Source organism: Anopheles coustani, chromosome X (genome assembly GCF_943734705.1).
Source record: "Anopheles coustani chromosome X, idAnoCousDA_361_x.2, whole genome shotgun sequence".
Classification (NCBI taxonomy): Eukaryota; Metazoa; Arthropoda; class Insecta; order Diptera; family Culicidae; genus Anopheles; species Anopheles coustani.
In genome coordinates this window covers 2392841-2535528 of record NC_071290.1, presented here as the reverse complement: position 1 = coordinate 2535528, position 142688 = coordinate 2392841, and the positions used below count along the sequence as shown (strand labels likewise).

Below are 142688 nucleotides of genomic sequence, written 5' to 3'. Positions count from 1 at the left end.
TAAACAGGCTCCAAATGGTATGCATAAAATAGTAGTTCATTACCATTGGGCGACGTGTACGTACTTGTCATACTTGTAGTACTGTCTCGGAAGCCACCGCAGAATACATGCTGCGGTGATGTTGCTGTTTGACGTGCTTTCGTTTGGAGAACGGTCCCTGGCTGTCCAGCCGAACGGGGGAAGGTTTATTTACCACCATGGTACTGTATTTATTGCATTTTATAGCTCGAGAGGTTCATGCTGAGTCTGAGCTCCTAACTCAGGGATACCTCAGGTTTGCAGTTATTCCTTGCAAGTCAATCCAACTGTGTCGTTGTGGTTTCAGAGGGAATCATACTTTGATGTGTGAGTAACCGCTCAGACTCTGACCGTATTCTCCAACAGGTTGTTGCTTCAGATACACATTTATCTATAAGGAATGAGTTATCCAAAATTGACTATTCTATGCGAACTGGACCGATCTAGCGCTTGGAGGGTCAGTATTCTTTGATGCAACCTATCGTGTTTACATTTTTCTTCCACTGACGTGCCTCCTTGCGACACTTCTGACCCTATTTCCTTGAGTCATCACGCGCGCGTTAAGGCATCAGGCTTCGCATGGGGGGGGATTTCGTTTTTCACCAGAAACCGGAGATGCTGCACCGTTGACAACTCTGCCAGGGTTAATTAGGTGTCGAACGATGGTTAAGACATACACGCCAGGGTCCACACACACACACACACACGCGCGCGCGCACATACCGGTGCCACGCAATAGGAACTCGCAAGCGAAAGTCATTAAGGCAAAGAGGCGCGCGAGCTGAGAACGACGAAACAAATTGCCGTGCATCATACCGATTCGCATATTAAAAGGAGCGATGTACATCTCCCTATCTTGTCCTCCCCCCCCCCCCCCCCCCTCTTCTTCATACCCCCAAGCCCCTTGGTCATCGGCCAAGCCACTGGCCTGGCCCTGTGCAGCATGGCGATCGCTATCTCTGAGTCATTCCGATTGCAGCCGGGCGTATCGAACGAAACGCGCGCGTCGTTCGCCTCATTTCGGAGCGTTTACGGCCCGGATCGACTTCAGAGGAGCGCACCACCCAGCGGCCGACGACGACGGCGACGTCTCCACCGCCAAAGTCTCCCCCGGGCTATGTTTGATAATTAAATAAATCGTTACGCCCGCTCGCCGGGGGCTGGAAGATCAAAACACAGCTCCATTAATAATAATGCCGCACTTGGGGCCCGACGCGGCGGACGGGTGGTCATAAGCCGCACCAGAAAGGATACCACGTACCGGAAGTGGGTACGGGTGTTGCCTCCTGGTTTGATGGCGGGGTCTTCGCTGTTTGGTTTTTCTTGCGAGGGTGAATTAATTGCTTATCTCGTTGTCAGATCATCGAAAACCCGATCCTGACGACACGAGGCGCACTTGCAACCGACTGCTACCCACACTGGCGTACGCTGGATGGCGGGATCGGAATCAGCTGACGTTAGGACTCTGGTTTGGCGAAGCTGCCGCTTCGAGCTCAAACGCCGCAAGATGCATTCGTTTTTCGCCTTTGGCGAGCCCTTTCTGGATCTGATTTCCTTCGGCTTCTTGGCCATCCAGATGCGGCAGAGGGGACACGGTTGTAACGGGGAGGTGGAGGATGGAGGAACGCATTGTCAGTAGAGCGCGAAGATGCGCGCGTCCAAGATTTCGACGGACGCGTTTTTTTGTTTCCCGTCCGCCGGGGCGTGTTTTTTTTTTGCCCCATCCATTCCGCGAACCATTCATTATGCCCTTGACCAGACCCTTCTCCCTCCGCTCCGAACACTTTGCAAAACAGTTTTGTGAAAAAAACGCCGACGGATCTCCTGATGCCTCTCCTATGCAGAAGCCGACGAGTGCAACTTACCTCCTTTAGGATTTAATATAAAAGTTAATTGTTGAAGTCAACTGTCACAACAACTGAATAAATCAAAACAAGGAATAGTCAAAACCATGAATCTAATTATGGACACTAAACACTAAACTGGAAAACATAGTCTTCCAACCACGAGATTTAGATTTTGAAAGTAGTCTCCTTCAGGAATGCATAAAACGCCCCAAAATTTACCAATCAAAACGTAAAGGTGACAACAACAATCGACAAAGTGTCAAGCCAGCAAAATGGTAAATTCTGTAATTCTGTGTATTTATTCTGAAGGTTCATTAATTCATTTCTTCCAGCTTTCCAAATACACCGTAAAAGTAAGAGTGTAAAGTAAACATCGAGCGGATCGTTTCCGCAATGTTTACATCCGTCGCTTAATGATCGTTTCGTCCCAGAATAGTCTTTCCAACGCTGGTGGATATAAAAACTAAGGCGACGTAATTTGTTCGGCGTTTGACATAGGACTTAAGCTATTTTTAACCCCACCACTGGAGCGCGCTGGTTCATGTTGCGACTGGTCCGGGACGGTTGCATCACAGGCCGGAGACCCAAAAACTGGGTTGGTACGATGGCCCACTAGCTTTGCTGTTGGAACAAACAATATGTCACTTGACGGTGACATATCGGTCAATACTCTCGAAGGGCGCCGGGAGAAAGACTGATGAGAGCATTTTTAACAGATTTTCCAACGCCTGGAGACGGGGTCGAGATGCATCTATTGTAGCAAACTGTATGTGTGTGTGCGATGCACTTTATGAGCTCATGAGCGGCCTTCGGAGCGTACAGTTATCCACTGACCAGCAGCCGGTTGTAACAAATCTGATGTGTCTTGTTTTTTTGTCTGTTTCTGGCTTGCTTAAAAACGTCACTTTACGTTTGCAAAGCGTTGGTAGGAGTTCACTCCACCCGCCCTCGTCTCAGCTAACCCAAACCCTACGTTACTTCTGACACTTGTTGCCTACTACCGGCGCGCCGGAGCTTGTCCACACAGTGACAAGATGCAGAAGCACCCGAGACCGCTTGTTTGCTCGGAAGATGCTGATGATTATGCCGACGATGATGATGATGATGATGATGATGTGTGCTGATGCTGATGGAAACCATCCGGACGTATAGTAAGACATCCCGCGTGCAACACTCCCTCGCTCCGTGCCCTCCTAGCCTCACAATCACTACTCCTGCACGATATATATATGACATTTCAATCCTATTCCGACGCGCGCTACGACGCACTGCTGTCATCGATCGGGCGACTTTTACAGCCACATATGGTCGGTCGAGCGGAAGAAAAATCGTTCAAAAACAACGAGAGACGAAGAAAAAAAACGCTATACCAATTAAAATGGCAAACGATGGCCGGCAGGGGCCGGCAGGCCGGATGCCAGATTACTTCGGCCGGATGAATTGGAGTCGCTTGGGGATCGCGGTCGGCCCTGCAGTGGTGGTCCCAGGGTCACTTTGTTGGGCGAACTCCAGGGCCAGTTTTACGACTCTCTCTGAACACTCGATGACAGGCTGGAGCTGGAGGCCGATGTCTGGCCTATAGTGCGCATCATGACGTTCAGCTGCAAGTCGGCGGTTGCGACATAGAACTACAGCCGGAACTATTTATGCACAGCGATACATGCACGATGATTAAGTCGCATCTAGTCAAGATGAGGCTACAGTAAGTTATAAGAGCTATATTTTGTGCCTCAACTTAAATGATATCTGTTTCGGAATGCGTTGAATTTCTGATTCCAATAACCAAAATTGTCTAACGCACTTATCGACTATTAAATCATGAAGTCCAAAAGCGACTTCTTACGTCCTCTTGCAATGTTTGGTTCCTCCGAAATAGGTTCAGAAAGAAGATAAACCATGCGCAAAGTTTTCCCTTTTTCCCTGTGCCCTCTTAGTGAGGCTGCATTTCTGCGATCCAACGCAAAGGAAGCAAACACGGTTCAACCTGAACTCCTGCCTGCACGAGACCATCGAAAAAGGCGGAAACCCAAAGGTTTCGTATTTCCCCGCCCTTCGCTAGGTCCCGGTCGTGCATGTTTGCTCACACTCCTCCAGGCAACCGAGCGGTAACATCCTTCGGCGGATACTTGTGACAAGTGCCCTATCGGTCGGCGGGTGTCTCTGAAGGAGATCCCAAAAAAAAAAGCAGCGAGTCCCAAACCCCGTTCGCACCGAATGGCCTTCTGGATTCTGTTATTCGATTTTATTTCGGGACGTGTTTCTTTTTCAACCCATTACTTTGTCGTCCGCCCGGCGTTTTTGGTAGACTTTATGGCGCAGTTGGCGTGTCCAGGATCGGATCGGCCGCACTGGCGATGGATAAATCGAAACACGGGCAATGAAGAGTTCGAGCTAAAAATATGATTTTTTCCAGCGTGCTAGCGAGAGGCTTCACCTTAGGCTTTGTCCGTTGTGTCTCCGTCCATGTGTGGCTCCGGAATCTGGGCAACCACTCTGGTAACACGATATTTCTGGCGTGTCAAAGATGCGGTGCCACGTCTGGGCCGATGTCGAGTACACACGGAGAGAGAGTTCGAGCCACCAGAATGTGTCATAGTTTTGTCGCACTTGACGTGTTGCTTCTTTTTGCGTCCTATGTATGAGTTTTCTAGCAACTAAAATCATGATGATTTGTTGCACTATAATCACATTAAGATGACAAGAGGCAAGTCTAGGTCTGGAGAGTGTTAGAATTAATGGGAAGAAAAATGTTAATGACCTATACTGTCACGCTCTGTCTGTTAGGTTTGTCAAATCAAAATGTTTAACTCCACAATGTGGAATGCCATTCAAGACAAATGGCTCGCATAAATTAGAGTAGAAATGAATTGTGGCATCTCAGAAGGAACAACAACTAACTCACCCAAAGTCATCAACTGATTGCAGAATAGGCACACACAAGCGTTTTCCTCAGTCTCAATTGGTCAACTCTATTTCTCCATCGATGTTCTAAGAACGTTCCATAGTAGGCCGCTGCAGACTTCATAATTTGGCACGCAAATTGGATTTAAATGAACACGTGCAGGGGGTTTGTTAACGAGGATCGATTGAGAGAACGTTACACACAATAATACAAATGAAAATTTCGTGCACTTTTCTTCCATGCTGTCTCTTTCTCTCAGTGAAAAATAAATAAATTCAGGTGAGGCGAACAAAGTAGCAGAAGCTGGATTTGCAAACCAATTATTTATGGCATGTTGTTTGCTGTGGTTTGGAATTGGATGGAGGTAGTTTTCGGTTTAATGTATTTACGCTGCCATTAAGAGTTCCACTGGAAAAGTTCTGCTTGCAAAACATTTGCAATGCCATTGCTTTTTTGTTTCTATTTTAAAAGTTTCAGTAGTCCATGTACAAATGGTAAACTTTCAATCAAAACAAGCGCTTTTATAAAACTCCAGAACTGTTTAAACTGTTTGCGTAGGAGTAGATATGTAACTCAGCACTCATGGTTCTGCAACTAAGTTCCTTTTGAAGTTAGGGTATCTGTAGGTCTTAAACTGACAGCTTCACAACCATGCCGAACTGACTTAACTTAATACGTTTTTACTCGGCATAAACTTTGTTATGCAAATGAACAGAACATTTTTCATTTTTACTTGAAATTGAATTTTTCTTTTTATATTCTTCTTAATGATCTTTTTAAATATTTTTCTTAAATATTATACTACTTAGAAAAGCTGAGGAGCAAGCCGATTCGTGACTGTTTTGTTGCTGCCTCCCGTGCATCGACCGTCAATGTTGGCTCCGTTCCATCCGGTTGTTCACCTGGGAAAACTTACTTTTGCGGCGTCGCTTTTCCCGGAAAAAGGGCTCCTGTGGGGGGGGGGGGGGGGGGGGGGGGGGGGGGCAGGGCAATCGATTGGCCAAGACAAGGCGGAACAGATTGTTAACACAGCACAACTTGCAGGAAAAGTTGTTCGGTCGTGTGTTTTTTCTGTGCTTTCCAACTCGATTGTTGCTATTGTTCGTCTTCTTCTTCCTACTCATGTTCGATCTCCTGTAAAATGCTCCCGAGGGTACCCTCCAGATTGCTTCCGGCATGCCTTCCCCTTCGGCGGGGGCCCAAACCACACAAGCTTTTCCTTCATTTTTTTGTTGTTTTGCTTTGGATATTGTAATAACCGGGTGCTTTTTTATGTATATTCCAGAGAAATTCATTCCTAAATTTAAGTCCTATTGGTCGAATGATCGAAAAACATACACACAAGATGACGCGTGAATCGGTGACCCTTGAACTGAGTTTCGTCGGTCACTTCGTGGGGGTGGACATTTCCGTTTTTTTTTTCTCACGAGTTGTGTGTGTGTATACGTGTGTGCGTTATATAGATGGGTAATAAAGTAAAGTAGATACGACACAACAAAAATCTGCCCAACTGAAGAGGGGCCCCCTTTTGAAGAGGTAAAGGAAAGCGGGTGGTGGGGAGTGGGGTGTTAAGGTGGGTGGTACAATAAAACGGCACAATAAAGCACACACACACACACACACATAGCGCTGAAAGAGCCAAAAATTGATGATAAATGAACACTGGGTGGGTTCGAAAAAAAAAACGACAACAACTTAGAAGCAAAATGGCCGAAACCGGAAGGGCGGCAAGATGCCCCGTTTCGAAACGGGTGGTGGGGGTCGCAAAAGGGGGTGCAATTTAATGGCGAGGAAGGCCCCGGCGTGGGGGGGAGGGAAAATGGAAATAACTCAGCGAACTTCTAAAAGCGCCAACTTTCTACCGGTTCGTTGCAAAAGCCAAACTTTCCCATCCAGGGTTTGCCATGCGAGCAGGCTGGTTTGGCGCAGCACTTCTTGCACATGATTTGATGCACGTTTCGCCACCCCCTCCCCCGTCCGCACCAACACCCTCGAGCGATGCTCATTTCGGTTTGGGCTTCGCGGACGCGCGCACCTTGTTCGGTGATGGCAACAACTCATTTGAAATTCAAAAACATCCCAACAAACCCCGACCAAACCCGTAACCGCCCGGTGTGCAACACTTGCAGCATCGCCGCACGTCCCGGGTACTATCCTATGCTGCGGCGGAGATCGACAGCGTGTTCTCCCGGCGCCCGAAGAATCATCACTCACGACTCTTCGAAAAAGGCATAACGCGCTGTACCGTTTCGCTTTCGGGAGCCCTGGCCAGGGTTCAGGTGACCAACTCCGCAAGGAAAGGTAGCTGGTGGTGGAGGTGAGAGAAGGGGGGTGGGCGGTAGGAAATATTACATCTCAATTCACAGCCTCCGCGGGAAGCTCCTCGTCGGTTTGGTAATTCTTTTCCTCATTTCGGTACCTCTTTCGGTAAAGGCGGGGAAGGGGGGTTGGGTGAGTGTTGTTGTTTTTTTTGTTTCTTCTTTTCGGCAGCCAACAATGAATATGGCCGAAACGGTGACACACATCCAATATGGTAAGTGACACAGCGGAAGCGGCGAACGCAAACAGAGTCACTTCGGTTTCGCCGCCGGACCCGCTTCCGGACTAGTTTCCCGGCGGACTGGGTGGACGCGGCGGGGCGAAGGAGGGTGGGGAGCCGGTAGGGCATGTTTAATCAAACGTCACTTCCAAGTGCCTTCGACCGCGCGTACCGATCCATCTCTCGAAGCTCGAAAGAATCGGAAAGCTTTTGTAGCAGATGATATTCTAAGTTTCCATCTAACAATTCTTTGGCGTGAAGTAGGGGTGGGAAAAGAGTGTTCTATCTAAGGACTAGGAGGAGTGGAAGGAGTGTTCTAAACATGATAGTTCGTTGCAAATACTAAAAATCAAATATACACTCATAAAGATATCCACAGTAGAATATTTCCTCCTTAATAAAAGAAGAAAATGACACTAGTCAACTACATCAGTAACTTACATCCACAAAGTAAAATGAATAAAACATAAACAGTCACCAAAACAGCTCAGTATTGCTTGAATTGAGAAAATAACTTGTCAACAAATAAACATATCAACATTGTAACTGCCTTCGAATGATGTTTGATAAACAAATATGTATGAAAAAGTATATAAATAAATAAATCAGTTAATTTTAGTTTGAATTGCACAAATAGACACGCTAACAATTGACATAACCATATTGTAACTGTCTTTGAATGATGTTTATTAAACAACTATGTACAAACAAGTAAATATTTTAATAAATAAATATTTTAGTTCGAACTGATCCAACAGACTTGTCAACAATTAACAAAACAGCATTATAAAAAAAAAAGATCCAGTTGTAGCAATCAAACAAAAATGAATTAATATGAAACCCAATTTAGTTACATTCTTTTACTAAAAGGTATTTCTAAATTAATGTTTTAAAACAGTAAGACTTTCCAGGTGATTTATTTGTTAATTTTGTGATTTGTTGTCATTTGTTCGTATCAAATTTGAAAATATCTGTTTGCTCAATAATCTAATAGATATCTAGGCGTAAAATTAAAATTCTTCAGCTCAAAACACCGTTCTTGGATAACGCTTTCCATCCATTTTCAGCACAGGGTATCAACCGATCACCAACGCAATGCCGCGGATTACGCTTTTGCAGAGTGTTGTTGCGGATTGAGCAGCAGCCTAAGGCCGCACGTCTTACTCATCCTCCGAAGCTGCGTCGGAACGGAATTTACATCTTGAAGACGCTTTCCCCCGGCGGGGCCCTTCATCTGCGTGCGCATCGGCACCCGGGGGCCCGATATTGACAGAGCCATAAAACATCTCTTTTTACGACGCGTGAGACTTCAGCGGCTTCCCCTTCCCCCCGCGCCCGTTTCGCTGGTTTTGTTTTGCTTTGGTTTGGTTCACTTTTTCCTCCATCGCTTCGTTCTTGTTTCGAATTCCGTCGCTTCGATGCTTCGCGCGGTGGTGCATGTTTATTGCCTTCTCGGGCCGTCTCTCCATTCCCCTCCGCCGCGCTCCGCTTGCTTATCAGCTTTGTTAGAAATCCGATGCTGCGCGCATGATGCTGAGTTGCTGGGAGCGGTTGTCAATTCCTTCCGCTGCACCGGCGCAAAAGAAAACCTTCAGCAGCATGTGACTTTTGCTATGCACTCTCAAACATGGCAGCCTAATGCATCGAAATACAATCAATCTGCAGCTAATTATCCTATTGTAATTAAACATTCAGCCGTTTTTTTATTTTTCTCCGAAAATTGATTCTTCATTGATATAGATAAACACAACCAAAGGATAAACCGTTCTTCTAAAGACGATATAAAGTATACAAATGTTACGATACAAAACCAATGGGTTTGTCAAAAAATTGAGTTACTCAAACTAACTAAAAACGCGTCTTCCCCCGAGAAGGTAACGTTTTTCTTCTGCAGAGCTAAAGCTACAGTTGGAAACCAAAAGCAATCATTACCTTTTGTGCTATTGCTGTGTGGTTGTTTTATTTTTCGTGATGCCGCTCGCTGATGCTTTCATGTACCGATACCGTTTTGTTATGTTTTTTTTTTTTATGTTGTGTGTTTTTCTTTTGGGGGAAGGAAGAAATTTCCACATCAATTTCGGCGCCGGAAAGGTGGGAAAGTTGACGCACCGATGTTGTGTGAGCTTTCGCGGTACCAAAACGCACCCGAAAAGAACTGCTAAGGGCGGGGAGCAAAGAAGGAAGTTGACGGTGACGTGTGTGTGTGTGTGTGGGCAGGGCCAGAATTACGGCTCGCGAGCGTGTGTTTGCCGGCCGTCAACTGGCGGTGTGTTTGTTTGAATTTGCATCTGAATTACGCAATTTGTGAGCTACTTGTTGTGCTGTTTACCACCCTCACCTTTCGCTCCCGCTCTGCATTCCACCGACTCTACCCTCTGCTTCCCGAAAAATGAAGGAAAACACCCATCATCCCCTATCCCCGGCTGCTTCGAAGAACTTTCCGAAAGGCCGAAACCCGACGGCGAATCGGCGGCCCGGCGGCTTTCGTCAAAGGATGCGATGAAGATGACGAGTGGGAGGAGCGGGAGGAGGTAGACGAGGGCACATCATACACTGATGGGAGGGCAAGCATCGGCATCGGGAATGCCGCACGTCACGCGGCGAGACGTAGGCTTTGGCGGCGGATGTTCCGTCGACTTCTTTCGCCTCCGCATAAGGGAGCATAATGTGGGGATGGGCGGGGGTGGGGGGGGGGGGGATCGGTAGCGCCCAACGGAACAAGGGTACGGACATCCGCCAACGGCTGAGCAGCCGCTTGATTTGCCGAAAGCTCCATTTTTTTTTTTTTGAATGATTGCTTCCGCGCTCGAGAAACGGAGCAAACTAAACGTGAGAAAACACGCACATAAGCAGACATGAAACCGTTTGTCTTCGACACGTTGTGGTGCGTAGTGTAAGACACAGCAAATATTTGCAACACTCATCAGGATCAGGATTCGTTTGATCAGTTGCTGATCGAAGAAGTTCTTCCCAGTTGAAGCTAAAACTAGGCTTTACTGACGGTGATTGAAACAAAAACAAGGCAATCAAAGTAGTAATATAGCGGAAATGACAACAAAGAATAAATATATATAGAACTTTCATAAAAAAAGAATGAACAAATTATATTTAAGAAGAACTAAAATGAAGTCTTGCAAGTTCAATAAATTTGAAGCATCTAATAATGAACTTCATTTAAAAATCAATCTTAACTGATTTAAACTGATCATAAGTCAAGTGGTAAAAACTGCAAATAAGGTTCAGAAGTGGGTAACATATTTGGAAACGTCCGTTTTTCAAACATCTAGCAATAGAAGTGAACAAAATAAAATAGATGCAAATAGATACGTTAAGAGGGCTGTAGTTAAACATATCATTATAGGCTCAGTGTTTCAAATGAACTCTTGATTTATCTTGTTATTGTCAACGTGTTGTTCCAAAAGTAGCAAGGCTCGAACGCAGCTAAACTCCAGGCGATACTTCCCAACTAACGGGTTTAAACAAAGTCGCTCGGAATCAAAGCGGACCGCTGGCTCTGCTTACTTAAGCGAGCCTATCGGAAAAAAAGGCCGCGAAACACGAAGGAAGGTGGTGTGGTCGCAAATAGTACGGTTCGGGAACCATTCGGAACGTTGCGGACCACCTTCCTAGCGAGGATAGCGGGGGGCGAGAGGTTCCAGGTGCGCACCTGTTAAAACTCAGTGAACCTGCGCCGCGACCCAGAAGTGCAAATTGATGTCACACCAGCGAAGGAGTCGATAAACACACGCACACACACATTACCCCCTTTTTTCCCGACGCCACCAAGAAGCAGGATAAAGCTTACGGTTGCGTCCTGTCGCTGTTTACCGATCGCATTATGGCCCTAAGGTGTCGCCGCCACTGGTGTTGCACCGAGTTGTCACTGCTGCACCGTGCGCTAATTATCGGTCTCCTGTCGGACACACGGTTTCTGCCCCCCCACCCCCTTCGGGGCTTACGTACGCGATTTTGCAAGCCTGACAAATTCGCGGATCTCAGGTCAGGGTAGCAGGACAGCTCCGTTGGGGGATTGCAGCACGCGGTTTACCGGTAGCACTTAGCACCTTAGGTGGCCCCTTAGAGCGGCGAGTCTTACAGGCGAGGCGCAGACGGGCCCAAGAAGTCGCAAACCTCTTGCGTTAGCCATCAGTTGTAACGCAATGACTATGTAACGCGGCCAAATTTAGAATTGATGCATCAACAACATACTCCAAACACAACCTACATGCCAGCTGGAACTGGACCGCGCTATATTTGGAGCAAGGAGCCAGGAGAAGGTAATTCTGACATGAACTCCTGAGAGTCAGGAAAGTTCTCGCAAAGCTAAATTCCGATTTCAATTCCAAACCTGCCAGAAATGTGCTTCACACTGCATTATTGAGGCAATGTTTTACGGCAGAATGAGACCCTACTCCTAGAATTACGCCTACTCAATGCTTAAAATGGTCCCAGCATTAGAAGAGTTTCTATCGATTACGGTTGACTCACTTGTAATAGGTCTCTTGAACACGTCAGCATTGGTTTTTGAGTTACATCCATCAGAACTCCATCACCCATGCAATGTTCTGTCGACGCCTGTCGCTCCACTCTTAGGCTGGCAGGGATAAAGCCGCAAAGTGCACGTTAATCGTTTATCGGAGATGCGTACCGAGAGCTACGTCAACGTTCAAGTGGATTCTAATGCAATCAACTCTGGCGCTTTCCACAATCACGCATAACCAACAAAACGATGTAAACATCGCGCTCGATCTGGGTTTTAATTATTGGATTAGAGAACGAGTTAGATTCATCGCCGACTGGTTGGATTTGTATTTGATAGCCAAAGAATAAACAGCTATCGAATCGATGGCATCGCCAGAGTTGGAATTGGAAAATTTTTGGGGAATTTAGAATGGAACGTTGTTTATACCGCCGCAACGCTCGATTATCTCGATCAACGAAGCACTTGACATTGGGTTGACCTAGACTTGATCCAGAAATCCAAGCATCCGAGCCGTACTCCACGCTAGAGCCGCTATTCCCCGGTGAAGCTGGATCATGTAGCCCGCGGAGTGCCTTGCGAAGGCCTACAGAAACAAGGTTCGCTTCTCGGGGCGAAGAATTCGGTAGTGAATGCTTCAAGCGACGATTGCTTGCTAAGATGTTTCGGTATTCCTTGGCCTTTGTTGATGTTTATTCGGATCGAAAATATTTTTGCGGCAAATCAGCGAGTTATCCGACGCGTTGATCACGCGCTCGTTGTTCGTTTACATTGTTTCTGCCGTGTCATCAGAAGGTGCTCTGGTTTTTTTTACAGCGCGACACATGAAGCGATTCATAGGCAAAAGTGGCGCGAACTAATTTCGGAGCTGGAAAGCGGTTCAAGTAAACACAGGAAACATTTAGCAGCGGTTTTAATTTACCAATCATGTCAAAATGTGTTTGTTCAAAGTAAGCACAATTCATCTAATCAACTCTTCGAACGTATTCTACGCTTGGCATAAGCATATGTTTATCTTTTCTCTTCTCGTTGATTCTCTTAGACATCCTCTTATTTAGTTTATATATTCTTATTGGCCTTTTACTTAAATTGGATTAGTTTTGCTTATGGTTAAAGTTGCTTTTTAAATAAAACAATTTGAAACAAAAAATACCAATCAAGAATATCTGCAGTAGAAAGCATTCTCCATGTATAGGAATGTCTAAACATACAAAATAGAAAACCGAAACGTTAGCGAAGATATGATCCGGTATTCATATGATGTTTTAAAACAAAAAACAAAGAAAACAACAGTGATAAATTGACACTCGCATACGTTTGAAAATGGAGTTGAGAAAAATATGGTTCCGACAAACGGAACGACAAGCCAAAGCGGAGCGCTACCGCAAGGGATGAATGGATGAGAAAAAGCAAGCGTTCAAACACACTGGATGAGGCAGTAAAGGCGAGGTGGTGAAAACAAAAAGTATCGAAACGAAAGCAATGCCATCGCCCCGGTCAGCTCGGTCCGCGTGACGTAGGGTAAGTGTGACTAAGCAAAGAAGAAAGGGTTAGAGTGCGGGAAAGCGAGAAGAAATAAGTCGAGTCCTCGCGTTCCGGGGAGCAAAGAAAATAGTAAAACACGGCCACGAACGCTTTCCGTTCGCGAGCTCGTTGACCGATTGTTGATGGAGGCGGGGGGGAAAATGTTGATCTAATTAAGAGCCTCTTGCTACTGCCCACCCACAACGAACCCGCCGCGGAGATGGCCCGACCGGTGCACGATCTGATGTCTCCCTCCCAGCTTCCACCCTCTCCACTCGCTCGCCCGAGCCGCGACAGCTCGTTCCGTCCGCGAGATCGATCGCCGGCGAGATAAAATGAAATCAAATGAAATCAAACGCAACTCAAGGGGCGCCGTCGGGCGGCGTCTGCCAAAGGCCAACGCATGGCCGTTCCGTCAAGACCCTCTCGCAAGGGCTTTCACGACGCAAGCCCGCAAGTGGGGTGGCGGAGGGGGTGCCGGTTGCGGGCGTTTGCTTTGAGGTTTCGGAACTCCACTTTACGCCACGAAAAGAGCCACGCGCTCCGAAATGTGCAAACTAATCGTCGTTGGCATGCTTAAGCAAATGCCCTCGCCCTTCCTCTGTGTGTGTGTGTGTATTTGCGACGTTGTGTGTGTGTGCAGCTGAGGGCTCTAAGCACGACGTCGGGACGGAAAACATTCTTTCCACTGGCGGAATTTTTCGACTCCGGTTTTGTGGTCGCGATATTTGTTTTGACCATTGGAAATTGGTTTTACCGTTCGTCTTTATCAAACGTCAAACTGCTCAACTTGGGGTTACGATTCGATGCGCTGCAATAAGAGGAATCAAGATGCTTAATAAAATGATTAAACCATAAAATATGATGTTTGTAATAGAAAACTATTTAAAAAGTTTACGATTAATAGAAAAAAACAGAATGCACAATCGAGTCGAAAACTAAACAAACAGACATATTTGACCACGCATTTGATATGAACGCAGGAAAAACAATCGTAAACAGAGAAGACTGGGATTTGAAATATAAATTATACAACCAAATCTTCAATCGAACACATGACTAAAACTAAAACAACTAAACTAAAACAATAAATAAAAATAAATAAATAAAGTCAACAACAATGGAAAGAAATGATATCGATACAGTGACGTCAAACACAATCTGCCATCAGATTGGTTACTTTTGGTAGCTTCGCTTCATTTCTTTTATTACTACATATTATTTTATATTATTACTTTTATTATTATTACTTTATATTACTACTTATTATTTTACATTATTACTTATACTCCAATTCATTAAAATTTATCTTTTAAGGAGGACATGAAGCAATCAAAAATTTGTAATTTCAAGGTACTTGTAATTCTAGCAGCTGCTTCGAGTATGCAAATTCTTCAATGCATTTTATCCGAAGGCGAATGTTAATGGCATTCTACACACACACACACACACACACACACACACATTCCGGGAAAACCGCAGACATTTAGAATATGTGGCCTTCCCTCGCCCCCCGTGCGGCGCAATCTATCAAAATGTAAATGAGCGCTCGTCCTAGGTGACTAAAGACTCGCGCGGGAAGTAATTAGCCGAGCGAAAACGACCCTTGCACTTCCCCCCTCTCGCGCGACCCTTTGCGGTCACCCTTTATTTGCAGGCCGTTCATTTACGGTTTGTTCGTGAATGTGTTTTTTTATCACGTTTTTTCCAACGGAAAGCTCTGCTTTCAAACGGGACATTCCGAGAAATAGAAGGAAAGAGTTTTTGAGTGAGCGAAAATAAAAATACACCCTACAACGTGCGGTGGAAGAGTGTGTGGTAAAAGTACGAATCTTTGGGGGGGCGGAAAAGTTTTTCACACAGCAAGAGTCTCCCCGGACCTCCTGTCACTCCTGTCACTCCGTGTCATGGTTCTGGCATATCGCGCCTTCGTGCACAAATTAAAACTCCTTCCCGAAACACCAATCCTCCTCTGCCCGATTGCTCGTATTTTAATAAAACACACGCACGCGCTCGCACTCACCCCTTTGCAAGTTACAACTTTTTACCCGAGTGTCGACTTTTACCAAAAGGATACGTCCTTTCCCGTTTTTTTTTTGTTTTGTTTTCGGTGCTGAGTGCAGCCCTTTTTTCCAACCCCTTTTTTTTCTTTCCGTTCTTCGCTGACAGCTCGTTGCGGGAAAAGAGGTGTCTGAAAGTTAGAAAGCTCATAATCCAGCCCAACATCATAATCTGCTCGCCCGCGCTTCACCCGCGTGTCGACCCTTGCCTTGTCCTCAGGCCTCAGGCCCGCTTCCGCTACATTTGGCGTCGAAAAAGTTCCAAAAAAAAAAAACCCCAGCCCATGCGAGTGTCGGTTTGATAATAAAATTTGCTAATGATTTTTCCGCGACGCGTTGTTCCTGCAAAACTTTCGAAAGACGCCATCCGGTGGCGTGCTTTATCAGCAACCACAACTGCCAGGCTGGTTGCTGCTCATTTCACCGGGGTAAAGTCCGTTCGGAGGATATATTTGTGTTAGTTTTGTTTCCGCCTGAGACGACAAGTCGATCGGTTTGCTTAATTGAATCCGAAAGTCTGGGTCCTTTTGCAATGCAAACAGGTTAGACAATAAAAAAAATCCATTGAAATACTGTTTAGTAAACGAAATTTTCGTAAATAATTCCTAAAACAAAGATCCTTTACAGAATCATTCCGATTCCGATTTTAAGTTCACCATTTGCATGTTAAAAAATACATTAATGAAGGTATCGCTACCTTTCATATTGCAGCATTGAAAAATACAGTATCACATTATCTATTTCGTAAAAAATCGATTCTGCCTTTAAATGTTATCAAATTACGCAATAGTTTCGTAGTTATTTTGCATCTTGTTTGTGTTTTGTTTGTTGATCGTTTATTTGTATGTTATTACTCACGACTTATTTGTTTCACCGTCAACATTTTAAATTGTGTGAAATGCTCTGTAAACTATTTAGTATTATTTTATTCTGATAATTTGTTGTACCGAAACCGATCAATAGCTGAAATTAAGTTAAATTCGCTACAACTTTTCCGTACAACGAAATCAAAACAAATAATGCTCGAAGTTTCTTATTATAAGGTTTGAACAACATCGAAAAGCGGTCCACATTTGTCCAATCGATATGGTAACGAAGAAATGTGTACATTTCCATTTTTGGTTTGTGTGACTTTTTGGTTTGATCTTGTCGCAGTGGAAATATTTTTCAATGCAACCAGATTTTCCCACTTTCATAACAACATATGGCAGGGTTGATATGACGGGTTGTAAGGCTCTATCCTTTTTTACGACTTTTTTGCTCGGTGAGAAATCGCTGCCCTTCGATGCAGGAGGCCGCCGTTCGTCCGTGAAATAATATTTTTATGGTGCATGCAAAGGATTTTTACGAACACGACGATCTTTACGCTTGTTATTAGCTTGTTAAAGATGTCGCCTTTTCCACCGTTTACCGTAACGAACCGCTTTTGGTCTGATTGGGAAAGCGGTTCACTTGTTTGCTTGACAAATCAACCAGTGTGCGCGCTCGAAGCGCGTCGATTAGTGCCGCTTTCTCCGCGTTTTTCCTTTCCGATGCCACTTCTTTACCTAAGACGTGTTAAAAAATGCAATAAAACAGTGTTTTAATGTCCCCCGCGTCGCCTGCAGCCAGCGAGAGAGCAGAGGCGTTAAGTTTATTGCCTTCGGGTTTGCGTCGCTGGTCATAAACATGTCTGTCTGACGGTGCGATCCTGGCCACCGAACGATCGTAGTCCTTGGACACGCTCCGGTTAAATGCAAGTAATTAGTTCTCGCGTTGACAACGCCTTGCCTTGTCACAATTAGACCCAATAGACCTCCCGCGGCGGCGACAACACCGATCGAACGAGAAAGCGAAGGATGGAAAACCAATTTCTCGCCAAAGAAGATGGAAAGAGAACCGTTAAAAACGATCACCGCAGATTCAGGAACTATACATTTATTCGGCAGGTTTTTCCAGCCTTAAAAAAAAGGAACCGTTTCTATCCATTTTCCTCACGGATGCTCAAACTCTTGCATCTAAAATTTAAAACCAAGGTAAGGCAGTTTTAGTCTGAAAGCATTCGATTGTTGTTTCCAACTGATTCCAAAGTAAATTATTTTCTATAAACTGAGTTTATAGGAAAAGCAGTTTGGAAAATATTGTAAAACGAAACGAAAAAGGATAGGATAGATAGAATGAGTTCGTTAATCGCAAAAATCGTGAACAAAGATACGATTGAAGATGGAAGGAAGTTAACAAACCTAAACTAAAAATCTCATAACCATGGGATTGAAACTTAGAAGCCAAAACTCAACATAAAAAAGAAAACTAAATCAAACGGAACAACAGAACGAACTTATAATTGGAGCAGAAAAGAAGATTGAATAATTATTTTTAAACCTACGGCACTGAATATTACATTTTGGAGTGAAAATGCATAATAAATCGAAAAGCTAAATTTGGTTCACGACCCTAGAATGTACGATTAATATCTACGCTATCGGAAATTAAATGTTTAATTGATATTTTCATGTTGATGGATGATCCTTCAGTAAGCCGATGCAAAACACCGTAGAGAGCGAAGGAGAACCTGTCAAATAATAAAGATGGATATGATGGATGTGATGTAAAATTGATCCGAAACGCGATGGATCATTCTCGCCTTAGTGGCACGCGAATCTAGCACTCCGCCGACGTTGGCTTCGCTCTCGCTGGAGAACGAGAATTTTAAATCCGCTCGTTCGTCTGCAGCCCGTTTAGCGCGAAGGTGCTAAACGCCATCAGGTAAGGGAGGCGTTGGAAATTGGAGACCATGCGGCTTGCTGGAAGGGACAGGGTTTCGTCAAACCCATTAGAGGGACACCGAAATGGAATTATCAGATTGCGTTTAATTGCAAACGTAAGGCATCGGTGAACGAATCCTGCTGGGAGCACTAAACACAGGATTTAGGATTGGAGCGAAAGCTTTTTCGCAAACACATTTCGTGAGACGGTTTCCTCCACGGTCACGAATGACAACCAAATGAACCGCTGGGAGCCCAATTTCCCGCGAAGGAAAAGCGAAACGGAGCGTACAGAACGAATCTAATCCTCTCCACTCGACGTCAGCCTACCCGAGCGTCGGGCCCCAAATTGCCAAAAGCGCCCTCCTCTGCAGCCGACGCGGTGCGGTTTTGGAAGCACTTGTCGGTGCGCCTCTTCAGGTGCGCGTCGAGAGACCCGCCGGGCGAGTACTCTCGAAGCTGTCACTAGAGCCGGTCGGCCAAGCTTTTTTGGTGGCCGCGCGTGCTTCAACCATTCCGTGACCACGAGGGGAAGACCACCCGGGCACGCGGAACAAGAGAGATCCGCCGGTGGACGGTGGAAAGCGTAATGGTTATTGCTCCTATAATGCTGGAGCTCTGGAGCGATGACGGCGGCACAAAACCCTCCCAGCAAGTACAGCTGGAGAGCAGTCGGATAAAGCTTAAAGACAGGGGGATGTTTACATACGATCCTGCCCAGTTGTTTCCTCTTGCATCTAAGACTTTGGGACATGTGATCTTCAAGGTAGTCCTACTTTTTATATGTCAAATTCGTTAGCCTTTTTATTCTAAAACTGATTACCCCACGGAAAAGACAGATTAGAAAAACTGCCAACACATATACCACCTTGGAATGGAGGATCTTATATGTCTCCAAAATCGTTTCTGAAGTAATGTAAGAGGGCTCTGTGTTGAGTTATCGATTACAACTTCAACAATCTAGTAGTCTATAGTTATATAGTAGACTGTGATGAAGATACAGCACGGATTATTCTTAGTCCGTCTGTTGGTCTCGTCTGTAGTCTGTTCAGTCTAGTTAGTGTAGTCTGTGGTCTATTCTGTTGAAATCGAAAATCGGTTTAATTACTCATTTTCGAACTGATTGATTGGTTCAATGTTAGACGATTTACCAACCATTTATTGTTGTGTGATTCCGATTCCGATTCATGAATCTGAATGACACTTTGCTTCGTCATAGAGATTCGTGAATCTTTTAATGACAGATTCATGAATTCCAAAGATGAGCCATCGGTTTCGAGATAAATACCATCTCTGAGTGAGAGATCCATCAAGCCCAAGAATTTTGATTCAATGCCGTTCACAGACTGCACTTCACCATTCACCCAGTCCGCGCTCAACCGCACCGAGAACAATCCATAACACATCGCTCGCCTCTTTGTCCCCAGTACGCCTCCTTGTTTTGGTTTTATTTTTGCAATTGTCTTTATGAGTTATGGTTGACAGCATGCGGTTCACCGGAGACACCTCGTACAGCGTTTGTCCCCAGTGCCGGTTGCTCTGATTGGAAACTGCACTGAACGAATGCAGTTAGTCCTGTTCGGTATGTGTAACAGACGGACATCTAGGCATAATAAGAATGTCTTCCTGTCTGCCTGTCTGGACGTTTGAGTCACCGAGGGGCAATACCATCGTCGCTCGTTAGCTCCCAAGGACGCACTGTGATGTGGTATCACTGTTCAGCACTGTTCAGAAGCTCTAGAAAGGGAAAGACTAGAGTGAAACAAACACAAAAGAAAATCAGGAGTTCTAGAAATGAACCAAAACCATATTTCAATTAATTAATTGGTACATTCTCTAAACCATCTTTTTGGAACTTATAATTTGGTTACTCCTTTTGTTTTGGTTCTTCATTTGTTCTTCAAAACTATACAAACAACATTCAGTAAAAACAGAAAATATCAGCAACTTCTGAGCTTGACCTCTTTCTGACTGATTCAGTATGATAAACAATACTTAGAATCACGTCGTGCCGTACAAAAGTTAAGGCAATCGCTTCCTTTCCTACGGAAACGGAGGTCTCCAGAAGCAGAGAGATGTCTCGATTCACGTAAAAGAGATGCCTTAGGCTGTGCAGCATTCCCACTGAATGACAAAAACAAAGGCAAAGCAACACGAAAACCCACCCCAACACCTAGACAAAGCTCCGGGAGAATCAATTTACAGACTGGCATCAATTGATGCATAAAATTTGAATACCTAAAATATTTTTACAACCGAAAATACACCCGCACCCGACCCAGAGTGCTGCCGGAGGGTTTTGCTGCCGTGCGGTGTGTTTTCCCACCGGATCAACCCGGCCCGAGCCGCCGAAAACGGTAAACTTTTCACGGGGACGAGGAGCTGTTTGACGGGCGGCACGCACCGGGACAGCCGTTTTAACACTTCACTGATTGCGCCACCCCCCCCTCGCGGCCTCCCCTCCCGTGTTGGGAAGCTGAAAGTCTACTGCTTGATGGTTTACCTTTTGCTTCACGTGCCTTGGAACGGGAGAATGGAACCCTTCGATGGCATCTTTACGTTGAAGGAGCAGAAAATAGTTTTCTTCTTTGTGCAACGTGTAATAGCATTAAGCAATCAGTGAACTGGATTCTATCTTGCAAATATAGTTTGACGGAACAGGTCCTGCCGGATGAACGTGAACGTGTTTCACTTACTTAAAAACAACGTCAACGACCAGTAAAGTATAAAATTTCTTCGTATTATAATTCTTTTCCTTGGTTTTGTTTTTCATTCCGCCTCCTTGGAATGTGCCTTCCAAGAGCTGGTTACGAAATCAGTTTTGTTTTGATAGAATGTTCATCTCAAACTTGTTTTCAATTTTTATATCCAAAAAGGTTTTGTTTACATAGGTTTACTTCTATGTACTGCAACGCTTTTTAGAAAGGATGAATTTATTAAATTAAAAAATGTCTACTTTTACCCCATATAAATTTTTAGTATGCTCACCGACTAGTTCGCGGTCGATCTTTTGGAAATTCATTGTTTTATACCATTGTTTATAAGAGGTTCTAAACGGTTGAACAATTTCTATAAATCGTACGCATTCTATGCTACGCTCATGCTCTATCACTCATGAGTTGAAAAGTATGTTTATCTAATTTTAACATACTCAACGAACTGTTTTCGGTTTATTTTTGCCCCTCCTATTGGGCTCACTGTGCCGCTCGTTACACACTTCTCCACCAACATACCAAACACGCTCGACCGAAGAATACTTTGCGCATATTATATGGTGTTTTCATTAGGACTTGTTCGCTCCTGATTTGTTTTTGTTTAGTGTCTGGCTTGCTTTCTTTCTGCTCGCCCCCCCCCCCCCTTTTGTCGTCATCTTCACGCTGTGGACGTGTTAATTTATTAATATAAAATTTTCTACCACCTGAACGATTCGTCTTTTTTTTCTCTCTCTCTCTTCTTTTTTTCTTCTGCTTTATCACATTTTTATTGCCCCTCCCCGGGGTTGCTTTGAGGAGCCCGCGGGAAGCCCTGGGAAGCGGGATCTCGTTTGCTTTGCGGTGGGTTCGGTCGCCTTTCCACTCCGAAGCCTTTTGACACCCCGTCTGGTGTGGCTGCATGCCTCCTCCCCTCACCGGGTTTGGGCCTTCTTTTTTATTGCGAACAAACCCCGGGGCGGCTTCCATTTGCACGTGACAATTCATAAAATATTCTAATGACCCGTGCCCGCGGAAGGTGCGTTTTCCGCGCGCGCTCGGCGCGGTCTCTTTTTATTCGCCCATCTTTTCCCGATGTGAGGTGCCGGGCGGGGAGGGCCGGGGATGAATTGGGTCGTCAATGAAAGCGCAATTGCCGAGCATCGGTCCGGAAACAATATCAAGCGCCAACAGTATCGGGAAAGCGTCCGCCTGCCGAGTAGAAATACGAGTGCAAACACACAAGAACACACTGCGCTTTTCCTTATTTTTGCACAGGTGAAAAGCTGCCAAGGAAGAACGAAAATCCCTCTACCCAAACGAGCCAAGCTTTGTTGAAGGACACCGAAGAAAATTTCTCCTTCAAATCGTCGTCCACCGAAGGCTACACCTTGTATTTTCCCAAGCACAAAACCAGCTTCATTAGGTGTGCAAATCTGGTATACAGCGAATTAACAACGTGTCGATAGGCAAACAGTTTACTTTTCACACAGAAAATATAGTTCACACAACCATATGGCTGCAAACCTATCGGAAACAAATAGCTAAAGAACGTTTTCTGACCTTCACAATCCTTGAATAAACTTAGTAAGCGCTGGATAGAGTCGAAGTATTTCATAACATCCAACAAAAGGGTTATAAAAAAGGCAAAGTTAGTAGAAAACAAACAAGAAGATACGCAAAGAGATTTAAAACAGCACAGTAACTAAGCCACTACTTTAGCGTTGCTGAAATAGGGCAACAACAAAATAGACAAAAGACATTCTGAAAAACTTGTTCAAGTAGGAGATGCGCACTGTATAAATTAGTACAAATGCCACAAACAAACCTCCTTCAAACGAAATGAACCACTTAGAAGGAATTCCTTTAGTTTGAAGCTATTCTTATGAGTATAATTTATATGGTGATCACTCCGCTCGTTTCGTTTAATCGTCAAATGGGATACTTTTATCTCTTTGTTGATGAGCTATTGATGCTTAAGAAATGGAGCTTTTGGACTATCAAGCTCTGCTTGGTTTTTAAAAGGAGAGCGTAGACCTCACTTTTACGGCATCAATATATTCGCGGGAGACATCAAACTTGCGTGGTAGGAACCTCACCGCTAGAACAACGTCATCTCATAGTTCCAGTATCCGTCCGGCAAGTCCGGCTATAAAGACGATACTCGTAACATCATAGGAAACCTTGTCTATGGATGTGCGGCAAAACCTTTGAATATGTTTCGACAATAAACTTGGGTTACTAGGCACATCTCATTGGTAGAAGATAGCACTGGAAAAGATAGTTTCCATATGACTCCAGAGTTTGGAGTGGTATCGTCTCCACTTCCAAACGAGAGTACACTCGAAGGATCTGCATCGCTGTGCTAGAGTGTCTAGCTTTTGTTCTGTCTAGGAATGTTTTGAAGGCTCATCAGGACATCTGTTAGTTTCACTTCAGAGAGAATACAGGAGTCGTACAGCTAGTCTATATAGAGTCGACCCGTTGGGTAACAAGCACTAAGTAAGTGGGCACCTACCTGGTGACGGTGGGAGGCGGTGTCCATTTGTACTCCTCGAACACCTTCTGCACCGCCTGCACCAGCCGCTCCCGTTCCTGCGTCTTCAGCTTGTTATCCTCCGGCTCGGAGTCGTCGCCCGCTTCCGCTTCCTCCGCCTTCGCTTCCATGTCCACCTCCACGTCCGGGTCGGGCATCGGTTGGGCACCGAGCTCCTCGCTGCCACACTCGCTGCTGCCCGCGCGTCCCTCGTCGCTGGCACCATCGAGAGCCGCAACACCGTCGCCTCCCTCACTACCTCCACCAGCAGGAGCAGCAGCAGGAGCTAGACAGCGGTCCTCACCAGCGGTCTCGCCGGTTTCGAGCTTCACGATCACGCCACCGTCGCCCTCCCCGCTGCCCGCCGCCTTGCTCGGATCGTAGAACTCGTAGTTGTTGTTGTTGTTGTTGATAGCGTTTGCGCTGACAATCGGTGATGGCTGCTCCGGCTGCAGCTCCCGACGATGGTCGAACACGGTGCCGGCCGGCGGTTCGCGCAACCGGAACAGCGGCACCGGCAACGGGTGGCCGGCGGGCAGCAGCGCGGGGTACGGTTCCAGCTGCGGCGCCGGCACCGTTTGCTGATGGTCGGCCATTGTAACCCCCGGCGCTGGGTTCGGGTTGAGATTGATTGTTGTTCTTGTTGTTCGTTTTTTGCAGTTGACACACAGAGAAAACACTCACTCACTTACGCACGCACATAGGCACACACACGCGCTCTCCCACGTCCGGTTTTGTGCGTCGAGAGCTTTGTTTTGCCGGTTCGCAGGACAAGGTTAGGTTAAGGCGCACGCGCGCACCTTTTTTACTTCGCACACACCTCCCGAACTATTCCGACGAACTTCAGGGAAGGTAGACGATTCTGCACTTCCACCGGAGAGTGGCACATTACGCGCCTGTTTACCGCGGAATCGGAATGAACCAAACGCACAAAAGGAACAGCGTTTGCGTTACTGCCAACGTTCCCGAAGGGTCTCCATCGATTGGAACCGAGCACAAAAACACCCCACGTTATCCTTGCGTCCCTCTGCGTGTAATTACTTGCGCCAGTTGTCCTCGGAAAAGCAAAACTTCACGCAATCACTGACGCCGGTTGAAAACCATTCGCCTCAAAGCTTCGTCTGCTACTAAACTGGCCGCGATCGGCGCAGTGTCGCCTCGCTGAAGCAGCGAAACGGTGCGCGATCCGACGACGCTAGCGTACTCGCTCACATCAGCCATCGCCGTCTCGCTCGCACCCGCGCGCGAACGCCCCGCGAAGATGCGTTAGCGGTTCGCGGGAAGCGTGGCCCGATTGGCTGCGCAGCTTGATGACCGTGCGAGCAGGACGGCACGATACAGAAGGGCCCTGGTGAGTGGTGAAGAGTGAGCAAGAGAGCGCACCAAGGGCGATCGACCCTTTGCTTTCATTCATCCCTTTTGTTCCGATCAATGAAAGGATCTTCAATCGGTTGCCTTTTTTTTCCCTCAGGACCAACCGCAAAGGTAGCACATTTCGTTTTTCAGTCTACCTGTGTTTTTTTTTCAGCTAGCAGTATTCAAATACAAAAAATATCCTACCCAACTATCTCGGGAAGAAAATAAAACGTCAAACTGGAATCAAAACCGTCAAAAGAATGCCATCAAGTGTGCTTAAAGAGTAGAACGACTTTCGAAACTCATTGACAGTGTTTTATTTGCACCAATACAGGGGAAACAAATGGTGAACCATTGGGCAAAGTAGTTGAAACGCGTTATGAAATGGAAATCGATGTGAAGAAAACATAGAAATAAAACACAAGCACCTGAAAAATGAAAAATCCGTGGAAACAGAGACGACTTCGGTGCATTTTCTCCATTTTGTGCTGGACGTCCTGGGGTGAAATAGACCAATTTCAAGGCTTCTATGCTTGGATGATCATTTCCTTCCCACACCGGGGGGAAAATACCTCCATGTGGGGTTGGAAAATCCGTACAAATTCCGTAAAAATTAAAGTATGGTAAATCTGGTTGATAAACTGTCGGTTATATTATTTGACCACTGTCGGACACAAAGCCAGCGGCCATTATTGGTGGTGACATCCGGAATGAGACATTGCCCTCACAGTGTCGCGAAGTAAACTGGCCGCACGTGGACATGAACCGATTCATGTTGAAGCTGTTTCGTTGATGAGTGGGTGGGAGAGGGTTTTTTTTTTGTTTTAATCGCGGCACACACACGAAAAAGAAGGCGTGGAATACGGACAGGTGCAGCTAGGGTTAGCTCCCTTCACCAACCCCCTCCTTTGTTTTTAATGTTCAGCTTCGCCGCAACAGGTGCCATGGAGGAGCTGCCTGCACGGCGGACATACTGGTTTAAGCCTTTACTCAACATGAAACCACGGTGGGAGAGCTCCGAAATAAAGATCCAATTACGGTAAAAGTTACCGATTGCAAAACTATCGAAAAGCCTTTCTCGAATCCACACACGTTTGCTTTTCATGATGTTTGTTTTTAAATAGTATTCTACTCTAACATATTATCTCAGGGTGAAGGAAAATCCAACAACAGGGCATTTCTAAATGTAAATGGTAATATTTTTTGGTGTAATAAACTACATTTCAATACTATCTCAAAGTAGGGCGCGAATGTCTCAGATGCGCGCAGTTATGCGTTTTGCATATCTGCAGGCGCTTCCAGTTTTGTTGTGCGTTGTAAAATATAAAGCTAGAACAGAAATTATCGATTATCGCACTAATTTATTAACGATTTGACAGAAGAAATACGACCACGACATACTGAACTAAACAATAAACAATAAAAACAATGTCTAGCAAAGCAAAACATAATCTGTCACCATAGTGCGCAAACCATACAAATGGCTGAGAGGTAACTAAAAAGAGGTTCTGAAAGACATACATTAGAATGGAAAATATGTTTCCTCAGCGGTTTTTAGGGAAAATCCCATCCCATTCCCCCTTTTCACCCAGACTCAATGCGGACTCAATCAATTGTCAATTTTTACTCGCCGTAGGCTCGCTGCCGCTGACAGGATGCTTATCGGACAGTTCATCTCGATGAACGAGGAAGAACAAAATAAAAACGAAACCGTTTGGTAAGGGATGCAATTTATCTCTCCGATAAAATGACGATAAAATGACGGTTTTTGTTTTACGCTAGATCGACAAAAACGTATACAGCGGTACGGCTCATCAACGTTCAATTATCGAGGGGGTGATTATCGGAAGCATGTAAGCTTAACCTGCTTAGAACAGGGGGTCTTCGGGGAAGTGTGTTCCGACAAAATTTTCCTCGAGAAAGAAATTGCAACCAACCGGCTCAACTTTTCATCTTTCTTCGCCGGGCACGCTGAATAAATCATCGATGTTTTCCCACCTGACCAGGACGGGCCGGATCTGCTACCTCGTGTGAAATTGTGCAGCCCTAATTCGGGCCTATTAATTATTGCTGTACTCATTTTGTATTCCCCGGCGGGAAAGGCTAACGCATTTTTGAGAAAACGTCCCAAAAGCTGCCGTTATGTTCCGGTGATGAACCTTCGGTCCTTCAGTTCTGCGTGCGTGTTCATTCAATCGCTGGAATTCACCCGAATTGTGCCTGCAAGTGGATCGTGTCGGAAAATCAATGCGTGCTACACTGCCGACAATGATTAGAAAAATACGGATGACAAACACAGCAATTGAGGATTTTTTTAAAGAATGATTAATTGCGTTAGAAATGAAATTTAGCTGCTTCTACTGTCTTTGTTTAAATGTTGTTTGTTTTATTTTGTGGTTGTGTAAGCATGATGTGCAGTTTGTTGGAATAAATTGTTAACCATATTTTTAGGACACAGTTGAATGGTCTACGTCATCTTCATTATTTTTTGGGAAGTTTTTCTATATCTATTTTGCAATGTTTTTCCAACACTTTGAATTCCCGAGTACAAGCAAATCTAAAAACAAACAATTATATGGAATCATATCCTTCATTTAGTAAAGATGAGCATTTGTTAAAATCTTCTGTCCAAGGTCTAGAAAAATGTAAAGCAGTGTGGTAAACAGCTGGATATCAACGAACGAATACGAACCATTGCCGATCCGTATCCGTGCGGTTTTCGGGTCATGGTGTTCGGGTCATGGTGTTCGGGCCAGGTGGTTGAAATCCTCAACCAAATCAGTTTCCTCGACATGCGTACAGTACAGTTGTTCGCAAAAGTGATAGCACATCGTCAATATCCACAGTTTGCTCGGATGTAGTACAATCATCACCGATGAAAAGGATATTAAAACAAGATATGCAAATGTTAAGATGGTAAGTTAATTTTCCTCTCAACCAATCAACTCGTTCGAAGGCTCGATTTTCAGTTCTTTTTAGTATTCTCTTAATAGTAGCAGTTCAGGACGAGTTAACGAAGTTTGGAGTGGTTTCGACATAGAAAAATTAAGTGAGAGAACTATTTAGTGGTGTTAAATTGTACTACGCTGTTTTAGCAAAGTTTTGTAGTGCAGTAATGTTTGTTCAAATTTGGTTATAAACTTTATTGAGCCAACGGTTTATCGAAAGCAACAACTAGGCTTACCAAAGGATACATTTTAGTCATTATTATAGCCTACTGCTAGGAAAGCTGTCATCCACAAAATGCAGCTTAGTAAACTTATACTTTGTATGATGTTTGATATAGATTTATTTTCTTTACTAAAACCATTTTCTAACTCTTTAAAAAAGAAAAATTATTTAAATTTTTGAATTTTTGAGGCTTTTAAATTCAACTATACGAAGTATAGTAACAACAAACACAGTAAGTTTCACGGATAAAGATGTAAATCGGCCACGGAATGAAGGAATCATCGGTGTACCGTCACTTTCGGGAGCAGCTGTAACCATCGGAGATGTTTCGCGCGCGCTTTGATTGTCGCTTCGGGATGAACCGTTCATCGCTGTATCGTTGCTTTCCACGCAACCCGGCAGTCGTGGCACTATAACGTTCGGCGCAGCGTGGCTCTATCAGCCAGTCGACATTCAACAGCTGAAGCCCTCGGGTCGTGCGGTGTGTTTCTGCCAAACGGAAGAGTGATCCGGCTCCCGATCGGCACACGGTTGACGGCGCGGCAACCAAAGGGAGCAACACATCAAATCTGTAAGGTACTGGTCTTCAATCAAAACCACCGCAGCTGTGAACTGAACGAGTCTTTCTTCCGTGTAGTGTTGTGCCAGTTTTTACCACGAACATATACAGAAATAACGTACTTTAAAAAATATTGCTTGCACATTAGATAAAGTTGGTTTTATAACATGTAATTAGTTTTGCTCTCACCATCCAATTAATTACTTTCGATGAAAATTTGCGAAAGCTCTGGTGCAACGACGAGTCATCTCACCCTCGTTAAGGGACAAAAACGTTCCCCCTAACAATTTCATCATGTTTAGTGGAAAGTTGTGGTCTGGCGGCAAGATAATTACATGTTGCTAGTAGCGAACCCGGGGCGGGGTAACGCAGGAGAGGCGAAGCACAAAAAACCCTAGCGGTTCAAACCACCCCAGAGCCATCGGAGGTCTGAGTACAAGGTCCCACACACTATCAACAAAGCGTTCCGGCGGCAAGCGGAACATTTTCCACCATTTCCAGCGGTTCGTTCGGTGAACTTTATGATTGTTTGTTGTTGCAGCGCCGCTTGATCGATCAACTGTTTGGCCAGTGTTGTGTCGAGTCATTGGCGCAGAAAGTCCCCAAAAAAAAAAAAAAAACGGTACCGAAAATTAGAACAACCATCCCGAAATTCGACGCATCCCGAAAAAGTCACCACGTTCGTGTCTGTGTGTGTGTTTGTGTGTGTGAACAGTTTAGGTGGTGTGTGTGCCCCGTCGACCCGTGCTGGTCCGGGCGGCAACAATGTTCTGGATCCTGCGGCGCACCGGAGCGGTCAACTTTTTCAACTCTATCAACGGCAACGGCAACGCAGCAAAAACGGGGTCCATCCAGAGCAGCAACTCGGGTAAGACTCGAATTAAATGCACACATGCACCGGGCAGGCTCATATTTCTATAGGCAAGGTTCAACACCGTCACACGGCCACATCAAAAATCGGGGAAAAGTGCCCGCAAAGTGTGGTACCACGTCACACCGCAAGCGTCAAACAGATGAATGAAAGGGCAAGAGGGGGGGGGGATTGGGGGGGGGGGCAAGGATCCTAGCATTTTTTAACGAGAATTTTCCGACCACGTAGCAAAAACGAGACCCTGCGTTTTTAGGCTTTCCCAGGCTAACTGGAGGCTGGTAAAGATAAAAATCTATCATAACTACCGAAACAAAACGCGATAACGCATTTGTAAAACCCATTAGTGCTAAAAATTCGAAGTACAAAGTCGTATTTCATGCGTTCGTTGCAAAAACACAACAGTTTGTCATCGTAAGGGTCGTCAATTTACAAAGCTATCGTACGGAATCATGATAGAGGAGAAGGAACATGCACTAAGCGAGTTAAAAGCATAGTAGGAAATTTTCGTCTAAACGAACGTCTTAACACGTTCATTGCCAACTGTTTTTAGAACATGTGTTAAACTAACTTTTTCACCTGATGTATGGAACAATGCAGCATTATCATAAAAAAAACCATCAACATCAATATTCTAAACTCCATTCCAAATCAAGGAAAGAAAACTAAACCCTGTTTGAGTAGACGATCGTGATGAACAGTGATAGTAAACTTCACAATGACAAAGAAGAAGAGAAAAGATAATGTGACACGCTTAAGTGTAATGTTAAGAAAATGAAACCACAAAGTAAGCGGTGAAAAGTAAAGAATTTATGGAAAAGAGAAGTCCTAATCTGAGCAATGGCATAATGCCTTTCCATGTATCGCAAATTTTTGTAAGGCAAAAATGGAAAGACGACATGATTAAATTAGTTGATTTGTCCTTTATACTTAACTACTAGCTAACTTTCTTTTTATACTAGCTACAGTTATGTTTAAAATTTAATTCAATTTCTTTTCTAGTACATATGTTTTGCTTTTCAATAGCATCAGCAGAGAAAATGCGATATCATTCAGGTTTTTTGCTACGATTTTGTGCATCTTATCCGTCGAATGTAATTATCACGACAAATCTTTTTCTATTTGATGCAAGAATCGGTATCTTGTGCATATTTTCCTCATCCTTTCCATCGAGCGCGAAGGTCTGGTGAGGAAAATAATTCATAACCAAACAGAGAACAAAACGTACCCAGCTTTAGAGACCCACTCCTTGGGTGAAATTATCCACTTCGTCGGGTAGAGGTCGTATACGTATGAACCATTTTTCCTAGGTCGGAAATCGGAAGCTGCAGGCTGTACGACTCAACCGCCGTTTGAGAAGTGCTCGGCTCGGCATCCGAGCAGCAGTAAGTAAAATAAAACAGCATAGACAAAATTCATAAAATACATAAAACATGTGAAGTGAAGTAAAAACCGAACCGAACGAGATAAAAGTACCAGCGGAGAAAATAAGGTGGAGCCAAGCGCTCGGATTCGATCGCATCTCGCTTTTCAGCATATCCTTCCTGCGGGCAGCAAGGACGGAAATCGCTCGTGCGAAATGCTGGCGAATGGCAAAAGCGTCGGCGTTCGCGGTACAGTTGGATAAAGTTTTTCAATTACTTCCTTCCGGTCAGCGGGAGCATCGGCATCGTTCCGGCCTTAGCTTTCGATACGGTTGCCCTGTTTCATTCCCATTCTGTTCGTTTTCTCAAAACAGATTCCGATGTTTATTTGTACCAGCGAGTTTTTACCGCGTCGCTCATGCGATTTTTCCGTTGTATTTTGCTGGAAAAATGGAAAATATGGCTCATTGCCTACTTGCGCATACATCACGACCACCAAAGTAAACGCCTTAATTATCTAACTTTATTCATGAACTCCTAGCATTCGGGGCAGAAAATTATGCCCCGTTTCGGGACGAAAGAAATTAGTCGTGCATTCAAAAACCGTTCTGTTTTCAACAAGGTACACATCTCTCAAAAGGTTGTGGAGCATTGGAAATTATTTTCGTTTGTGAAAATAGTTTTAATTTCCCTTTTTCGGGCGGACATTTTGTTGACGGCCAAATTTGTATCGGCTTTCCCTCAGTATCCCTCCCCCCCCTCCACTCTGACAAATGGGTGTCGATCACACAACAAGGCCCCATAAACAGTTTATTTTTTGTTGCTTTCGTATTGCAACCACTAACGAGCTAACAAATGAGCGCATCGAAATGAAAAGTAAAGAAGAGAAAAACACCAAACACTGTCCCAAAACGACGATGTTGGCCGTCAGCGGTCATCAGTTTAAACATCGGTTGTAGAATTTAATTATCGGACCATCCCGTACCGGGGAGGAACGAAACGCATTTGCCTGCCATCTGTTAATTTCGTTCAATCACTGATTATTAGAAACGTTTAAAACATTCATGAAACTCGTTGCAACAAAAGAGAAGAGGTTTCCGGGAAAACGAATGATTGTGGTGAAAATGTAATTATTTCATATTTGTCATTTGTTAATTATATAAAGAGCCTTCCATTGTTTTCAGTTCTGGGAGCGATTCGTTGCGTCATTCGCATTTCCTATTTTCAATACAGTTCAACAACAGTTAAAAAGAACAGTTAATGTATTTAAACAAAAACTAAGAGTCAAAAAACAGACAGAACAGACTGTTTCCAATTCCTAGAGAACACTTGGAGAATCGTGATTTAAAGATCCTAGTGGGACATATGTTTCTTTATTTATCTTTCCATGAGAGAGGTAGAAAAGTTGGCTTTTTACGTCACTGATGTTTTTTGATACAAATATTTTTTTTTTAAGTCTCATTGTTTCACTAATGTAATTTATTTAAGCTATGTTTATTGTTTGACGAGTGAAAGTTTGCGATATTATGGAAAATAAGATTAAAATAAATGACAAAAAAAAATGTAATTTCTCTCCTTTTAGCTTTAAGCCAATAGAGAAGGACGTGACGAATGTGTTTAGAAAATGGCTTTAATTTATTTTGAAATAATGTTTGATATTTTTACCTTTCGCTCCATTTGGTGCGCCTCCTGTTAAATGTTGCTCTATCCGGCTCATCTCACTTCAAACTTCCAGCATCAGCCTTTTCGATTGCTCGGGAAAGCAAATGTGCTTCTGCTTGCCGGTTTGTTTTTTTGGGGCGCTGTGAAAATATTTCTCCAAAAGCTTAAGCCTTCCGAGAGCTGTGTGGAACGGGAATGGCTGTGCAGGTAAGCAGGCGTCCCGAACCGGATAGTATCCCTTGTCCTGTCAAAGGTCTATTTTAAGGACGATGAAGGAACGGGAGAAGGGCTAGGACGGTTTGCTGGGATTGCGTGTGTATCAGGAGGGGGGGGGGGGGGGGCAGGTCATTACATGAAAAGGTGCCCAGTTTGGTGGGGTGGGGGGGTTTCGAGGGGGAGACTCGGGTGGAATGGTGGAGGAAATCAAGCCGCCGTGAATGAGTGTATCGGCTTATGTTCATTGTTGCGAAGTGGCAGCTTCCCGAGAGATGGGCACGGGGGTCAAGGTAGGGCGAGGGGCTTGCGTTGGTGGATGCGACACGCTAAAGGGTGGTTTTTCTGGCCTCCCTCACAAACAACCGAAGCGAACCGAACCGGATCCGGTTGGCGAAACATTGGCAAGATCTGAAGCGAAACGCACCGACCTTTTGAGAGGGGAAAATCCTTGGGGACGGTGGGAGGGAGAGGGTTGGGAGTCCAAAGTTCAAAGCGTGCCGCAGCAGGACGTCAGTGAAAGGCACCGTACTAAGCGTACTATTTCCGACTCGAAGTGCGTCGCGCGAAAACCCGTCGGCCACGAGCCGTTTTTGTTCTCGGAAAAGTTCCCCAAATTCGTAGCGCTCGCTGCCCGCTTTTCCGTAACTGCAATTGCCCGCGAGGGTTGAAATGGCTACGGAAAACCAAATCATACTTACCGGGATGGTGCAGCATCTTTTTCACCCCGGGAGAAATGTTGAATGTTGCAGAAAATAATCGATTACCGGAGGATAACTCCTGCAATGCGCACGCTGTAATGGATATTTGTGCGGTTGAATGCACTTTTTACACTGTTCTTCCTCCATACACAGAGCAATATGCAATATGGATGCTTCAACCGATCGCATTTCGATATTCTAAATACGTGTGACGTAAATTCTTCAACCATAAGTCACCCAAAAGCGAATTCTTTAATCAATTTTCAAAAGATTTGTTACATAAATGGCAGAATATACAAGAAAACAAAGCGAACAACACCAGAATCGATCTGATGGAGGCGCCCCATGGCTTGTGAAGAAGGGGTTGAGCCGGCGATACTCAGTGAAGAAGGGGTTGAGAAAATATTTGTGCCTTTTATTGTTTGAGAGTTATCTTTGAATTTAACTGTCAAATGTGTCAACTGTCTGAATGTGTTTTGGAGTTGCTAGCTGAATGGGAAAATTATTCAATCTTACGGGAAAATCAATTTATGGTAATATAAAATATTTTAAATTTATAAAGAAAACCAATTTTATGAAATTATAGAAAAGAGTTTTTAAAATCATGAAGCTGTCAAAATGACCATTTATTTGCCTCTGCTCACACTATAGTGATGTTTTTTTGTTTTGAAAATGCCCCGATGGAGGTGCCTGGTTGCTCGTAGATTTTCTCATAGATTCCATAACACTGTTTATTTTTTTGCCAATCGTTTGTTTGCACTCGTACGTCCTCGGAAACGCATGAAAGGACCAAGTAGAAACTATGAAACCCGATCCAACAGCAACCAAAGCCCGACAGCAACAGCAACACATCATTCTTTCGCAGCGCACGGCGCTTTGTAACAAAAACCGAACGAAAAACTAAACAAAGTAACAAAAACCTTCTCCTGCAGAATGGTATGTCATTCGACACTCGACTCCGGCACGGCGTAAGTCCGAACCACGTCCAAACGCGTTCCTACGGTATCAATTCAATTTCGGCCATTGTGTTCGGATGGATTTAGTTTCCTGCCATACGCTCACAATGCGCTTCAGCTCTAAGAGTTCTGAGACAGCATTCAAGTGCAATGCTTCATAATTTTTCCTTCTGCGGTTCCTATTTTTATACCGCTATTCCCCCCTGTAAGTCATGTATATCACTTTCGGTGGTCCCTTTTTTCCGCTTTGAAGCTTTTCTGTGATTCGAACATGTTTGCTACTGATTCGGGGGTAAATCTAACATTCATTTGTTTGATACCAATGTGAAAGTTAATATTTACTATTAATGTAACCGGTTTTGTTGTTTATGGAACAATTTTAACGTTTTTATTATGACGAAACGCACTCTTTGTTCTAGTATTATCCATTATTTCCTATTCTAAATATTACATTTTGTGTTCTTTTTTTGGAAATGTTTATATTTTATTGAGTTAAGGTTTGCCCCAAAACATTTTAACGTAAAATTAAACAACTGTAGCATGTGAAGGCTGGATGTTTGGAACTCCAAGACATCTGAAACCTATTAAGAGAAATGGGAAAAAGCTACACGTTTTCCACGTGGAAGCAGCACACTAAATGAACATTCCGGGAATGAACTTCACTGAGCGAGACCACACCGAAGCTAATGTTGTGCGAAGCTAATATCTGGCTGGGGCATTTTCTTTTTTCCCGCTTGACACCATCCCCCGCTACATAAAATGGCTACGCGCCTCGGCTAACTTAACACCACCAAATGGCTACACTAAAAGCAAAGGTCACAAACGATATGAAAACGGAGTGGTTTTATTGAAGCCAGGATGTTAATGTAGTTCTTCGTGCAGCACGATTTTATTGTGGCCATCATGGAAACTGGTGTTTATATCTTCACTTAATATGAAGATATAAAAAAGAGACTTGCAAACCGATACGAATGATTGTTTTTATTCCTATTTCAATCGTTCAACACAATTGATCTTGATTACATTAATGTTTCATTACTACGAATTGTTTGAATTTGAATTTATTTTAATTTTAAAAGGCACAATGTGTTACATTGCAAAATATTTGCAGCTTAAGAATCGCAATCGTTTCGCAGAAGCGAAATGAAAGTTTCGCAAAATGAACTGCTTATCACGTTGTTGGCCTGTGTTGACCTTGAACCGATCGAGAAGCTTTCCTAGCCATCGTGTTCCTACCACGATAAAACCGCATCCAATGCAATGCTGGCTCGTGTGGAAGCGGTGTAGGCACGGGTTGAATGTTTCCCGAGCTCCCGAGCCGTAACTTGCAACGCTCAATGCATAATTGATGTTTGACGGTCATTCCTTAGCTGCAGCTGAAAGGTGGAGATGGAGGGGGGGGGGGGGGGATGAGAAGCTGTGAAAACCCTCGTTCCCAGTGCGATGCTGGCCTGGGCTGACCACCGCCGAACCATCTGCTCTGGCTTTTCAGATGTGGCGAGCGCACCCTATCGGGTTTTGAATTGAGTTTCACTTTTCCCCGGAGAAGCGTGGTGCAAAAGGAAAGGAGCGGTGAGGGGAATTAAATCTGACACCGAGATGCAGGTACCAGGGCCCGGTCAAACATCGGAAGCAGGCGGGTGGATGTATCATGTTCGTAAGACTAATTTAGTATCCTGACCATTACATCGCTCACGTGGCCCTTTTGCTTCCATTTTTGCCCTTTGGTGCATAATTTTGAAATGATTTCGCTTCACCACGAACCTGCACCGTTATGGTGCAGAGTGTTGATGTGGTAAGTGAAGTTCACCTACTCTTGCCAAGCGAAACAAATACGATAGAAGCCTTAATACGGAAGGGAAATTTTAAATGCATAACCTATCGGTCGAAAGAAGTTCTGTGCTTTACTTCGTGAGTTCTCATAATTAACCTCGTAATACAAATTTTCCGAATGAGAAAATTATAGAATTATTGAGAAACGAACTTGACACTCACAAAAAAAAAAACAACTCAACCATGCAGATCATAAATCTCCCTTTATTCCACGCAAAGTAAGCGAAATTGCATAGAATTGAAAAATAATTATTAATAGAGCCAGCATAAACCAGAACTGAGTGAAAAGTACTACCTGCGAATAAGCTTACCACAAATTAAAATTCAGTGTAAATAGCAAATGGAACAACGTGTCCTTGTGTTATACTATAATGTGTAAAATGTGTAAATTGTTGCATGATGATTTAGTATCCAAAATAAAAGAAGAAAACAACGTTAAGTGAAATGAGAACAAGAAGATAATTCAACATAAACATAACACAGGCGCACAAAGTTGATTTTTATTTGGAAGAAAGAAGATGCTCGTCGACCGAAATCGAAGGGTTCAAGTATTGAACCCTCTGGGTTATGCATTTATTATTACTTGCAGTACTGATTTTATTTGAAGCAATGAGCACTTACATTATAACAGATAAAATAATGCATAGACAAACATCATTAAACGTAGGATTGGGCGTAGGTTTTATAAAGAGAGAAAGAGTGTTTATCAGCGATTGGGTCGTCACGAGTTGTTGTCTCGGAGCTAGAATAGAACCAAGTATCCCGCTATCGTTAACTTCGCCCGGGCCCTTCTGGCGCAGTACAAACACATCAAAGTACATAGGAGAGCGGTAAAAAAAGGTGACTGGAATAGTTTTTCCAACCGGCGTGTGCCTGGGTACCGTTCCCCGGAGATTACTTTCGTCCCGTGTAGGCGAGTACGTGCCAAAAAACCGTCCAGCTTTGGAATCCTCCGGCGAGGGACAGAAGGACCCTCAACGGTTCGCCTGCCGCTCCTACGCAGACGAATGCTGGCTTGACAGGCGGCGTATGACTTTCGACGCCTGTCTTCCCTTCAACGAGCTCGAGTGGATGGATTCTGGCCGGAATGCGGTACGGCATCCACGAGGAAGAAGTTTGTCCAGCGCTGGAGAGACCGGGAAGTAAAGGTTGAGGGGTGTCCAGCGTTTGTGCGAGACCGGCGCTGCTTGTAATTACATTTTGATTGACAGAACTGAGCAGCAGCTTTGCGAGAAAGGGGGGGGGGGCAACTTTCAGGGCTTGGGGAGCTTGGAGTGACCGATCCGAGAGTCCTAAAGATAGCCGTGGACGTGAATGATGGCGTTTCCAATCCGCCTAGGACCCATCTGGCATCTGTTCGGAACTTTCCCTACGCCGCTACATACGCATAATTATCTTTTCTGTTTCTGGAAAAAAAGTGTTCAGCTAAGTACAGTCATTTACAAAATTAAATATAAAAAAGAATGTAAGTGTGCTTCCGACACCAGCATTCTTTTTGTTTGTTTGCGTCTTTACCAAACACTTACATATCAAAGTAAACCTCACATAAAATGCTAACGATTGTCATATCATGATTGACATTTGATTTCGAATTGTTTGTGACAGCTCAATAAACGAAAACTTTTTCTGCAAAATGTTACATGACTGCACAAGAAATTTTCGTATTTCATTTCTTTTCAAATGAAAATTATTTTCTTCTGTTTTTTTTTTTTCATACCAATTTAAAAGATGCCCTTCTTAAGTATTTTTTCATTAATATTTGGGATTTTTTTATCTGTCATTCAACTTCATCTCTCTGTCATTCAGATTCATGAATCTCAACCTAATCTACCCATCTCTCATGAACATCTTTTTTGTTCAATTTATTTATTTAACCATACATTTACACGCAGATGCATTTGGCTCCACCAGGTGCATAATGCCCCCCTTCCCCCTACGTAAACTTGACGCACGACGAAGAATGCGGCATCGTGCAAGCGATGAGAAAATTTGTAGCTTCCCACCCCGGTGGGAAATTCCAAAGACGGCTCCCGGAAGCACGCCTTTCGCTTGACGGCAGGCATGTTGCCGTCACTAAAGCGAGAATTCATCGATCACAGCTTCCCCCGGCGTGGCTTCCCTTAGCCCAAAAAAAAAAAAAAAGGAAAACATTGCCCACGAGGCGTTCACTCTTCGCTTTCGTGCATTGTCAGAGCATTTTTTTTATTTGCCTCTTCTATCGGTCAACTTTATTCTGTCCCCCTGCCGGCAATCCTCCCGACAAAACCGCAATATTACGCCAGTGACGGCAGTGACACGTCACTCAACGGGCCGCCATTACAATGCAGCGAGTTTTTCGTCATTTCCGTACCGCCAGCTGGCACGGAAACGCTCCATTATCGGTCCGTTCGACGGCTCGTTACGGATGCTGATGGGGTAACGCTGCGCCTCTGGGTGCAAGAATAAACCAGCAGGTAACCGATCCGCTGGTTCATTCCCGGCAAAATATTCATCATTTTTATGACACCCGCTGAAGGGTTCTTTGTCCTGATGTGCCTGAGCATCGGATGAACAAATTTAATCCTGGGGCTGACCAACGATTCAAAACAATTTTCATGTTTTTATTTAAAAATCAAAATTAAAGTAACGGCATGAAGGCTATTCATATACTAGAAACCATTTTCGAGCTCTTTAGAATGATCTCCTGTGAATTGTCGGATCAGTACAACATTCATTAGTCACAAAAGTCTAAATATATTGAGCATGAACAACTGGTTGACAAACGTCAAACGTTGACTGTCAATGAAGTGTGTGACAGGCAATTCGGCACTTGTCACGAAACTGATGAAGTATTGCATAGTCTATAAGAGCATAGTCTATAAGAAGTCTTAGTATCGTAAAAAACAAGTATAAGTATTTGTTTTATAACCAAATGTTATCGAAAATGGTTGAACTTAAAAAAATGTTCTAAATAGGAAGCCTAGTTTTTTTCATGGTGTACAAAATTTAAATAACATTTTAACTAAAATTGTTGTACTAAGAAACTGTACTAAACGAGACTGATAGTTTTACGCTATATTTAATGTTTGATTTACATTTTGGTATGTGGTTTTGAATGGGATTTTGCGAGAAAACCGTCGAGTTCTCATCATCACTGCAAATATTTGTTTGTTTTACATCAGATGTGCAAATAGCATCGCGATGCATTCGTTCATATTTGTAAAACAAACGACTACTCCTTATTTGCAATGTAATTTCATTTAGGTAATATTACAACATATGTGGTTCCATTTGTATGTTTCCACTTTATCTCAAGTGTTAACCTTTCCGGTTAAACACATACCAAATTGTTTACCCATGTTTTCATGACTTTTGTCATGCGGGTTGTTACTCCGCTTCGCGCTGCAGCGAACGTACGTTGATGATTGCGGGCCAGTCTCGGTCCGTGTCGCTACTTCAAACAGTAGGTCTCGAGAGGCTTTCCAGTCGCGGGAAGGGGGGGAGGAAAACTCAAACATAACGCCAGGTAGAGGGCGCCCCATCGTGATGACATACCACAGGACCGCACCCTGCCGTGGGTCCCTGCGACCTTGCGGTGCAGACAGTCCGCATCAAGGATTGCGGCGGCTCGGTTTGGGAATCACACGCGCTTAACGGCGGCGATGTCAGCGAACGTTTTGAAGGGCGCGACATGCCAAGTGGACCTGGGGCCAGTGCGATAGTGTCCAGATGGGGAAGCATAAAGCGACCCAGCAGTGACGCCCGCCAAACTGCCAAATCGATCGAACATCGGACGGCTGTGCCGGTTTTTATGGCCCTTTCCGGTAAACCTGGTGTTGGTCGGAGCTGGAAATGGAAAATCAACTAGAGCAGGGTGGTGGTCTTTGGGGGGTTTATTGGTCCTGCACTGGAGGGCGTTCTGTTGCGGGACTGTCGTTAAATCGATAGGACGCAGGAAAGGACCACCAACGAGCGAGCTAAATTAGCGTCGCATAAGTAACCGAACAACAGCCGCGCGCCCCGTCAGAGCAACAGAGCAATTATTGGCGCACACGAGGGAATATGGCCGGCGACAACAGCATGACAAGCCCACGCCTCGGAGGAGACGACGCGGCGTGGAACAATGTCTATGATGGATTTTAGGACTTTATTGAACGTATGATTGGTATCCAAAGTCCTCCAGAGAGCCTGGAATTACTTGCCCGGCTTCGTAACGCCTCGCTAAGGTGCCTTTGTGTGACATTAGCGACTGTCATCCGCTACGCCGGGCGGGTAGCGAATCGGCTCTTCCGTACCTGTCAAGTCTGTACCGAAATCAAACGCCACGTTTGCGGCAGACGTGCCGGTAGACTTGGGAATACCAGGTGCGACAGGCATTTGACGTATATTCAAAGCAACCCCTTGGAGTACGACTAAAATAACGGAAAAAGGAAGAACCTCAACAAAGGCGGCAAGCACTCCGGCTCCCACAGTGGTTCTTCGTGTCGCCGCCCGCAAATCCCACCTTCCAACTCCCACGACACTCTAGGCACAATCAATCACGTACGCTATCGAACGCAACAACATTCCCGCAGGCTTCCGACATCCCCAGTCGGACGGGGTGCGAAGTAAGAAATCGTAGGTAGACATGAAATGCTGCCCCACCAGAACACGTATACAACCACCAACTTGCGGATACGTTATCAGAATGTAATTACATCGTTTCCTGCAGGTAAGCGAGCAGGGTCGAGCGAGGCGTTCCGCAACCGACTTGGAACCGTGAGCGTTAGGGACTATAGTTGTCAGAAGAACGGCGGAATGGGGTGCATCCCAAGGTTGTAGAGTTTCCTCTGGAACTGAGCCACAGCAAACGTGCTCCTACAAACTAGTTCAGCTGGAAAATTACCATAATAACGCATACATAACGATGAAGTAACGAAGCACCAGCAACTAAGTGTGAAGATTTATAAAGATCTGAGATTTGAAAACCTGTCTTACTTTAACAGTATTTCGGCGCACAGTGATCTTCCAAGTCATCGCTTCGTTTAAAGTTATGTTACTTCTCTCTTTTCTGTGAGTTCGTTACTGTGGACTGTTTGAGGGATTTACAATATCAGATTATACGAACAACTATGTGGACTACTTGCCATTAGGAGCCCATGGGTTTACTACACTCTGTAGATGTAAGCTGGTTCTTGCATTACATTTCCACCTTGAAAAAGTGAGTGATCACTTCAGTATTTACTACATCTCAGGTTTTCAATCAAGAGGTTCTGACATGGTATAGTAACGCAAAGTACACAAATATCTGAAGACTCCTATATCTGTAGCTCTGTATCTCCCAGAGGCGCAATTTGATTGAACGATCGTTTGGTATCTACTTCTCCACAGAAAGGAGCAACCCTCGTCCACCTCGCAAGGCATATGGGCGACTGAGTGGCGATTCGGACGACGTCCAGGCGCTGCAGCAGCTTCGCTACGATGCGTCGACGTCACAAATGGCGCCGCCGCCACCGGACGGCGGTAAGTTGATAGATCTGACGGAAGGCAGTGCCACTGCACCGGATGCCACAGGCAACGGTTGCTGCAGCTCCAACACCGGTTTCGGCTGTCATAATCAGGGCCCAATGAAAACCAGCCACAGCGCTGGCAGCGCCAAGAGCATGGTCAACAACAACAACTATAGCACCAGTTGCAGCAACAACAATATCAACAGCGTGAACAACAACAACAATTACTACTACTGCAACAACTACGGCAGCAACTACAGCAACGGGGCAGCCTCCAACGCCGTCAACAACAATCACACTGTCAACGGTGTCAACAGCTACAACCAACATGGCGTCCGGCATCAACCGGGCGTAGCGGAAGGCCCGTACCAGCCGACCGCATCGGCCTCAACCAAGGCGAATGTTGGCAAGGGAGCCGATTGCACCGAGGACGTCAACCAGAACCACTCCAACTACAACGAAACCGACTCCGAGTTTGAGCTGGACAGCAAAATCACCGAACAGCGGCTAGAGGAGCAAGCGCTCTCGCGGCTGCACGCGATGGCCCTTGCGGAGGAGGACGATTATGGTGAGTTCGCATGATTCAGCTTCCAGCTGGACATCGTGTTTTGGTTACCGAGAGTTTCTGCTCTTTATTTTAGTACAATTTAGTACAAATAATGCCAAGATTTGATGCCTTTGTGTTTTGCAAACATTGTAATGCAATTTCAAACAAGGTACAATGTACAAAGTTGTCGGAAAAAGGGTTTCCTATCTCTGACTGCCGCTGTTTGCGTTTTAATTGGAATTTTCCACTTCCAACACGGTACGCGCCATTCCCGGAACCATTATTTTGGGGAGCCCATGGTAGCGCCGTTCGCCCACCTCACTCTCCTCAGTGTAGATGTAATTTTGCTATTCGCGCCGAAAATACCCAAACGAACGATGCAGATTTTGGCACGGAGTAACGCGCCAATAGACGCGTCGCCATCGTGTCATCATGTGTGGGATGTGTTAGGGGGTTTTTTAAATGAATTTACCTGTCTGCCTCAATCCTCCACCAACAAAGTAGGTTTCATGTCCCGGACCCGAAACGGTTCTACGAGCTATTCCGTCGACCTACGTCACGAGTGACGTATACGGCCTCGTAGTAAACTGTCACTGCCAATATCAGACCAGTCGTTTTACTTTTCTATCCCTTGTCTCTCGCTTGTGTGAGTGTGTGGCCTGGTGGTTCTAATTATTGCTAATTGATTGGCCTGTTAGTCAATGAAATTAGTACAAATTGAGTTTTCTCTGCCTGGTGTGTTTTCTCAACACTTGCTCCCATCCTTAAATAACATTGTTGCTGTGCGCAGACCGGCATCCTTCGATGCATCGTTTTAGTTCTTCATTTCAGTTCTTTACTAAATGATGTTTAAATGTTTACTACCATTCTATTTACTATTCGATGTTTTACCTTCTGTATGTTTGTTTATTAATATCATTGCGAAATTCATTGACGTTTGATTACATTTTTATCAACATTGATTGTTTTTTGCTGTTATCATTTATCATTTTACACTTCTGTTTTTGTTAGTACTGCATTTTGAGTGATAAAAACAAAGCCCCAATTGGGACAAGACAATTATGTACCTGCCAGCTGAACCGGACATAATGTAAAAGAATAGTTGACGATGCCGTAGCTTGGAGATGCTGCTAATAATTGAAAAATAATGAACTAAGGCAACGGCGAGCATTCCACCGTGCGACACTCTTCACTGCGTACCAAAGTGACAGATGGCACAGTGGCGGTGGATCTTCTGACAGACAGGGAATCACTCAAGTGTGCTTGTGCTCCATTCATTGCTTACCGACCGAGCAACAACAAAATAAAATTTAAAAAAAAAACCCCTCCAAAGCTACGCGAGCTCGTCAGGTTGTATTCCGCCACGCGGAAGGTTCAGTTTTTAATTCGAAAAAAAAGGCAAAACAGTATGTGTACAAACGCGAATCACTACGCGGGGTAATGAATGAACAAAATTAACGACCATGGAAGTGAAGCGGCGCGCAGACATCAATGGCTACCAGGGCGACCGGGTCGGAAAAGCACGACGAGTTGACGATTCTTGCGAAATCAACAGTTTTGGGGGCAAAACAGTAAAACAAACCGTCGCTGAACCGGACGAGGAAAACACGAGTGGGCACAAAGAAGAAACTAGCTTTCGTTTCATTTGCGGAAAGTAATTAAACGAGGCAAGAAAAGGAAGGACACCAACAGAGGGGAGGGGAAAAAACTGGCTCACACACGCTTGTTTGTGTCAAACTTAATTAGTTTTAGGTGACACTAGGAGGATGCTGCGTTCGTACGGTTCTACTTACTTGAAATTGCTTTTCGTTAAAGGAAGAGCGTCAAATGGACACGCATGAACAGTAAGTGTTCATCGAGACATATTTTGTGTTCGCTATTTGAAGCTCCAGATCCACACTTCTTCAAATGTCTCTAATTAAAAAACGAACACACTTGATGAACCTTTTTTACTCGGATCGCATTGGAAAGTCTTGAGCAGTTGAGTGTTGACTTTCTTCCCATTTTTTTCCTTCCATTGCGGGCGCGTTTCAAAAGCGAAACCTGAGCTACGGCTTGTGCACCTTCGGGAACGACTTTTGACTTTGTTCCTTCCCGAAACCCACCATCCATCTCTTTTCCGGTTCGCTCCTGTTCGGGTTGGCTTGCCCTGACATTTTTTTTTTCTCCAGAATCTACCGACCGAGCAGCAAAAGGAAAACAAAAAGTGTTCGTCATTTTCGTGAATCCACTTTGGCGATCACACTTTCCGCACACCCGTTGGGAAAATGAAACGCTGGGGGGAGGGTGGGAAAAATCCTCCGGAAGATTTTTACATTTTCCAACCACCCAAAAAAAGGCCCCCCGGCACCGGGCCCCTTTTTCTCGGTAGGTTTGTTTTTGTGTTCGGGTAGATTTTACGCTACGCTCCGGTTGACCGGTGCTCGTTTTGACCGAATTGTCACAAAATGCCCCCCCTCCTCCCTTACTACTCGTTTTTCCACCATTTTCGTGTGCTTTCTTTACTTTTTTAAGGATCTGCTTGTGCTGAAACGCAGTGTTCGCAATTTAATTATCGAATTGCAGCTCGCTCGGGCGGGCAACGGTCGGTTAGCAACGGCTTGAACGGCCTCTGCATCCCCAACCCGATGTAAAGTGTGACCGACATCAAAATGCCCGGTTTTCCCACCCGATACCCATCGAGGCGTACTGAACTATTTTAGCATTCATTCAGGCGGGGGTGTGAAGTCGATTTGCATCGCACTGTTCGCATTCCGCAAAACGTCACAGCTGCGTACGGTACGGCATTTTCCATGCGGCGGGAAAGGCGGGAAAACCCCCACCGTTCGCTAATCGGGAAAAAGCGCGCCGATATCGACGACGAAGCGATCCGCTTCAACGCGCGCCGATATTCGAATCCGGGGAAATATATTAGCAGAGCGCACCCGGTGTTTTTCCCGCCCACCCCCCCGGTGGCATGGGGAATGTTTTATTGAGAAATATTCAAAATGTCTGCAAAAGGGGGCAATGGCCGTGTGTGCGGGGAAGGATTACGCCAACGACAATATTCATGAGCACGCGCTCCGGCAAAACGAGACGGTTTGTCACCCGGCAAAACGGTGGATTCTGAAAAAAAATCCCCAGACGCACGAAACAAGCGCCCCCGGGGGAGGGGAAAGGGCTCAAGTATGCTGAGGGTGAGGGGAAAAAAGTTTTTACCCCGAACGCAATAGAAACGCCCGCGTTCGATACGAAGGATGAATGGGTGGAATACTGATGGCGCACAATAATTCCAACATGCCCTTGTGGCCCCGTTTCGCATTCACCAGCTCAAGGATGCTGTGTGTGTGTGTGTATGTCTAGTGAATGAATTTAAAATATCCATTTTCTCACCCCGCTCACTTTGTCGATGATCACCACCAATCAATTGGAAGGTTTTCCGAAACGCGTTTTCAAAAGTAACAAACATTCATTCCGGAATGATGAACAGCAAGAGAAAAATAAACTACGGTTCAAAATATTGAATTACGATTTGCAAAACCGGAATGAATCAATAGTAAAAACTCATTCCACAATGTTGTTCCACAAAAAATTAATTGCCATTTACAAAACCCAGAAAAATCAGTCACCTTTATTTGATACCGGTTGAAATTGTTTCCTCCCACATCAAACGACACCATTATGTTTTAATAAGCAGCCTATTTATACATCATACACCACCTATTTGATAACCAACAAACCATTTTTCAATATCACATTAACAGCAGCATTTCTTTTGATCGGTAAAACCATAAAACATTTTCATTTTCAGCGCTGAATATTTTATAATTGAAACGCGCGCTTGCCTTGTTCATTCGAAAAACCAACTCGCCGGACAAGCAAAGTCCCAATGAGTAACTAAAACTAGTGTAAGCGTGCACGAAAAAACTGAAAAAACTTATAAAACGGATAGAACTTGCAAAACCTTACATAAAAACTTGCAAAACTACATAAATAAACTTATTCGAGCTTTTAAAATGTGAAGGTTTTAGAGAACTGAAAATTCAAATAAGCAGCTTCGCTACTAAACCACTTTGAGCAATTGCGATAAGCCGAACATCTAACCACGTTAGGAAAAAGTCCGGAGAAAGCAAGCGAAGAATATATTTGTATTGCCCCTAACCGATTGTTCATAAAAAGCGAATCAAAGCAAGTGGATGGCAAAAATGGAAACATTGCAGAAAATTGAGAACCCATCGTCGATGCCCTAGGCCCTAGGTCGATTAGAATTTCATGATTTTGTGCACAGATAGCACGACAAAAAAAAAAAAAACGAAAAACAATGCAATCGTATTTGACGAAGGAAAATAAAATCGGAGAACCATTTCCTTCGACGTGCCAACCGGACATGGTTACTTTCCTTTTCCCGGCAAAGGAATCGATCCCGCGCGCGCAGACGGATAAACGAAGGTTTACCTACGTTATAACCTCCCCAACAGTGATCATAATTCCATTGTTCGATGGACGACGAGTTTTTCATGCCATTTTTTTTTTATTATTTTGTTTATTTTAAAAAGCGATCGATTTGGTTTGGTATTGAAAAAAATATTCCGGTTGTTGGGTGAAATGAAAAAAATTACTTTTGAAGTTCATATCCTTCCAATATTCCTTCTCTCTGCTTCTCTCTCGATAACAAAGCCATCAGGCCGGTGGCAGTAAATTTCCCAATCAGCCAATCCCCGGGTTTTCCCGTCCGTGCCCTGGCAATGGAAACCGCAAATACCGCAAGGAATCCAACAAACATATTACTGCTTCGCTCGCCAGTATGGTTCGGTTTAAACGGTTCCGGAAACACGGGGGACGAAAGAACTTCCCGAGGCTTACCGTAATTACTTCCCTTTTATTTTATTGCACCTTTCCCCCCCACGTTCCGTTACGTGTCCGGCACTCTTCGGGTGCTTAAAATGTCACACTTTAGCTTTCGAAAGGTCTCGTCTCTCCTTGATTGGGAGCCAATTTCGGCCAATTTGCCAAGTGTGGAAGGCTAGGTTTGGGTGATAACTGCTTTTTAATGGACTTACGTAAGCACTCCATGGAAGAACTCCGAGGCATTGTTGGCACTTGCGAGCACAGCAACACCACGTTTATGACGTGGTTTACTGCACGCAGATGAAGCTGGACGAAAATGGGAATGGCACTTCGCCACGACGAGAAACACGAGCGAATACGACCGGCGCAGCGTGCCAAAGTACAGCGACAATGCCATGGTGAGAGGTCGTCTGCCAGGTGAGTGTTTTGACCGGACGGTAATTAATGGCCCTACGGTAACGGGATTCGGTTGTCAAGTGATTTGTCACTGCGTATAGCTCCGTCCTTGAAGGGCGAACGAACTCTCATACGCTGTGTCTATACAGACTCTCAATTAATATGTCTATACAGGCTGAATACTGCGTGGTGCAAAAAGAAGAAGAAATTGGTAACTGAGCGCCATTTTTCCTAAACTCGTACAAAAGTTTGACATTTTGCAAAACAAATAAGTTTCTTAAAAATTCTCTCAAAACAAGATGTCTTTATGAAGTTATTTAAAAACACTGCTCTTAAATCATAGACGGTATGTATTCCCTCAATCGACCATGAGAAAATGGTTGTTATGAACTATATTCAACTCGAGTAAAGCTTAATTTCCTTCTTCTCCACTAGAACGCCATGCAGGCTGCGGTTACCTTGCGTCTATGAACAACACCGCTGTCAGTGTCATTCAAGCTTCCAGCAACGCCGTGAACAGGACAACCAAACCGATCATTGCGTTCCGCGACGCTGCACAGAACAGCTGCTGACAACGGGGTGCGGGTTTGAAAATGAAAAGTCGTTCTACACAAAAGTGGACATCGCCGGCTACCGACACGGAGTTGCATACACAGGGCAAAGAAAAAAGCATTACCGACAGCGTTTTGTGGGTTGAAGTGCGCGGTGGAAGCGCTGCGTTGTTTAAAAAAGTTAGCATACACTGCATAATTTCCATTCTTGAGAAGCGAACTCAACGCTAATACCTTCCTGTCGCAGTGAGTTTCGAATGAATTGGAAATCTACTTTGTCCCGACATCCTTTACATTCCCTACCGTCGTTCCGTGATTCTCGTTTATATCAGTTGGTTTGTAGTATTTGAGCTTGCTGAATTTTCTTGATAAAAAACAGCAACCTTCTACATCAATTAAACACAACCAGTGACTCCGCTTACATCAAACCATCGCTGCTACGTCATGAACTAATTTATGTAAGTGTAACGGTAGTGCCCGTCTTGCAAACATTTCTTTTCTCTAAGGATAACTAGCTTAGAGCAGTAGAATCAAATAGACTGCTGCTGTTCTGGAGTTTGTCTATTTATGAACTTCAATTCATTGTATCTGTATGTAGCAAGTCGCTACACTCTTACTTATTTAATAACCTATTTAAGCGAATGTTAGCCTACTGCCACATCTGGTTTGATGATCGGCTTTACAAAGATACGGACTGCGTGGTACTTTATTGGAGTCTTAAAAATCCTTTTTCGAAACCCCCACCTGTCGTATCTCTGGCTGGATGAACTTCGATTCTAAGACCTGATCTAACTGTCACTACATTTGAGGTTCCAAAATCCTTTTAGAAACTGTGAAGTTTAGAATCTCTGGTTTGACAATCTGTGTTGCTAAAATATGCACTGGCTGTCACTACATTTGAGGTTCCAGAATCCTTTTAGACTCCCTCAACTGTAGAATCTTTGGTTGGACGTCCCTCTCTGCTAAGATCTGTTCTGATTAGTACTACATTTGAGGTTCCAAAATCTGTTTAGGAACCCTGAATGGGGATATCTTTGGTTGGACGGTTTCATTTGAGGATCAAGAATTATTTTAGAAACTCTCACTCTGTAGAATCGCTAAGTTGCTAATACCTGTCGCTACATTTGAGGTTCCAGAAGAAATCTTTGGTTGGACGGTTCCATTTGAGGTTCCAGAATTCGTTTGGAAACCCTGAACTGTGGCATCTCTTGAGGTTGGACAAACCTCGTTGTGGGCGTTGAATTTACCTAAGCAAAGACTGGTGGACAAACTCACGCCTTGAGCCCGTGATTTTTCTAGTTTCCGCAAAGCAGGGTTTAGCAAAACCCTCAACCCTCGGGAGCCGTGTGTTGCGCGGTAGTCAGTAGGTATTAGTGTCCCCGGGACGTAAATCCGCTTATTGTGCGAATCTCCGACGAGCGCCGGGGCCTATCGAGAGCAAACACGGACACATCGGCTTAGCGACCGAGGGGCTCGATTGAATAATTAGATTGCCGGGCCCATTTTCGAGTTCGATTGAATGGCGCCCAACGAAGCGTGGCAGTGGTACGCGTCGCCAGTGCGTGGGAGTACCCAGCTTGGCCTGGGCCAAAACGCCGAATGTTTTCCGCCTACACCAACCAACCCCTCGTCTGGGGGGGGGGGGGGGGGGGGGGGGGGGGTGCTGGCGTTTGCACGGTGGTTAGGTTTTCCGGGAAGCTCCATCTTGAGACCCGAGTGTTCCGGGAGTGAGCGCTACGCACCTCTCGAGTGTAGCCTGCGCGACGGAGTACACGACCTCGGCTGGAGCTTTGGGTGGAATTGAGAGGCGGATTTGTCGGAGACACCATCTGTATGCCGGCGTACGTATGTGTGCATGCGTGGCTCGGGCACAAATCAAATCAAGTCAATCAATTTCGTGAAGATTTCCGGTCGACGCATCCTCAATCCCCGCAAAACGGAGCGCCGTGGATCGCTTGCCGTGAAATTGGTTGCAAAAGGAAAGGAAAATGTTGTTTCATCCCTCCCCCCCCCCCCCTCCATTCCCCTCTCCGGAAGGGGTTTTCTGCTTGTGGCAAGCCGGAATCGGTGGCAAGGTGTGATAACCAATGTCTATGCCCGGGAAGCACGTGAGTATCTGCGTGTTTGCTGAAACTTGTTTATCTAAGCCGCTCGGAGAGCCTTAGCAAAATTTGAATTTTCATCCATTTTCCCTTCCACGGTTCAGGTATTCTTCCGATTTCCCGAGAATGCAATCAATGTCAACCAATAAGCACCAGCACCTGTTCGCATCTAGGGTGTTTTCCATTTTTTTATACTAATTATTTCAGTCCAGGCGAACACATGCACGTTGTTTACGCAGCAGGATCGATGAAATTGTATCGGAAATGAAATCATCTGTTAAGCTCTCCCGAAATTGACTTTGAAAGCTGCTGTAATTCGATCCACCATTGACGACTCACAATATCTCCCACTGATTTTAATGAAGGCACCCACTTTTGGCGATTTGAGTGGCACCCAGTCTCAATGATTCAAGTAATTCTTACTCTCTCAAAGTGATACGATTCTTCAACAAGTTTTTATAAACTCGCGAACGAGTTAAAACATTCTGGATGTTTGGAGCCATCTCCCTCTGAGTGAATTAACTTCCTCTTTGCGAAGAGTTGACTCACTCACTCACTCACTCACTCTGACCCAGGTTTTTACATGACTAGTCTAGATTTTGACGTTGTAGGATTTCAACTCTTTCGGTTTAAAAGACATCAATAAACTTTGCAAGGAAATATTCTTAGATCTCCTTTTCAGTAGATTCCGCTAGACCTCCGAATAGCTTTGCAGGATTGTAGAATTCGGACTACGTGCTATCAATCTTCAGGAGCCGTCTAGCGAATAGTTGGTTGCTAATAGATGGATGTCGATTCCGTTTTCAGAGAATTTAGAATTTAGAATTCTGAAAAACTTCCTTAACTTTAACCTTTTACCTTAAGTTGTATATCACTCACGAAAAAATATGAAATGTTAGAAAGTCCTAGCAAAACGAAGATTAGCAAACGAAGGAACATAAATCTTGGATTGATCCTTTCATTAACGGGTGATGGTATCGAAACGAGACTTCAACCGGTTTTGTTGCTGCCACAGAATTTTCGGCCTAAAGGTAAACCTCAGGTTACGGCGCTTCATCAAAGGCTGGGTGCCACCGTTAATCCCCGTGGCATGATATGGCACGTACGGCAGGTCGGTTTGATGAGTCGATTTGTGCCTACGGCCACTAATTCAGTGAGTCCTCCTCGGAGAGTCCTGCATTAACATCCAACGGTGCTGCCCTCGCAAAGACGTCGTTGTCTGTCCACTCCTATTACGAAAGACTCTCCTTTCACACTCCCGGTCTTTCTCTCTCCCGCACACCCGCATTTTCACGCTCCCTACGAAAATTGGTTATGATCAGCTCACTGACAGCTGACGCCATCCCTGGCAGCTTAATCAATCCGAGAGCTGCCGCCGGGACGCCGACTTGTCATACGCAGCACACGCCCGTGCGGCAACTTCGATGACAAACCGTATATTTAAGTTCTGGTCTACCCTCCCCCCCCCCCCAGCCTCCTTCGACCCGGCCCCGGGGCTCAGAATTTCTGCTCCTCGTTCGGGTCGCCTCGCAAATCCTGCTTTATTCCATTAAACTTTCAGTTTAGCGGATAATTAAGATTGATTAAACACAGCCATGCGATACGAGCGGTAGATTCGGCCTGCATCCGAAAGGGGTAGAAGACGGTAACGGGGGACACCGACAGCGGGGGAGAACTTCTTCGGAATGAGTTCGTTAATCAGATTTGCCCGGCATGAGACGATACACACCGGCAATGACTCGGAAGGTTTTGCCGCCATATGACGGGGAGCAGCAGGACCCTAAGCCTCCCCCAGCAGAAATACTTCTCCTTTCACGTGAAGATAACTCAGCCTTTCACAGCTTCCCCGAAAACTTCCCAGCCGCACCGTGATGACGATGTTTTGACAATGACGTGCGAAAGTTAGGTACATCTTACCATTTTGCTGAGGGGCAAATGTGATATCATAAACCTGAGACAGCGATACGTACGTCAACTACAAGCAAAGTCACACACCGAGCTCACAAGTAATACGGTTATATTGGTAGCGTGTAGCCATTTTTCCTTTCGTGAACCCGAGTGTTTTTTTCCAACACTCTTCCGCGTCTTCTGTTTTGCTTCCTTTGCGGATCATCATAATTCGTAGCATCATCTAGTGTCCCTCCGTTTGTGCGTGTGCGTGTGTGTGTGTCGGCATACTGGAATCTGATCGGGAACCATCAATTTTACTGCTTCGTTGCGTGCCGAAGCATTCGGTTTTCCCCATTTCCCTCGTATTTTTATAAGCGTTTTTCCTCCTCCCGGCTTCTTTTTGTTTTCTCGATAGTCATGCACCAAATTTGATCTCGAAGCTAATAAACAACCGAATATCAGAAACACAACCAACAACAAACGCACACGCACTTGCCGGAAAAAGTTACCGTCATGATATGGGTCGATTCCGTCGCTGTTCGGTGTAGATAAAGTCACACTAGGAAACACATGACACATTGCGCCGCGCCAAGGGGGGGAGGGATTGGGCACCTGATGGTTTTGTGGCATTCGGCAAAAAACTGGAATGTTCTTTTAAAAGCTCAACCTGTCGTATATGATGCGGTTTTGGTAGCTGTGGTTGAATATTTCCAGCGATTTACTTAGTATCGATTTCGAAAGTACATTTACAGCATTCACAACCATCACCATGGATTAATCCCAACAGCCTTCAGAGCTGTACTAAGTACATTTTTAGTACAATCATATTTGACAGCATGGGGTTATAACATTTATTATGTCAACGTTTTGAGGAAACCAAGCAAAAACTAAGCTACCTAATAGTGATGGGTTCTCCCGAGCATCTTTAAACCGGCTCCGATTCCGGTTTAGTAAAACCCACGATTCCATCCGGAACCGTCCGGAGTCATCCGGAATCATCCGGAATCGTCCGGAGTCGCTAGTCGTCAGCCGGAGCTGTCGGAGCCGTCGGAGCTGTCCGGAGCTGTCTGGAGTCATTCGGAGTCATCCGGAGTCATCCGGAGTCATCCGGCTGCCGACTAGCGGCTCCGGACGACTCCGGCCGTCTCCGGACGGCTCCGGATGGCTCTGACGGCTCCGGACGGCTCCGACAGCTCCGGCTGCCGACTAGCGGCTCCGACGGCTCCGACGGCTCCGAGCTGGGAGTATTATACCTACCTTACGGAGCGGCTTCCGATATTGGTGGAGTCATTCGGAAGCGGTTCCGGTTTTTTGTCGAATTTACCCATCACTACTACCTAAGGGATATATGGGTGTAATTACCGTAGCTTGCCTCTATATTAGTGTACTACTATATTACTACAAAGGGCTGATAAGAATTGTCGCTAACTCATCTGACTTTGTTTCTAACTCACCAGTTTTTGGCTCTTACCGAAAGAATGAAAATAACCTGGGAAGGCAACGGCTGTAACTGAAAGTATTGTAAGGGGCACCTAACAATTGAGTATAGCTCAGGGCCTCCACAGTCACTTTGCGCTACATTACTTCACCAATCAATCGAATCAGAATATGCATTTGATTACTTTGTTTTCGGTTCAAGTACACAGCGTTCAGCATCAACTTGATTACTTGGGCGAAGTACGGAAAACAATTCATCCCAGAATCATCATGCGTGTGTTGTGTTTTATCGCAAAACAAGTCGCCAATCAGCAGCTATCTTCTGAAAATTCCGCAACTCACGTATAGCAAGCTTGGTTGCCGTCTGTTGCTAGCTTGTACTGTATCCAAACACGGCCACAACATCTTACTTTCAACGCAATCGAAAGCAGACGACGTTTGCCGCAAACTTATTCTATCTGCTGAACAATGCAATGCGTTCAGCACTCAGCAACTTCGCTTGATTGTTTGCGCCCGATAACCCGTGCGTTCGCGTTTCGTCCCGGACTCAATCAATACTCTCCCCGCTGCAAGGAAGAAACACTTCAAAGGGAGGAAAACCCCCACAATTGCCTAGGGAACGCTCGGAACGGTTCCATCCATCTTGCCGAACCGAACCGGCTTCCGTGGGCCTGCGGTTTGCTGGTCCGTTTGGATTTATTACTTAATATCTCCACGACGGACGTGGCGAAGCGGAAGGAGCCCCGGGGCCGAGAGCCGCAAGAAGCAGACGCAAGAAACAGAATAACACATTCACCATTGCCCCCGCCCCGCCGCGGAAGAGCGCCCCCGGGGGAAATATATATATAAGTCGGTGCCGGCATTAAGGCAGCACAATCGTGCCAAAATCGTGACAGACCGCAGCTGCGTGAAGCGTGACCGGAGGGTTTATTAATTTTGGCGGTGGCTGGGCAGGTGGCAGCCGCTCCCCGCGGGCCAAATCAGGTGCAAAATTTCCTCGATCGGCATAGCTTTTCCCGGGGACCGGGCGTGGAAAACTGGACGGGAGAGTTCGCAATTCGAATGCAGACTATCTCAATCCATCGTTTCGCTCCGTTTGCTTTTGTTGGCAAGGCTCAACTAATGATTTGCACCTTCTAATGTTTTTTTCCTTCATTCCGGTTAAGTCTTCATCCCAAAAAAGGGGTTTGATTGGGAAAATCGTGCGTGAATGTTTTCGTTGCTGTGAAAATGTCAAGCCGAGGTAAACCATCGTTTTGCTTAATTTGGATGAAACATGTAGCAAAATCAACTGAAATGAAACCTTAATTTAAAGAGTTGATAGAATAAGAAAAAATTTACGTAAACCGCAGAAAAACTAGTCAAGAATCGTAAAAAAAAACAGTGATCGAAAAGTTTTTACATCAAAGGAAAACACGTTTCACTCAGCTTTGTAGCCATTAATATAAAAAGCTGAAGACTTTTTTCCTTTATTGTAATCAAATGGAAATAAAAATAAAATAACTAAAATAGGAAATACATTTTGAACGAAACAAAAACCAACACGAACCAACAAAAAACTAAATCTAACGCTGTGGATATTGAAAAGCGTTATCTCTTAGCAGATTCAAACAAGATGCAACAAAATGATCACCTAATAAACATTTTAAATACCAAATAGACTTCAACAAGTTTAAACAAGTAGTTTTATCAATGTTTTAACATAGCTGTACTAAGTCAGATTGGTTTAATGGAGGTATTTCAGGAGGATGCAAAATAGTGTTATTAATTTTAACGTTCTGTAGAGTGAGTCCTCTTACACACAAAACGAAGTTATAAAGGTTTTATCACAGCTTTTATAATTCTTTTCTCTTAAGATGAGACTTAATGATAAGCACTAACAACATCGTTAGAACCATGTTAAAACGTAAAATGTTACTTGGGCAATATAGTTTAAATATGAGATCGAGAAGTCTAAAACCTGTTGCGTGTAGTTTAAGCTATCCATAGCCATCAGAAAACTGTTGTTAAGTATGATCAACCCAGTGTAGTACTAATCAACCCAGCAAACAATGGCAAGAAACATGTCATTTGGACTTTTATTGCGGCAAATAGCTCTTAAACGCCCATTGTGCAAAAGCGATGTTTTCCAGCTCCACGCGTTTGTTCGTTTGATGTAATTCCTTGTTTGTTAAAATCAATGTCATTACGGAATCCTTGTGCGCGTATATAAAAACGGATTGTGTTAGTATACGTGTGTGTGTGTGTGTGTGTGCATCCCTTTTGGACGTCCATTAGCGGCAATCGATGGCTTGAAACTGCTAGTTATATTCAATAAAGAGTTTGTTTGAGTTCGCGGAATCGTTAAGTACCGTAGTGTGGAAATGTACGAACGGCACTGCAAGCAGTTGGAATCGATGAAGTGCATGCTGCCCGCGCGTGTGTGTGTGTATTTCAAATAAAATAAGTTGAGCTCGTGCGGCATCTCTTTCATCTGTTCTTAGAGAAGATCTTCTCCGTTCGGTGTTGCCTGATGGGGAATTTATTTTTCCCTCATTTCTTCACTCAGCAACAGCCGGTGGTACGTTTTGCAGAAGCTTCCCCGAGGCAACTTCCACTTACTTCCGAAGAGTTTCAGTCAATTTCCGTAATTATAGCCCTCACAGCCTGCGTTCCACCGCTCGCCGCGCGCAAGTTCTCTGAAACTCCATCATTTGAGGGAAGTAAATACCCTCCTTTCGTGCGCTCCGGCCCTGACAAAGAGACACCGCTTCCCACGTGCCACGGTCCAAGCGCGTGCTGCACCATCCTGAGCATCGGCACCTCGGCACCGGGCGTGCTTTATATGAGAGCATTTTCTTATTTTCGTACAAATTATTTTCCTATCGACCAGATGCCGAAGCACAAGCACCCTCAAAGTAGGTGTGTGTGTGTGTGTATATGTGTGTGGTAGAGATAGGGTGATGTATTGCCTGGCAGTCCTGGACATCCGGCCCCGGGAAGGTCCTTCCGTCTAAAAACCCCCCCACTCGAAGCCACTTGCCACGCGCAATCGAGATGATAGGAAATGGCGTGCGGGCACGTAGAAGATGCTTGCCTGGGGTACTTAACGCTGTTAAGAATTTTCCAACCTCCTTGCAGCAACATCCCCCCACCCCCCGCTCAGCTCCTCAGCTGCCACTTCCTCATAGCTGCTACAAGTGTACCGATCGGTTTATGCTTGAACCACTGATGGCAATTTGATAGCGTTCGAAAGAAAAGGGCAGCAACACGTGCTCGTTCCGTTTCTCGAGCCCACCTTTCCGATGCTGCAGATGCTGCGCCCCGGTACAAGTGTTTAATGTTCCGAGCACCCTTTCCGGGAAAACGGTACCAAACGCGAAACGAGCCGCCTTGTGAATAGTTTTATATTTATTTTACTTTCGACTTTGAGCCTTTGAGCTGCACGTTGCACCACTCAATAATGTCCTAGTGGAAAATCAGTCATGCACCAGAACTGCCAATAAATCTACTTAGGTTGGGTCAAATTTTCCGCTTACAACCTTGCTTTTTTTTTCTACCTGCCAAAAAGTAAATGAATATTTTATTAAAACGTTTCTTAACCTTACTTGTAGAGGGTGGGGTTGAATTTAGCACATCAATTTTGTGTCGAACACACCAAACTTAACTTAATTTTGTTTATTATTATATAAACATTGTTTAACTTTAGCAGCAGATAATAAAAAATTATAATAAATGATTAATGATCAAGAACTATTGCATGACTTTTAGTAGTAAACATTCTTAATCCATGAGCCTACAGTAGCTTTTATATGTTGAAAAGATGTTTGAAGCATGAAATCCATCCACAAAACAGGAGGGTAAATTTATATTAGCTCTTTTCGTTTTGACATCGGGAAAGTTATTCTTTTTTGTAACGAAAGACAAGATGCTCACGCGAAATTAATCGATTATCGCACGTTGCAACATCATCAAGCGTTAGACGCTGCAGCGTTTTCCATCAGAAGCGATGGCCGGCCGGAAGCAGTTTTCCCAAGCGCTTCGTGAAAGACCGGGCGCCTCCATTTCGTGAAAGACTGGGCGCCTCCATTACGAGCGCCGGAAACTGAGCGGAAATGCTTTCGGACGTAAAGAAGCGAGGGTTAGGGGGAGGGGGGGGGGGGGGGGATTTGGAAATCTTGTTTCAGAAGGTTGCGAACGATTGAAATCGGTCGTTAGTTTTCGCTCTAGAACGAGCGAAGAGAATTAACTCTTAAGAGGGATGGAGGATGAGATGGGGCGGTGGCACAATTAACCCCCCCTTCTCCAGTGTTCGGTGGTGTTGAACGGATGGAAACCGAATCAATCTACTGATGCGCATTCCGTTTTCCCCTTTTCACACATTCGATTTGTGTTCGTCTCCTGAAGCTGATGACACTTTGGAGAAAGTAATTCCCACTTTATAATTGACGACGTAACTTCATAAGTCTGATGTTTTCATCATGGCCGATGATTATCGTTTAGTTGGGTTGGCAGTGTCCGGGGAGTGGACGCAAAAGACTCATGCACCACAGACGAGAGCAGCTCAATCACTCTTTCCCTTCTTTTTGTTATCTCCTCATCGTAGAGCTCTTCACTGCTTAAGCTTGGAAAAAGCGGCGCAGGGATGGAAAAGTGCCCACCACATCCCCATGGTTCGTTTGCATACCGGTCCGCATGTGGTCGAAATGCACGCCGGAGGAAATGGTCCGGGCTAATGTCCTGCGGTAGACGACGAACGCCGGAATCCACCGATCCATTAACCTAATTGCACCAACGTGGTGGATGGTGCACATTTCTTTTGCACCACGCGCTCGACGCACCCCTTCTCTCTCTCTCTCTCACCCTCCCCCCGGGGGGGTGGATGAACGGTGATTTATTTTCAATCCCAGTCAGTTTTTGCAAGACGAAAAAAAAAAATGGCGTAATGCACACCGGCGTGGCAAAAGGATTCGAACGAATGATTGATCGATTTTTGAGCTGCCCTTTGCCGTAGTCGGGCTCCGGTGTCATTGTACGCTGGCGATGGCCAGCCTGGGTGCTTTGGTAGTGCAGCACATCCCGTGCTCTTATGTAGTATATTTGATTTAAGTTAGATCCATTATTCGCTTTCCATCTTTTCCAGTAGAAGAAAATTGCTCCTGCTCGGGAGTTTGGGAAAAAAAACCACAACCCAATCCCTTAAGAAACGCAAAGGGGTGGGGGATTTGATGCGACAAAACGCTTACGCGCCTAAATGTATGTAACAGCCAACGCGTTTGAAAAGCGTTCAGATGAACTCTACTAAAAAGGTTACTTAACCTTGCGAGTCAGCAAAACCCTTGCTTGTAGCATACATTTCGAGGATGAAAACTACCCACAACGTGTTCCACCTCCACATACATTCGACGCACGGTGTGCTAGATTTGCTTTTCCGACTTACAACAAAAACAAAAAAGATTACAAAGTCAAGCGGAACAAAAGCGACATTTTAAAAACAATCAAAAGCTGATGAAAGTATTCGCTCGTGGGCGGCGTTAGGGAGGGGGGGGAGGTTGATGGGTTTCGAAAAAAGAAAAGAAACGTTTCCTTCTTCAACAAGCACCCATTTGCGGTGGGGACTGTGCCGGAGAGCGGAAGACATAACGTGACGTGGAAAGAGAAGGAGATAAAAAGAACCACCACATCTCGCACAAAATGCATTATTCATGATGCACCCGTGTTCGCCATCGATATACAACGTTGCTTGGTCGTACTCGTTCTTTTTCTGCACACACACACACACACACACACATACACACATGCTGTCGTCAGCAGAACGAGAGCTATCTTTTCTTTCCTTTTGAGTTGACTCTAAATTTCCCCTTCCCTTCGGCTCGTCACTTACGACGGGGAGGGTCACGAGATAGATTTCGTTTAACCTAATAATAAAACCACTAAAGGTTGTCCCCCTCTCCCCTCCTCGCCGTCCTCGCCCAGCTATCAGTTTAGATAAAAATTGTGCAGCACTTTTCTCGAGGCGATTCGCCCTCCGGAGCAGCGCTTGAAGAGTTTTTCAGCGCAAAAAGCAGCCCCGAGGCTCGATGAAAAGATTGATGATGGTTGCATTCACCACACACACACACACACACACACACACACATTCGCTCCACTCTCCGAGTCCTCAAGCGTTTTTCCTTGGTTCACGAAACTTGTAGCAAACACTTCCCCCTTTTCGCCAATGCAATGTGTTTTCTCTCTCGGTCTCTCCTTTGTCCAGCGCCATTTTGTTCTGCTTCATTTCAACGCTGAAGGTTTCATCACCTGCATGCATCCCTGCCATTTCTTTGCCACGAGATACACCCGTAAACTGCAACTTGTGGGGCATTAATTGAATGCAATCGAGACGCAAGCTGTGATGCATTTTTAAAGTGCACTCGTGCAAGTGGAAAACTCCCCCCGGAGCAATATGATATGAGCGTGGTAGTAAAAAACAAAGTAAAGTTTAGTTTCTGAAATTGAATTCGATCAATCACGTCGGTGAACTTTTATTGCAAAATTCTTTTGCGACTAAAGATACTTTTTGACGTGAGCGGTTCTTCGCTGAGCTAACTTTGATGAAATGAAAGTGAGGCAAGGAAAACTCAATATTAATTTAATTTACAGTCTCGATGAAACGTACTGGTTTGTATAACGATTACACAGCATCTGTGCCGGAAAACCCCGATCAATATAAGAAACCGATAAATGTTCGGAAAAGGAATCTGCTTCGCTTTCGAGTGGAAAGAAAACAACATTACATGTAACCAATCATAATCATCATCGATACGGTATGGAGGAAAGTCATGGAGTAAAATAAACGGTATCAAAAGGGGAAAAGATGATGGATGGGGTGAAAATGCTCCTAAAACTGCAGACGCAAGAAGTAAACCATCGAAACCACAACACGAATCCCGAAGCGTACGGTAATGGATGTTACACGGGAAAGCCCCGGGAACGTTCCGGGAACTGAAGAACCACGACACACATACACAGAGAGAAACTTGGGCATGTAAGTGATCCTCCGGAGGGCAATGGGACGATGGAAATAGTGTTGGGCTGGTAAGGGAAACCATTTGTCATTTTTATGGCTCCCGCAGGGCACTATGGGGAACTTGTATGGAACAAGCGGACATTACTAGATTTAACGAGAATCGGTGGACATTTCGCGGTGTTTTGTTATTGTAGGCACGTGTCTTATTCAAAGCCATCATTGTAACCATTCTACAAGCTTTTAGCTTGTGTAAATAATTAATTATTCGATTTTTATCATATTTGAGCGCCCGAAGGTATGCAATGTACAGTACACATAGTTTTGATACAAAGAAATCTGTGATTTTTTAAATGTATAATCACCTGCAATTTTCAAAACTCTTTATAAAAACAAATTACAAATGTGTATTACAAAACATAAAAATCACATTTATTAATTCAATTCAATTTCCTTGGTCATTTAAGCTTATTTTAATATGATCTACTTTATTTATTACATGGTCAATTAACATATCTTCATTTTCTTTGTCCACTATGGTAAAAAAAGGTCTGTGACGATGGCTGGAAAGCAAAGCTTTTTCGTATTATGTTGTCTATAGCCTAAAGAAATCCAAATTAGAATTGGATCACTACTGTGTATAGCCCGCATAAAGGTATCTTCTAAATTATTCTCCCTAGACGATATTCTTGCATGTGCTGCCCTATCTGACCAGAAACATTTATGACGCACTTCTAATGCTTCTTCTCCTAAACACCCAAGTGGAATAAGGGTCTGCAATATAATATCCCGGGCGTGTGCCAACACTTTATGTACTGTGGCCGGTATTTTAAACCAACTATATAGTGACAAAAATTTACGATAAGTATCTTTGCAATACGAGTCAAATTTGTCAGTATTTATAACTTTCTGGCTGCTTATGGTTATCAATATATTCCTAAACCTTTCTATCACATCTTTATCGACATTAAGAATAGTACTAGCAAGTGCAGGGTCGAAAAATATTCGACGACAAACATTCCCTGAGGTGCTTGTTCCTGACGATCCTGCTCGAGGTTGGTCAAGTCTCACACCGAATGCATCGTAGAGGTTTTGTCGAATTATTTTTTTCTGCGCTTCATATTCTGCGATGTACTCATGAGTAATCCTCCATTTCTTAAATGGTACTCTTTAGGAAATATTTAATAAACACTGAAGAAACCGCAACCAGCAATGTAGTGGGGATATGCCATGCAATAATTCGGAAGGTAGTGGGGTAAATCCTGTTTCAAGCAAAGTCAGATCACTTATCTGAACAGGAGTTGCACCACAAATAGGACAACGCATGCCTTGTTGTTCCGTGATCATTGATAAAAAAAAATGATTACACATAGCTTGACAGCTATGATAACCGACTGATAAGCGTGTTTACATAGTAGAATAAAGAACTTGACTGTTTAGATCATTTTGTTTTCAAATCGTTTTCATTGTTTTTTCATAGAGACCAGGAACGATTAGCAGAGTGTTTTTTTTTCGAAATTACGGTTGGGGTTGATCCGGGTCCATGCCGGCGGTGAAACTTTGCTAAATACTTTAAAAATAGTAAAACTATGTTTCTAAACGCTAATTAGACCAGAACACATCGAAACATTTTTTTGGTGCATTATCAAAGTTGAAAAAGCGTATTTTTTCCATAATGCCACACAGTTTTACTTAGCAAAAGTGAGTAAGACATGGTAAATGTACATATTAAATATTTTTTTATGAAAGCTTAACATATTACCTTTCCAACGATGTATAAAACATCATGGTCATAGTTTAAATACTTGTAAAACGATTGCCATCAAGCAAGCAATAAAAGTTCGCTAGCGCGGACCATTTTTTATCACTTTTATGACTTTGACAGATTATTTCTCGAAATCTACTAGTCCTAAAAGGCTAATAATTTGGATTGGTCTTAGTTAACTTGTCTACTGCAAGGAAATGTAACTGAATTTATCATACTCTCCATCGCTTAATGTCCGCCTTTTCCCCATAGTGCAGGGTGCTGAACGGAGGAGAAGAAATAAATTTAAACAAAAAGACAACAACCACAAACACACACACACACACATGTACAGGACGCACCCCAAATCAGCGGCAACTGACGAAACGTTAGTACCTGTCGGCAAAGTCCTGCCCTAATCCACTGGTGTTGTAATGTTACTATCGCTTCTGTCAAGGGAAAAAAGACAGATAGAGAAAAGGAAAGGGAAACAGTTCGTTGGTAGAGTTGAAAAGGATATCCACATTTGTTTTTTTTTTTATTATTGAAACAGAGGGACCAAAAGCGGATAACACGTCGACCGCAAAACACCTGCGCCCAGTCAAAAGCAGGTGAAGAAAGCTGCAAGGCTGGTCGTAAAATGATCGTAAAATGCAAAGCGAAAACTGCATTGGCAAAGGATGGCTGCCGGGTGTACAGGGCTTCCAACCAGAATCCCGGCTGCGACGCCATTACAAGCACGTGCCGCGAGTTGTCGGCTCGTCGTTTTCCAATTGTTTCCCGGCTCAGATGAAAATACCATTTTACAGCCAGGCATGCCATTTTGATGTTTCGTACGCGACATGGGAAACAATAAAACAAATGTTGGTAAAACGTGGAACGCCGACTCGCAGCTCTGATTATTTTGGAAGCAATGCATGCTTTGCGTCGTGAAAAGGGTATAAAGAGCCTACGCTGAGGCTGAAAAGCCGAACAACGAGTTCTAATTTCAAACTTCTACAACGCCCTCAAACGAAACAGGTTTTAAATAATTCGTCGATAGCGTATCGAAGATTATAAGAGGGAGGTGTTTTGTAAAAAATCAAATATAGTAGAGCAACCTTTTTTTCATTTCACATTTTATAGCAAAAACCCTTCCTCAAAAGAGAAACATTTCTACATAGATGAGAAAATTCCAAAAACTTGACCAGATTGATTAATACAAAATTGAAACTAAACATATTTATAACAACGATAAACTCCACATTAAAAGCTCACTGAAATGAAATTGGAAACAATTCAAAACAAATCGACTCAGGTGGCGAGTAGAGCTGGTAACATCGTTGATCAAATCTTGACCTAACAGAAACAACAGCTACATTGTGCGATGTATTTCAGATCCGAATAGTCTGCGAAATAAATGTTCATCCGTTTTCCACTTAGGCAAGCAATAGCTGTTTCAACTTATAACTTATTCTTATTAAGTGTTAGTTAGGTTTAGTACTGATAATGTAAGTACTGGTTAGTAACAGAGATTTGTAGGATCAAAACAAATAGTTTAATAAATTATCCATCTTTGATTTAATTCGCATAAAGGTCACGGCAATATTAACAACTGTAAATCAAACAACACATTCAGAAGCAATAAATACAGGGAACAACGTAACCATATCAATATGTGAACTGAAAATACAGTATATAGCAGTATGTAGTAGACTCAAGAGTTTGATGACAGCATATCCCTGGAGTTGAAAGCCATACCGTTGCGTGGTCGAGCAAGTTTTAGAATAATTAGTTTAGCTCCTCCAGACAACTGGTCGGCATCCTCTCCCATTTTATATTCTTCTTCTCATCTTTTCACACACACGCTCTAGGCAATGTTCGATGCATAAAGTTATTTGGAAAACTTGTTTCGTGTTGCAAATCTAATAACAACTAGAACCCAACCATCATACGCTGAATTTGAGCTGGACAACGACACCACACACGAGCGGAGCGGATTGTCAAGGAATGGAAAACGAAACAAACGCACCGGGTTTTCCTGGTTTCTCCCTGCCCCCCCCCCCCCCCCCTCCCCCTCATCCCTCACGATGCCAATCAAGCGCCCGTCGCTGGGGGAATTAAAATGTAGAGAGCAAATGAAATGTATGCGGCTATCGTTCGCCAACACTCGAGATCGCTTTGAGCGCTTTGTGTCGGAAGATTTCGTCCTTTTTTTGTTGCCCTCGAAACACTAGCACCTAAACATTCACGAAACTGCGTGCGTTTGCCTTTTTTTCTCAGTACCCCATTCTTTCCCCTTCCCGCTCGACCCCAAAAGCGGCGAATATTTATCCGCTAAGCTGCCCGGATTAGGGTTGCAAAATAAAACAACTTCTTGGAACACCCAGGCAAGGTTAGAGTGTGTGTGTGTGTGTGTGAGAGACAGCGAGAGAAGGGAGAACGGTGGGGGGACGATTTCTTTTCTTCGTCGCCCCACGAAGTTTGGCTACCGCGCAGTAATGAAACAAACGGAAGCCGAAGTCGAAAAGTAAAATAACGCACGAGCGAGGAAAAAAGCCAACAAAAAAACACACACACACAGAAAAGGCGATCCTGGGGAAAAACTTTCCCAATAATCTCTTAAGCCTTTTCAAGGTTCATTTTCTTGATTTCGCGGTATTTCCTCCAGGGTTCTCCTACCGGTAATGGCTAGGAAAGTTGGCAAGCAGTTGCCAAAATATTCGGTTTTGGCGGCAAATTTGCTAAAGAGACAGAGAGAGAGAAAGAGAAAGAGAGAGAGAGAGACGTGTGTCTGGTGTTTTAAATTTCGCCACACCAGGAAACAAATGTGCGAACAACCAATCGACGGGTGGAGGAGCGGCTCATTGCGATCCTAATCAGGATCGTTTAAATTTTGTTTGCCTTTTGATTTGTTCTCTTTAGTGGCCGGTTACACCGCTTCGGTGTTTTCTTAGACACTTTACACGGATTTAAGAATCACTCCGCTTAACACCGGACGTAAAATAAATTCGCACTTTTCCACTTTGCTTTTTATATTGGTTTCAGCGAAAGAACTTGCTCGCTCGCTTTAGTAAACCCTGCTTATTTCCTTCCACATTGAACTTTGTCAGTGTTGTCAAATTTAGCTGGCAATGTTGGCACCAGAAGATGAGAACTTATTTATTTAAATTTACCACAACGATTTGTCATGCAGCATGTACATATTAAAGAGTGCTGTAAAATATAATACAAGCAAACATTACTTCCTTCTACCGAAGATCATGTGTTCGTTCAGCTTACTCCTTCCACTCGCATGCATTTGGCCAATTTATTTCAAACTCTTATGTTCACTATGATGAGTCTTATTTAACCTTTGCTCATCATTGCGCCCCGGGATCGGGCACTTCGGATTTGCAATTACGGTTTGCGATTGCACTCCAGCGCAACGTGGTTTTCCCGTTTTCATTCCCCACAGTCCAAACCCCGTGCTTCCCTTTTACAAGTTTCACAACCCAAATGACATTTTCTCTCGCTGCACATGGAGCCGAGGCACTCGTAAAAAATAATGAGTACCATATAAATTCAGCGTTCATTCTTAACCATCCTTTCCTTCGCAAAAGGCTAGGAAAATTGAGAACAAAAATGGTTCACTCAAGCTTGAGAAGGGAGTACGGTTTCGGGGTAGTGACATGTTGCTCCGTGGGATGTAGTTTTGGAGCACGAAAACATCCTTTCCTTCCTCCTTTCCCTGGCAACACATGATCCGATGTGTCAAAAAAACCCTTAACCAATGAAATATCTCAAAAGAATCCTTCACGAACATAGGAATGGTTTACTACGAGCAAGAGAGAAAGAGAGGGTGGGGATCGGACAGATTGTTTCGGCATAAACCATTGGATTTTAAAAACGAAGCTTGTGTGATAAGCTCCTTCGTGTGGGATTTGGGGAACGATTAGGAAAAGGGTAGCTTACGTTGCAAAGCACTACGTCTTCTGAATTAGCCCTCATTAGGGCGTGCTATTTTGTACGTGTGTGTTGAGGTGTCGGTTGGTGCGTGTTTGTGTGCATATTTTTCGAACCCCTCTTGCGGGCGTCCCTGAAGAGCCCGAAATGTGAATTATCAATCAATTTTACAGTATCTTCCATCCCAATTAGCACCGCGCACTGACAGCTTAAAGATGAGTGCTTTCAACCATTCTATTTGCAACTTCGTTTTCCGTTTCTTTGTTTTCATCGCACCGAGGCGTGTTGAAAAGACTACGCCAATAACTTCCCAGCAGTCTCTTTAACAGTTTTTTGTTAAAATTTGGTTGCAAAATAAATACTAGCGCTTGTATATCTATATATACAAAATTCAGTATCGTAAACAAATAAAAAACAGACTAAACGACACATAGGATATTCATCGGAAACATTCGTTCATTCTTCATTTCAGTGGACTGAAAGTTTGAGAACTCATCACTCGTTTACACACTTCACAACAAATTAACGTTTACTGTCAAAAGGCAATGATGGGACGGTAAACAATATATGCAGAATTGTAAATGAACTGCATAATTGCATCTCTGAAATTAATAATCATACTCATTTAGCATAATTTATTTCGTGTAACGTTCATTTTAAATGGTTTTAAACTGTTAACTTCTACTTAAGCTGCCAGTTGAGCAAGTTGTCAAACAAATGACAATGCTGCGAAATAAATTTCTAGCCTGGTTACGATAAGTGAAATTCTAGTTGCCCAACTACTTGCTTGTTTATTTCGTGTTTAGACAAGTGAAGTTGGGTTTCACATGAGTGAAATGAGTGTTTGACAGTTGCTGTTAAGTGAAAATTGCAATCGTGTAAATCCCCCTTCTAGTCTTATAAGTTTTAATGATAGAAGAATCACGCAAATATATACTGAGTGTGCTTTATAATTTAAAAGAATATTTCCCAAGGTTGAGAAAGGGCGTAGCGATGACGAATTGGGCCCAAAACGACTGTAATGGTTGTATGAATAATTTAGATTTTATTTTTCATAACACATCTCTCGGAGGGGTTTTCCTAGCCCCCCTGTTGCAAAGCCGAACTATTATATTCTGCCCAGCAGTGGATGAAGATTTTGCTCTGCCTAAACGGCCCTGGGCAGGAAAGGTTTCAGACGCCCTTTTTTTGTGTGTGTGTGTGTGTGTGTATTTTTTTTTGCCTTCTGCCCAGCATACCGGAAGAAGCGGTCCATTAGGCCCAAGAGGCTAAGCAGACGATCTGTCCCTGGCAGATTTCTGACAGGAGGCATCAGTAGGGGCTCGCATTTTTTGTTTTGTCCTCTCCCCCGTTTTTCCATCCCATCTTGCCGAATGTTTGCCCGTACCGTTCTCAAATCGGATCCCTCCCGACCCTCCCGAGCAATCCTTTCGGAAATGGATGGAGAAAAATAGCCCACGGAAAAGGCACGTCCGGTGTTCGGGGCCATCGGGGTGCGAACGGGGGCAACCTCGGGCAGGGCAGGGGTCGGAAACGGAAAATCTTCCGATCCCTTTGGCGAAGTAATCTGCTTATCCCTGCCCGAGCTGGAACCCGGCGTTCGGCCATCCTTTCGGACAGCGTCCGGTTCAGAGTGGGGTTCACCTGGGCGAGAACAATAAAATCTAATGAACAGCCAGGTGGGTGGCAAAATAAACGAGCAGTGCCGCCCAATCGACGGAGAATGGGGTTCCGTCCGAATCCGTTCGGTCAAAGGGTGGATTACACGAATCACTTCCCGTAGCTCGACGCCTCGATTACCATATTTCTTACCCGAAAGGCCGAAGCAGGCCCTCCCAGGTTGGGAGTTTCTCTGGACGAAGCGTGGTGGGGGGTGATGACGAACCTTCCGATACGACCGACCTCTGGTCGCATGCATTCAGAGCAGATGATTGTGAAAATCTCAAGGTGGCGCAGCGTTTGCCTGCAAGTCCGGGCTAATGGATACCGACTCAACATCCTGGCCGGACAGCTCATGAATAACCGTCAGGAGTACTATTTCTCATCCTCAAAACGGCACTATTGCGGTCCAATACGGTCCACACTGTCGCAGTGGTGATTGCGCGTTTTTCCTCGAGGTAAACTGCTACAGCTGTTTATAACCTACCTACACTTATAATACATTTACATACATTTAGAACAAAAACAACCAATACAACAAGGAAAAATGTTTACTCTTCTAATTAGGTATACCTCCAACTTAAAAACAGAACAAGAGAACAAGTAAACGGATAAACTCCAACTTAAGAACAGTACAAGAGAACAATTAAACGGATAAAGATCTTACAAACATTGCGTTATACTTATTATTGTAAAATTTCAAGCATTTGATAATAGTAGAAAGCTTTGTTGATTCTATATTGTTTTTAATTACCTTGTTTTTGACGCTAGATTCATTAGAAATCAACATAGGAAAAACGAAGTAACAACTTCTCTTCGTGTATTTATCAGGATAGTTACCGTACATTAGGAAAAAAGTGCTAAAAGTTCGTTAAACAAATTGTTATTCTCTTCAGAATGAGTTTCGTGATTAAACGAGTCCTGTGTTTTGGAACTTAATACTAGAATACATTGCTTTGGAAACTTGCTTCACTAGTTTTGAAGATTTGTCAAATCCGTTAAATGTTACTTTTTGGTATATTTGTTGACTATCTTTTGGCGTTTCTAATTTTTTGTTGTATCACTTCATCATTCCGCCTAGCTTGGTGAAAAGCAAAAAAGATTGATGGGAATCAAAGTTTAATCCTTTCCCATTTTTATTTTTTCAAAATGTATCATACAAAGTCAGAAAAAAAAACTTACCGATTATTGTGTCAAAAGTAATGAACAAAATTGATTCGGAAAATATGTAAAAACAATGTCAATGTTGCTTTGTTGGTTTTCTCGTGCGAGCCGCCATCAATTACGGTGTTTAAAACTGACTAAAGCAGAAGATGATAGGAGAACTTGCAGTTAAGGCTTATTTTTAATCTTCCAAATACCAAACCAAATGTGGGGACAACACCGAACAGTCAACCATTCCCGACTAGTAGATGTACCCAGATTTGACGGGTTCAAAATTTTCCCACCTCGAAATGGCTCGGAATCAACTCTCTCGACGCGGGGGAAAAACCCGGGAAACCGAAGAACGAAACGGCGTTCCACGGAGCGGCCTTTCTCAAAAGAATTCTTTTGCTCGAGCGCGTAAAAGATATCGACACTGCACAAGGCCATTGGCCATTGGCAAATGGGAAATATTGAAATTTTCCAACCAAACCAACAGAAAGAAGCGAACCGGCGGGAGAAGGAGGGCAGAAGTGGCTAAAATTAGTTCCCCAGCAGAATGCTTTGTGCTGAAATGGTGTACTATTATTCGAACGCACTTCGCGAAAAATGGCCCCCCGGTTCTGCGTTTTGGGTAATTTGTTTTCTTTTTGTGTTAATTTGCTTCCATCGCCTTTTTGGATCGTGGCGCTTTTTCTTCATTATCGTGTCCATCGGTCCCATCTCACCTGTGCTGAGTAGGTTTGCCATTTTATCATCATTACTTCCAGCGGCAGCACGCCATCGCCTCCCTTCCCTTCGGCCGGACACAGCACGCACACGCGCACGCACGTTGTCCGTCCGGTAATAATATTCATTAAAATTTCATCCTCCACTGCAGGGACGGCAGGCGCTGCTACCGGACCGGTCCATTTCGGTCCACCAAAATGTTCGCCTTCTCCGCTGCGCCCGGGGTGTCTTATTTCTCCCACCTCCAGCTTGCTTTCCACCCGATAGTCAATTATTAATTTCACATGAAACCCGAGGCACAGTTTCTTTTCCATTCTATTTGCATACAAGAGCCACAGCCAGAGCAAAGGTCACTGGCGAGGTTGCTGGTTTTTTATTTTTTTGTTTTCTTTTGGGACGAGGGGGGGAGGAGGGGTCAGCGCCAGAATGTGCACAGATGAGCAGAGGAGGACTAAATAAATTCCCCGTTGAACTGTTTGAATGCGAAAATAAAACGTAGCCCCTAACGTTGGCAGGTCCTTGGCAACCTTGGGAGACGCTGGTCCACTTACTTTTCGTTTGCGTGTCGGCAGGGCAACATATTTGCTATCGATTTCGTGGAAAACTCCCCCCCCCCCCCCCCCCCCCTCTCCACCGTTTACTGTGCGGGGATTGTGGAAAACCAATATTGTTTAGCATGGATGAATGCTCGCTTCAAACTAGGTAACTACCTGAAGATGAAGGTACAGTTCTGTCAGTTTCTACCTGGAACCTAAATATCTTGGTCGATGCTCTTTGTTAGAAACAATTTTAAATGTATAGTGTGAACATCCTAACACGTTGACAGTCACACTATTTCAGTATCAATTCTAGCACAAATATGTTTGTCAAAAATTTCGTCACAAAATTGATTAATCAACTGATTTAAAAACAAATTCTGACACAACTACGCTACCAAATGGATACACTTTAGTAACTGTATAAGTGTTTCGTGGCATTCGACGTGTTAAAAAAAAAACAAACCCAACACCCTAAATCAAACTAAACATTTGAGCCATTCAGTAATAAAACTCGGATATTAAATTCTAAATACCATAAATAACTTTATCTGAGTATAAAGTATTCGTTAAGAATAGAGAAAAGAAGTTTAACCGTTTTAGAATTTTACCCAACGTCATGTACTCGTTTCTAAAACTAGGGTTTAAGGTAATATTGGTACGGAGATATTATTGTCTGGCTATAATTAATTTCTTGTTTGGTTTTGAGCAGCATATACTAAAGACAAGCAAGACAAGCCCAATTCGCTTGGGCCGTTGTTGTTTGGAAAATGTTGGAAAGGAAATGTATCGGAAACCAAAACCAAGGACCAAATTACCTCCAGATATGATGCTGGACCGTAGACATGTGGCAGGAAATATTCTGTAACCACATGCTGTAGGCATTTTCTTGCTAAAACGCATCCAGAGTGAGGCTTTCAGGCCACAGCTTTCGACCACAGAAGCTTTTGAGACTGTGCAGGAAATGGGAATAATGCATTTATCGCAGCAGAATACTTCCAGATTCTTCCCCTCGAAACTGAAACTTCCACCTGCAGTTGAAATTGGATACTTAAAGCATCTGTGATATCCGTTTTGTTGATTCTTTTGACGGCAAAATATTTACCAAAACTGTTGGATATCGAACCAAAACATTGTCTGGCGAGCGGCTTTTCCGTTTCCCATCGAGGCGGCGCCCGTTTTTTCATTGCCTTTTCCGCGAACAAGCCATCAAAAATTGGCGGTGGGTGTGTGCGTGCCGGATCAAAGATTGAATCGACCAAGAACCCCGGTTACGAAATGCAATCGTGTCCCAAAATTCAACATTCCCGAAAGATCATCGCGTGTAAAGCGCCCCCAGCGCTTCGGTTCCTTTATTTGGTTTCTTCGACATTCCGTTTCCGAAAGCTCCCGAGCCCTTCCCGGTAGGTAAATCGACCACTCGAGCACGCACCAAACCCGGGAAAGCAAACAACAATAACCAAAAACCCGTCCACGTGCACACACATCAAAGACTAGCCGGCATTGTCGTCACTCTTTGATTCCGAATGTTGCTTGATGAGTTGGTTTCATAATGATTTATTTTTCTTTTCCTTTAATCGATTGTTATTTTCCATTATGTACCTTAAAGCTAACACGAATATCAACACATTGTAAGAGAAAACAAATGGCATACTTTAAAAGCCTACAAAGTTAACCACAACAAATCGAAGTTTACTTTCTAGGAAAGTTTTGAAGATTTTATTCAATCACTTTTCCTATGACTCATAGTCTAATACAGGATTCCAGGTTTTCCTTAAAGGGCCAGATGATTAAAGAGAAACCGAAAGCGCGGATCGGATACTTTAAACGAAGATTTAATGTTTTCAAAGTAAAACTAAACCACTTTTGTGTAGAGAACTTTTTAAAACACTTTCAGATTTATGTTCGTTGAATTTTGATCAACATATTAATTTTGGTTTATTGTACTGTTGATTGCTTTCTTTTCAAATCGTACTTGAAATTATTCCTGTATACAAATTATTTTAAAATAATTTTGTTTTACTAATAGAGAGTATGCGCTCTGAGTAACTAAATTAACACAGCTTCGATGAGTTTTCAATATTGCGAGCCTTATTTTTACTTCGTAATAAGACCTGGTATTGAACAACTCGTTTAACAATTTTAATAAAAAAAAAAAACAAAAAAACATGAAACAAAAAATAAAAACGGCTAACAGTGGATAAATAAAGATAAGGTCTCCCTGGTACAAAAAAGGTGTAATTTAGCAAACTTAAAAAATAAAATAAATAGATAAACTCTGGCTTTCTATTTCTTCTACAAGTGCCAAATAGGGTGAAGTTTAAAAAGAGAATTCTCAAACTTAGCAACCTTCGAACGTGTGCAGATTTTCCTGCAAAACCTTCAGATATTTTAAGCTGATACGTGGTGCGTGATTACTGTCGGGGGATTAACATGTATTCACAAGAAAGCATCCCGTGTTGGATGCTCGAGATGCGATTTCAGTTCGTTAGCTCGAACTCTCCCCGGATCGTGCGTCGGTGTTCGGTGACGAAGTGTCCTATTACTGCACCGAGCACATGCTAGTTAATATAGTTTGCTGCAACATCCCATTGCAGAAAGGGGATGTTCGGCTCAGGATGGACGTGCGGTTCGATAAGCGAATCACATTTTGCGAAAGGAAATAGTCGACGCCGGTGCGGTGCGATTATCCTTTGCGCGGGCCGAAAGATTTCCTTCCGGCGCGGTGTGTGTCGGTGTGCCGGGCTTAGCTTTAAATGAAATCGGAAATTGAATCTACTATTCATCGCCCACCGCGTCCGCTCCACCCACACCCCCCTCCAACCGAGCCGGCGTCGAGTTTGCTATCGGAAAATGAGAATTTATTCGATTTGTGGCGTTCCGGCCGGCGACGCGGTTGGCGGGGGGTTACTGTCGCGCCTCATTTCGGTGCCTCGCATGGGGGAGAGGGGGGAAAGCAGCAACATTTCCCAAGCGGCTGCCCGCCCCCCTTACCACCGCCGCCCGTGGAAACCTTGAGCTCTAACCTCTAACGTGCCTTCATTATTTTCCTACAAACAACACACGGCAGCTCCGAACCGAAAGGGATTCCTGTCGTCGTCGTCGGTCGTGTAGCATCGTTTGCCTCCCACCTCCCCTCCATGCCCACCCCCAACCCCCCGGCATTATTATCAAAGCACTAGCACCTCGAGAAAACGCTATCAGATGGAGGGAAAACGCGACCCGATCGATACACGGAACACGGAACGATATGGAATTTAATTCCGACGTACGCGCGATGCGAGGTTCGGGATGGCTGGCTACAAATTTATATCGACCCCATATCGACCTCCACCAACCACCAACACACACACACACACACACACACCGCCCTTTCAGGTATGCCCACGATTAGGAGCATCGCGTTTGAGATTGCTAACGTGTCAGTTTCGGCCATGTTTCCGGGCGATAAACGAAATGGCCCGATAAGAAGGGCTGGTAGAGGGAGGGATCCTCCTCCCTTTCCGGGTTCGACGAGATGAGCAAACATGCGGGCCGATTCGCTGATGACATGTTTATCGGTTTCATCGAGCCGTGACCGCATCGCATCGTGGTGTGGTCGGTTTGATTTTTTCGCTCGATCGACATTCCGGGCAGTCGGAAAAATCCCCCCAAAATACTCCCTTGCGACGCTCCTCGCGGATGCGGGAGATTTTTGGCTCGGGGGGCATTTTGGCCCGCTCGCTCTCTCTCTCTCTCTCTGCCCACCTGCCGGAAAACTCTATACTCAACGGAATGTGTCTCCACGCAGCCAGCTGAGCCCTCCAAAGGGCCTCTGCAGTCTTCGCCTCGAGGGGAAAACATTGCGATCCAGCGTGAAAGGTGAAGGAAGGGGTGAGGGGGGTGTTTAAGGATGGGAAACGAGCGGAAACCGAAAGACGAAGGTAAAACAAAAAAGATTATCCCTCCGAGCACGGACATTTTTTTTCGTACCGTCGATCTGTGGGTAGGGGAGGCTGGGGTACCACAACAAATAGGTAGTTTTTCACTTGAAACCGTGAAACTTTCAATGTTCAATATTAAAAAGAAAATTTTATCTTTGAACACATAAAAGTTATCATTCAATTGGATCCTTAAAAGTCGTGCAACAATATTTCGTAGAATTGTTTTACCTTAAGAAATAAATGGAATTGAAAAAGAACTGAACGAAAGCGAATGCCAAAGTTAAAAGGGCGTGTAGGAAAATAAAAAAATGACCGCTGTTACCTTTTATCACTTCAGCAAATTGATACATTTATAATGAATATAAAAATGTATCGGTGTAAACAACTAGTCAACAAACATCGATGTACTGAATTATGGAGTACCGAACTTGGTAGTTCTAAACTTTAAACTGAAAGGAATACAAAAATTGATAAACAAAACTAATGTCTAGTTTAGTTAGTAGTTTTGTCTAGTTTTCTTGTCCATCCATTTGGTTCAGTTTATTTTGACTTATTTAACCCATTTATTTATCAATGTGTTGGAGTTCTAAGATTATCTTAGTATGAATTTTTTAATTATGAAATCGTAAGAAATCAGCTCCCCGTTTCAGCTACTAGCACGCCCTATGCTTCCCTATAATGCGCTTGCAGTGATCTTGGCACGTACTTCCCAGTTCAATACGCCCTTATTTGAACCTCCTCTCCCCTACCCTACGACCGTTTGTCGTTATTTGCTGTATTTTATATCATTTCTATATGTTTTCTTCAGTGCGCATTATTTTCGGTGGCTTTCTGGTTTCCCGCTCGCTTCTCAGCCCTCAGCCCTTCGCCCCCTCCACCTCCCCCCCTCGCGGACGCTCATAAACGGTTTCGGCCGGAGTTCGAAGAGCCTGCAGTGCGGTGGAACCTTTGCAGTGTCCGTTATTTATACAGCAATCGTAACCGCAATGAATGAAATAGGCACATTTCAATTGTCGGTTGATTTTATGGTCAGCCTGGCTAACGAGAGCCATAAAGCAGCCCGAGTCTATCAATAATTTCGCCCCCTTGCCGCCCTCTCCGCGATGGAGGCGCCCGGTGGTTTATCCCGAGCAAATCGCGTTCGTTTTTATTTACGTTTGTCCTACTTCCTTCTCGCTCTTCTTCCTTTTCCACTTATGATTGGGCTGAAATGAGTGTCGTTTGAGCGGTGCCGTAATGTTTTATTATTTTATACTTAGCGGGAAAAACTTCCATCGATTTTAAGAAAATAACATAACATTGTTCCCCAAATGAATGCGGTTGTTAGTAAATTTATGAACTGTTACTGTTTAAAATGATTTTTTTTACAAGAACATGATTTTAAGTAATGTTTAATGAAACAAATATAAAAATAAGAAGCGTTATGACACAAATGTACGATGTTACGATTGATATTGACATGGGAGGACATGAAACAATAATACATAACTAAAATAAACCGATACGTATTACAGATGAATCCTCTTTTGTGGTTCAACAGTACAAGAAATAAGCCGATTAACGAAATATTTTCTCCCCTTTCTCGCCAGATGAGTCCCTCACCTGTAACGTGTGTGACCGTGCGTTCCGCTGCCGCCGTCAGCTAGCGTCGCACCAGCAGAAGAAACGTCACTTCGGGTAAGTTTGTCAAGTGTCAAGTGAATTGTTTAAAAGAATATGTATTTCATGCACGAAGGCCACCCTTTCATCTCACGAAGTTGCAGAGGGTTATGTTAATATATTTCCCTCTCCCCGGGGAAAAGAGGGAAAAGGATGCAAAAGGAAAAGTGAAAGTGATGTCAAGTGGTCTCGTCTGGTTCGTTCGCTCCGCTGATGGGTTAGACTCGTTCAACGTGAAGTGCCATCGTGCATGGCCACGTGTCGAGAGGACGTCGGTTTAAATTATTGACAGCCGGAAAGCGGACGGACTAAACGTAGAACGTTTTCACACACACACAAATCCAGGGTAATTAAACACAATGACATCCTTTTCAAAAGGAAAGAGAAAAATAAGCAACTAAACACACACACACACACACACACACACGGCTAATTCCATCAAGAGGGATGTACGGTTTCGAGAAATTAAAAAGAAAGAGTGAAAAAGACGCAACAACATTCATTTCCCTGCAAATAAATGCCGAAACGTGGGAAAATGTCGACGATTTTCTGCCGCTCCAGAAAAGGCTTTTTCTTCTTATTAATTTAATTTCCATTGTATCATTCTTGGAAACCGTTCTTCCGTGCAGCCGTAAGTGTCGTCTTTAGAAAATGGATAATTCATGCAAAAATGCGGCACGCTTCAAACGACGGACTTTTCGCAGCGCATTTTCTTTTCACAGGAGAGATATAAACGGTGCAGAATTCATAATGCTGCGGGTACGGTACACTCTCTCCTCTCGGTGGCTTTTACTACTGCGAATAACCATTTTCATATATTAATCAATAGCTTGCGTTTATTTTACCTTTCATGTCTATCTTTATCTCTTTCACAAACGCAAAATACACATCCAGTTTTATTTGGAAAATCAAAAAAGACCAAACGCTTGATTCACCTTTTACCTAATCACACATTAAAAGGCTGTTCCCTTTAAGCGTTGTGGTTGGGTGACGTTTTAACATGTTTAATTCTGCGCTTTTCAAATGTTTCTCTGTCGACATTAACCCTTCATGTTCCTCTGCTACTCTCTCCTTATGTTTTCTTTTCACTTGTCAAATAGTAGAAATAGAAATCTATCCAAGCCATCATATCCTTTTTTATACCACCTGAACAGTTTATATATAGCAAAGTAAGCTTCAGCTCTAACGGATTAATTTTGTTTCAAGTCGGCGATGACAGTGACACGTCGACTTCATGTTATCTGAACAAAACATTTTTCATTTGTAAAATACCCTTGCTAAGCATCGCTCTTCTCAACGATTCCAACGCGTGTTGGCCTTGTTATTTTGGGAAGGAATTTCTTAGCTTCCAAAATACATTCCGTAGCGTACGGACATTCACGTCGGGACGGACCAGAAAGGAGCCGTAGAAAAAAACATTAAACTAAATTTAAAAAAACAAAAGATACGGCCAACAACGGAGTCCAGTTTCCGGACGAACACCGTTCCGGGCTGATCCGATTCCGGGCCGTCCCATCCGATGTCATGTCCCGGGTGATGAACCTCATCAACCATCCCGGGCCTGGTGAAGGCCAGCAGCATCACCGAAACCACCTCCGGGAGCCTTCCTTCAGCTGCGGGAAAAACGGGAAGTTTATTCGTGGCTCGCCATTTTCCCATGCCCCCGTCTTTAATCAGATTCAACTTCAAAGGAATGTGTCGAGTGTCCGAAGCTGCCTGTGCAGGGGCACACCGGCTATACACACCTTTTATCTGGCGGGCCCGCAGCGCCTCGAGATCCCATAAAACCAGCACCGGATTAAGAAAAGGTGGAGAAAAATGAGGTTTTCCCTACGCGTCGCACCTTGCATTCTTCGCGTGCGACGCTCCGCAGAGAAAGCCGGGAAGCATTTGGTATGTAATTTGGTTTTCGCTCCATTCTTTTGTACCTTTTTTTCACCCTCCCCCTTCCTGCCCATTCTTATCGTTGAAAGTTTCAACGATTTACGCCGGTGGAGGGAAGGAAATGAGCAGCGGCAACTTCCAACAACGGCTAAGACGGATGTGACGGGAAGGGGGGCGATGATGATGATGGTGATGAAATTCCTGTGTCAGATATTACATTCACTTTCATTCGCTACCTGCTTGGGTCGCCTTGGGAGCGTTAGGGGAAGCAACTCTGCACACTTCATCAAACGCGCTACAATGGGTTTTTGGGGCTGTAAAAGAAGCTCATAATCAAACCGGACGTGGGGTCTACACAGACCCATCGCACGTCGGATGGCAAACGTCGCGTAATGGGAAAAACTTGTTGACTTTCTCACCGTTCTGCGTCCTCGAAACGGGACTTCAAAAAAAAAAAAAAGACAGCTGAAACTTCGTGATTGCTTGCTGATCAGATTTTACTAATTCATGGAGCAAATCAACAGATCAGCAAATCAACAGATTAGTGTTAAGACAAGAGGGAGCAAGTAAAGTGTCTAAATCAAAGCACATATAGTCTATTCCTTACGTAAACACACTAACCCAATAAATGCAGAGAAATTTTCATGCTGATGTCGTTAAATTACAGTACCAGACATTCAAAGTCGGACGCTTGAAAATCGAACAATTTTTCCACATTGAGTTAAGAATACAAAGATGTTAAGCGGCGCAGACCGTAAAAGGCGAGAGAGAGAGAGAGATCATCCGCCTTAAGATAGCAATGCTCGATTAGATTAGATTTCCAGCTGTGGCAGCTCGACGCTGAAGAGGATGAAAAAGATATAGAGGTAGTGCAATTGGACTTACCCGAAAGCGTTGGCTACGGCACGGGAGCCCCTCACTGGGAAGAGGCACACACCAGCAGACCGGTGACACAAGTTACACAATGGCACACACGATGGCATCGCACGGACACACGGCACATACACCAACACACTACGGAACCACGGCACCGACGGAACAAGCAATAATCACTGGACTCACGGAACATTTGGAAAACCCGGAACACGCTTCACATACAGAATATACGACGGACTCTGAACCCACGGCACCAACAACTAAAGCAATAATCACCAAACTGCACACTTGGCACTAAATGTATGGCACTGCTCACTGCGCTACCGGATTTTGGCTTCACTACCAAAATGAATCCAGTTTCGGCGCACTCTGCTGACACTGACACAAGCACCGCGCAGCTTACAATAAGCATCCCGGAAATGATCGTTGAACCTCAGCTGTCCTGCGTTCCCAGGGAGTACGATACGATACCGGACTGCTACAATTTATGCCCGATTCCTGCGGTGCGGCTCTGTCGGCAACCTTTCGCAAAGGGCGATGCATTGAGTTGAGCACCCACAACAAAGGCCCTGCCCCGGAGAGCATCGAACGTCTGCAGCGCGAAAGCGATGCTCTGCGTTTGCAGTCCTGGTTGCACAGGGGAAACCATCGTAAACGATTGTTGACTTTGTTGATGTCCGAGGTTTCCTGCCGAACGCTGGACATCAGTTTTGAGGTCTCCACGGTGCACCACGAGCACGAGGACGGTTGGAACACTACACGACGGGACACATTTGACGGAACACGGTGCACCACGAGCACAGGATGGGCTACACGACGGGACACATTCCCGTTTCACCACCGTCACCGGCACCCGGTTCGGCCGCGGCTCACCATCTGCATCACCTTTACCACCATCGGCAAAGGTGCGATCGCGATCATCAGCACCAAGCAGCAGAAGCAGCATTAAGGATTGCTCTCCTCGATGCCGTACGACGGGAGTAGCGAGGGCAGCCACAGCAACAGCCCGGTAACGCCTCCGCCCGATGCAATGCAGCAGCACCATTCGTCCGGCTCGAACGAGATCACGTCGTCCACGTCTCCGCTGCCACCGTGGGCATGAACGGGATGCGACTGGGAAGCAACACCGCATCCATCTGCCATTCGCCACACGATCACGACCTGCTGCAACAACAGCAAGCTCAGCGGCAGCAGAAGCATCGTGAGCAGCAGCAGCAGCAGCAGGAGCTTGTTGTCGGTGGCCATCAACAACTGTCGCCACCGCCATCGTCGCATTATCATCATTACCAAGTCAGCGAACTTCACCATCAGCCGCTGGTGGTGAAGGAGGAGGCAGCAGCATCGTTGCCGGCACGATCATCCATCGGAACGCTGGGTTTATCCCGCTTCGCCGTTTGCTGCTGGGGTGCTCGGACGACAGTCGTTTCGGCGTTCGGAGGCGAAAAAGTTTTTCACTAGTAGAAACTACTTAACTCTACTTACGAAGTGCGAATCGAAAGCACGCGCAGACGATTTGTTTACAATTAGTAGTAAGTACTAGTAGTAGCCACGAGGAGCCGAATTGACAGCTGGAGATAGAGTGAGACAACTATGTGTCTCACTGGTGAAGAGAATTAGGCTCACAAATGATAAACCGACCAGATGATGACAAACACCGAAAAAGGGAACTTCGGCGATCAGCTGACTGATCAGCTGACTGATCGCCGATCGATGACCCTTGAGGTCGGCCATCGCCTCCGGGTCGAGTTTATAAATAAGGCAAGTCGGGGCAAAAATGGCCAGTCGCGAATAAATTCTACGAGAAATAAAGGCTACAATTTTGGTCTGCTCCCGTAAGCCCACCCATAAATCCTTTAAGCTTCATTTTTATTCGCGCTCGTTAGGACGAGTCCTAACAAGTTAAGTTATCTTCTTCTTCGTATGTTTCTCTTTTATTAGTTTATTACGTATTTTTTCTCTATTATTATTTTATTTTGAATTCTACAGTGAGCTTTATATCTCTTCATAATATCATGCACTGCTGACCGACTTATATCAGTTAATTTCTCGGATATTTCTGCCCTGAGTCATGTGAAATGTTTGTGGTTTTAAATTCTCCTCAAGCTGCATAACGTCTTTGTTATTATCGTGAACCTTTATTGTTTGTATTGCGGAATTGAGTTGTATCGTGTTTTATAATATTTTTTCAGCTAAATTCGACTTATTGTGAGTATTTTCAACAGTGTCTGAGATGAATTGATATGATATTAAGGAAGTATAATCTATCCTTCGTTGGGAAAGTTGCGTGCCGTGTTAAGAAACTGTTAATCCGTGGGCCAAAAATTTAATCTACTGCTGACAACAAACAAGTAGCCCAAGAAAACCCGCTAGGCGAGCGTCGAAACACATATTTATGCGAACCTACGAAACCGTCGTGGGACAACATGGTTCCCAATTAACCGAATTGGAGCAAAAGTCGACCGCCGAAAACCCTTTCGCGTCCATCGATCGCAAGCGAGCGCGCAAAAGGGTATTTATTAGCTGGCGCCATCCGGTGACGAACAGCTACACGACCCCTCCCAATCTCCGGCGGGATTCCTCCGAACGTGCTACATGGTCTATGGGACGATTGGGTTTTGTATTTGCCCGCTTTTACGACTCCCCCTCCCCGCCTCGGGCTACATGGGTGATGATTTAGGGAAAACGGGGCCAAAACGCTCGTGAAACCCAATGAGCTGAGTACTCGATCAGCCCGGCGAGCTCATTGTGAAAGCTTCGTTTGGTTGGATGATAAAACAGCATCTAAATGGCACAGTTGCACGAAAGGTCGAGCAAGTCCTTGCCAAGGAAGGAAGGCTACATGACACGCTCGATTGTTTCCTGTATCGCGTTCGCTTCTTGGCGTGTATCAAAAATTTCTATGGTCCGAAGAATTGACAAATTGAACTCCATCGGAAGACCGATTGCTCGCTGGAGCGTGGCAGAGAGGATAAAGCTACGAGCTTTATATAGTTGATTTGATATATCGCTGCAAATGAAATAGTTGTTGAGTTGATTTTATTTTACTCAACATTACAAAAAGTTTCATCTTTCTTTTTTCTTGAAACATTTTACCACCACTTTTTTACTTGTTTATAATAGTTTTGTAAATCATTGTTCGGTCGCTTCGTTACAAACAAAAATATAGAAAAACTAACGGTTTTTCTTAGCTTGGTTGATTTAAATAAACTATGTTTACAAATATTGTACTCATACTCATTTGTAAAACATTCATATTTCTCACTTTATCTTATTATTAAATCAAGAAGGCTATATTTCAAAATTATATTTGTATTGCACTTTCTTATTTAAGTTGTTTAACAGAATTGAGCTTTTGATTTCTTGTACTAGAAATTGTTGATTGTACTAGTTCATAGTTTCACAACATAAACATGGGCCTCGGCTTCAATAAATTGGAAAACAATCTAGTTATTGCGTCATGTTTTATGCATGTTTTCCACTTTGTAACTGTTACGTTTCTATATAAACAGTACAAATAAATTAAACAAATGAAACAATTCGTTGCTCGGGTTTGACACCAATCTTATGGTTACGTATGGCAAAACGGGAAGAAACTTTCAGCGTAATGTAAAACTCATTGACTTGATTGTCTCCACGCTTGCGTTCCGCTCGGCGGGCTTTTTGCCGGTTCGGCACTATCTCACGGAATCGGCGACCGTAACTAGACCTGCATGGATCGCTGCACTCGCAGGGCGAAACTTTCTGTGCGACAAATGTTAAAACCCATCAAAACTCCCAACCCGGTGCAAAATGGACAAGGCTGAATAAAATACCAGCGAAGAGTTGGAGACGGAAGAAAGCACAAAAGGTTACGATTGAACTCGAACGAAGTGGAGAAGTGAAGCATATTTTATGTTGTAGATAAGCGGAAAGGTGTCACAACACAACGGAAGGTACGATGTTGATGCATTAACAAACAAGCAGCACGATCGAGCGAGTGGAGCGGAGTGCGTTGTTGATTTGGAAGTGCTTGGAGATCGAAACACGCGGTAGCAACCTCGGATGAGTTGCTTTTACCCAGTCCAAGCCGGTGTGGAGAGGGGAAAAAATGGGTGTCCAACCGGTGGAACGGTTCCTTCGTTCCAGCTCGACGGAACGGCGGAGCGATCGAAGAATCATTTCACGCTCCGGCGCATACCGGAAGCCCCGGGATCGTAAGGATCCCGCGGAAACTTTACCCACCGGGGGGACACGCGTGTGCCGCTCCTTGACCTCACCTCGTGCCGAAGCCCGGCATCGGCGTTCCGTTCGAGCGTATTCAATTTAGCGAAGCGGAACTTTCGTGTAACCTTTCTCCACCGCAGCATACTCGTGACTTTCAGTGTGTGCGAGGTCGGCGAGGAGGGAAACCCGAACCGCCTCTTGAAAAACGCGGTCGCAAAGTTCGGCCTCGCTACAAACCGACAAATCCGCACGTTACCATAGCGTTTCGGTTTTTCCACACAACACTTTTCCAATACTCGACCAACTCGCGCCGTCTTTTCTTTCATGTGTGCGAGGCGCTGCTTTCCTTCCGCTGGAAAACGAGCTGAGAAACGAAGCGAAAGCCAGCAGGATGCAAATGCACTTATCGGGAGTAATAAATGTTTTCACGCTCGCTACACAACAGGTCGCATAATAACGAAGCATGTGTAGCTGGCATTGTTGTGGTAACGCAAACCTGCTTTTCGAATTCCGGAAAATCGGTGTGATGTGATTCACTCTCTTTCGCTATTTTTCCCTACTCCTACTACAAGTGCCATGCATATCTAACACTGTACATATTTCCTCGCTTGTGTGTCGCTTGAAAATTCACAAGGAAATGTTAGCATTATGTTTGTTTTGTTTTTTTTATACACCGGGTTACATTTTCTAAGCCGGAACACATTTAATGAGATTAAAATGTGTGCAATACAATAAAGAACTGTTTGTATTACCAAGGAAAACATACTTGGTTAGAAAGCTATTTAGCTGATAATTATTTGCTAGACGCATGTTATGTTATTTACCTTTTAGAATGAATTATAACTAAGTTCAACCACATTTGGCAGCATAACTATTTATTCACTTACTTGCTTACTAACTTACTAACTTACTTTCTTATTACTTTTTAACTATTACTTACATATTAATTTTTTCTCTGCAACATGATCTTGGGTCAAATTCGCACAAACATTTGCCATCTTTTCCATGTTCGGCACGTGAAAACTACATGTTCGTTCATGCCGTAACCTAAAACGCGAGAAAATGCAGCAAATACATTTGAATTGTTGCTTTCCCGCTGCGGGGCCGTTCAACGTAAAAACTAATAAAAACTGTAGATTGTAAAAATTAATTACTCCCCCCGCCGGAGGCTGTTGGGAGCTCGCCCTTGCCGCAGTAACCCCACTGCCGTACATCGTTGTACTGTACGCGGAATTCAGCTGGGATCACGCGCCCTGCGGATTTTACCTTGAAGAAAGTTTAATTATTACTGCCGGTGTACGTTTTGTCGAGAACGTCCGAACGTCAAAAGTCGAGGCGAACGAAACGAATAGAAAAGAACATACTCGGGTGGGGGGGGGGGGGGGGTCATGGGCATGGAGATTGGTTTTACAGTGGTTTTGACTTGTCAGTCCTCCCTTAGAGGGTTTCCAGGGTGAACCATTTGCCTTCCACGACTTAAACGGTTTTCCAAAAAACGCTCCAGGTTCCAATTACAAGGTGGGGAAATTACTGTCGAATGGGCAAAACGAGACTAGAGACAATGTTCGCTTAAGCTAGCCACCAAATAATTAATCTTGAGGTGGAAAAGAATATCTATAACGTTTTCATCGGCCAGGGAGAGGGAGAGATGATTGCAAACGTAATTCTATCGCCCTTAGTTGGATTTTCTCATTACGTTTGCTATAAATTTTCATCAAAGCATTTTCGAAAACCGAACATTTTTTTTTCTTTTATAAATTCTGTGTAAGACTAGCCGTAAAGCCTGTTCGTCTAATTTTCTTCCACTCCGCCTCTCTTATCGACCAACCTTTGCGTAGATTAATCCAGCGCTCAAAGAATCCGGTGAGTTCTAATTGGCCGGGCGCTCTAAAAAGGGGACAGAAATGCAAAATGCTTGCAAATTAGCAACAAAGCAGCACTCCACTAATGACAACTCGCAAGTGGAGGCGCCTAATCTTTCATTCCCCCTATCTGATGGGGACGCCCGGTGCCGCACTCCGTCGAGCTATCGTTTAACCGGCCGGGTTGCTTTGCTATTTCCGTTATCTAGGCGTTGCGACTGGTTGGACATGACCCTTTTTAGAGCACCGGACACTGTGTGAAATGCTCTGGCACTGGAAACGATCGAGTGTTGTGCTTTCACGGCAATAAAACTTTTACATCAAGTCAGCTCATTTGGTAAAGCCTTGCTGCGTGCAAGACAATTCAAACACAATCCGGTTATCTATAAAACATAATCATCTTGTTTACGAGCCAAGAGTTTGTAGGTAATAATGAACGAAACGAAACACATGAATAGGCCGAAGAAACACATGATTTAGACACATGATTTGACACCACTTCTAAACAAAGCATATACACAAAACGCAAACACCCATGAAACACTGTTGAAAAACAAACACCAACTAATATAAAACTAGTTCAGTCTAATTTTTCACCATAGATACAAGATTTTATATCTTAGTCGTTAGTTCTTAGGCTTTTATTTATTCATTTTTCAAAACAAGTTATTTGTCATCCTTTTTTGGATTGCATAGACGTTGAATAATATAGCCACTAGAGAAAATATTGAACAAATAAATGTATTTCTCATCCTTCCTGGGGTGTTTTTTTGTTGTTGTCAAACTTAAACAGTAGTTCGTTTGGAGTTAATGTTTTTTGTATCCGATACTCGTCTAATTTGGCAGCTTACGACTTGGCTGAAGAAAACTCCACCGAATATAGTACAAAACACTAAAAAAGAAAAAGGGGTGGGGGAAATAAATAAAAAAAAACATCACATCCTCAAAATACAACACGATTTGCTGCAGATTGGCACCTTTTTAGCGGCCGGGAACGGCAATGTACATCTCCTGGACCGGGTGGACCAAGACGAAGCGGGAAAGATAACTGAATCATGTAATTGCCCTAAGCGGGCAGCAGTCTCGGCTCGGAGGGTTGAAGCTGGCACCAAACAGACGATGAACGAAAGCACTTCGCTCGCTGTAGTTTGGTTACTTGAAAAGAAGAAAGAGCCACTCTTGGCCAACGTAACCGGCAAGTCCGGCTCAATAGTGCTCTATTTCCGGCACAAGAGTTATACTATACTGCTTTATTTATGGAACTGGCATGAACGGATGGATTATCTTGAGGCATCGAGGAAGTTTACACGCAATTGGAACACGCCTTGCAAAGGATACGTTCTTTGATTTGCCTATATAAAGAATATAATATATAATAACGTCCGTTCGAAATAGTGCGTCGGAAGGATTGATCCTTCGTGCTCCATCGTTCTCGTTGGTAATTCTTTTTTTGTTTGTTTTCATTTTTTCTCGATTGCAGCTGCAGCGGCTGCGACAGTCTTTTTCCGTCGCTGATGCTGCTGGAGCATCACAAGGAGGAGTTCGAGCACTGGAGCGACTACGAGGAGGACGGTCGGCTGCCGTGCTGCCGGCGGAATCGGCGCGACGATGACGACTACACCGACACCGACACCGGGACGAGCGACGCCGAGAGTGAGGACCTCGAGCGGTTGCTGTAAGGACGGGGCCAGCTTCCAGCAGTGACACTCCGCCTGTCATTTTCCGCGAACCAAATGTCGCTTCGAAGCGCCCACCCTGAGAAATCAGACGTCGCGCGAATTAGTAAATGGTAGCTTTTGTAAGCAGTAAGACTTTTTGACGCACTCCACCCAGTGTCTAGTAATGAATCGTCCCAAGGAATACAACCTAGCAGCAAACAATGCAATCATGACAAGCACAAGAGACAGAACTTGACGTCCAGGGGAAACCCGGTACACCGCGGTCCAGGTCACAGCCACCTCTCCGCGCTGACAGTACTCGAATCTGACATCCCAAATAGAGCACCCTTACCCTAGAATAACCGGACATCCGTACGGAGTGCATATCTATAAGTAGAAAAGCTTGTTTTGAAAATGCAAACGTCTCCTACACGTCCTACCTGAGCATGGGAATATCTCAAGCCGAAGTCTGCAGATGGGCAGCAAAACATGGCTGCCGAGTGGTGTATGGTCTCTCAAGCTAAAGTTAGAAGCATCAGATAAAACTAACTCTTAAGAAGGAAGAACTCACACACGAATGGTAACGGAGACAGTAGGAAAAATGGAACACTTACACAAAGTAATCAAAATTGCAAGCTGGAACGAAGGAATATCACCACATACACACACACATGCCTCCCAAAACGCCCCATAGCGATACCAATCCACGGTCGGTAAAAAAAAAATTAGATTGCGTCCCATCGTGCCCTTATGTAGCCAACACTCTTATAAAGTAGAAAAAAACATTGCGAAAAACAATAAAGAACATTTTGAGAAGATAAATATAACCCACACCCGAATAAAGGGTGAGCAAAAGAGGTAGTTTCTGTCGGAACGAGTACCAGGTACGGACACTTTCTAACGAAGTTGCAAAAGAGGAAACATTAAACAAGACACGCTAAATTAAGCATAATCAAAAACCCGTATCGATGTTAGGAAGCAATCACAAACTATAAGGCAAATAAGGCAGTGTAGCTTATATTTGTTCCATTAGATGAAATGATATGTGTAAAGGTTTTTGTCGAGGCGAAAGGTAGAGCATACATCTAACAACTCACCCTCAGACCCCCCGAGTGCGAACCAAACATAGAGAAAGATAACTATATATTGAAATGATCAAAAATATCAATGTTTACTATGCTGCTAAAAAAAACAAATATTAAGGAATTGTGGAACAATTTCCGGTCGTTGGACGCGTTGATGAGGCATACCGTTTATCATGAAAGAAAAAGAAAAAAAAACAAAAGACAACCACTATGTAAATTTGTTTTCTTCCAAACGTAGAGTTTCTACGACGCCGATTGATATTTCACAATAAGACTTCGCAAATTGCTAGAAGCAAACAAGGCGAACTGAATGAAGCATGCAGGGCTTGCAGAACCAGATTGTATATCAGAGTTTTTTATAATTATTCTATAACTAATCTCGGTCGGATCAGGAAACAAAACAATAGAATTTAAAAAGAAAAATCGTAAACAATGATAATTATTTGAGAGTAGGGTTTGAAGAATAATCCAAATCGCAACCAAGAGTGAGGTGAATTTCGGTGAAATATGGTGAGAAACGTTTCGACTGCGGAAAGGGAAAACCCCTTTGATGAAAGGAAAAAGCTATCGAGATGGTTATTGTAAGTGTGGCGTATTAAAAGCCGATTGTAAAGGTGAAACAAGCCCACACAACTAATCGCTTAATAAACCAAATCAATAAATACGCATTTTCACAAGCAAAACAAACTCTGTCTCACAAGAAAGTCTCCCAGTACGTATATTAAAAGTACGATCGGAACTGTAACCATATCGCAAAATGAGCAAAAAATGCACTTTTGTTCCAATGCTGTAACCGACTAGCGCTAGCCAAAGAGTATGTGTATGTAACTTGTGATCGATGTTGACCCAGTGTGACAATTAAAACGCTCATGCCCTCACTGTTTCCCGATTCCCCCCCCCCCCCCCCTGCTCTCTTAAATCCCGGCCTCCAAACCGGGCAGTAATTGTCAAGCCCCACACAAAAAGCCAACCAATGCATGGTACATGTTTGTTCGATGTAACTTTGTACGAGATTTGTTTGTGACGGACGGGGGAAGCAGGGTGTAGACGATGGTTATCTCCAGTACGCGCACCACGGGACCGTGCAGGAGGGGTGCTCAAGTAGATGGAATGGAAAGGAGTGGAACACAATCAGGCTGGGTAAACTTACCAACTAAAGGGATCGTTGGTAGCTACTAACGAGCGGAAAGCGAACCTGTTATCTTGGAACAAAGCTCGTAATATACAATCGTATTGTACGAAGTTGTACATATGGAGAAATATATACATATATATATATATATATATATTATATACACAAGTGTATTTAAAAACAAAACTGTACATACACCAAACTACCGGTTTCGGTTGTAATTATAACGTGAAAGAAACTCTAGAGGGCAAAATGATAAATGGAAACTAAACCAACAAATGAGACCATCGTTTACGTAGTGAAATACTATTAATCAGTGGTGGTGGTGTATTTTTGCTTTCGCTAGTTGTTTGCTTTTACAGGCTAAACATATAATTCTACTTATCCTTATAGTTACTTCGTAGTTCACTTGACAGGCTCTTGGCAGAGCTCGGTGCAACACCGTGGGGCCCGTGTTCTTTGCTATATCCACGGCCTGCGTCCTCTAGATCTTATATTTAGTTTTAGTTCCTTTTTGCTGTGGTCCTTTCTAAGAGTAAGTTATTTTTTTACGCTTTTTGTTGTTTTGTTTTTGCATGTTGGATACTTTGCTCTGCCTGAAGGCGACGGTGACGGCGGCGGCAGCGTGCGGTGGCGGCGACAGATCACAGCTAAGGTTCGTTGTTGGAAATGGAAATGATCTATCACTCGGAGAGGTTAAGAATCGGAAAAGCGAAAACGAAAGGGCGTAAAGGGGAACGTACGGGAACTAAAGTAGAGCGATCTAACAAAACAAAAGCGAAAACATGCTCTCCGATTAGTATTTTCTTCGCCCGCAAATCGCCAGTGTACGTGTGTGTGTTTTTTTTTTAAATTGCAGCCTAAAGTAATTATTCTTTTCCATTTATGGATTACAGAATGTTGCCTTTTGCGATTCGTATTCGTTAGTCAAGAAGAAGCGTCCCTTGGCTTTAGCTCGTGGAGTATAAATTTATTCTACAGGTTTGTTTGAAAGTTGTCTCTGATCCTGCATGCATTATTTTCAGCAGTGTAGTAGTAAAAAGTATTATTGGAAAATGGAAACAAGAAAACAAAAACAATGTTGCTACTTGAGGCAGCTTGGGAAATGGAGAGGGCGAACGTTGACGCTGTCCATCGTTCGATCCGCGGCGTTCCGTGCAAAACCCTCCAGCATAATAAAAAATGTGTTTGTATATATAGAAATCACCCGTCCGCCTTTAGTCGTACTCGTGTGACGACTCTCTTTTGCTGATCAAAATTTCCCGCTCCTCGTCGTGCGACTCGACCAGCGTCGCGGAACCGGCGGCCAGCGATGGCTGGGAACGGTTGGTCACCTTACCGATGCCCTCGGTCAGACCGGACTGGGTGAGGCTGCAAAAGAAGGGGTTGGTTTGCTAATTAAACTGGAAGCACTGGGGAGCGAGCGTTTAGCTTACATTTCCACCTCGCCATCGTCGCCGTCATCGTCCGGATCGTCGCCGTGCACGGAGAAGTAGGGATGCTGCGATACGGGCCGGAACTTGTAGCCGGTCAGCACGAAGAACACGTACGTGGCCATCTCTTTGAACATTTCATCTAGCCAGGCATACTGGAACGCGACGGTAATCTGCGGAACATCACACACATAACATAAGAAACATTCGTTATTAAAACACTTCACCGTAATTTCGTTTTAAAATGGTAATCAAAATCCAAGCTATTCGAACGAGTGGCCTGACATTATTTTAAAAAATTGAATCATTAAATAACCCTCATCTTATCGAAATGGGGAAACAATCTTTGTGTGATTACACTCAGTTGAAGCTTATTTACTCACCTTAAGAAGAATGACAATAATACGAGTGAAGTAAATGTAGCACACGATCATGATGTAGAACTGGCGGAACAGTTTGAGCTTGCGCAGGTTGATCGCTGCCTTGCCGTCGGTCCCGGCCGCCTCCTGCAGGTGCCGTATCGACCAGACGACCGGGAACAGGATGGCGCCGCAGCACAGCAGATCGACCAGCATGAAGATGTCCCGCCAGGTGCTGTACTCCTTGTCGCCCTCGTCGCTCTCGGCGATAATGATCTCCGCCACGTTCGCCAGCACCTGCAGCGGTATGACGATCATGAACAGCTTCTTGTCTTTGTCCGCCAGGATGTGCTTGATGAACGTCCAGCCGGTGCCGATGAGCACGATGGTAATAATCAGCACCGCCCCCTTGAGCCTGGAGATTGAGAGTATGGTTCTAGTTTAAAAAAAGATCTATAAGTACAATACCGTTTACCTACAGGTGGGTGATGTAGTATAGGATGGCCCACGCCTCGACGTGCTCGCCCTGCACCTCGATGAAATGGTAGTTGATCGAGTGGAACATCAACGACAGTGACTTGAGAAACACCAGCACGCCCATCAGGTAGTGTATCTTGAACAGCGGGTGTCGGCTCTTGCGCAGAATAAACAACCAGAACAGGCCGGACAGGAAGAACAGCAGCGACATCATGAAGTAGAGCGCCGGCAGCGGCATCTCGCCGGCGGACAGATAGTTGCCACTGTTCTTCTCCTCAATGTCCACGTTGAAGTTCAGCTCGTACAAGTTGCTCGGCGCGTAGTTCGGGCAGCTGTGGAAGTAGAGATTGTACAACCCTTCCTCCTGCTTGGTGGCGACGTAGATGGCAAACTAAAGGAGAGAGAGCAAAAAAGCACCGGTTAGAAGTGCAACTTCGAGTAACCTTTGCCGGCAAACCAAACGTACGTGAAAGCTGTAGTAATAGAAGTCGTCCTCGGTTTTGCGCTCCAGCGGAAGTGTCAACTTGGTGCACACGGTCGACGCACTCACGTCGAGCCCTTCGTCGGTGTCCTCCTGATTGCTGGGGAACACGTTCGAAGCGGCCCGGCGTCGGCGCTGCATGTACACCGATTTCGAGTCGCTGACCTTCGCAAACGATTGCCGCTTGGACCTTAGGGCCGGTACGCCGCTGCGATCCTTGTAGAGGTGTATGTTTTGCCACTCCTTCGAGCAGCTCACGTTCACACTGATATCAATATAGATAACGGTTAGAAAAGAGCACACGAAATAAAGCGGAGAGAACGAAATCAGGTTCTATTGGTCAACTTACACGTTGTTCTTGAGATCCATCTTGAAGAAAACGATTGGCCCATTGCTCTGGGCACTGACCGGTTCGGTAAGGATACATTTATCCTGATGCGAATCCAAGTACGGGTTCATCGAGTCGGACATGGTTTTGTCCAGCGAGAGACCAAACTAGCGACAAAAGAAACATGGATGAAACAAAGCGGGTGGCCAAAACTCCGAAACCTTACCACATTGGATTCGGTGCCCCGATCGACGCGAAAATGGGACACCTGCACATCGAGCACTCCGCCCGCGTAGAACCCGAACGTGCTCAAGAGAATGTACCGCCGGAAGTCATCCTTTTGGGGGGAGGAGCACAGGGAAGTTGTTAGCGGATCCTGGCGCGATGCACAAAAGCACCCAAACGCACTTACCCGAACTTCCAAGTGATGACGTCGAGCAAAGACGACGGTGGCGCACAGTGCCAGGACCAGGGCAAGCGCCGCCGCACACTTACCGACCGTTCCGCAGCTCATCCTGCCCTTCCGGGTGCAAGTGCCTGAAGTGCGAGGAGCTGCCGCGCTCTGGACGAACACCTGGAAAATCGAATCCGTGGAAGTCGAGCTTTAAAACTAGCAAAATGTTCGTAAAACATCGAGTCACTGCATCGAATCGGAGCGGGTTGACCACCGCATCGGGGAATCACAATCGGCGAAGCCAAATTATGCATCCGTTTCCTCACCTAACGAACGTTATCTTTCTTCTTTTACTATCCTAAGAAATTTTGTAACACAACGAACATATATAGTAACAGTATATGATTTAACACTGCTCCAGCAAGTAGCTTTTTGTCAAAACAATCTAAGCCTGGGTAGAAGGGATCAAACTGTGAATATCTCCCAACATGACTGACAGCTCCGATCCGTACTAGCGATGGGCAATCCGTTCCGCACCCAGCTCCCGTTCCGGGCCGATAAGGATGCACCCAGTTAGACGGACGGAGATTTAAATTTCGACTCTCTCAATCCTGTACCAACATTGACATTTATTTATATGTATTAATAACACTGCTATATGAGCAAGGATTAACTTAAAATAATAGGAATGAACAGGATATGGGAGACGAAGGGATACAAAGATTGGAAAAGGGAGGAGGTCAGAGAGATTCCGAACCTCCTGCAGAAAACAAAGATAATCAAAGGATACTTCTAATTAGATCCTTAGTGTAGTGCTAATTAGATTATCACATAGTGTTTAGTCCTATTTGCTAACTTTATAGTTTAATTTGAAATTTATGTTCATTCTCAGATGCCGGAGGATGAGCTTGGTCTAGAGTTTTTATCGATTGACGACGCCATCAAGTAGGCATAACAGCGTGATGCTAAAGGAGCATTCACAAGAAGGATATTCGCCAACAGCTGGAATGAACTGCAGATGAAAAACAGGATGTAGTATGTTTACAAACAAAAGAAACATAAGTACGGTTCAGGTTAAGGTAAGTAAGGGGTAGGCAACAGAAATAGTCCAAATGCGAGCTTTTCTCCTAAAACACAAGATGTGTAACATCGCACGTGGTGATTTTTTTAAATAGATTTCTGTATATCCTTTATTTGGTATTATTCCTTGATATTCTTTGCACATTAATTCACCCATTCAACCATTAAATTCCAGATAAATACAGTAGTTTCGTAGGCAGTCCAGCGTGAAATAGAAAATTAATCATAGAAGATAGAACTCACGCACAAATACGGGCGCTACGGTGCGAACACGCCATTCGCCGATCACAAAAAGTCGGTTATTAACACCTTTAAATCTTAAAACAAGAAAGATTAATAATAAGATTAAAATACGAAATTAAAAGTAGCGAATGAAATTCAATAGTTTTGTTTTTAAGAGAGCCGAAAAGAACTAGATTAACTTATACCGGTAATTGCTGTGCTCCACAATACTATTTTTTGTGCACGGTAGGAATGTCGCCAGCCGACAGGGTCTAAAACTACTATAGCCACAGTTACCGAAGCGCACAGCACCACGCACTTTTAAACAGACACCTAATAACCACTTGCTAATCTGCTCGTGTGTTGCTTTTTCTGTACAATACTGCAAATTTATTGAGACAGTCCATGCTGCTAGAATGTTACGGCTAGTGAATTCTAGGCCCACTATACGCCGTTCAGTTAATGGTTGGTGGCATAAAGGACTATGCCTTGATTGCTAGCTAAGAATTCAAAATGCGAATTTACGTTACGAAACGTGATTTGTTTCGCATTAAAATGTATCAACTAAATCGAATAATAAAAACGAATGCAACTAACAAAATAAACTAAAATAAAATACCTCACATCTCACATCACATCTTGTGTTGAACGTTACTTTTGTAGCCTCGTGTATCTAAATCCGTATCAAATTCATTATTCTCCGGTGGAAATTCAATCGTCTTCGTTTTTGGCAAGCCCATCACCATCACCAAAGGTAGATAATTAGCTGTAATAATCGTAATAAAAGTTATCGAAAAGTAAATAGCAAAGATAGCAATATTCTGCTAACGATTAAAAGTAATACCACCACATAAAAAGCATCTGGTTGCGACCATTATGGAGTAACATAGGACTAGCGTTGTAAGTAAGAAGCCATTTCGGCGGGATGATTGGAGGTACCCTCGCGCGGTTCCCGATTATGATATGCCTCTCGTCGGTGTTCCCGTGGCAAACGCTGGAGATCCACCAAAGCCAGTAGCCGGCGTCGAGGGGGTCGGTGGTGAGGAAGGCGAAAACGAGTGCGGTGTCGGTTGATGGTGGTACTCGCGCGGCTGGGTTGCGGTGGCCGGGGGTTTCAGCTGCCGTATCTCGGGAAACAGCTCGAGCATGAGCGACTCGAGCAGGTCGTAGAACAGCTGCTTGTTGTAGAGGGGATTCTGGAACGCCTCGAACAGCTTCATGGCACCCTGGCGTGCGTTCTGCGCCCCGATCAGGCTGCACAGCAGATCCGGTATGTTGTCCTGCAGCAGCGTACGGGCCGCGTCCATCGTCATCTCGCGCTCGTCGTCGGTGCGCTCGGTGGCCGACGGCAACCGGACGGTGGCGCCACTGACCTGCAGCGTACCGCCACCGGGCCAGAAGGTGCGCAGTACGGAGCTGGCGTACGTGTGCAGCATCGGCTCCTCGAACAGGGCCGCGATCGACTCGCGCAGCTGCCGGTTGATCGTCTGCCCGTAGGTGATCTGCACGAACGAGATGAGACTCTTGCGCAGCCAGCGGAACACTCCGCCGAGGTCGAAGATTTCGCCCAGCAGCGTGTAGAGTGGTTCGGCGATCGAGTCCCGGGGCTCCACGGCGGTGATGTCCACGGTGCCGCCCCCGGGTGTCGTAGAAGGCAAAAAGGAGCTGCTGCTGGAGGTGCCGGCGAACTGACTTCCGCCACCACCGAGGTACAGCGACACCTGGTCGGCATCGTCCGGCGTGAATTCGCCGTGCATCGGCGACCGCATTGGCGACCCGCCCGACCAGAACTGCTCCAGCTTGTCGCTGTTGCCGCGGAAGATGGTGGCGAGCGAAAACTTGGAGCTCTTCTTCGATGGTGACGGATTACCACCGCCGGTGCCACCGGCTAGCGTTCCACCACCACCACCCTGCTTCATGCGGTCCGAGCTGGGACTGAGGAACTCGTACACCGGTTCGCTCTGGTTGAGATGATCGTCCTCGAGGATGAAGCTGAGGTAGCGCTGCACCTGCGCTTTGGCCTTCTCGAGCAGCGCCCGGTCATTCTTGAGCAGGAACAGCTTGAACGCGTTGTTTGAGGGTAGATCGAGCTGGCGCAGCTCGGCGCACAATGGCCGCAGGCTTCGATGAAGCGTGTGGAACTGGGAGAGCGATCGCACCACGACCCACCCGGTCGAGATGCTATCGGTCTCCTCGAGCGCCGTCGCCACGCCGAGCGTATCGTCGAGCCCCGATACCGCATCCCCGCCGCCGCCACTGCCGCTGCCGACGCCGCTGCCCCCACCACCGTAGTCGTTCATTTCGTCCACCTGCACGACGATCATGAACTGGGGCGGTTCGCGGTCGTCCGAAAAGTCGACACTCTCGACGATCGCGCGCCATCGGCCCAAGTACTCGCTCCACACCTCCGTGCGCAACAGGTGCGACTCCAGCTGGCGGCGTTCGCCCCGCAGCCACTCGATCTCTCGCTCGAGCATCAGCAGCAGCTTGGAGTCGGGTTTGAGCGATTGCTTCAGTGCCTCGAGCGCTTGCTGCTTGTTCGCGAGCTTCTCATCCAGCTGATCGAGCTTGTTGCGTGCGTACTGCGAGTGATTGCTGAGGTCGGCCAGGGCGGGATCGGTGGCGCTGTAGCTGTACTCGCCGCTTCCGTTCGGTGACGGAGCCGGAACCGTAGCGGAGGGTGGTGGGACAGTCGACGAGCTGCTCGAGGCGCTCTCCTGGCTGTCCTGGCTGTCCTGACTGCCAGTCGCCGCACCACCCTCACCACCGAACGTGATGATCATTTCTTTGAACTCCGCCTGCGTCAGCGAACTCTTTAGACGGGCGTACTCGTCGCTCAGCAGGAACGGCTGGTAGTACTTATCCTCCAGCAGTGCCAAACAATCGCGCTGCACCTCGTAAAACACGTCCAGCCCCCCGGCATCGCCCACCATGAACGCTTCCATGCGCTTACGGGTCGCCTTGTCCAGCGGAATCTCCGAGTTCGGAGCCCGAATGTAGGTGTAGAAAATTTCGGCCCCCAGCTGGTGCCAAGCGGAGCGCGGTGCACGCTTCAGCTCCTCGACGGTCGTGTAGTAACCGACCAGCGCACCGGCATTCATCGGCTCGAGGAACGCCGTCAGCTGGCGGCGGCCCGCCACGGTCGACAGGATGTCCAGGATCGACAGGTCGACGTCGTTGCTGACGCTACCCTCCCAGCCGAGCTTCGTCAGACACTTCTCGCACTGGCTCTTGGCAAACGACAGCTGCTGGATGTACTTTTTCAGCTTCAGTGCGGCCGTAAGCTCACCGCCGGCTGCATGGTGCTGCGGATGATGCTGCTGGTCACTCGCATCGTCACCACCATCGCCGAGGGCACCACGCATCCGCTGCATGTTTTGCATCGTCGTCGCCTGCAGGATATCGCTCACAATGCTCGCCCGTATCGAGTGCAGCTCGTCGGCCGTCTGCGTCATGTCGATGATGCGCAGGAAGTCCTCGAAGTTGGCCGCGTACTCGTGGCTGCGCTTCTGTATCGCGACGGCCACCAGCTTCGTCTCAATGCACTCGACGATCTGCTGGTTGATGAAGTCCGGCGACGTCAGGTAGCGAATCGCCGGATGCAGCACCCGGTACGACACCACCTCGCTCAGCAGATCCTTCACCGGCGACAGGGAGTAGCCGCGCGGCAGCAGGAAAATGATCAGTATCTCGCAGATCTTCTTCAGGAACTCGAGCTCCTTCTCGGTCGTGGCCAGGTAGGAGGCGGTCAGGACGCCACCGTCTCCGTCCCGCCCGTGCTCCTCCTCTTTGCCGCCACCGTACTGGCGAATTTTCTGCAAGTGCTGTGTCGCCTTTAGCACAAAGTCGCACGCGATCAGCTTCGGTGCATCGATGCGGCCGGCCCGCTCGTGGAGCTTCTCAATCCCGAGCCAGATATCCTCGCGCAGCAGCTCAATAATGCGTCGTGGGTTGGCCACGACCGTCTCCAGTGCCGGCCCAACAACATCGCGCATCGTGTTGTCGATGATCTGCTGCAGTAGCCCGTCAACCGTGCGTCCAAACACTATTGGTAGCTGTCCTCCTCCCCCATTGTTACCGTTTGTGCCACCGCTACCGGCGCCACCACTGGGACTGCCTGCGTGACGGCCTCCAGCCCCACCCGCCGTTCCCTTAGGAGATCCCGAAGGACTATCGGTGAAAAGTTGTGACCTAGAACAAGATAGACAAATTTTAAATTAAACACTAAAAACATTAATGGTCGCTACCGAAGAAAATGGTACAACCTCTACATCGATAAATTTTACCATTTGCTTATCCCTAAAGTCCAAGTTTATTTTATTTTACCTTCTGATGAACAGGGGATTGGTGGACATTTGTGTATCAGATTAAATTCGTGTGTTTCATTTTGAGTGTTGAGATATCTATGCCTTCGCCTGGTGGAATTATCATTACCTGGTTGCGTTGTAGAGCACCTCCGACTGCAAGCTTTGGCCATGATGATCCGGGTAGGGCACCGACTCACGGTTAGTCAGTTTATAGTGCACATAAATGGTACCGAACACCGCTAAAACGGGGGCGAAAAGGATGTCACCGAAGTGATGTTAAACTATGGACAACAAAGGGAACTGTCTTATCGCTAACCTACCGACTGCTATCAGAACCAGCGAGTACAGGACGAACAGCACCAGGTAGAGGAAGAGCGGGGAATACACAGACACGGCACACAGGACAGCCGCTATCACGCCGATCCAGTACTGTATCCGCATGCCGGCCAAAGGTAAGGAACCGCCTGAGCGACTACGGTTGTTGCTGCTGTTTTGCAAAATATGTTACGCACCCTTCCGCGCCGTGGTATGCAAAAAATGGGATTTTCTTTTCCTCTCCTGGGGAAAGATGTTGGACTGGTCGTTTCGAGTCGTTCCCCGCTGCACGCCCTGCACCGTAAAACGACGATTCACGACGTCTCATGGTTCCATTGCACTCGTTTGATTATTTGCTACCGTCCGCCATACCGTATGCTGCACACGTTTCTTCCATCTGTCGCTGGTGCATATTAAATCACGACGAGGGTACCGATGCTTGTTGCAATACACTCGTAGAACACTTTAGCGTCGTTGGCGATGCATTTGCGTGAAGGTTACGAAAACTTCTAGTGGAAAAACAAATTCCCTTCCCTTGTCGTATCGGGTTTTTACAGATTGACTCACAAACGGCCAACAAGCTGTTCTTATCGGTGAAAAATGGTCTGTGCTTCAGAAACAACAGACATATCGGCCCCCCCGACCAAGGGCGTTGATTGTTTTGATTACCTTTGTGTGAAATACGCGCAACTGTCAAACACTGTCGCGAACTGCGGCTGCCTGTTGCCGTTTTGGCAACAAGGACATCAATGAGAAAGGACACCATTTCCATCTTGTTTAATGTTTTAATATTCCCCTTCATATATATGATTGCTCCATATATACCAAATAGAACCAAATGCTTATGTACAAGCAAAGGTTTTGCGCAAGCAATTTTTGGATCAGTTCTTTTATTTCTTTAATTCATATTGTATGAAATCTAAAAAGTAAGAAAAATAAAGGCGATTCTTATATCCTACCAGTGTCAAATTCTATCACATGGTACCAATTTGGAGTAGAAATAATTTCTAGAACAATTTAACTCAAGATCGCCTCGTCGTCGTTATCATCGACATCATCGCAGAGCAGATCTCGCTTGACGACCACCTTCTCCGGCACGGGCAAATTGTTGAACGATTGGTCGCGTTCGGAATCCAGAAAGCTAACCAAATCACCCTCGGTTCGGTTCAGGTTGTTCATCGCACCCGACCCGGACGCTGCCGTATCGTTGTCCTCGAGCGAGGAATTCTCGGTTTCATCATCGACGTCGGCCGCTGCACGGTGCTGATTGCTCGACGGCAAAACTGGTTCGGATCGATGCGGCGCTGTCACCGGACGAGGTCCATCGTCGACGGTGAGCGTTAACCGTCTAGAGTCGGCTCGCAAACGCACCAAATGCATCGCCAAGTAGAACGCCACCGGCATGGCGCAGGCAACCGAGGCGATCGAGAAGAACGCCACCGTCGAATGCTTCTTGTCCTTGCAGCATTTATACTGCACCGACCAGGCCCGGCGCGATTGGTTCATACGATCCTCGATGTCGAAGCAGAGTCGATCCGGTTCGCGCATCCGGCCGTAGTATTGCTGGACGCGCTGGTAATCATCGTCGCAGCTGGCACATGGGTCGGCAAGGTTGACGTTGAGACAGGTTGTAAGATTGTTCGACAAGTCCATAAACTCGGCCGTCACGTTCGGTGCATTGATGCATGCATCGCAGTTCGCCTTGCTCCAAAGGTCAGTCATTTGGCTGTAGACTGTCCCGAAAACGTTCATACGGTTGTGATCGAGATACTTTTGGCATTGCGGTTCTTTCGATACATTTTGGTACATCGATTTAGCATCCATAAAGTGCCGCTCTACCGTTTTGTTGGTGCAAAGACTAAACACGGGATACGACAGCTCCGGAAGTTGTGTCAGTATTTTAATATAATCCCTTAAGAAGACATGAATGTCCGGACAAGCGGGTTCTGCCAACACGCCATGACTACGAAGGGTGGAAGATTAATTGCGTTAGATACGAAACTTATCTCTGCTTTCTTCGCTTTCGCAGCCAAACAACATCATGTCTTCTTAATCAGAGACTTACCAAATGATTGTAGATAAAAATAAGATCACTAGAAGCGATCTCATCTTGCCTAGGTTATACGGAATGTCCTAACTTGAATGTACTAATCGCAAATGAGTAATCTTCACTGGATTTATCAGTGTTTATATTTACACGTCTTCTGTCAATCCCAATGAAAATCATCAGCCACGGTCATAGTAGCTTAATTTATTTTCACAGGATAATATTTTTGAAAAATCGTAACGCCTATTACGATTAGTGAAAAATTTTAATTTTTATTTTAGTTGATAACATGATGGGTTATTCAAAAACACTTTTCCTTGTAAATGTTCTTCATTGTTCTCTGGTGGGTTTTTTTGTACTTTAATGTGTTCCTTCATCTTTCAGCATCATAGCAGGCACATGAGTGTACGTAAAACAATATGTTCAAAACAAACTCAACAACGATCAGAGGAAAAAGCTCAAACCGTAGCAGGTAACGGCCAAATTTAAAAAAGGAAGTCGACTTGATCTTGATCAAGCTGCTCAGTCAGAGCATAGGAAGTTTTATAACCGTTAAAGATATCATACAGTAGTTTCTGGTAAGATATTTCCGATGAATGTTGTATATCATATCCTTTTTTAATTTTTAAGCTGCTATTTCTTTCAATGATACATACGGAGAAAATTGATTGCACATGATTATGCCGCTTGGATAGTGGATCTTGCAATAGAATGTATGTAAACTGGTTTTTTTTTGTAGAATTACACTTTCATCGGAAGCGCTAGCAGCCTATTTTAAAGGATTTATAATTGTAGACCTCACAAAACTGAAGCGGCAAACCTGGGAAAAAAAATTAACGGCGAGAAGGGCAGTACCTCAAGCAGAAATTCAGTTCCTTGAGCCACGTGTGCCGATTACTTCCTATTTTCCGCTTCGCACGCCTGATAAACCTTTCCGCTTTCGTGGCGTAAAGCGGCTAAACAGTTAAGTGTGACTAACGAAACGAAATAGCACGTAGCAAGCTCGTGTTGCTGTGTATAGCTTATATCGTAATAGAGACAAGAAGAATTGAGATGTGAAACCGGTACAGTCGGCGCAGATGGTAATATTTTGTCTAGCATTAAATTTAGCTTATTGGAAATGGATAAGAACAATTAACAAAATATAAAACAGGCCTGTGCATAGATTCACCCAGACGAAAGGTGAGGGAACTATGATTAATAAAAAAATAATTATAATAATTTATACTCCATCAAACAACCTTTCGTACTTTTACATCGAACCGGAAAGGCTTTCCCTGCTCATTTCATGGACAGAATCTTGCCACAATGTCCAACCTTCACACAAAATAGTAAAACAAACTGTATTAAAATTATCCACCTACAACGTACGCGTGGAGCATGTACGTTCTCGATTGACTATGTTGACATTCTACAGCCTAAATTAAGCAACAACCTCCGGAATTCGGGCCGATTTGTTGCCTGTCTACAGCACGGCGAAACTCAAAAAAACGAGGAAAGTGAAACAAACACGAAGCAAACATTAAACAAAATCGAAAATCGATCGTCACATATCACTCTCTATTTCACCCTCGTTCTGAAGAATGTACCCGCACACAGTGGTCAAGTGGGTGTGTTCTGCACCTCCGTTTTGGCTTCCTTTGTAACCTTTACACTGTTTTATTCCTTAATTCAACGGGATCATTATATTTCCTGCCTTCATTCGTATGCTTCCTTAACGCCTCAATATCGTTTTTCATCTTTCCCTAGCTCGCCCGCAGTCAGACGTGAGTGAAGCTCCGTTACGCACTGCCGTCGCTGGGTCGTACGGACGCGTAGACCAACTCAATATCTGCCCTCCTCAACAAACCGTCTACAGCTCGTCCTTCAGCAACGTGTAGCGGTTCTTTGACGGGCCCAGCTTCTTAAACGTCGATTCCGGAGGCGTGGTCGGTTTTTTGCTGTCATCGTTGGTTATGGCCTCGACGGTGGTTTCCTTCTCCGGACCGTAGTGGAACTCGCTGTAGAAGGAAGGAGATTGAAATCAGTATCGTTATAATAATTTACCCAACAAAAGTGTCAGAGACGGAAGTAATGTTAGGAGAATTTCGAAAGATGTCAACTTGTTTCTATGAAATTGTCCCTAACAGTGAAAAACGGGAAAATTCAAACAACAGGGTAGTAAAAGGTCAGTTTGAAAAACAAGTCACCAACCGATGCAGCTTGCCACTGTAGAGGTCGTTCAGGAATTGTTTCAGCTTGCCCGGCACGAAGATGTCCTTGTAGTTGGGGAATAAGTACATGTGGCGGAACGAATCGATCGCGATCAGCGGCAGGTCGGATTGAGTTTTTCCGAGATGATGGAGCGGGTGTGCGAACCGTTTACCATCGGCCGTTAGGAAGTTGACGTTTTCTGTGGGGCGGGAGGAAGAGAGGTCAAATCAGCTAAAGTGCAGTTAACCGTCTGTGCACAAACGATGGTGCTTGGACATTTGCTTTCTTACGTTTCTCCGAGATCAGATCCATTTGCACGATTGCCTTAAAGTCTTTGATCGAGTCGAGATCGTCCGGCGAGTAGAAGAGGATGAGGAACGGCAGGCCTTCCTCGGTCAGCTCTTCTGCGTTCTCGAACGTGATTTCGCGCACGAGCGGGACGCACTTTTCCTGCACCCAAATGTTCAGCTCGTCAAAGTTGCGCAGATCGCCCAGGTACGTTTCATCGTTTTCATTCGACACCGCCACGTCCGGTCGGAATACGATGATCGGATGACCTAAAAGAACGGCGTCCAAAGAAGCAAATGATTCAGTGATGATGTAAACATGTTTGTTTCCATTAACTATTAGTTCGTGACTCAATGAGTTTGAGCGTGATATAGTTAAGTTATCAGACGCACAAACTTATCAATACTAGAATGCAAATATGTTGCAAAACATGCTTTCAAATACCATGTAAACTGCTGAATAGCTATCATTGTATGATTCATATCTCCAATTGTTACGATAGGTTCACAAATAGTATGATAAAAAGGCAAAGGCAAAAAATGTTTATTATTGCGCGAACACAATTTTAAACCATTAAATATATTTTAAAACTCTTTCAATGCTCCTTGTCTAGTAAATCAATATTTAAAAAAGGGCGGACATGTTTCTAAACTGCTCAGACTCCAAGGTATATGAAATAGGGGTGTTTTTTTTAATAGGTTCAATCAGATAAGTGGAGTTCCGTTGATTATTGTTCGAAAAGGTTCATAATACTTTTCAGGCGAAAAATAGTAAAAGGTATCCATACTTGCGGTGTATCCTTTTGATCCGTGCGCATGTGATTGAAAATATTAAGTGTTACAACGACCTACGTGCATAGTTCTTGGCAGTTAGGCAACGTACCTGGCGGGTGGAGGGCCTGCACGACGTCACCGAATCCCACGTGGAACTGGCAGTCCTCCTTCAGGTTTGTCGCGACCCGCCGGAAGGTGTTGTACTCGGGCATGTCGCGCCGATCGAAATATCCGACCACGATCCGCTTCTTTGAGTCCAGCTGCTCCAGGTCCTTCATGTTTTGGAACTCCTTGATCGGGTCCTCCAGCTGCTTCCGGATGAACTCGGTAAACGCCTCGACCGTGCGCGCACCTCGATACTCGCGCTTGGTCGGCTGTCCGTTACGCAGGACCTTCAGCGTCGGATACTTGGTGATGTGAAAACGGGCCGCCACGGCCGACTCTCGGTCGCAATCGACCTTACCCATCACCACCTTGCCCGCCTCCGGAAACGCTGTTTGGACCTGGTGGAAAAGGTGACGGAAGTCGTTGACGTTAGAGCTGTCGGAAATTCCTTATGACGCTCCAGATTGTTAATCAAGAAAATAAAAATAAATAAAACCGTGCTGTTTTGATAGTAGGCGTTGGGCTACACTTGATTGCAGAATTACGGTTGAAGTACTGATTGCAGACCGACCGCTGTGCATGTGGTTGTAGCCAGAACCTTCAATAGCATTTTATCAGCATATTTCCTTGTTGCTGGTAATTTATGCTAGCGGTGCTCCATTGAAACCGGTTTACGCCTCTGCCTCAGGGAAAAGAAAAACCCACACTCTACTGCCACCATTGGCACCACAAGGGGCTTACCTTTTCGGCCGCCTCATCGAAGATGGGTTGCAGAATGTTGCTAAACCGGCACCAGTCGGCGTAGAAGTTTATCAGCACTAGTTCGTTGGAGGCTAAAAGGCAAAAAACACAACAAAAAGAGAAACTCAATAAATCACTCGCAACTCGCAACTTTGAGCGTGTCGCCAGTTTGATAATGACACTACGTTTTGCAGCGGTTGTAATTCGTTATCATTTCAGCTTTCACCTCTTTCCACAGCCTCACTGCGTATCTATTTCGATTGCCCGCTTCCCTTGCCTGCAAACGCATGTGTCTCTTTGCACATCTTCAAACCGAAACACCTGTCACAATAAAACGAATTGAGTATTTCATGTGACACGTTTATCAAAATATGCGATACGGGAATTGAATAGGAAAAAATAGGACCATCATTTGACTCGCCTTGTCGGAGACAGATGGTGCCGATATCAGAGGCATCCGACTACCGAGCAGTTCCATCTGATGCCCGCAATCATTACATGTTTTAGCTATTTGCCACACTTTAAATATTATTTTCCTTCTGGGGGCATGGGCAAGCTTTATTTTGAAATAGTACGCAGGAGGAGTGAAACAGTGCAGAGCTCAACATCTAGTATGTTCTAGAAACATGGTGGAAATCTCACCGAGGGTCATGTCGATGTTTTCGCTGGTCAATTTGACCGCTCCGCTATTCGTGGGGTTATAGAACATGTACACAACCTGGGGTAAAGAAAAGAGAGGAAGGTAAACGATTACTTTACTGCCCATTGTTGACGCTAGCAGGATCAATTATCATAGAGCTTTGTTAAATAATTTGACAATATTCGAGTCGTTTGCCTGAGAATGATTTTGACATAAATAGCTGTGGGGAATGCAGTGATTGCAGCGCACTAATGAGGATATCAGGACCGTACAGGCACTTATGTTTTGTTTGCGCAATACGTTTAGCAACCTTTGCTTGTACTTACCATTACATACTGGAATATAACTATCTTTACACTGGCCATTATTGTATCTTGTTGTGTATCTAGTAGCGCTTTGGAAAAGTGGTATCGCAGATCACGGCAGGCAGGGGAAAAGGAATGATGCGCGCTGGCGATGTCTGATCAGACTCAACAAACCGGAGACTCCAAACCAAAAAACCGGCTGCTACTGGCGCTGCTGCTGGCGTACGGACACTTTACTACGAGGAGCTGTATTTAAGACGGCGGCAGACGGCGCCAACGAGCTGCGTGAAACAGCTGTGAAAGGTAGCTCGGATTTGAGCACACACCTGCTATCGCCTAATTTTACCACACTTCCTCTTCCGGACCGCCAATGCGGGCAGGGCATGAGGGTTATATGTACACGAATAAAAAAAATATAAAGAATCGTGACAACACGGCGATGCGATGCACTGCTGCTGGTTTGGACACTGCCGCTGTTTGTAGGCAAACGAAAAGAAATCAACCAAAAACTAGCTGATATCGGCACGCATACAAATCACGCGAACGGAAGAAAACTGCGATGCTGCGATGAGATGCTTCCCGTTTTTCCTTATCCTAGCAGAATCGCACTTCTAACGCGGGCAGTACCGCAATTTTCACTTGACGTGTTGAGCCGTTCTGTTCTGCTTCCGACTGCCTGGTCGGCAAATCTGTCTTGCACGCACACAGCCGACCGACGAGAGACACGTACGTCCTCTAGGACCGCTTGGTGACAGACAAGATGATTAAACACTGAATGAGGTGATTTTTAAAGAGGTACTTTTGAAGAATATGGCGACCGTGGCTTTTGACAGTATTAATATAAACAACATAGAAATTAAACAACTATGTAAGTAGACAAATAGGGGACTCAAACCAGCGTCCATCTATAGAAGGTACGTGAGGTGAAGCTTCGATACATTTGGCCGAAAAATCGGTGACGCACTACGGCCAAAGGGTTATTAAACATTTTCCATGGGAACAAAATGGAGGCAATTGAAGAATCGGTTTGTTTGGCTCTCGAGCGTTGTTGTTTGTTTACCATCCAAGCAAGATTCCCGAAAAATTTGAGTATCAGCAAATTATCAAAAGCTATTTTACGATTTTTTGCAATATCGACCAAGATTACTGTAGCTACAGGCTGCAATCGCCACAGCTTTTCATGTCTCTTTACATTAAAGGCACTGCACCAATTTTGAGGTTAGAATTTCCAGGTGCTGTAGACACACAGAGAAGTTTTCCTTAAAATTCCAATCAAATCAATTTTATGATTCAGGAATTATATGGTTGGTAGCAGTTGATTAGTATAAATCTGTTTTACATCCTGTTTTTGTTTTGTTATTAAATTGAATTCAAACGTTCATTACGAATGTTTGTTTCAGTTATCATAAATTCCAAGATGGCGCTATGTTTACCTGTTAAATCGTTCTATACGACTCAACCTTATGAGTAACCTTGGTCTCGGCGTCAAAATGCCGTCTATTCCGCTACGTTATATAGTGTGTATATAACTTGGTACGGCCATGGCCGTGATTGCAATCATCGTAACCACGGGTGCTGAAGAGTGAAGGATTGCTTGCTTGGCCTACGAACTCCTTCGTAAACGCGTAAACCGCTGGTCACAGATTTACGCAAGGTCGTGCGTTTGTGTTTTTCCCATTGGGGAAAAGCGTGAATGAGGCCCGTCCTAGATTCTCCTCTTCCAGCTGGTTCTCATTTGCGCCTGAAGCTATGCAAAGCGCGACACATGTATTCTTTTTAAATATTTAAACTCTAACTGTTCGCTTAAAAGAACATAACAGTTTATCTAATCACACTGTGGAGGTTGATTGCAGGTTAATATACGTTTACATGTTAAGTTACCTTGTAAATTAGACTACACAGGATGGACTGAACCAATGAGTTTAGCCGAAAACAATAATTTGGGTTAGCCTCTCACAGTTTGATACAAGTTCATTCTTCTAACTGGGCTGTGGCTTTGATTTACTGAATTTACCACAACATCACTAGATGTTAGTACAAATTCTTTATCAACATGAGCGTGTAACCGGGCCATTTAACCTAGTAATCTATAAAACTTGCTTTCAATATTGCAACACATATGTGTCTGAATATGAGGTTTTAGTTGTTTTTTATTGCTTAAAGCAGGGATGGTTAATATCTGCATTGGCAAGTGTGCGGCAATAAACGTGAACTTTTGCATCCTCCGTAATGCGTTCCGGTATGTAAGCGAATTTTTTGTTCCACCAGAGGTTTAAAATGGCCCTCAATTGTGTTATTGAAATAACTCCTCCTTTTATTACGGGTTTGAAATCAAATGGATGTTCGTGCAATTTAACCGACGAAGCTTGGGTAATAAAACCAATGTGGATCGATAAGGAGTTGCACGACGTGTTGAGATTGTTGATGATTGATTTCGAATGATTATTGATTACGATTATTTAAAAAATGTCTGTTCTAAAATCTCTTTGCCGCATCCGGTAAGCCGAACACCGGGCGAAATGAATGGACTTGGCGATTAGATACCCCCAATCGCCTACACGGCAGGTGCTTGAATAATACCCGCCCCATTGGTTAATCTCAACACCGATGACGCTGATGATTACAATGTTATTTCGTTACAATGGCTTGAGCTACCGAGAAAGTTGCCGTTCCACGAGGTTTGTGCTAATCAGGAATTTCCAAACTACACACCGTATGACACCAATATAGCCGCGAACGATGGCAGGGTGACCGAACAGTACTGTATTAATAGAGTAGATATCAAATCATTAATATGGTAGAGCTGTAGTATATATCGATGCCATAGCGATGACCCTAAACGGTGACAAGGCAGGTTTATTTCTCGCTTCTCTCTTGTTATTTTCTGTTCAACTAACAAACAATGTATAAAGTAAGCTGCTTTTGAATCGTCTGAAGAGTCATCAACACTCATCGATAGATAGGAATGAAGGAAATTCAAAGTGATGCGAAGCGAGTTACACGTCAAGTGCATAAAACTGAGCCGATTGTCGAACACCTGGTCAGCTGAAGCAGTCTAACGACCGGTAATCACCGTTGAAGTAGATTGAGTCTATCTTATCAGAAAACACTTCTTTATCAACAGCTTCCCATGACCAAAACGCTAATTAGTCAATCGGCCAAATCTACCAGATAGTCTCTGATGACCTGAATATAACGTATCGACACATCCATGGTAATGCTCGGTTCTGGGTGCAGTCACTTGTTATCCGCCGTTTCGTCCGAACGAGCCATTGCGTTGGCGGTCATCAATCAACTTTGAAAGCGGCAGTTTAGTGGATTCAAATGCGATTTCTATAATGCATTTATAGTGCTTCCAGTATACCTTAACCATAAGTTGATAAATTGAGCAGTGAATGTGAAAACGGTCAATTTTGAGTTCGCATTTAGAGGGTTTGGAGCTCCACGGAGAGCTATACTTAAAATGTCCCGTGACAGAAGTGCAAAGTGTATGGAAAAAAGGAAATGTTCCACATGGACGTCTACCGGAAATGGATTCAAACTGGTTCCGTTGTCCCTACTGTTGCTGATTTTGATATCTCTGACCCCATGTCGAGGTGAGGATGAATATCACTGCGTAATGTACGACATTTGCAGAGAGCAAGGCATACACAAACAAAATTGTCCAACGGATAAGGCCCCAGAGCCACTACAAGATGCAGCTGCTATAGCGACCATGCGAAAAAGGTGTAAGTGGATGTTTCCGACAGATGATACACCTGTCTGTTGTGCACCCTCGCAAGTGATCGAGATGGATAAGAACTTCCAACAGGCGGAAGGTCTGTTCAGTCGCTGCTCGACCTGCCTACAGAACATGCTGTACAGTATATGCAGCCTCGCATGCCACCCAGAGCAGAGTCGGTTCATGACGGCCTTTAACGACTCTTCAGATACTTATGTCGAAAGGGTCGAGTACCGCATCGACGAACAGCACGTGGAGGATGTGTATGATTCATGTAAGGGCATTGTGCTGCCTTCGAGCGGAAAATACGCGATGGATGTGGGATGTGGCTTTTGGGAAGCAACCGGATGTACACCACAGCGTTGGTTCAATTATATGGGAGCCGCTGATAATGACTTTGTGCCGTTTGAAATAAACTATGTGTACCTGAATGAACCAGAGCCACGGTTCTCTCAAGAAGTGAAACACTGCAACGAGGCATACGAAGACTCGTACCCCTGCTCGTGTGTCGATTGCGACGAAAGTTGCCCTAGCAGTGACCCCCCGCAAGCTGAAGATCCTGGCTTCACCGTTGGGGACTTGAATGGTGTTACTTTCACCGTGGCGGTAGTGATAGGGGGTGTGGGCTTGATCTGCATTACATATTCACTGCTCAATCCAAGACGAGGGCGAAGACAACCTATGCCGGATTTTCCGAAAACATTAGGTGGCTTTCCAGGAGTCAATCAGTTTCTGGTTATGTTCTTCAAGCGCTGGGGAACATGTAAGTGTTGGACGTCTATCAACCGTCAGCAACAACCTGATACCGAGCACTGAGCAATTCTATCAATCTTTTTTTACTCGTCACATATCGGATGATTCACAGTTTGTGCGCGGAATCCGGTGCTCGTACTTGCCATCTGTTCGTGGATAATCGGTGGCTTAGCATTCGGCATACAGTATCTCATCATCACTACCGACCCGGTGGAGTTGTGGGCCGCTCCCGACAGCCGATCGCGTCAGGAGAAAGATTACTTCGATCAGCGCTTTTCGCCGTTCTATCGCACAGAGCAGATTTTTATAAAGCCAAAGAAACAGGACTTCGTAAGTAATTCCGAGGTGGACTGAATTGTGGTTCAACTCGCACCTTAAACATAACATTGATTTCCACAGTTCATTCATCCGACGGCTCAAGGAAACCTTACGTTTGGACCAGCCTACGACCGCGAGTTCCTTTTAGAAGTTTTTCAACTGCAGCAGACGATTGAGCAGCTCGGCCAATCGGAAGGTCGCGGGCTGGAGCGCATCTGCTACGCCCCGATGACGGCAGTCGGAGCGCAGACGATTTTGTCAGAGTGCACGGTGCAAAGCGTGTTTGGTTACTTCAAAAATAACCTGGCCAGCTTCAACAGCAGCGGTACCGATCCGCAAGGATACGTGGTGAACTATCTGGACAAAATCAACGGTTGTACCCGCAACGCTTATTTACCATCGTGTTTCGGCACATACGGAGGCCCGATCGAGCCTGGTGTTGCTGTTGGTGGCTTTCCACATCCCCCGCCGGGTGAAAACCCTGACTTCAGGCTCGCCTCCGCTGTGATCCTAACTTTTCTGGTAGAAAACAAGGCTAACAAAGATGATCTGGGGCCAGCACTAGAGTGGGAGAAACGATTTGTAGACTTTCTTAGAGAGTTCGAGCACCCGATGATGGATATCGCTTACAGTGCAGAACGTTCGATCGAGGACGGCATCGACGAGATGTCGGAAGCGGAGATGTACACTGTTATCATAAGTTACGTGGTGATGTTCATCTACATCGCAATATCCTTGGGAAAAATACGAGGATTCCGTAATTTCTTCAAAGGTTCTCGCATTATACTCGCCATCGGTGGCATTGCCGTTGTGCTAGCTTCCGTCGCATGCAGTCTCGGTTTCTTCGGTTACCTCGAGTTGGCAACAACTATGCTCACCATTGAGGTTATTCCTTTCTTGGTGCTAGCAGTCGGTGTTGACAATATTTTCATGCTAGTACATGCATTCAATCGGCTGGATCGCAACCAAACGCCCGACACGGCTGAGGCTATCGGCGAAGCTCTTGGACAAATCGGTCCTTCAATCCTGCTCACGTCGGCAAGCGAATGTTGCTGCTTTGCGATCGGGGCCCTTTCACCGATGCCAGCTGTTAATACGTTTGCCTGGTACGCGACTGTCGCCTTGTTCGCAGATTTTGTGCTACAGATCACGGCATTCGTTGCCCTGATGGCGCTGGACGAAAAACGTGTCGAAAGTGGTCGTCTGGATCTGCTGTGCTGCATACGCTCGACCAAGAACCTGGAAGGGAGCGATCTCCCTGAAGACCACAGTTGGTTGGAGCGTTTCGTCAAGCGATTTTACGTCCCTCTAATCATGCGCTACCGCGTGCGTTTGTGTGTGCTTGCACTGTTTCTCGTATGGGGTTCGCTGTCCCTAATGGTCGTGCCGAACATTGAGCCTGGGCTCGATCAAGAGCTCTCCATGGCAGAGGACTCCCACGTCGTCAAGTACTTCCGCTTCATGGCGGAACTATTCTGGATGGGACCACCAGTTTACTTTGTCCTGAAACCCGGTCTCAACTATACGGCTGTGTCGCATCAGAACTTCGTATGCGGTGGCATTCTGTGCAATGACGATTCAATACAAACTAAGCTCTACCAAGCCTCACTCTACCCGGAAACGTAAGTAGTCTGGTACGATGTGGGAGGTCATTTACAAAGCTGAAATTCATAACCAGAATCATTTGTTCGCACATTCACTTGTGTACATTGCAGCACTCACATCGCTCGGCCTGCATCGTCCTGGCTAGACGACTATATCGATTGGTTATCGATAGATTCGTGCTGCAAATACAACCCTACCGACAACTCTTTTTGTCCTAGTAATTGTAAGTATGCAATGCAAAGGCGCATGTAACTGAACTTGAACTACCGTGCATGTATTACTTTTCAGTCTTTGGCTGTCCGTCGTGTCCGCGGGAGTACGATGAGACAGGCATCAGACCTACGGTGGGCCAGTTTGAACGCTTCATGGAGTTCTTTTTGTCCGACCTACCCGACGAAAACTGCGCCAAGGCAGGTCGTGCCGCATACTCCCGTGCGCTTAATTTTGTGCGCGACAACGATGGCAACCTTAACGTGCAGGATTCGTACTTTATGAGCTATCACACAACGGCCGTTACGTCGCGACAGTTTTACACTGCGCTGGAGCAAGCTCGTCTTATTGCAGACGATATACAACAGATGCTGGATGAGCGCCAGGCAAACGTGGAAATTTTCCCTTACAGCGTTTTCTACGTTTTCTACGAGCAATATCTTACCATCTGGCCGGACGCAATTCAGTCGCTGGGGTTGTCACTAGCAGCCGTCTTTGTCGTTACATTCCTCATAACAGGCCTTGATGTCCTCTCGGCACTTGTTGTCATTAGCATGGTGTTCCTGATCGTACTGAACATGATGGGCCTCATGTGGCTCTGGAATATCACGCTCAACGCCATCTCACTCGTAAATCTCGTTATGGTATGCTGAACCCCGCTTCTCTTCTTCGACTATTACTCGATTGTTTTCCTTTCTCATGTTTAACCACAGAGCGTCGGAATTGGCGTGGAGTTCATCTCGCACATCGTGCGCACGTACCGCCACACGCATGGAACCCGCATCGAACGCGCATCGGAGGCTATGGTACGCACCGGTAGCTCAGTATTTTCCGGCATCACGCTAACCAAGTTCGCCGGCATCATCGTGCTGGCGTTTGCAAAGTCGCAAATCTTCCAAATTTTCTACTTCCGCATGTACCTGTGCATCGTGCTGGTCGGCGCAGCCCACGGACTAATTCTGCTTCCGGTTTTGCTAACCTTCATCGGACCACCACCACCCCACGATGCCCTGGTGAATGCTCAGGATGATGTCCGAAAAGAAAAGCTAGCTACAGCAGGTACCGAAAACGGCAACTACGAGCCATCGGGAGAAAAGTCGGATCAACAGATGCCTAGTAGCTACAAGACAGATACTGCACTAACAAATGGGTTCGGTGATTAACACAAATGCAAGCCACGCTGGTCGGAAGTATAGCTGACCCTTTATTTGCTATATGCTGTATTTACTATGAACTAACAACAAAGGCATGATTACACATGGACAATAAATTAAAAAACGACGCAAAACTACGTGGAGCTGTGGCTCAAAATTGTAGTGAATCTCTCCAGTCGCAACTAAGATGTCAGTTTGAACGGGACACCGGTGAAGCGTGGACGCTGCGTGATACGGTCCGCATTGATCTTTTCACCCACTATCGTGATTTGTGAGCGTTTCTTCGGATGGTACAGCAGGTGAATGTCGCGCCCTTCGTAGCGATAAAACGGCTGGAAGTACCAGCCGTAGCTGTTTATGGAAACGGATGGTTTCAAGCCCGGTTAAACATGGCGGTTCCTTCTTCGCTCAAATGTAGCACCGTACGGAATTACTCACCATTGGCTTTCAGTAATAGGCTCAGGGTAACGCTCTTGAGGCCCTTCGGCGATCGTTTTCTCAATGAGCGCACAGTAGCGGTCGAAGTTAGCCAACCCGCTGCGCCCAGCCGTGGTCGAGTCGTACTTCGACCAGAACTTGATCGCTATCGGCACGCGCTTTAAGTTGGGCAGAAAGCTATCGTACAGCCGAATGTATCGATTCTGGCGATTTATAAGCTCCTTCTCGAACGCGTAAGAAACAGTTGCGGGTGGACGCGGCGGGCTGTACTCGCCTTTCAGCATAGCCATCTTAGCGCAAAACCTGTGTTCTAGCGTGAGAGCGGGAATACTGTGGGACAGCTTACACAGATTCCAAAACGAGCAAAGTAATTTCGAGCAGCACACTGGTTAAACTAAATCCCTATCCGAACCACCTCAAGAAAGCAGAACCAAACGACTAAACCGATCGGACCTATCTGTTAGGTCCCAAAACCCTCGCCAGCTAGAGGTACCTCCCAGCGCTCGTACATTCCTGCACTCTTGCGGCACTTCATTACCTTCGTCCTTACCGGCGGAGATTTAGACCTGCTTCGTGGTATGGTTTATATACTATGAGCTTTTCGTAAAAAAAAGAAGGGTTATGGGTTCCCTACACACCACCACCGCTTCAGCACACTCATTCATAATCAACACGCCTGCGGGAGCGGGAAGATGGCGAACAGGTACCATTGAAATGATGATATCCAAAAACGCGGAACCTTGTGGTGGAAACCTAATAATAGTTTCGCGACTACGAATGCCACAACTAATGACAGTGACTGGGTGCTGGTATTAGTAGTAATAATAAAAAGAAAAAGCGAAATAATAATAACCATGATGATGATGATGATAATAATCGTTACCAAACATCGTGACCTAGGCGCAAGGAAGAAATCAAGGAGCATGACAACGGTAGCAGGGTTAAAGCAAAAAAAAAAAAGAAATGATACTCAGCAAATCTAAGGTAAGGTTAGCGCGACCCATATACTAACCTTTTTCCTCATCCCACCATCTTGCACTAGAGTGCCAATAAAATGTTTGGAAAGTATTCCGGTTCTGTTTGCTTATGCCTTCCATGCACTGACCCGTCTCAACGGCATTCTCGTTCGGTTGACTATCATTCTTTACCAAAGACGTTTTATTCTAAAACATGCCAGCGCTGAGTAAAGTTCCTGAATTTTGTTCCCCACTGTCAGGAGCGGAAGTGATGGGAGGGGTACGTTTCAACCAACCCCCACCAAACCCCACCGAACGCCACCCTCTTTCCTCCACCGTTGTTCAGAATTTATATTTTCCTGCTTTCTTTTTTCTGTTATGTTTTTCCATTGAACGAAGTTGCGGTATTCTGCCTTCCAGGCCTGTCTTCGTTTTGTGTCGCGAACGGGAAAATCTTCGGCTAGCCTATTAACTGTTAGCATCATGGCCATATAAAGCCGTTCGGGCAACCTTGGCTGTGGGTCTAAAACTCTACAGCACAAGAAAACTTGCGGGCGTTTAAACTTAGGGTCCGGAGAGGACCTTCGTGCGCCGATGGTATTTGTTCAATGTTTGACTTTCGTAATCAACCACCAAGTGTCAAGGCTGCTGAACGTCGGCAATTCGTCGGCCGACGGTTTGGTTGGCAAATTAACCGTCAATAATATACATCGGCCGGCGAAGTTTACGACTTGAGTTCCAAATTCCATCTGCTCGGTTGTATTTCACCCACCTGTCACAATCAATTCCGTACCGTGTTGAACATCCTCGTCTAGCCATCCGGTCGAAGCGAAGTAGTTCATGTGCACCCCCCCCCCCCCCCCCCCCCCCCCGCGCTTATATCAACTATCCATCAACAAAACAGTCGTTACTTCTAGCAGCAATTATCTAAGGGTCCATCAACATATCAAAAAATCAACATGTTCTTCGGTAAGCGAAGCCCTTAACCACCCTTCCCCGGGCTTTGTAGAGTAATAAATACCCATGCTGCAAGTCTCAAAGTTATCTTTGCGGGATATAGAGAAATTATTAGTTCTGGACATTTACAGAACTAAATCCCCAATTATGACAAACATAACAGAATGCATCTCTTAGGTAGTTCTCGAAACATGAGCGGGAAAAATGTAAAACTGATCCGGCTATCGGTAGAATATGTGCCTCTCACGCATTGTCGCCCTACATTGAAGGTTAATAAACCCAACGCCGGTTGGTAGGGAAAAAATGAATTAGGTTCAAAACGTTCGCCTCGCCAACTTCGCTCAAAGCAAAACCATCATCAAAGGGCTGCTACACATGGCGACTACAGGTGAAACTTTGCGCCTGGGAGTTCAGGCCAGCGCCACGCGCTGCCTTATCGTCACTAGCTATGCGCTCTGGCTATATAGAATTACGTGGAGCACAGATGTAGTTCCCTGCGCCTTCCACACCGACTCATGGCCGGAATCCTTACGCTGGGCGTTGAGAAACCATTGAAAAAGAAACCGCAGCGCGGCGACAGTCGGGATGTTAACGTTGAGGTGCATTTTTTGGTATTGATTTCCCGCGTACAGTATACGGTTGGTTTGAATTTTTTTTCTCCCCACTTTCAGCTCCGCTTCTCACCGCACTATTCCCCTTCATTCCACGCCGAGGCCCTTTAATGTGTTTCAGGTAGCGTCGATGCCGGCAGTTTGCGCTAGCGGAAGCCCTATCAGTTTGAATTGGATCGTGCAGTAGAACGCATCGGGTGTAGAGAGCGCTGATACCGTCGGTACGATGCGTTTCGGTTTGTCCGCTTTGGTGAACTATTAGTGACAAAGATACAACCGTTCGGTAGGAATGTTGTTGGTTGTCCAAGTAAGCAAGTGAGCTCTTGGCTATGGTACACCGCAGTTTGGGAGTGACGCGAGAGCAAACAACCTTCGCCAACGGCAGCTCTACAATCACCGGCAAACAACAACAATTGCAATCAACAGCACGCTTCGAGTGATCGGTCCATCAACTCATCGGTCCGCTGCATGTCATCGCCACTAGCTGGCAGCAATCGCTGCTACCAATTCTCGTTGCGCAGCTACAGCCAATGGTCGCCCACCGAGCAGGGGGCCACGCTGGTTTGGCGCAACCTGTGCGTTTACGGCACCTCCACATCCGGTTCCGGAGCCGGGCGGCGCGGCAATCCTGCAATCAAATGCATCATCAACAACGTGAGCGGTGCGGTCACGCCCGGGACGCTGATAGCGCTGATGGGCGCAAGCGGAGCCGGCAAAAGTACGCTAATGGCCGCCCTCGCCTACCGCACGCAACGTAAGTGTTTAGCCACAGTGTACGCACTTTTAAAACTTCACGCGGAATCGAGTTTCCGTCAGCGGAAACCTTACCAGTGACCAGCGCCGAGCGCTCTTATGAAACCATTTAGCAAGATTTAGGTGTTGATTGCCTGTACGTTTGCCCTTTCTTTTCGTTTCGCCTCTATCCGGTTTCTTAATGACGTCCATATCTTGACGTCACAGGTACCGCCATCCAAGGAGACATCCTAGTCAATGGCCATCCGATTGGACCGTACATGTACCGGCTTAGCGGTTTCGTCCACCAGGACGACCTGTTCGTTGGCTCGCTGACGGTGCACGAGCACCTGTACTTCATGGCCAAGCTGAAGCTCAATCCGCACGTCACCCACCAGGCCATCAAGCAGATGATACAGGACATACTCGAACGGATCGGACTGGCCAGGTGCAGCCAGACGCGGATAGGCGAGGATGGGGACGGTAAAATGCTCTCCGGTGGAGAGAAGAAGCGGCTCGCCTTCGCCACGGAACTGCTAACCAAACCTACCATACTGTTCTGCGACGAGCCAACGACGGGACTGGACTCTTTCAGTGCGCAGGCGCTAGTTTCAACCCTGCAGCAGCTGGCCAAGCGTGGCACCGCCGTTATTTGCACCATTCACCAGCCCTCCAGCCAGCTCTTCTCGATGTTCGACCAGGTGATGCTGCTTACCGAGGGTCGCGTAGCGTACGCTGGTAAGCCGAACGATGCGCTACAGTTTTTCTCCCAACACGGCTACACCTGCCCGGCCAACTACAACCCGGCAGAGTTTTTGATCAGCGTACTGGCGACGGCCCCAGGCTTCGAGAAGTCGTCCCAGCGCGCTGCTCATCGACTGTGCGATCTGTTTGCGGTCAGCGAAGCCGCCAGCCAGCGCGACGTGCTCATCAACCTGGAGGTGCATATGGCCGAGAGCGGCAAGTTTTGCATCACCAACGAGCAAAACCGATACGGACGCTCGCACTGGTTCCACACAACCCTGTGGCTTACATACCGCTCGTTTCTGACCGTCGTGCGCGACCCAACTGTACAATATTTGCGGCTATTGCAGAAGATTGTAAGTCCCCAACTCTTGGAGTGAATCTTTTACGAGCACATATTGATTCAAACTATGGTTTCCTCCCTTGCAACAGGCTATAGCGTTCATGGCGGGACTTTGCTTTTCCGGTGCAATAGACACAACGCAGCTCGGCGTGCAAGCCGTGCAGGGCATGCTCTTCATCCTCATATCGGAAAACACCTTTACACCAATGTACTCAGTGCTGTCCGTGTTTCCCTCGACCTTTCCGCTGTTCATGCGCGAAACCAAGAATGGGCTCTACCGCACGTCGCAGTACTATGTCGCAAACGCAGTCGCCATGCTACCGGGGCTCATACTGGAGCCATTGGTGTTTGTCCTCATCGCGTACTGGTTGGCCGAGCTGCGCCCAACGCTGTATGCCTTCCTGGTGACTGCGCTGTCTATCGTGCTGGTGATGAACATTTCCACTGCCTGCGGATGTTTCTTCTCCGCCGCCTTCAACTCGTTGCCACGAGCGATGGCCTATCTCGTACCGTTCGATTACATACTCATGATCACATCGGGTGTCTTCATCCATCTGAGCGCGATGCCACTTGCCATCCGTTGGTTACCATACATCTCCTGGATGATGTACGCCAACGAGGCGATGTCCATTGTACAATGGGATGGGGTGGCGAATCTGAGTGAGTGCTACTGAATAAGAACGAATGTTGCTTGTATTCCAAAATGCATCTAATCATATTGTTTTGCTTTCTACATACTTTCAGCCTGTTCCGCCGAGAACCTAGAACTGCCTTGTCTGAAATCAGGCACTGAGGTCCTAGAGCACTACAGCTTCGATGCTGCACACTTATGGGCAGATTTTTGTGCAATGATTTTACTCTACTTTTGCTTCCACGTGCTGGGATACGTATTTCTTCGGCGCAAAACTAAATGTTAGGCAATGGACGGATAGGTGTGCAATCTTAAACCCCTTTTTGGTTATTATTGGAGAAAAAACAAACATCAGTGTACTCATTTTGCCTGTTCTAGCGATGGGCGAAATATCTATTGCAACTAAGTAAAGAAACTCAATCAATTCGTGAGACTTTGTTACTATTAAGGACTCCAACAGTGAAATCCGAACACAACCAGGACACACATTTACGGCGAAACATTACGTACGCACGATTTCACGAATACGTTTAAAAATGATGGATAATAAAATAAAAAATACAAAATGCATCCGAAATGTATATTTTGGAGCTAGGTGCCCCGTCCTACAACGAAGGGAACGAAAATATTTGTCGTTTATGAGCATATTTCCTATGCCATATTTTTGTTAATTAAAATTCACGATTTAGTTTTTAGTCGGTGGTTGTTCGGTGTAGAACAATATTTTTAAAAAACAAATGTAGTAAATGTAACTAGAAGGAAATGACCAGGCAAGTATGGATACTCCCTAAAATGTTTAAAACCCGAAAACTATACGCATTCGTTTTTCTGCCAAAAACGGACGCACTAACGCGTGGAACGCAGAGTTACTTGCTCGAAGCCAGGCGTGTCGTCTAGCGCGTGCCGAAAGTGATCTAATAGATGTCAGTTTGATTGATTGTAGATAACATTCGGAACGCGGACGCCTACGGCGCTTAATGATATCACGAACGGCACGGTTGGGCCCGGTTCCGATTTTCTGACAGCAAGATTTCTACGATTATTTTCCTAAATCGGGTGACAGTAATATTGTTCGTCTAATAAGGTTATTAAAGACTAAAGTCACGCTGACACAACCATCCAATCAAAAGTTATTTGAAGACAAAACTACAAAAACTACCCGGGTAGGCTGTTGAACGGATGACAGTTGTAAGGGTCAATTGGAATGGTGCAACCTGTGGAAATCCGTTTCAACCTTAGTTTAATATCACGCAGAAGTGCAGTGCGCAATTACAAATATACTCGTACATAACTAACATATGCATTACCAAATTTTAATTGATTTCAAGTAAATACTCTCATATCCAAACAATTTCTTATTGTACCTGGTCCGTGGTTTTATTTAGCAACCTGACCCCTTTCGAGAAGTGTGTGCCGACCCCTGCTTTAGGCCACCAGCTTTTACCGACGCTTCAGCAAAACAATGCCCATCTGTTTTTTTTCAGTTCATCAGTTTTCCAGGCCATAGAGCGAAACGTTTAAACTACTTCGATGGTATAAAGTATAAAGTATCTGTTTGAAAAGAGTACGCGGTCTGTAAACATTATTTCTTTATATTCTTGACATTATTAATAGTGCATTAAAACTTTTAAATAGGATCTTCCTGAGCGATAATGTAATTTAATTTCCTTTCCTGGATTTGAAATAGCACGAAAATTACTGCTATACGTAACAACGAGAATAGTTATGCAGTAAAATAAAATAATTATATTTAACCTAACAGGGATGAAGAAGAAGCACACTATACTTCCAAGAAGTTTAAAATCGTCCGATTGAATATTTTCCAGAACATACCAGAATACTAGGTCGTTTGTATCCATTTTAAAAAGTGCATTTTTCATTAAAAATTTTGTTGTTTAATGAATTAATCAAGCCTTTTTTAAACTCACGGAATGAATTGGCAGCAATCAATTCAGACACAAGTGTCGCCATGACCCAATTATAGTCTTGTCACAAGTGTCGCCGAAATCGAAAGAAACCGCATATTAAAAGTATTGTTTCAAAACTTCTACAGCTTTACAAACCAGATCTCAATGTATGTGTATCGTGTATTTTCATGTTATAGAATATTACACCATGGAGATGGCCACGCATTCAACCAACTTAAGAGCATATCACTCCTAGTGTTGCTCAACTCCCTGTTTCCAGATTCATCATTAATTGCCTTTTTGAAAACCCCAATCCTTTCTTTTACTCACTGGTTGTTCACCGGTTTTGTGAAACATGTTGGCAATACACTTTAGGCTTGGACAGTGCAAGTAAAAAAGATGTTTTATTCAAGGTGACATGTAATTACAAAACTTTAAGCTGGTTTTGCAAATCGATGCACAATGTACGATATTGTCATTGTACTCACAAAAAATGATATGATTGGAGGTTTCTTGAAAGTAAAAAACACAGAGTAAAGACAATTTAAGGGTGAAGAAAATGACTTTCTGTGTGTGCGTTCATGGCCCACTGTGCGCTGGTGACACCGAGCAGCGAAGTTTTAGATTGTAAGAAAATATTTAAAGTATTTTAACAAAGAAACATCAAAAGCAATAGCAAAAGTAACCTTCTTCAAACTCGTTCCTTTGCTCAGATGAGCGTGAACGACTGCGGGCAAGCATAAGCATAGAGGGAAGCGAACGGAATTCCGCGGTTTGGCATGGGGTGAAAAGCTATGAGGCGAGAGAGAAAAGAATGTTTTGGAGAGTTTGTTGGTATCGGGCCCCGGCAAAGCGAACATCAATTTAAAATGTACGTGGCATTCTCATATCATTCATTTAATTTTATCTCAACGTTTCGTATCCGCCACCGTACATTCCTTCATGTGCAATGCTTCCTTTTATCCACTTCCACTCGTTAACCATTTTAGAACCTTCCCTTCATTTTGCTGTTTTTGAAAGGAATGTCATGGTTTGTTTCTTCCAAGCCGTTTTTCCGTTTATTTTCTTATTTTTGCTCTTCCTTCTCCTTCCCTCCCTCATTCCTTCTCATTCTCTCTGTCTCTGACAAAGCTTTTTCCCTTCCCACGGTGTGACGTTATTGGCGGAGAAATCTTCACAATCTGCATTCTTCTTTGCTTCTAGATGTTTTTCTTCCTCCCCAGTACATTCCACCCCGCGATCCCGCATACCCCACTGGTCGCCTGGCGGCCTTTTTATCGTTATATTCATTTTGTATTTCGTATCTATCCCGTGCATGTAACATCCAAGGCAAAGCCTCAGCATAGATCCAGCATAATCGATTGTAGTGCGGAAGATCAAAGAAACGGAGCGACAAACCGGGCAAACGATCAGGCAAGTTAAACTAAACGTAACCCCTTACCGATCGGAGGCTCTCGACAGTGTCGTTACAGAAAAGTGTATCATCGCGCATGCGAAGCTCATTTAAGCTCATTTGACTTCGGAATATCCGGAAGAACTATATTGGAGACGCACAAACCACCTATATGAGTGGTTTTCAATCTATACTGTCCATTTTAGAAGCAAGAGGCGTCTACTACAGAACGAATTTGGAGGATGGATAAGTGTGCCTCTCATTTCTTCCGAAGCTGGTGGTAGTTTTGCTTTATGTAAGATAGAGATTTACAACGCTTTCAGGTATCTAGAGTTTTTTGTACCAGGAGGACAAAAGTTTACTGGCCCTCATCAAAACATTGACCATCGCCTATCATAACAGGTTTCACCAAATATTGCACTCGGCACTTTAATTGATTTGCTTTTCCAATTAATGATATCGGCCACATGTTCCTTATCAACAAACAGGTGCATGTTGTTTAGTAACATCGATAAGACAGTGTACCAAGGGCGAAGGTTTGAAAACGGATGAGTACGTTGGAGATGCACGTCATCAATCGCCATGGAATCGGAACCGAAGCTTGCTAAAACAGACCATGTCCATGCGGCAAGATATAGCCCGACGAGGATAGGACCATTTCGACCGGAATGCGTCTGCGAAAAGAGTACCTCCGCAGTGGGGTGGGATCATTATTTGGTGGTGGGAAGCAGGGGCCCGGAAAATGGTAGAAAAATTCGATCCCCGGCTGCTTCCAGCGAGACCGACGCTGTTTTTGGAATGTGTGAGCAATGTGGAAGACACGGGGATATTCCGTCCCGTCGTAAGAACCAGGCTAGTTTGGAACCGAACGGTGCAAGATAAATATACGCTGCTCATACTAACTCTGATGGTGAACGGTTAGGGGGGAGGATACGGGGAGGGGAGGGGCATCCCGAAAGATGGCTTCGTTACTGCCTCGACTCCATCTTTAACTCAAGTTCGGTCTCCTTGTGGCGTTGGGACATTGGGACCAAGAAGACACCATGAAATGATGGAATGAGTCAAAAGTGAAGAGGATGATAGGTACGCACTGCAGCTGGCCTCACGAAATTCCTCACATACATACTCTTGGCTCCACCACTAGGGGATGTACATAGCCAAGAAAAGCAACACTGCTCACTGTATCAACTCCAGAGGGAATAAGCACGACGCTAGCACGACGCATGCTGCTGCAGCACTTGTAGTATCTGAGATCCTTTGTGAAAAGCCCAGGTTTTGGTGCGTCCAGGTAATATGGCGACGATCGGTAACTGTATTTTGAAGTATGTAATTCTCAAATTAGTCTAAATTTAACTCTTCGTGTGAGGCGATTCGTAACCAGACAACAGAAATAACCAACTGTTTCAACTGACAACAGAAAATTTAAATGTGATGTACTGTTTTACCCCGCACTTACTTTAACCAAAATACTTGTTAAGCAGCAGAAGGAGTTATCAGAGTTGCTGTAGCTGGTATGTTTATATTTTTGTCAAAAGAAAACATGACTCGAGCATAATTTGTTTTTGTTATAACAGCAAATCTTCGTTGCTCTTCCGATATGAATTATCAAATGACGTTAATGAAAAAAAAAAATCATTGCACAACCCATTCATAGATAGAGTGAAGTGGCTTCCTCAAGCGTTCGTGAGTCCACAGTAAACATCAACAATCAAGAGATGAAGTGAAATTTCCCACGACGCATCGGGAGTGCGCATGTTCATTCTAGTAATGCTTCTCCCCGGATAAACAATAGCCCTAACTTATAAGTATCTTGTTCAACTAGACCTTTCTCTAGCATTCATGATCCAACCGAAAACGGCATGAACACCCCAACCATGCTAATCATAGCTTTCGGGCCGCGAGGTGCTATCAGCACACACAACAGTTGTTTCCTCCGGGTGAAGATGCAGTAGACAACTTCACATCCTTGTCAATAAACTTATGAAACTGTTTCAGTTAGCAAGAGAGGTTAGAGTATTGGTACCGGAAGTAAGAAGTTCACGGTAAAGGCCCTTGATTTAGCCGTATGAAAACATGAAAGTTATAGTGAACAAGTTAACAATACGTTTGGTATATCCAAATAATTTCAATTTACAATCCAAGCCACTATAAACAAAATTGCTATAAACAATATTGTCCAAGATAGTGTGAATATGAAAGATCCTGCGCGGTGAGGGTGAAGTGCAAATGCAAACCATGGAGTGCGGATGCACCGGAAACATAAAGTGATGAGTTTATTTTGGTACAGATTTGATGTTTTTTATTCAAACAGTTTTTGGTTTTGTGAGCATGTTAATAACCTAGTTTTGGCAAAACGAACAATATTTGTTGTTTTAAAATAGTATCCAGGGCCGCCAAAGCGAACGAACGCAAACCAGCACATACGTGTGTGCGTTCGGACGTACGTTTGTGCCTTTTTCCTTCGATACGTGTGCTATCGTATTTTCAAAGGAAAACTGTGCATCCCTTCGCGCGCTGCGCGTCTACTTATAAACGACGCAACGGTAAAAAGGGGGAAAATAAAACATCAGTTTATTTTAATTCTGCTCAGTCACGGGGAAAACCAACTGGTAGGTTGAGAGCAGTGTTGTTGTCGGAATCGTTGAAAATGACGAAGGCACAACTCTGCACTCCGGCGGTGTTGTTGCACACATCGACGAATGGCACTCAGTTGACATCGTCTATTTTTTAAGAGTCGCGAGAAGCCGCATAAGAGCAATGCCAACCGCTAGGAACTGAACACAATTACAGGGTTGTTCGGTGCATAGAATGCTACATTAGATATATTATTAGTTTCACATATTTAAAAAATACTAAGTAATAAAATATTAATGTGAAGACAAATCATGAGCGTACTGCTTCAGTGGGGTCCAGGATTAATGAACAAAACCCCGATTAGTCGACATTCAAAATTTTCGTTCAATTATAACATCAGTGTAAAGTTACATTGAAAGTTGCAACCTTATCATTTCGTAATTGGAAATATTTAAAAATAACCCACCGACTACGAAAAATCCTGTACCATTTCAGCTAGCTCGTACACGAGATGAGCGATTCACGGAACTGCGTATTGCTTCTGGATCGTTCGGTTCACAGAAAACCTGGAGACCGTCCAATGAGTTCCTCTAACGTCTAACGGTACAGTGACGCTAGACGCGAGAACCTCAGAGCATTTTCCTTTTTACCTGGTGGGCACCTTTCACTACAGTTGTGTTGGTTTCTATTTGAACAGGCGCTCGTACGCTACACAAGGTGTGTGTCGGTGTGGAGGTAACAGCAGCAGTAAACTACAGCCAGCCCAGAGATCACTCTTGGCAATTACGTTTAGTGACGCTTTGCGCTTGTAACGTGTTGGTGCGTTTTGGTACGAAGTTCGTGTGATCTAGTGTTTTTTTTCTGTAGAACGCAAACGCCCTTTATCTCCCGTCCGATTTAACGGTTTGACAGCATTGATTACTACTCTGTTCACCCTAAAATCCTCGTTGCAAAACGGCTGGCAGAGTGGACCATCGAAATCCCTCATGATTATTTGTTGTTGAGCACATCGTAGTCGAAAACAAAACAGACGAAACGAAGCAAATGAATTTGGAAATGATGGTAGCAATCCAATATTAAACGGACCAGTTTAGTGTTAGCTGGCGAGCAATTGTGTTTGAAAAAATGTATGATGAATTGCACTGAACTGGTTGCCAGTAGTTGTTCAGTGAAGAGAAAGATGTGTGTGATATCTGGCCCCATCGTTGGGTTTGCAGGAGTGGTGGTTGGGTTGAAGAGGAGAAGGGGGGGGGGGGGGGGGCTTTCTATGCCTGCCCACAGATATCACATACACGAACCTATTGTGACTAGATTGTAACACACCAGAATAGCCGTTTGGGATGTACGCTTGGACTTTTCCAGTGATTAGAATCTTGCCTACAGCAAGGAATGTCGGTGGAATTTTGGGCACCGAACCTTCATCGTTGCCAACGAACGCTATCTTGTTTACTAACACAACTCGTACTGTTACTCACACATACACAACTCTGTACATACAAGCGCTCTCCAAACACGCATAAATTATACCAAACAAAAAACTAAACCAGGCCCGTTTTGAACATTTCGAAGAAAAACCTAATGAAGGTGCTCATGAAGGTGCTGTAAAAAAAATGGGTGTTTGGGTATTTTTTGCCTTTTCATTCATTCATTTGCCCAGCGATACAAACGTTTTGTGGAAAACGGCAACAGCATGCTCGGGATGAACTTGAACCCCCACTGTTTTTCTTTGACAGCCATTCGACCTTAGGGGTGCATGGTGATTCATTGGAAATGGTTCTACGGTATGAATGGCGTGTTAATTCTGCTTGATCGCATGAACTGACACACAATGGCCGACGCGTAGCGTAGCATTATTAAAATTAAATATTCAATTAAACATGTGTGTGTGTTCGTGTGTGTGTGTGTATCAATACAGGACATTTTATGCTCATTTATACACATATATATCATGTTATTTTTACATGTGTCTGTGTGCTAATGTGTCTCGTTAAGATGGAGAAAGCAGTCGGTCTCAACTTCGTTCATCTAAGGTGTTCATCTGCAACTGAAGTGTAATTTGTAGGACTTCTAGATTGGACAGTTCATTAGAAATGGACACAATGAACACAATAGGACTACGCAAACTGTCGCGGTCGTTCAAACTAAAATTCTCGTACAGTCTAAAAATGAACAGCTGGATTTGACCTCTTCCATCTGTCATATTGGGTCGTAAAAAAATGATTAAACATTGAACATAGCTTATTCTATTATTTCCGTATTGGCATTGAGGTGGCCATTCCGTTAAGACGTTGGGGGCTGGACTTAGAGCAACAACAGAAAAATTGTTCATTTTGTGATACAAAATGTATAGAACAAGATGAACGCTCGTTGATGTTCAGCTCCTTTTTTCCGCTACCATTCTCAGCGGTCCTCGATGATGCAGTCTCATTTGTGATAGATCTCGAATATTGCCTGCGTGCGAGTTTTATCAAGCAGTCACACATACTAGAGAGCCGATGTGGAGGATTGATGCGAATCTAGCATGAAGAAAAATTGGTTTTGTAGAAGGCAATTCGAAATTAAACACCTCTTGGTGACGTATGCTGAGATGACTGGTCATTCGACCACACAGGCCCGAGAGCAAGGCACAGCGCATGTATTTCAATCCAACCGTATAATCATAGAGCGAGATGTTAATGAAGTGTTTGTGTAAACGTTGAGTTTAAAAGCCCCTTCCATTTTCATCTCGGCGCTGCAAAGAAAGCTAAACGCTTGTAGTTGTTAAAAATGCGCTTGTCTGCGTTACCAGGTTGCTTGCAATATATTAAGCCAGCTTCTAGAGAGCACGTACGTACTTCTATATATTGCGTGTTGGCTCCCTATAGCAGGAGCTGTGTTTTATCAATTGTCTTTGAATCGCATTCGCTAATCGACGTTCTGTCATGGCGATAATCGCCACATTAACTAAACAACCGGCCGAGGAAGAGAGGAATAAAAACAACCTACAGAAGCTTGAGCTTATGAATTGTAATTTACAAGCCTTTTCAGAGTTCACTGAATCAATGCGGGCTTGATTCTAGGAACGTTCCATTCTAGCCGCACAGCTATATGTTTGGGCTATAGTAAGGTAAACCATGGATAGTGTAGACTTGGCTATAAATGCTATAAATAACAGCATGTACCTGGTCAATACGTTTATTTGTTGCTGGAACATTGGTAAAACAGGCAGAGATGATGTCCTTTATTTACCTCTTATCCTAGCAAGACTTTTCTTTTTCCCCAGCCCCACGACCGTCTTCGGTCAGTTATTCTATATGATATACAGTAATTTTACTTTTCAACATACTTCTCAAGGCTGGTGAGAAATTTGAATCAAATTTTGAGCCATTTAGTTCTTGGAAGGGAGCTTGCTTGGGTGTCTTCTCTAAGCACATACCCGTTCAGAAAATAATCAAATGCGTTACGGGAAGGAGAAAACAAATGTTTTCGAAAGTAATGCGTCAAGTGTGTCATGCACAAGTGGACACTGTATTCGATCACAAAGAATTGATTAATTAAGCTCACGTGAGAATCGATGTACACGAGCGATTGAAGTCTGTTCTGTCGAAAACAGCAGGTTACATTGGATATCAATTCTCGCTAGACACTGTCTACATCATTAGGAGTCTAGACGCCTTCTGGGTATCTCTCGTATGGTGAAGTCCCAAGAAGAGAAGGTGAAGAAAAAAAAAGCAAGACACTCATTCGCCCGAGTATGACTCATGGCGATGGAGGCACACAACGGCGACTCGGTAAACTGGTTAGTGAAAGGATTTCTGTCCACTCGGTGGAACTAGATTTCAAGGAGGAGGTACGGTCGATAGAAGGCCTCCCCCGTTCGGAGCGTCGAATTAAAGTCGTTGTCGTTGAAAGTAATTTACAGCTTATGCGTAGAAGCGTACCTATTAATAGCTTATATCCTTTCGCTACGTGCGTGTGCAGACGGTTCTCATCGAAAGCGGAGTTGGTTGGAAATCATTAATCAATTCGAAAAGGTTCCCATCGTAGCAATTATGCTTGCCAGTGTCATTGTATGCTTTTATGCTCATGCAAGCTTGTGCATGAGTATGTGTGTGTGCTTGTGAATAAAACGGTTCTATCAATAAACGAATCGAAAATTGAACGAAAGGGCGACAGTAGAAAACACACGCAGGTTTGGCAGAACGGGTTGCAGTGCTTGAGGGGTGGGCGCAAACAGGAGGCTAGCACAACTGTTGGGATCGAAAGATTTTCACATCCACACGCTCGCGCCACGCTGTGGTAGTGTGTGGCATGCACCAACACATCCACAGAGCACGCCGTTGTGTGCCGTCATACATACACATGCTGCGCGGACCGGTTAGGGTGTGTTCTGTGTAGCAGCCCTTCGTCATGTCGCTCTCTCACATCGAATGCGGTCGCGACCGAGTTGGGCCGAAAGGAACGAAACAACTCATACTGTTACTTTAAAGGTGCACAACAGCAGCCGCAGGAGTAGCAGCAGCAGCAGCAGCAGCAGCAGCAGCAGCAGCAGTAGCAGCAGCAACAGCAGCAGTAGTGCTGTTACGAAATAATGTGAATTGTTCCAATCGTGTGCGCGCGTGTGTGTACGTCCCCCTGTTTCATTTCTTGTAAAATACCTGCGACCGAACCTTGAAGATGCCTTCTTTTCGTCCCGAGCAAGCAAAACGCGGATAACTAAGCATAACAGGCAAAAGACAACACACACTGAATCGATCGTGTTAGATCGCGTGCGCCGTCGTGTATATTCCATTTCGTGAATCATCTATCAACTCTCACCAATCGCCGCATGCCGCGGCCACCACTCAATCGTAAACGCTTCTCCATCAACCCGCGACCTCCATCATGGCCGACAGGCGCGAATAGTGCGACTAGTGCGTCCGCAACGTGTTTGTGAAAAATAGAGAAAAAAAAACTCAAGATGACAATATCAATTACGTTGGTGCTTCTGTTCTAATTACGCGTGACTTAGACGTGGAAGGCGGTATACGTGTGTACACAGCGAGATGAAAAGTCACCTCGGGAACTGCACCTACGGTGTGTGACACATCAGTGCCTAGGAGATAGCGAACTGACGTGTGATTCGCTGTAGTTCCGCTGCTTGCTTTGTTCTCAGTTGCGAGGAGAGAATGTGCTCGACAGTATCTAGCAACGATAGCGTTTTTCATCTTACCATCAACCGATTCAAAACTGAACCGAAGTAATTGATGTCCTCAAAATCATTCACTCACTCTAAACGCTACTTATATACAGAAGCGGATCAATCCGTCCGGGGGGCCCAAGCGGTTGGATAAACGGGACCCTCCAGACGTTTCCATTGCTCTAAAGGTTTCTATACCTATGCCCAAAATTGGACTTATTTTTTACAACAGCTTGCAATCCTTTATAGATATTTTCAGCATATAGTCTCCATGAAACGTGCCTCAGCTCCTTTTTCTAGCTAAAAGCATAATTTAATTAATTAATTAATTAATTAAAATCAGTACTGATTCCACGTTAAGAGTCGAACTGAGTGCATCCCCCGATCATGGAATGGATCAGCGGAAAAGCCTTTTATTTAAACTCCTTCTCATGTATGTCTACGAGAAGTATTGAAGAGAAATTCGACGTCCTGAAGAAACGATACACAGAATACAAAGATATCCTTTTTTATGGAAATTGTACAATATCAATACAATTGTACAATATCATCAAAAATATATACAAGTCAATTTCCTCTGTTGCATAAAGAAGTGTAAAGTATCATAATGGTGAATTCGACGATTAATAATGCGGGATGTCACCTAGTTAAAGTTACTTTAACAGCGTTAGCAAGCATAGCGCGCCCTACGTCATTTGACCAGGAGGAGATGCTGTGAAAACGTATGACTGAATCCACTATTTTCATGTTTTCATACTCGCATTCGTTTTCTACTTGCATATATACGAATGTCGTGATGGTAACCGATTTGTTGTTTGATTTTTTAAAATTTTATTTCTACATCACTCATAAGAAGTGTTATTTTGCGTGTCCCCTGGCCCACTACCAACGTGTTGTGGATGTTCAATTTTCTACCATGAGCACTTCTACCAACCATTTCAAGCTCAAGGCACGGGTTTCTAAGATTAAACTCCATCTGGTGGACAAATTTCGTCAAACTGTGGAACGAGCAGTATTTTAGTAGCATGGTTACACCAAACAAAGGCAATGCCTCAGAGTACAAGGGATGAAAATGTGCGAGCAGCTCTTGCCTTGAAAGTTTGGATTCGATCCAACTGTTCCATGTAAATACGATTTTATTGACGACTCTCGGTCGTGCGGCGCAATTACGCCTTTTTTGTGCAACTAATTGTTTGTTATATTTCCCCGCCAACTCTCTTCTCCGAGCCGTAGCAAAATAGAAACAATAAAACTAAACTGTTTGGCGAAAAACCGAGTGACTCGATGATGTTCGGAGAAACTATTTGATTACCAAGCACACTGGCACGGTGCAGTCAAGTATGAAAAGCACTGTTGTTGGCAACATCTAGCACGCCACGCGATGCAACGGTCATCTCATATCCTTTCTTTTGCTGTATATTCGTTAAAACAAAACATGGATTTTCATTACTGCCAAACTGGAGTAGCAGGTAGAATTCCTTTACCCTATGGTGTGAGGTTTTTATATTAAAATTGGTTTCAATTGACACTTCAACTGTAATAAGATTACACAGCTGCTGTGGATTGTTTGGAGAGGGTTTTGCCAACAACTGAGTGACGTTCAAATGATTATCATTGATCAATTTCCTGACGGATTTTCTACAACCTGAAGAGCGTAGTAATCTGTCGGGGTACTTGAAAACTTTCTCTCTACAATGTAACAAATTTACGGGACCATTTTTTTGTACGTCATTGATCTTATTTATCGTTTAAAAACAGAAAAGGCATGATTAAAAGCACCTTTATAAGCAATGAATTGCAAGCAAACGCAACATTTCATGACTTAAGACAATTATAACAATGGTTACAATGTTGCTGCTAAAGTTGTTATAATGCACAATTACATCTAAACTCATTTGGTAACTGAACCAGTTCAATTTAAAACCCAATGGAAAAATAGAAAATAAATAACCTCTAGTGAATATTGGTTATAAAATTTGCGATTAATGCGCAATATTTTACACAGCTCTTCTCTCTATTCTATCATACAGAACTGCAGGTGCAGGGAAAGCCGAAACACGTGCATGTGAATAAGTGTTCCGTATTATAGCCCGCCGGGAAAACGCGTAGAGACAGGACGGGAGGTTTCCTATGTAGTGTTGTGTTTAAAGCAGTGTAGTGACAACGCATCGATCAACAGCTCGCCCGATTTGCGCCGCAAGAACGTTTAGACATATTCGCTCATCGCAGCTCGCTGCCTGGAAAAACTGCACCGAACAGGCGAATCGCGCAGAGAGGCCGGCATTCCGAGATAACCATCATAACCATCGCATATAGGAAAGTACTATCAACAATTTGTTGCTCTTGGACAGACAGAGAGGAAAACGGACTGCTAGTCATCCAATACCACCCATCAAAGGCACACTGTCGAACCGTTTTTCGCTGATAAATGTTAATTTTTGGAGGTAAATGACTGATTCTAAATTACAACACGCACATGTTACAACAGAAGAGAGCGCATGACTGTGTGTTTGTGTTAAGGCTTGGTTTAACTGTTGCTTGTTTCATTCAGTTATGTTCTGTAGTTGTTATGCTTTTGTTTTTCGAGTGATCTTGTTTCCGTTTTTCTTGTGTGAATTAGAGCGTTGTTGGCCTTGTACCTCTGTTTGTCCGTAGTTTTGAACATAACCAGTACATAATATGTTTCGAAAATATAGAAGACCCTTTGACCGCTTCGTTCAACTGATTAGCTCTGTGCACATCAGCCCCTCCGATTGTTTATTTGCTGCCCCTTCCTGCCATGTTGCCTTACACGCCAGCTTCTCTAACGACACTCCTCGCTAACGACCATGAAAATAAGCAAGACGCACCGTGACTACAAGTACTCAACCCTTACTTTACGCAGCTGGTATACACAGTTCTAAACGCGCAACATCTCAAACCTTTTTGCGAAACTCTTACTAAATATAGAAACGATCAACTGCTGCACCACATCTTCTACCCAGCGCACGCTAGGAACACCCCGCACTTTTTGCATGGACGTTTCATTATTTTCTATATGCCGATCTATTTTCTTCTTCAAATACTAATAGATTCTGTGCTCACCAGCATAGTTTTTGCTCGACAAAACAGATGAAAGTTATTCAAAAAAACATATCTACACGAATGTATGAGGGACGATTACAATTCCAAGTTCTAGCACGGAGTGTACTGAAGAAAAACTTGGTTAGCTAAGAAAAATGAGAAATGATATCGTAATCTATGACGAAAAAATAGATTTCTCATGCATACTTCGTCACAAGATCCAGATCTATCTGGCATCAGTTGACTATACTGTTCATGACTGTTGTTGGCTATACAGGTATCAGAAGTAAAGAAACAGTTTGTACATTTTCTTCACATTCTAAAGCATGCCCGTTATTTTCATCAAATTCGTCATACACCTTATATTACCGTGCAGCAGAACATGGTTAATGTTTACAAATTGAGTCGCATGGAAATTAAACAAAAACTGTGGCAAGCAATTACGCTCCATAAGCGTAATTTTCAGTATGCTAAATGGAAGTGCGTTTTGCAGGGATCTAAAAAAGTATTCGTGCAGTTATGCTTCGACGTAAAGCCATCTTTTTTTCATCATAATAACGAACAATATTAGATTTAGGTGTTCCCGCAAAATGCTAACCGAGCAAAACGCAAGCATGAAAAGCAATGACATGCCATCAGATGTTACTCTTACAAACTTATTTCTTCGTTTGTCGGCGCCAAACGAAAGCGCCGTTTTCCAGCTACGTCGGAAGCTACGTTGCTACGTGCCCCGTTCTTGGAATTGACACTGGTTTCATAACCTTACTTTTTACGACTTAGTTCGCGACGCCACTCGTGTCAACCGGGCCGGATGTGAACTCGCGCAGTTTTGCAAACCCGGCCCGCAACATAATAACGAGAACATCGACTATTCCCCTATGAAAGACCAGAAAACAGGTGTGACATTTTTTAAATTTCGTCCCGCGAGAAGATTTCCCATGCAACGCGAGCGAAAACTTGTTCACTACCCCCAGCTAGATTTGTAGCGATCATCTTTGTCTATGATAACTTTTGCGTTGGAAAACTGTATATCTATGTATAGTTTGGATTATATTTTAGTGCCGAATCGAATAATAATCTATGCTTCTCACTTGCCGTTCTCTCCGCAGATAGTGGACTGGCAGCCAGCACCATTACGGCACGGTGGACGCAAATGGGTCCAGGGCCAACGGCCGGATCGTTGGTCCCGGATGACACGAATGGATCCGGCGTCGATGGCAGCAAACATTTGGATGTCGGCGATATGAGCGATGTAAGCAAACATTCCACTCAAATTATATCTTACAGGTTCTGGCGCGGATGCGCTGTGCTGCGGTTATCCTTCTAGAGGTTCTTAACTTCTTATCTGTCTAATCGAAACTATCAATAGTCAGCTTCCCTTAATGTTTAGAAATGATTGCAAATGAGTAATCTTTTCTTTTTCCTTTTTCCTTCTTTTTCCAGGATGTGAGTATTACGTTAAAAGGTCAACTAGGAAAATACAGAAGGGAGGTCCAGGAAGAATCTGTTTTATTGTTTTTGCACTTTCTGTCTTATATTTTCATTCACTGTACCGCCTACTGCGTACGTTATCCTTTCTCCAACCCACAACAAACAAACACCCGCCCCGGAATGAACGGAACGATCGTGCAAATTATTCCCGTACCTCCCCCACCTCTCCCAACTCCTCATGAGCTCTTGTGTTAGGACGAAAAGGATCTCTCGTCAGCAGATGCCGAAGGTGTCTGGAGTCCGGATATCGAGCAGAGTTTCCAGGAGGCGCTTGCCATATACCCACCATGCGGCCGCAGAAAAATCATCCTCTCGGAAGAGGGGAAGATGTACGGTAAGCTTTGCGTTCCATGAGCCGGGACACTTGCTATGAATTCCCTGTGTGCAACGCTATATGTTAACGTATTTTGCAGGCCGCAATGAGCTTATCGCTCGATACATAAAGCTGCGCACGGGAAAAACGAGAACTCGTAAACAAGTCAGCTCGCACATACAAGTATTAGCTAGACGAAAGCTACGTGAATTTCAGGCCAAAATGAAAGTGGTACGTATGGGCACGTATTCCTTTACATAGACAATGTAGTACTCAATTTGGATTTGTTGTTGCACTACTGTCCTTGCAGCAATTTTGGCAGCCGGGCCTACAGCCGAGTACTTCACAGGATGTTAAGCCGTTCGCACAGCCTGGCTATCCGATGAAAACAGCCACCACGGTATCGGACGGTGCATTACAGCCGGCACATCAATGGGAGGGCAGAGCGATTGCGACCCACAAATTTCGTCTGGTTGAGTATAGCGCATACCTGGAGCTGCGTGCTGAAGAAACTGTAAGTGACGTTGTTCCTCGATATCGTGTGCTACCCGTCTTAGCAGCTAGAAGAGACACGATAGCCTCCGGATAGCATTGAACGTACGCTGGAATACTACCTAACATCCGCTTCTATTTCCTCCCTACCACAGTACCACAAACACTTGTTTGTGCACATAGCCGAAACCGCGGCAAACCCTTCGCTCGAGTCGGTGGAGGTGAAAGAAATCTACGATAAGTTCCCGCAGAAATCCGGTGGTCTCAAGGAGCTGTATGAGAAAGGTCCCAGCAACGCGTTCTTCCTCGTGAAATTCTGGGCCGACCTCAACACAAACATCGCTAACGATGCTGGGGCGTTCTATGGTGTCAGTAGTCAGTAAGTAATTGCGCTAGCATCATTCGCTACAACAGCTGCTGTGTTTGCGATGAGATCAGTTTTAATTTAAATTGATCAACTACCACAGTTGGCCTCCATAGATGCTCCAAACGTTTGTATTTTAACCGCTGTACTGTTTACGTTTTTCAGCTACGAGAGCAATGACAATATGGTGATTACGTGCTCGACAAAGGTGTGCTCGTTCGGCAAACAGGTTGTCGAGAAGGTGGAAACTGAATACTCCCGAATAGAGAACGGCCGTTACGTGTACCGGATTAGTCGATCACCCATGTGTGACTACATGATCAATTTCATCAACAAGCTCAAACACCTTCCCGAGAAGTATATGATGAACAGTGTGCTGGAAAATTTCACCATCCTGCAGGTAAGGCGAAAGGAAAATGCATATGACCATACGTTGTTTGACATGTTTCTTTTCTCGATTCGCATGCGTTAGGTTATATCCAACAAAGAAACCGACGAAACATTGCTGTGTGTAGCCTTCGTATTCGAGGTGTCCACGTCCGAACACGGGGCTCAGCATCATATCTACCGTCTGGTGAAAGAATAGCTAGAAATCAACTATCACAACGTGGATCGTCGTATAGGCAATAACAGCTACAGCGTAATTTTAAGTAATCATAATACTATTACTGGTAACTGCAGCGACGAAAGTAAGAAAGGAAGCATCGATAATAGTAGGGCGAGTGCTAGTCGTAAAAATTATAACAACAACAACCACCACCACCACCACCATAACGATGCGATCGAATCCAACATCGCCATGGGAGATTTCTGCGCGCTTTCGTTCGAAAAGCAACCCTCCAAAATCACGGTCAAGCATCTGACGGACTTGGCCGGCTGCTCCTGTTGTCCGGCGGAGGAGGAGGAGCTGGTAACGACGACTACCGTCCAGCACTCCTCCTCGCCCCCGGCACTTGAAGCGCACGACGAACTGCTGCTTCACCCGGCAGCACCAATCGCCCCGCCATCGTCGCTGGCACTGGAAACCGATGCCAGCTACGCTGACGAAAGCGCCCTTCTGGCATCTAGCACTCGTCAGCCCGAACACCACCATGTGTCTGAGACTTTTTCCGTAGAGGATGATGAGCAATTTCTTGTACAAACCTCTGTCAAACAGGAGAAAAACGTATGAATATTCTTAATCTTATATATCAACACACACACACACGCGGACGCTGACGATTCTCTAACAACGTAACGCCGTTGGCGAACATAAAGCAAACAAAAAGGGTGTACACTACAGCCGCAGCGCAAAGGACATGTTCATGTCCTTCCCTCCCCCTGTACAACCGCTACTGCGTGATTGAAAGGCAGCTCCTGGTATTTATTAAGTATTTTTCTGGCCAAGAATACTACAACAAAAAAGCAAACGATAAATAAAACCATTTGCCTATCCGGCCCATACCAGACTTTCTCGATAATAGGTAGCGCAATCAAACGGTCAAAGCAATGGCAAACAGGATATTAAGACGAAAGCACAAAGCTAAATAAAATTAAGAGTTTCCTTTTAATCACAGTGCCTATTAAAATAATAAAACAAAAAAACAATCTGGATAATTGTGTTACCGAAACAGTGACATGACCGATAAAAAAGAAAAACAAGGGTCTAGCAGAAAGGGAATGTTGAGCTAAGCAGCACAGATGTGGACGCTGTTGTACGAGTGCTCCAAATGTTTGTGCAAACAGGGTGTGGGGATGTGTTGCATAAGGATAAAGTGAGCAAGAATCACGAGCTTATCATAACGATAAGAATCAAAATACGATATACTCGACGATTGATCGATGCTCAATGGGTTGCATTTTGTGCAGAACAGTTCTTTTATTTTATTGGCAGTAATTAGTGTAAAATGCATATTTGGCCATACATCTAGCTGCATCGTTCTCCTGCGCGTACGTGTTTGATTCTCTCTTTCTCTCTCATCAGAATGATAGCATTTTCTAAATGTTTTCCATTAATGATGGGCACCAGCCGATGCTTCTTGGAGCTTGATGGTACGAGATGTAATGTTCAAACTGTAGAACACAAAATGTATTATATTTATTCATTACGATGCCAACGTTATTTTTTGTTTCATTTATTACACGATCTCCACCTATTATGTTGTGCAGTTGCTACCCATCATGCCACTCTTTCGTTTTTAATGTCACGGAAGGATCGTCAAGGAAAACCGAAAAGTACGATTTGCGCAACACGTTTGATGGGTGAGCTGCTGTCTTTACCTTCGCATCGTTCTAGCGATGGAGCGAAGGAAAGCGAGTAAATCCTTTTATCTCGGACGTTAGATTCACACAAAATTCTCGCAGCGTGTACGGTATACGTTAATGTTTACTATGTTAGGCAACGTGTTTTATGCTTGAGTTCAACCTTTCACAAACCATGTACATACAAATAAAGCATGGACAAGATAGAATCCGGAAGTAATTCTCCTATCTGGAAGCTTGAAGCTTTTTCTAAGCTATTGAAAATATCACAAGCATGTTCCGATTAGGAAGGAGATATTGTTTAATTGATTTTACCCCAGATGTTACGGCCCTAATCATCTGAGGCATTACTTTGCCCGTCTCTGAAACAGACCGATCGAAATGTAGGCATTGTAGATCCACAACCCCTGCATTGTACTACTAGACAAATACACACTGGGGACAGAACAATAACTGGAAGATTTCTTGGCCTGGACTAGGAATCTCTCAAGCTGTAAGCAGTAGGTTTGCCATATTTTGTCAACATTTTACAGGATCTATACGTGACTTAATAAACTATATATATATTACGTTTGTTCCGACAATCAAGCTACTTGCGATCGGGTTTTTTTCTTAGGTAAACACCATTGCTCGAACACACGGGCGCAATCCGAATGCAGCGCAACGCTCTTATGTTTCGTAGCACATTTTACAACTAACCTTTGATTTAGATTATGTTTTTTTCCATTATATAAGCGTCCAACTATTGTAATAAGCATCGAGCGCTATTTGTTTTGCCCTTCTAGAAGATAATAAAGTACGTCCGGATTCTATCTGGAGGCATATTCTATTTGTTAAATATACATACAGAATAACTAGTACCCAAACTGAACTACCCGCAAACAGTCTAATTCTCCATAAGAAAGACTTCCAGTGAATGGAGGCTGGTTTCATAAGCTCTTAGGCAAATGAGGTTTATTCCATTTGATTTATGTGTTCCAACTGAATGTAACAATAATAAATGATAAGTATCGTACCTTTTAAAACTGATCTTTCGCCAAACGTTTTTTTTGCAAAGCATGACAGCAGTTTTGAAAGATTTTTTCCACTAACGACATTTTAATTCGTTACAAATACGAACAACTCTTCAGGCAATAATTACCCCCAAATGTATGCAACGGACCAAGCAGCGAATATTGAAGGTTACGTCAAAGTTTTCGGAAATATGTACGGTTAACAAAACTTACTTACTTACCAGTACTTATGTGGCGCTTCAACCGCTGAACGGTCTTGGCCTGACGAATCTCCATCCGAAACCACTCACGGTCGCTCGTCACGCTGGTTCAATTCCGTATCCCGGCTTTATTGGCGGTTTCGTCTACGCCATCCTTCCACCTCAATTTAGTCCTACCACGCCTCCTCTGTCCTTGGGGAAAGCCTAAAAGAACTTTACGGTCTGGGTCGTCCGGTGCCATTCTAATGACATGACCAGCCCACTGGAGCCTGGCGAGTCTAATTCGCTGTACGACAGTGAGGTCACCGTACAACTTCGGTTAACGAAACTATTTCCGCAAATATTAACGATCGTGACTTTTTCAGAATTATAAAGCTCAAAATTATAGGAAGACTTGAAGTAATTCAAAATATAACGCTAGAGCAGACCTTGCAAAAATTTTAACGGCTTGTCTCTCCTCGCTTACGGTCGAACTTCTTCTTCTTCTTCTTCTTCTTCTTCTTCTTCAATGGCCCGTTCACAGTTGAGCACGTCGTACTGACATGACTTGGTCACCAATCGTTCTCCAGGTAGCTCGGTTCATGGCTCATGACATGCCCCAACCAACGAATCCTGCCGGCCTTCGCCACCGTCAGGATGTCCGGCTCACCATACAGCTCAGCTAACTCGTGGTTCATTGTTCTCCTCCACACACCTCCTTGAATAGTTCTGCCACCAGCCCATCGCTGCCAGCTGCTTTGTTCTGTTTCAGGTGCCCGTTGAAGTAGCATTTCAACCTTTCGATCACCTCTCGCTCGTCCGTAAGAATGTTGCCCTCCTTGGATGTTGCTTCTCCAACATCCTGTAGAACTGGCGAGCCGACTCCTCCGACTTCTTGCTCTCGAAGAGCCGGTAGCGCTTCCCCAAGCATAGCCCTCGGCAACAGCAGGTGATCGCAGCCGATCCGTGTTTAGGCGTGGGGTAGGCCGGTGTCGCAGTGTGTTGACAACGCAGAGCTTCCGCCGTAGCTTCACCATAACCAGGCAGTGGTCCGAGTCGACGATTTGCGCCCCTGTACGTACGTGCGTCGATGATGTCCGAGAAGTGCCTTCCGTCTATGAGAACGTGGTCTATTTGGGAATATAATAGATAGAATATGAACGAGGTTTGTGCTGAAAGAAGGTGCTATGGATGTTCATGTGCCTCAAGGATGCGAAGTTTATGAGCCGGAGGCCGTTGTCGTTGGTTACCTGGTGGACACTAAAGCTTCCAATCGTAGGTTTATAGGCCACCTCTCGCCCGACCAGAGCATTTAGGTCTCCGATGACGATCTTCACATCGTGTTGTGGGCAGCGGTCGTACTCCCTCTCGAAAAAAAACGTCGTACTCCCTCGCTGCGTATAAAAGGCGTCTTTGTCGTCATCGCTGCTTCCAATGTGCAGGCTGTGCATGCTCAGGTTAAAGAAGCGTCCACGTATCCTCAACCTGCACATCCTGTCGTTGATCGGCCACCATACAATCACACGCTTTCTCATAGCACCCGTAACAAGGAACGCCGTACCGAGCTCGTGGTTGTCTCCACTGGTAGGGGCGCTCCGAGATTCCCTTCCAGCGAACCTCTTGAAGTGCTACTATCTCGAAGCTGCGGGCTCTCACTTCCTCTGCGAGTACTCTGGTGCTCCCGGGTGAAGTAAGAGACCTGCAGCTCCATGTACCGAGTTTCCAATCGTAGTCCTTTTTCCGTGCGTTCCAGCCCCCTCTCAATTCAGCCTTGCCGCCCATCCTCTCAAGGGGGTGGGTTTCCCCGTGTGCCCAAGATTGGATATTTAGGCGACAAGTTACCGTTCTGTACGTCGCGGACGTATTGAGTAGGAGTTGGGGAGGAGAGCCTATAGTAGCCTTCAGGAGGCGTCGGATCCAACCCTTTACAGAACATTAATTTTTTATTACATTGGCCTTTATTTTGACAACTGGCTAATCAGTACGATTTGGCCGCCGGGGAATAGAAAGGAAAGGCCTTTCGTAGATCTCTCCGCGAACCCTTCGTATAGGTCTTCTTATCAGAAGCCCTAATAGTACACCTTTCAAATGTTCTAAGCGGTGCACTTTTATCTATTTAGCGCCACCGGGCGTTTATTTAGGTAAGTGACGGTATTTAAAACTTTCGGAAACTATTTCAAAACACCAAACGCTACATTAAATGATGGAGCCAGACGTTGAGCTTGTTCTAACAAAAGCTATTTTAAAGCTTAAAGTTTATTGAAAAAAAAATATTATTACTTTTTACTGGAGCAAGGTTCAAATCCTGACTAACTTACTGACGCATTTCTATCACGCTCGACGCTAACACGCTACACGCGATACACAGAGGCAATTATAATGTTCATCATCCTTCCGTACGCACAAGAAAATTAAAAGCCGTAAAGCTTGTTGGTTCATTTGAGTGTGTATGTGTCTTTGTATGTGTGTGTGTGTGTGTGTGTGTGTTGCGGATGTTTACAGCCTATTACAGAATTGTGGTACCAGATAATTTGTATGCACAACTAAGACCAACCAGAATGGATAATGGCGCTATAGTATGGTTCCCTTTAAGCTGCTGACTCTGTTCGCTGGTAGACGGTAGGTATGGTAAGAGGAAACGTTACCGACGAATGTAAACTATGGCCGTCCGTTGTTCCGGTTTGCTATTTCTACTTTGCAAGTGTGCATATCCTTCTGTCGCACGATTCCCGTTCGGAGTACGAACAAACACCATCGCACCAGGCCCCACTGCTCGTTTAGGGGCTTGGAGGGTGGGCTGAGGTGGAAGGGGGGCCGCGAGGATTCCATTATTACACTATCTACCGAAAACATTTGCAACATTTACTCGGGAAACCGTTTAAAGCAAACGAAACAAATTAGATCCAAAAATATGCTTGTCAACTTAACTAAGAAGATGATTATTAATTAAAGATGGCTTTCCCGACTCAAAAGCTCATAAACAAAGTTAACAAAAAACAACAACGAAATAAATAAAGTTAAGAGTCTACGCAGCCTCACCCCGCCCCCCTATCCCCACTTTATTCGCGTCTTCTCCCACATGACGATGCAATGAAAACTGACCATGGGCCAAAGCGGACCACAGATGGCCAACCGAGCGGAGGATGGTCGCGACGCGCACCGCACACTGTACTTCGGAATGTGCTGAAGAGTCCGCTTCGCTTTCGTTCGCATCTATCGCAAAACCAGGGTCCCCCAACGGGGCAGGCTTCTTTTGAACAATGCGGCTCAAATGTCGCTCCAGCGCACCTAGTCCAGCTTCCAGCCGAGCGAGCTGTGCGGCTTCTTGTACTGTTTGGCATTTCTAGCGATGATAAAATCCTCGGTCGGAAAGTCCAGCATGGTGGTGCAGTGAAAGCCCATGTTGGCGGAAGCCACGATATATTCGCACAGTGCGAACCAGCTGAACGCTGCAAACGGAATTCGAGTAGCGGAATGGATGAGCCTTCGTTTTGATCATTCTACAACGGGTTCGCGTAGCACTGGGTACGAAACAGATACTTGGTCGTGTTCTACTATCTACTTGTTTGTCTGAATTAACCAACTGAACTGGAACATTTTCATCTTAGGAATTTCTGACAAAAATATTCTTAAGGACCTTAGATATTGATTATTTGTACATGGATATTAAGTAGCATGGGGTGTAACAAAACAGTTCCCACAGTAGATCTAATCTGATCGACCTACTGAAGTACATATTTGTTGGAAGATTTATGATGGTTGTTGTCGTCTTTTGACTCTTCTTTTTTCTTTCCCTACAGTTGAAGCTAACTCTTGAAACTAGAAATCATAGAAACGACCTCTTGTGTTGCTGTTTCGTGCACAGTGCCCCTCGACAGTGGTTTACCTAGATCTTGGCAGAGGAAGCGGTGCTTTAAGAAAAACAGTATCAGCCCGATCGTGCTGGCAATCGAGAGGGCAAAGAACGCCTGCTTGTAGCGCAGCGAGGACTCCTCCTTCGGCGTTTGCGGCCCGTCCGGTTGTAGGATTTTCAGCAGCTTTAGCGTCGCTAGCATGTACGACAGCGAGGTCGTCATGAAGATGATAAAAACCTTCTCGTGCAGAGCTGGGGGATCCAAAAAACCAGGATCAGTGATACGTTGGTTACTGGGGTGGTGGAATTGTGCGAAGTGAGAACTTACGGTAATTTTCCTTGTTGGAGATGTACGTTACCCCGCAGAGAGCACTGATCTCGACCAGGTTCAGCCAGTAGACGACGTTGATCATCCGGCACGCCTTCCTAGCTCTCTGTTTTGGCGACGAAAGAACAACAACAACGGAATCGGACGGAAACGGGAGGTTAGTTGGAAATGCTAACTTTTCGAGGGGGTGTTTCCCGGGTTTTCCCAGGGTTCGCTTGCCTCGGGATCGCTTATGCTGTCCACCATGGCACGGTACCAGTTCCGGTAGACGAAGGCAATGACGAAGCGTGGACCAATGTGCAGTGCGATCGACACACGCCACAGGTACCGTTGCGGGCTAACGCCTGTGATGGCGCTAATTGAAGGAATGATGTTGTAAACCTTCGGAGGAGGAGGAAGAGAGAGAAAGAGAGAG

General features: G+C 44.8%; 10 protein-coding genes across 10 annotated transcripts in view; 4 read left to right on the top strand and 6 right to left on the bottom strand.

Annotated features, from left to right (window-relative positions):
- The first annotated feature begins 29163 nt into the window (after window positions 1–29163).
- On the top strand, window positions 29164–86049 carry LOC131269218 (probable serine/threonine-protein kinase DDB_G0276461). The gene is made up of 5 exons (XM_058271556.1): window positions 29164–29294; window positions 41373–41601; window positions 41698–42059; window positions 75474–75561; window positions 85849–86049. Exons 1-5 carry the CDS (start codon window positions 29192–29194, stop codon window positions 86045–86047), a joined length of 981 nt encoding a protein of 326 aa, XP_058127539.1. The 5' UTR covers window positions 29164–29191; the 3' UTR covers window positions 86048–86049.
- Window positions 86050–88542: 2493 nt separating this feature from the next.
- On the bottom strand, window positions 88543–91853 carry LOC131268880 (protein GPR107). The gene is made up of 8 exons (XM_058271169.1): window positions 91734–91853; window positions 91548–91658; window positions 91343–91488; window positions 90979–91258; window positions 90515–90903; window positions 90060–90450; window positions 89680–89849; window positions 88543–89614 (listed from the first exon to the last, which is right to left on the bottom strand). The coding sequence occupies exons 1-8, from the start codon at window positions 91833–91835 to the stop codon at window positions 89461–89463; spliced, it is 1743 nt and encodes a 580-aa protein (XP_058127152.1). The 5' UTR covers window positions 91836–91853; the 3' UTR covers window positions 88543–89460.
- A 1047-nt stretch (window positions 91854–92900) lies between these two features.
- LOC131269686 (sorting nexin-25-like) lies at window positions 92901–98292 on the bottom strand. Its single transcript, XM_058272173.1, has 3 exons — window positions 97645–98292; window positions 97452–97563; window positions 92901–97208 (listed from the first exon to the last, which is right to left on the bottom strand). Exons 1-3 carry the CDS (start codon window positions 97763–97765, stop codon window positions 93974–93976), a joined length of 3468 nt encoding a protein of 1155 aa, XP_058128156.1. The 5' UTR covers window positions 97766–98292; the 3' UTR covers window positions 92901–93973.
- A 189-nt stretch (window positions 98293–98481) lies between these two features.
- On the bottom strand, window positions 98482–99811 carry LOC131269159 (uncharacterized). Its single transcript, XM_058271486.1, has 2 exons — window positions 99705–99811; window positions 98482–99602 (listed from the first exon to the last, which is right to left on the bottom strand). Exons 1-2 carry the CDS (start codon window positions 99746–99748, stop codon window positions 98657–98659), a joined length of 990 nt encoding a protein of 329 aa, XP_058127469.1. The 5' UTR covers window positions 99749–99811; the 3' UTR covers window positions 98482–98656.
- Window positions 99812–100376: 565 nt separating this feature from the next.
- LOC131269643 (endoplasmic reticulum resident protein 44) lies at window positions 100377–105412 on the bottom strand. Its single transcript, XM_058272110.1, has 7 exons — window positions 104753–105412; window positions 104429–104504; window positions 103787–103878; window positions 103050–103443; window positions 102170–102436; window positions 101880–102078; window positions 100377–101686 (listed from the first exon to the last, which is right to left on the bottom strand). Exons 1-7 carry the CDS (start codon window positions 104789–104791, stop codon window positions 101539–101541), a joined length of 1215 nt encoding a protein of 404 aa, XP_058128093.1. The 5' UTR covers window positions 104792–105412; the 3' UTR covers window positions 100377–101538.
- Window positions 105413–108194: 2782 nt separating this feature from the next.
- Window positions 108195–112501, top strand: LOC131268826 (NPC intracellular cholesterol transporter 1 homolog 1b). Its single transcript, XM_058271105.1, has 6 exons — window positions 108195–109215; window positions 109318–109535; window positions 109605–111145; window positions 111239–111351; window positions 111417–111982; window positions 112052–112501. The coding sequence occupies exons 1-6, from the start codon at window positions 108195–108197 to the stop codon at window positions 112499–112501; spliced, it is 3909 nt and encodes a 1302-aa protein (XP_058127088.1).
- A 173-nt stretch (window positions 112502–112674) lies between these two features.
- LOC131269443 (uncharacterized) lies at window positions 112675–113220 on the bottom strand. The gene is made up of 2 exons (XM_058271798.1): window positions 112931–113220; window positions 112675–112843 (listed from the first exon to the last, which is right to left on the bottom strand). The coding sequence occupies exons 1-2, from the start codon at window positions 113218–113220 to the stop codon at window positions 112675–112677; spliced, it is 459 nt and encodes a 152-aa protein (XP_058127781.1).
- A 2912-nt stretch (window positions 113221–116132) lies between these two features.
- Window positions 116133–118201, top strand: LOC131269126 (protein scarlet). Its single transcript, XM_058271451.1, has 4 exons — window positions 116133–116214; window positions 116415–117286; window positions 117363–117933; window positions 118018–118201. Exons 1-4 carry the CDS (start codon window positions 116148–116150, stop codon window positions 118188–118190), a joined length of 1683 nt encoding a protein of 560 aa, XP_058127434.1. The 5' UTR covers window positions 116133–116147; the 3' UTR covers window positions 118191–118201.
- A 6395-nt stretch (window positions 118202–124596) lies between these two features.
- On the top strand, window positions 124597–136107 carry LOC131269685 (protein scalloped-like). The gene is made up of 9 exons (XM_058272172.1): window positions 124597–124681; window positions 130967–131380; window positions 133109–133251; window positions 133686–133824; window positions 133904–134034; window positions 134114–134317; window positions 134451–134674; window positions 134825–135059; window positions 135132–136107. Exons 2-9 carry the CDS (start codon window positions 131365–131367, stop codon window positions 135243–135245), a joined length of 1206 nt encoding a protein of 401 aa, XP_058128155.1. The 5' UTR covers window positions 124597–124681; window positions 130967–131364; the 3' UTR covers window positions 135246–136107.
- Window positions 136108–140314: 4207 nt separating this feature from the next.
- LOC131268824 (post-GPI attachment to proteins factor 2-like) overlaps window positions 140315–142688 on the bottom strand; it is a 4695-nt gene continuing 2321 nt past the window's right edge. Inside the window, exons 4-7 of the mRNA XM_058271103.1 lie at window positions 142493–142654; window positions 142274–142379; window positions 141979–142197; window positions 140315–141541 (exon numbers count right to left, since the gene is read on the bottom strand). Of these exons, the coding sequence (XP_058127086.1) occupies window positions 141381–141541; window positions 141979–142197; window positions 142274–142379; window positions 142493–142654 (648 nt within the window). The 3' untranslated portion in view covers window positions 140315–141380. The remainder of the gene's footprint in view (window positions 141542–141978; window positions 142198–142273; window positions 142380–142492; window positions 142655–142688) is intronic.

Coding starts and splice junctions, on each gene's coding strand:
- LOC131269218 (XM_058271556.1), top strand. CDS start 29,192: ATGTTCTGGATCCTGCGGCGCACCGGAGCGGTCAACTTTTTCAACTCT. Junction 42,060..75,473: donor TGCGGAGGAGGACGATTATG/GTGAGTTCGCAT, acceptor CTTTCTCGCCAG/ATGAGTCCCTCACCTGTAAC. Junction 75,562..85,848: donor CAGAAGAAACGTCACTTCGG/GTAAGTTTGTCA, acceptor TCTCGATTGCAG/CTGCAGCGGCTGCGACAGTC.
- LOC131268880 (XM_058271169.1), bottom strand. CDS start 91,835: ATGAGCTGCGGAACGGTCGGTAAGTGTGCGGCGGCGCTTGCCCTGGTC. Junction 91,489..91,547: donor GGGGCACCGAATCCAATGTG/GTAAGGTTTCGG, acceptor TTTTGTCGCTAG/TTTGGTCTCTCGCTGGACAA. Junction 91,259..91,342: donor ATGGATCTCAAGAACAACGT/GTAAGTTGACCA, acceptor TATTGATATCAG/TGTGAACGTGAGCTGCTCGA.
- LOC131269686 (XM_058272173.1), bottom strand. CDS start 97,765: ATGCGGATACAGTACTGGATCGGCGTGATAGCGGCTGTCCTGTGTGCC. Junction 97,564..97,644: donor GCTGGTTCTGATAGCAGTCG/GTAGGTTAGCGA, acceptor CCCCCGTTTTAG/CGGTGTTCGGTACCATTTAT. Junction 97,209..97,451: donor GTGCTCTACAACGCAACCAG/GTAATGATAATT, acceptor ATCTTGTTCTAG/GTCACAACTTTTCACCGATA.
- LOC131269159 (XM_058271486.1), bottom strand. CDS start 99,748: ATGAGATCGCTTCTAGTGATCTTATTTTTATCTACAATCATTTG. Junction 99,603..99,704: donor TTTTTATCTACAATCATTTG/GTAAGTCTCTGA, acceptor CACCCTTCGTAG/TCATGGCGTGTTGGCAGAAC.
- LOC131269643 (XM_058272110.1), bottom strand. CDS start 104,791: ATGGCCAGTGTAAAGATAGTTATATTCCAGTATGTAATG. Junction 103,879..104,428: donor AAACATCGACATGACCCTCG/GTGAGATTTCCA, acceptor TTTGCCTTTTAG/CCTCCAACGAACTAGTGCTG. Junction 102,079..102,169: donor GGATCTGATCTCGGAGAAAC/GTAAGAAAGCAA, acceptor CCCGCCCCACAG/AAAACGTCAACTTCCTAACG.
- LOC131268826 (XM_058271105.1), top strand. CDS start 108,195: ATGTCCCGTGACAGAAGTGCAAAGTGTATGGAAAAAAGGAAATGTTCC. Junction 109,216..109,317: donor CTTCAAGCGCTGGGGAACAT/GTAAGTGTTGGA, acceptor GATGATTCACAG/TTTGTGCGCGGAATCCGGTG. Junction 109,536..109,604: donor AGCCAAAGAAACAGGACTTC/GTAAGTAATTCC, acceptor TGATTTCCACAG/TTCATTCATCCGACGGCTCA.
- LOC131269443 (XM_058271798.1), bottom strand. CDS start 113,220: ATGGCTATGCTGAAAGGCGAGTACAGCCCGCCGCGTCCACCCGCAACT. Junction 112,844..112,930: donor CCTATTACTGAAAGCCAATG/GTGAGTAATTCC, acceptor TTCCATAAACAG/CTACGGCTGGTACTTCCAGC.
- LOC131269126 (XM_058271451.1), top strand. CDS start 116,148: ATGGGCGCAAGCGGAGCCGGCAAAAGTACGCTAATGGCCGCCCTCGCC. Junction 116,215..116,414: donor CTACCGCACGCAACGTAAGT/GTTTAGCCACAG, acceptor TTGACGTCACAG/GTACCGCCATCCAAGGAGAC. Junction 117,287..117,362: donor TGCGGCTATTGCAGAAGATT/GTAAGTCCCCAA, acceptor CCCTTGCAACAG/GCTATAGCGTTCATGGCGGG.
- LOC131269685 (XM_058272172.1), top strand. Junction 133,825..133,903: donor GGAAGAGGGGAAGATGTACG/GTAAGCTTTGCG, acceptor CGTATTTTGCAG/GCCGCAATGAGCTTATCGCT. Junction 135,060..135,131: donor AAAATTTCACCATCCTGCAG/GTAAGGCGAAAG, acceptor CGCATGCGTTAG/GTTATATCCAACAAAGAAAC.